This window comes from Pelecanus crispus, chromosome 19 (assembly GCF_030463565.1).
Source record: "Pelecanus crispus isolate bPelCri1 chromosome 19, bPelCri1.pri, whole genome shotgun sequence".
Classification (NCBI taxonomy): Eukaryota; Metazoa; Chordata; class Aves; order Pelecaniformes; family Pelecanidae; genus Pelecanus; species Pelecanus crispus.
This window is the reverse complement of record NC_134661.1, coordinates 3,595,449-3,735,073: the sequence shown is the minus strand read 5'-3', so window position 1 is coordinate 3,735,073 and position 139,625 is coordinate 3,595,449. Positions and strand designations below refer to the sequence as shown.

The 139,625-nt window shown below is 46.5% G+C and overlaps 7 protein-coding genes across 11 annotated transcripts; 3 read left to right on the top strand and 4 right to left on the bottom strand.

Moving 5' to 3' along the window:
- Nucleotides 1-18,111: 18,111 nt before the first annotated feature.
- B3GAT1 (beta-1,3-glucuronyltransferase 1) lies at nt 18,112-31,610 on the top strand. 5 transcript variants are annotated; one of them, XM_075723255.1, is made up of 5 exons: nt 18,187-18,298; nt 20,884-20,949; nt 21,185-21,693; nt 24,331-24,627; nt 31,524-31,610. In XM_075723255.1, the coding sequence occupies exons 1-5, from the start codon at nt 18,187-18,189 to the stop codon at nt 31,608-31,610; spliced, it is 1,071 nt and encodes a 356-aa protein (XP_075579370.1). The 5 variants fall into 5 exon arrangements, with proteins under 5 accessions (XP_009488418.2, XP_075579370.1, XP_075579371.1 ...); XM_075723256.1 differs by lacking the exon at nt 20,884-20,949 and adding an exon at nt 19,319-19,324; XM_009490143.2 differs by lacking the exon at nt 20,884-20,949 and having other exon boundaries at nt 18,112-18,298.
- Nucleotides 31,611-36,465: 4,855 nt separating this feature from the next.
- Nucleotides 36,466-62,148, bottom strand: LOC104036505 (beta-galactosidase-1-like protein 2). Its single transcript, XM_075723301.1, has 19 exons — nt 62,066-62,148; nt 57,413-57,610; nt 56,740-56,808; nt 56,329-56,424; nt 54,652-54,760; nt 54,246-54,338; nt 51,270-51,351; nt 48,052-48,116; nt 45,682-45,766; nt 44,508-44,645; nt 43,753-43,833; nt 43,414-43,520; nt 42,859-43,005; nt 42,374-42,445; nt 41,336-41,414; nt 40,021-40,108; nt 38,076-38,190; nt 37,030-37,146; nt 36,466-36,552 (listed from the first exon to the last, which is right to left on the bottom strand). The coding sequence occupies exons 1-19, from the start codon at nt 62,146-62,148 to the stop codon at nt 36,466-36,468; spliced, it is 1,911 nt and encodes a 636-aa protein (XP_075579416.1).
- Nucleotides 62,149-63,713: 1,565 nt separating this feature from the next.
- On the bottom strand, nt 63,714-70,162 carry ACAD8 (acyl-CoA dehydrogenase family member 8). The gene is made up of 11 exons (XM_075723398.1): nt 70,087-70,162; nt 69,032-69,132; nt 68,454-68,623; nt 67,586-67,695; nt 67,248-67,324; nt 66,833-66,970; nt 66,330-66,465; nt 66,130-66,227; nt 65,733-65,885; nt 64,673-64,775; nt 63,714-63,855 (listed from the first exon to the last, which is right to left on the bottom strand). The coding sequence occupies exons 1-11, from the start codon at nt 70,160-70,162 to the stop codon at nt 63,803-63,805; spliced, it is 1,215 nt and encodes a 404-aa protein (XP_075579513.1). The 3' UTR covers nt 63,714-63,802.
- An 827-nt stretch (nt 70,163-70,989) lies between these two features.
- Nucleotides 70,990-75,691, top strand: THYN1 (thymocyte nuclear protein 1). Its single transcript, XM_009481255.2, has 7 exons — nt 70,990-71,055; nt 72,258-72,487; nt 72,977-73,045; nt 73,712-73,804; nt 74,492-74,587; nt 75,206-75,356; nt 75,470-75,691. Exons 1-7 carry the CDS (start codon nt 71,013-71,015, stop codon nt 75,514-75,516), a joined length of 729 nt encoding a protein of 242 aa, XP_009479530.1. The 5' UTR covers nt 70,990-71,012; the 3' UTR covers nt 75,517-75,691.
- A 3,500-nt stretch (nt 75,692-79,191) lies between these two features.
- Nucleotides 79,192-86,644, bottom strand: VPS26B (VPS26 retromer complex component B). The gene is made up of 6 exons (XM_075723178.1): nt 86,422-86,644; nt 82,763-82,919; nt 81,748-81,912; nt 80,785-80,960; nt 79,961-80,103; nt 79,192-79,413 (listed from the first exon to the last, which is right to left on the bottom strand). The coding sequence occupies exons 1-6, from the start codon at nt 86,642-86,644 to the stop codon at nt 79,267-79,269; spliced, it is 1,011 nt and encodes a 336-aa protein (XP_075579293.1). The 3' UTR covers nt 79,192-79,266.
- Nucleotides 86,645-87,590: 946 nt separating this feature from the next.
- NCAPD3 (non-SMC condensin II complex subunit D3) lies at nt 87,591-117,326 on the top strand. Its single transcript, XM_075723177.1, has 35 exons — nt 87,591-87,671; nt 88,316-88,478; nt 89,295-89,473; nt 90,839-90,844; nt 91,756-91,935; nt 92,368-92,429; nt 92,697-92,784; nt 94,128-94,261; nt 94,985-95,057; nt 95,670-95,795; nt 95,975-96,227; nt 96,747-96,809; nt 96,984-97,067; nt 99,831-99,904; nt 100,838-100,972; nt 101,749-101,969; nt 103,449-103,640; nt 103,972-104,069; nt 104,200-104,315; nt 105,729-105,836; nt 106,367-106,478; nt 106,574-106,681; nt 107,707-107,945; nt 108,702-108,781; nt 110,091-110,228; nt 110,578-110,711; nt 110,862-111,061; nt 111,648-111,758; nt 112,178-112,333; nt 113,122-113,291; nt 113,530-113,669; nt 113,796-113,873; nt 116,808-116,882; nt 116,983-117,043; nt 117,136-117,326. Exons 3-35 carry the CDS (start codon nt 89,327-89,329, stop codon nt 117,242-117,244), a joined length of 4,071 nt encoding a protein of 1,356 aa, XP_075579292.1. The 5' UTR covers nt 87,591-87,671; nt 88,316-88,478; nt 89,295-89,326; the 3' UTR covers nt 117,245-117,326.
- Nucleotides 117,327-121,456: 4,130 nt separating this feature from the next.
- JAM3 (junctional adhesion molecule 3) lies at nt 121,457-126,920 on the bottom strand. Its single transcript, XM_009479082.2, has 8 exons — nt 126,812-126,920; nt 125,805-125,918; nt 124,779-124,931; nt 124,340-124,542; nt 123,885-123,984; nt 123,418-123,547; nt 122,141-122,195; nt 121,457-121,492 (listed from the first exon to the last, which is right to left on the bottom strand). The coding sequence occupies exons 1-8, from the start codon at nt 126,918-126,920 to the stop codon at nt 121,457-121,459; spliced, it is 900 nt and encodes a 299-aa protein (XP_009477357.1).
- Nucleotides 126,921-139,625: the final 12,705 nt, after the last annotated feature.

The following is a 139,625-nucleotide window of genomic DNA, read 5'->3' as shown; positions in this document are numbered from 1 at the left end:
GGAGACTGGTTATCCTCTCTGAAATAACAACAGCTGCTGCCCTGCTAATGCAACATGGAAAGTAGAGTTCAGACTCTCTCCTTCCATTCCTGCCTTGTGCGCTCTAGACCGGTGGGCTGGGTTGTCAGAAAAATTTGCTCTTCTGCACTGTCTGCCATCTGGGAACCCTGTCAAAGCCCAGTGGGTAGGGAATTGAAAGCTGTAGCTCAGAGAACGAAGTCTGCTTCCCCAGAAAGGTGGGAAAGCCTTTCCTTAAGTGTACTGAAGATGCGGATGTTAGCTTGTGTAGGTTCAGCTGTATAGTGAAGAGAAATGGGCATTTCCAGGGTGCAGCTCATCTCATCTGAAGGCATTCATCTAAAATAGGCCAAATGAATTCTCCCCATTGATTGCGAAAAGAATCTAGACAGCGAGCTCTGCTGTGGGGTTCTACAGCTATGGCACTGCAGGAGGCAGGGGTGGGTGTCTCCCACCCTACACCCCTGCAGATGGGTACTGCAAGGCCAGCACAGCTCTCATCTGACCTTCTGTGAGTGGGAATTCATCTGGAGACAGATGTCCACAACTGCAGCTGCGGCACAAAGATCTCCTCCCAACCGGCTGCAAGGTCTCACTCCTCTGGCCTCACGAACACCGTGCATTATGTTGTGTGGGTGGCAGAGCCCCAGTTTCTCCAGTGCCGCAGCTCACTGTGGTTATGGGGGCCAGAGCTCACAGAGAATGAGACACGCTTCGTTTTCTGACAGGAGATTTGTCTCAGCTGCCTTGCTGGATGTCATTCTTAAATGCCGTAGCACAGTTTCTTCCTCAGATTTGGCACCTGAAAGACAAAAGAAGGCTAATCCAGAAATACCTTGACTCTGCCTCACCTTCCATTCAGCTGGAAAGAGACCAGGAGCAAAAGGATAGATGCTGAGGCTGTGGTCTGGATTTCATGAATGGATGAATGTAGAGACGCAAGCAGGGATTTTGAGGGGATTTGGAAGCCTGCTCCAGGATTTGTCTGGCACGCAAAGCATTTATAATACTTCCAGTGTTATCATAACATAATGCCAGCATGATTCGGGCCCACTCCAGCTCTCAGTGAATAAAAAGCATAACTCCTATCACCATCAGCAGGAGAGGGATCCCACTTTTGATAAGTTGTAGGTTTGCATAGCCCATATTCTTCTCTTGTCCTGGTGGCACAAAGCAAGGGCTAAGATGCTTTTGTGTGCTGCTGTGAGTGAGTGGATCTGGTTGCATATGTGTGTGGGTGCTGAGCAAGCTGCACGAGTAACACTGCCTCGGAGCAGTGCACCGTGGCCTCTTGCAGAGAAACGCGGTGTGACAGTGGAGTGGGTGCCTGGGTTACCTCCCCCTGGGCTTGTCTATAAATACCACCTTGGTGCTGAAGCGTTCTGGCTAAACTCCTTAGATTTCGTCCTTTGTTTTTCCATCTGTTTAGCAGCTTCTAAAGCTAAAGAAGAAATGTGTACCAACACATTTTTCTTAACACAGCTGGCCCGGTGAGGGCCAGGACTATACTTACTGGAGGCTGCATGGGAAAGTCCTTGGGGGAGTCCAGCTTCTCAGGGAATGAGCAAAAGCCAGCAAGTGCTGGGGAGTGACATTGCTCTGGCCACATGGGACCAGACTAGATGATCTTCTATGATTATTCCATCTGGATCCCATAGACTGTGACACGGAGAGTAAACCTGGAGCTGTGCTGAGACACTGATGGCCCTGCAGTGCTTCTGGCTAGTGCATCCAAGTGAGCTTTTTTCCAGCTCAGCTCATGTCTTCCCCATCTAACCACAAAAACGTAATGCCACTCTTGTACTGATGCAACAGTCCTATGCTAGGAATTAGTACTGTGGGAACCACTGTCCCAAGGCCCATCCCTGCACAAGGGAAGCACATCAGAGTGCTGTACCATTTTGGGGCACTCCAGTGCAGGATTTTGGGCCTTTTTTGCGGTCTGCGCTGATGCGCTCTGCTCTTTTTTAGAACGGCTGCGGATGCTCGCGGTGCAACAGGAGATGCACTGAGCTTGCATGTTTCCTCCTGCATCCTTCTCTCTGTGCCTGCCCAGCCAGCCAGCCTTGCCTGTCATCAGCAGAGGAGCAGCATTTCCAGAAGGCTTTTCTGTATGTGTAGATCAGGGGTGATGCTGAAAGAAATTCATACTCTTTCATTGGGCGTAGGAGCCATTGTCCAACCCAGGGCAGCTATTACACTGTCCGGAGCAGTCCAGCACTGCCACGTTCAGATTCAGACTTGTTGGAAGGGAGGTGTAACTTTGCTATTTTGTGTGAGCCCCCGCGTGGCTGCTGTAGCTAGATGCCTCCCTGGTATGTGAATAACTCTGCAGGGGCCTGTGACAACGTGCTAGATAAGTCACTGTCCTCCTGTGGGCACCACGTCACTTCTCATGCCCTCCTTGCCCTGCCATCCCTCCATCCCTGTGGGGAACTGCAAGCCCAAGGGAAAGGTTGGAGTTTGTGGAGTGTACAGGAGGTGAGCGATATTGTACCGTAGCCATTAACGAGGTACATTAACCAGATGATGAGGGAGCGGCCTGACAGGGTTGTTAACTCCTGTCCCTCACTGTAACAAAGCTGTAAAACCCTCCAGAGGGATCAGAGCGAGAGCAGCACTGCACTCTTCTCGGTTGAGTCCACGCTGAGAAAAGAGCAGCTTTGCAGGAGGAATTTTGTTAGAGACTGGGTGCGGTACCTGGAACCTATTTTGGCTCATGAATAAGTTGATATTTCTTCTGAATAATAGATGCACATGATGGTTGCTGAGAGGCAGATCTGTGAGTGGGCTGGGTCTGAAGGAGGGAGTGAGACATACGGAGTAAGCTGCAGTCCTGTTCTGGACTGGGAGCTTGCTGGATGCTGGAAGCCTGGCAGGACTGTGCAGGGATGATGCCTGGATGGTAAACCTGCATGACTGAGGCAGAGAGGGTGCCTGTTTGGTCTTTTCGTGTCTCCTACGGCCAGTATATACCACTGCCCAGCTCAGGCTCCGGGGCTGAGGAAGGTAAATATTTGTAATGATACCATTCACCTGCCTCCATGAGGGGCTTGGTGTGAATGTGTGAATGGGAGGAAAATGGCGCTGCGACTAAATCCTAGCACAGTTTATGGTGGGGGTCAGCGACCCGTGATGTGTGTCTGCCAGGGCAAGAAGGCAGGTTTGGGGCAGAACAAAGCAAGGCTGGACCCTGAGAGCTGTGGCTTTTTTGGGGAGGCAACGGCTGTGCTCAGATTAGCAGGATGCTTTAAGATGCTGCCTCACGCAGTGGTACTAAGAGGCAGCGTCTTGCTTCCTTGAGAGACAGCTTTCACCTGACTTTCTAGTGGCACGTTTTGCTTCTAATTTGGGAGAGAGAAGTATAATCTGGCACAAGCCTGCCACCCTTGAAAGGCTGCCAGCCAGTTCATGGCACTCTCTGTCTGCCTGCTCCCTACAGCCTTGGTGAGATACGGGAATATTCTATCCTTCCCATCCTCAGCTCTTGCGGTAGCTGCAGGAATGCAATGCCCCAGGAGAGGCTGACTTTGGCTGTGTGATGTGGGGTTGTACGGACTTTCAAAGGTTTATTCAGATGGGCTGTGATCCACTTGGATGAATGGCAGCTGGTTATGGAGATTAGACTACGGAAGTCACTACTAATCAATAATTCTTCCAGTGTCTTTCTTATAATAGTGGCACATCCACAAGGCGTGACTCTAACATATTCATTTTCAGAGTGTGCTGCTCCTGGAATGACCTTCTGCGAGGGTTTGGGAGTATTTGTTTCTGTTTGTCAGTTAGATGAGCATCATTTCTGGCATGATTTTTACCAGCAAAAAATTGCAAGTGCTAAAATTGGGAGCATTGAAAAGATTGGGTGGAATCTGAGTGGTAAGGGTGGGGGCCAGGACAACTCTACCAGCGTGGGAAGCCATTGGCGTGCACGTGAGGTGTCTGTACAGCGGTGGGCAATTTGGGCAGCGTGAAGGATGCTGGTAGATTTGTATGCGTGGTGGGTTACCCTGACTGACTGGTGCCCACCAAAGCTGCTCTGTCGCTCCCTTCCTCATCTGGACAGGGGAGAGACATGGGTCGAGACAAGGACAGGGAGATCATTCACCAATTACCGTCACGGTCCAAACAGACTTGACTTGGGGAAATTAGCTTAATTTATTACCAATCAAATCAGAGTAGGGTAATGAGAAATAAAACTAAACCTTAGAACACCTTCCCCCCACCCCTCCTTTCTTCACGGGCTTAACTTCACTCCCGATTTCTCTCCCTCCTCCCCCCGAGCAGCGCAGGGGGACAGGGAATGGGGGTTGTGGTCAGTTCATCACACGTTGTCTCTGCTGCTCCTTCCTCCTCACGCTCTTCCCGTGCTCCAGTGTGGGGTCCCTCCCACGGGAGACAGCTCTCCCTGAACTTCTCCAACGTGGGTCCTTCCCACGGGCTGCAGTTCTTCACGAACTGCTCCAGTGTGGGTCCCTTCCATGGGGTGCAGTCCTTCAGGAGCAGCCTGCTCCAGCATGGGTCCCCCATGGGGTCACAAGCCCTGCCAGCAAACCTGCTCCAGCACGGGCTTCTCTCTCCATCGGTCCCACCAGCAAACCTGCTCCAGCACGGGCTTCCCCCAGGGTCCCAGCCTCCTTCGGGCACATCCCCCCGCTGCGGCGTGGGCTCCTCCCCGGGTGCAGGGGGATCTCTGCTCCCCCGCGGTCCTCCATGGGTGCAGGGGCACAGCTGCCTCGCCATGGTCTTCACCACAGGCTGCAGGGAAGTCTCTGCTCCAGCACCAGGAGCACCTCCTCCCCTCCTTCTGCACTGACCTTGGGGGCTGCAGGGCTGTTCCTCTCACATATTCTCACTCCTCTCTCCAGCTGCAGTTGCACAGGGTTTTTTTCCGTTCTTAAATACGTTATCCCAGAGGCACTGCCAACCATCGCTGATGGGCTGGGTCTTAGCCAGCAGTGGGTCCATCTTGGAGCCGGCTGGCATTGGCTCTGTCGGACATAGGGGAAGCTTCCAGCAACTTCTCACAGAGGCCACCCCTGTAGCCCCCCCGCTACCAAAACTTTGCCATGCAAAGCTTGGCCTGAGCAGTGCGATTCAGGTGTGGCAGGAGGTTGTTAAAAGGGACTGTGAAACAATGTGATGGGAGTTAAACTCATTCTTGGGTGGCTCAGTTTGAAGTCGCTACCTTGGACAGAGTTAGTTACTCTAAGTTATTAGTTACTTTAGCTCTGAAATTCTCCAAGTGCAAGCAGCCAGTGTTCAGCCAAGAGTATTGAGAAGGGGGCCTGGCAGGCATAACTGTGAATAAAATTACTCTAAGACGAATCCCTTGGCAGCAAGGTGGAGCTGTCTGGATCCTGGAGGTGTAGATACTATCTCTGCCTCAAGCCTGGCAGACTAGCCTCAGGAAGAAGCAAAAATGGCAATAAAAGGTGCCTTTCTGTAAATAAAGCCCAAGGGACGGTAGGAGGGGGAGCTGCCAATTTCTGCCCTTTGTGGAGGAGTAACTGTCCATGGTATTGTGAGGATACTGGGATTATTGTCACTGTAATCATGTGAAGAGGTGCTGGGGTCAGGAGAACATTGCACGCTGTAAACCTGTTGCTGCTGAATACTTTTGGGGTTTTGCACTAGCAGGACACGTGTGTGGAAGGGGTGCTTTGACCTGTGGAGCAGGGGGACCTAAGCTGCCTCCCTGCCACTGCCCTGTCCCCTGGCTTTGGGAAATTTGACAGCTGTGAAGCCCCTGGTGGCAAAGGATTTGTTACAATCCTCTGAAGCTGTCACCCCACACATACACCTCCTTTCTTCCTCCAATTTATCTTTTAATAATGCTGCCAACATTATTTCTCATCGCTGTATCGTGTGCTCTGTGCTCTGCCTGGCAGTCCTTTTTGCCTCACCCAGGCATCTTGGTACCATAATGCTCTAATGGGAAGAGACTCTGGCTGCTGAAGTTAATAACTTATCCGACAGCCTGAGTCATTCTTGTTACAGAGAAAATGGTGAACTATGCAGCAATGCAGGGCTGAGACCCCGGTCTGTGGAGGGAGAGGGGTTGTGGAGTAGGCGAGTGTTCACATTTGGGTTGGGATCAGCACACGCACTCCCCTGCTGCTAACACTGTGGTGCACTTTCAGCTTGTAAATCTTAGGATGCTTCCCAAGCAGTGTTCCATTGGGTGGATGTGGGAATATGGAGGATCAGGGAGTCCAGGGAAACCTGTTCAAAAGGGAGCTTGCGGAGGAGGCAGGATGAAACGAGGTCTTCGCTCCACACTGAGAAAACCAACACATTCAGAGTGACTGAAGGCGGAAGTTCTTCTCTTTTTTGTCAACATGACAGCAGCTCAGAGGAGCAAGTGTGCCGAGATGTCCTCACCGACGTGCCGCAGCCCCCATTTTCATAGCCTGCATTCTGCATTTGTCAGCTGCAAAAAGCTGCAGCTCAAACTGCAAAAAGGCTTTAGGGCCACGTGCAGCACTGAGCCCTTCTGAGTCCAGGCAGCACTGATTTCTCCCTCTCAACCATCGTTACTGCTCTGGCTCATTACCAACTGAGTCAAAGAGTTCAGTAACTCTTGTTTTTAAAGATTAGTCATGTGTAGGAATGACATTTGAAAGACTGACAGTTCCAATCAAATGACAAGGGCTGCTCTTATGCTTGAATATTTGTTTAATTAAAAAAAGGTAAAATCAACCTGACTAATGAAGTGTTGTACCTTGAGATGCAGCCTAGGAAAGAACAGACGTGGTCCTTGTCACTTAAGGAAGCTACCAGGCTGCCATCGCATGGGTTGGACAGGCCTGAAGGGAGTGTGATGGGTCTGTGCTGTAGCTCTGTTGATACTCTCCTAACCCTGTTCCCTCCTTGGGCAAGGGATGGCCTGCCTCTCTGTCCCTGCCACGCAAGGTTGGTGACAGTCGTAATAATAACGCTGTAATTTGCCTGGTTGATTTGAGATGCACCATAATTACTGCATGATTACAATATTCTTAGAGCAGCCATTACAAAACCCTCCAGTTTCTCAGAGCTCCCCAAGGGCTTGTCTCGCTCCTCACCTTGCAAGTAAAACCCTGCAAGGGAGTCTGTCTGTCCATCAGCCGTGTCTGCATCTCTCTTTGTGTTAGATTACATGTGCATGCTTTCAGCCACTTGTGGATTTGAGTTCCCTGGTGCCGAGGCACTCTGCGGACCACAGGGATTATTTCCCTATGTCCCAACTAGTTTGGTGGCAGGATGGTGCGTGGCCGAGCAGGTCGAGCTTTTGCAAGTGATGAAGATGCTCTTGGAAATGGCAGGGGCTGCTGAGCGGTGCTGGGGAGCTGGGCAGCAGGGAGAGGCACTTGTAGGTGCCTGTCTTCCTGTGAGGGCTGCCTGGTCACTGCTTTTTTGAGTTGGGCTGTGAAACTGTTGGCTTAATTCTGTCTCCAGCTTTTGTTTGGCTTCTCCATTTCTCATTCATATGGAGAAGATCTGAGCTGGGTTTGGCCCTTGGGTGATTCTAAAATTAGGAGAAATGACCTTCCCCAGGCATGCGCACCAGGCCGTCAGATTGGTGTGAGTTGCGCTTTGCCAGCACCTCAGGCATCAGTGCTTGTGCCATTTCTGTATTTAGACTGTGAGCTACTTGAACCTTGTGATTTCCTGTCCAAAAGTAGGCAGCTATTTTCATCTCACCTCTAGAGCAAGCTGAGGTGCAGGTGAGCCAAAATAAGTAAGCCACAGGGGAAGCCAGAGTCAGAACCAGGCTTAGATTGGAAGCTGGACAAACTGGTAGATTTAGCCCATGCCTTTCCCACTAAGACACAAACTAAGAGCCAAATCCCACCTCCCTGGGCAATGCTGGAATAGCTCTGGGTTTATTGGATTGGCATATGGGGGTTTTATGCTAGTAGAAGAAAAGAAATCGTTTCCTTCCAAATGCCTCTCAAATGGATGATGGGCCATGTCGTTCTGACACGTCAAAGGTTCCCAGGCAGGCAAAAGCCTCCGTGTTCACTGTGGAGAAAGGAGGTGAGGGAAGGACGAGTGCATCACGGGAAGCCCTGTGCGCTTCCTTTCAGCAGGCACAGTAGGGTTAGGAGGTCTTGCTGAATTTCGGCAGGGACCAGAAATCAAAGGGAGGTAATTTTAAAATGACCTTCGTGTTTCCAATGAGAAGGTTGTGTAGGTTTGTGGCTGTACTAATGGACTGCAGAACTGCAAGCGGGGATTGATTGTGTTGCAGACTGCTGAATTAAATTTGGCGTTTGCTTTATCATCCCAGATCCCCCCCTTCCCTTTCCATGCTGTAGCATGGAAGAATCGATGTTAATCCCTCAGTCCCATTACTGACTTTTGCAGAGGTCACACGCTGTCAGATTCTCTGTGCCCTGTTTGACCACCCAGCACTGAGCAGGGCTTAAGATTTGAGCCTCATCTCTTTAAAGAAGCTGTCTTAACGGGGATGGGAGCCAGGGGTTTTCTCTGTAGGTTGGTGTAATGGTTTTGGCTATGATTTTTTGACCGACTGCTAACCAGGGTTAGTGGTTAGCATGAGTGCCATGCTGTATCTTTGCTAGATCTGTCCTGCAAGGCCATAGGAGAGAAAACCTGCAAGAAATACTTCTGTGACTCAGTGAACGGCCTTGTCCCTCCAAGCACTGCTGCTGCAACATAAATATATTTCTGCAGCACTGGGGTATGCTATGATGCTCGAGGGTTTGTTGCTCGGCTGGCAGTTAACAAGGACTCTTGAACGGGTTGCTTCAGCAGCTAACCTGGGAACCCTGGCCCTGTTGCAGGCTTTCCTGCAGTGAAAAGGTAGTTTGCGATAAGGCAGAAATTTCTATGTGAATTTATAGCCCAGAAGCTCTTCAGCTCGAATTACCTGCATGGCTGCTCTTAGTGCCTCTGAAATACAAAGCAACTAATTCCAGGCTTCCGCAGCTGCCTCGTGAGCAGCACGTGTTGGAAGTGGCGTTGTGGGAATGACTGCAGAGGAGACGCCACGTGTGAATTTACAGCGTGCTAGGAGCACTCTGCCTCCCCTAGGCAGGAACAGCACCGTTGTGCTCCCATGGCAATGGACACTCTGCGCTGCCTGTCCGGAGCACCTCTCAGCCTGGACATGTGCACACTACCAAGCAACTCTGACAACAGCTCCTGCAAAGCAGATTTTACTTCAGTGGTGTCTTCATGGACTTGTGCTTACAACAGCTGGTGTTTTCAAAAATAATGGAGAATTTGGATGCCTGCGTATTTTTTTCCCCAGCCTTCAAAAAAAAACACCTTTAAGATACTTGGTGTTTGGTATTGAAAAAAAGAAAAATTAAGCTTTTGAAAACTAAATCCCTTTTTAAGGTGTTTAGGGTGCACAGTGGTGGCTTGCTGCAGTGGGCGGGGGCTAGCTTGCTCACTAGCTCTGCAAGGCTTCTTTTTTTCCCCTTTTTTATGCATTAGAATCAGGTTGTTAATAACTCATTTTAAATAGAGCAGGATTTTTTTTTTTCAGGGGTGAAAAAGGGAAGAGCTCAGTGATTAAAAGTAAGTGCTGATGGCTGTGAAGCCAGGTCTCAGGTACAGAGCTGGTGACCTGCCTTCCAGCTGATGCTGAAAGGTGTGTGCCACGTGCTGCGGGCCCTGACCCGCAGCTGAGCGGGGCGGTGGGCTCTGCTGCGCTCCCCCGGCCTCACCTCCCCGGCGAGTCAAGAGGCAACAGTGTGTGGGAGGTGAGCAGTCTCATCTCCAGGTCTGGAATTTGGAACATATTGCAGAGCCAGCTGGGAGATAAAATTAGGGCTTGTGGCTCACTGGGCTCAGCTCTTCATCTTTGATGGTCATATTTGTGAACTTTCCCAGGTGCCAGTGTGATGGGAGGCAGCCCCCAGCATATCCCACAAGCCCGGTGTTCTCAGATGCACCCACGGAATCCCACGCCCTGAATTTATATAAAAGCTTGGGACTTCTCTCAGCCACTAACAACAAAAACTGTGAACTGCGTGGTAGTGAGGTAATCCTACTACAGCATTAGCAAGCATTGCAGTCTGTCTTCTGACAGCCACGTCCGCTTTTTCATCACCCAGCTATGTTACGCGTGTTTAACTTGTTAGACTTCCTTGGGTAGAGGGAGAAAGGCAAGTCCACAGGGAGCCTGGTGCTAGCTTGACATGTTTGGCTCAATAATTCAGTCTGGCAGATCCTGAAACAATGGCCTTTGCTGGCCTGCTGGTTGGAAAAGTGAGGCTTGGTCATTATGGCCTGCCGCCTCTCTTACGTGAGGAATCACGCAGAAGCATGTGCCTTCAAACCCTTTGGACAAAGCATATGCAAAGCCTATTACGGAGCTGTGGAATTTAGTCCAATCGTGTTGAAAATGGGTCATCCTTTGTTAGTGTCACTTTTTAAAATCTGTGGAAGTCAGCGGTGCACAAAATATTCAGTGCAATGCAGACCACAGAGGAAACAGAGAGTCTGGAAATATGTCTGTCTCTGACAATGTTGACGTCATCTTAGATGAGCAAAGGGGATAACTCACTAATAACACAAACTAAGTTTGAGAAGACTTGAGAAGCCCTTAAATGAGCTAATTGTTGGAGCACTCTTTTCCCAGCACTCATTCAGCGTTCACCCACAAGCAACCTTAAAGAAAGTCAAACAACTTTTCATGGGTGTCATCAGCATTTTCCCTAAGAAAACAACTCCCAGTTGTCTTTCTATTTTGGAAGTGGGCTGTAAGTCAAACAGCTTTTCATCTTGATGGAGATGCTTTTTAAAAACCATGTGTGAAGTGCAGCCGTTTATCAAGAAGTACTGGGTGCTGTGAATGCTTTCTCATCCAAGACCTGAGTCAACCCACAGCTTTTCTGGCTTGAGCGAGAGTTTGGACCAAGCATTGCCAATCCTGACTGATAGACCAGTGCATCCTCTGGAAGCAGCAAGGGCAGCGGTGCCTCTGCAACAGACAGGATTTCCTCTGTGGCCAGGCCAAGACTGGTGAGACTCTCCCAAGCACCAAGGATCCACATCAGCCTTGCCACTTTTTGTTGCCAAGCGCATGATGCATTTTTTGCTTCTGCCTTGCTTATCACAAGAAGATTGCAAGGCCCAGGTTCAAGCCTCTTCAAAAGCACTGTAATAAAAGGATACCTGCCCCTTCCAAGGCTTTCCCCTGTGTGTCTTTGGAGCAACAAGGAAAGCAAGTGCAGTGACTGTAGCTAAGGATCTTCAAGAAATCCTGGACAGCACTTGGGCACTGTGGTGATGATTGCAGTATAAGAGCCTGTACAGGAAAGCAGGCACATTTAGGACAATGCATTAAATCTTTTAAAGTTTTAACAGAAGGTCTGCCTTGCTGTTGGAAGCAGTGAAATCTTGGGACTCGGCAGTGTAGTCAGCATAAGAGCAGTGCCATCACATCTCCTGTCCTGTTTCTAGCTCTGGCCACCTCTACCGGCATCTGCAGAAGTGGAGCAGCATGGGGGGAAGATTATTCTGGAGAAGAGAAAGTTTCTGATGCTTGTTAAAATTTGGCTGAAGCTCTGAAACTCAAGGTTTATATGTTTTCCAAACTGGTGGGTGGTTCATTCTAATTCTGGATATGCAGTTTATTCACATACACAACTAATCCTTTTTCGAATCCTGTTAAGTTCTTGTTCTTCTTAGTATCCTGTGGCAATAAGTTACAGAAGCTAATTGTGCTTGTGTTGAGCTCCCTTGATCCACTTTGCTCATGCTTACTTAAAATTTTAAGTGTTGTTCTGAGAAGCTTGGTTAATATTATTTTTTTCTGTGAGATAATCTGTGTTCGTGATCCCATTTGTTGCAACAGGGCTCAAGGGCTCAGGACTGGAAGGGCAGAGCAGGTCAGGTTTTGCTTCAACCGTTGCAAGGTTGGGGAAATTCTGCAATCTCTGTGCCTCAGTTTCTCTAACAGCTTGGAAAGCACAAGGAGTGGCCCCGTGTATGTAGCCAAGGCAAGTGTAGTGATAGAACTAGTGTTTGCAGGTGAAGCTGGACAAAAGTATTGAGTGGGAAAACAGCCTCCTAAAACCAGGCTTCCTTTCCAGGCTTTTCCAGTATTTCTGAATTTTCTATTTTTTGTGTTTAAAAAAGAAAGAAAGAAAAAAGAAGAACGTATTATTTCTCTATTTTTGGCCACAGGAATTATTTTAGTTTTTTAAAAGAAGGAAGCAAATGCTGGATGAAGAGATGATGCAAACCAGCACCCTCCGTCGCAGGCCCAGTCTGCACTGGCTCAACATTTTTGATTCCCGTGGATGAATCTGGTTCTCCTCTAGCTGGCAGATTGGTAACGGTGGTCTGAAACATTTCTGAATCATTCTCACCCCCTTTCTGGACTTGCAGTTCAGGCTTCGTGTTGCACAACTCAGCTCTAGCTCAGGGATGGTTCATTGCCCACTGCAGCAGCGTGCAGCCTTCCGGGAGGGCTGGGCTGCAAAGCCTCTGTCCTTTCCTCCTGTCAGTCCAGAGAATCTGAGGTTGAAGTTAGCACTCCTGATTAAATCCTCGAAGAATAAGCAATTCTGTGTGCTCATTACTCAGTTCTGGCTATGTTCTGCTTAATAACTAAACAGTAATTAGCTCCACAGTTTTGCTACTATACTTATAATAGCCCCCATTAAAGTTATGGGGTTTTTAGGCAGTAATGGCTTACAGAGTAATTAACGAGCAAGAGGCTTTTATTGCTACCTTTATTTTTAGCCTGTGCTTTACAAGCCCTTTCTGCCAAATACCAAAATCCTAGGCAGAGGCTTGTCGTGCCCGTCCCCGGCCACGCGGCGTGGAGAGGAGCAGGGCTGCGTACAGAGCACCCAGTGCCAGCCACCGGCGTGCCCGCGCGTGGCCGGGGGGAGCCCAGCGACAGAGCCCTCGTCCCAGCGCCCGCTGTGCCGTGTCATCGCAAAGGAGAGCCGTAATTGCCCTCTGCCTCAGTTTCTTCTGAAAAGCGGCGATGACAGTGCTGTGCTCGCGTGCCCGTAGTCGTTTTCCGTGCAAGGCGACTGGCTCAGGCGTGTGAATGAACTTGGGTGTCAATTCCGAAGGGTTTGCTGGGTTGCAGGGGCTGGGGGCCAGCCGCTCGGTGGATCGTGGTGGGCTGAGCGCAGGGACCAGCGCTGGCTTGTGCTGCTCCTGCACCATTTCTCAGCAGGGATCACAACCAGTTGCTTTTGCAAAGGTGAAAGAAACCCTGTGTTTAGGTTCAGGGGATACTTTGCCCAGGGGGAAAAGCTATTAGTGAGAATATACTTTGTATCCTGAAGTATGAGTGTTTGTTTCCTTTGTAAAGCTTTTGTTGTAGGATTTGGCTGTGTTTGTTTGTTATTTCCTGGCTGTTTTGTAATACAAGTAAGTGTTTGGTATGTTTGTTTGGCTTTTGTGTGTGTGTTTTTCTTAGGTCTAGACAATATTTTTACTCCAGTGACTTATGTATATATACAAATTCAACTCAAGCAATTCTTTAGTTTAACATGTTCTACATCACTTCTGTTCAATGTGGGAAAACCAAGGAGTAATGAGATTGGGGCTGATCAGCCCCAAAGGAAGAAAGAAGGTAAAACTGCCTATAAACTAGATTGCAGATCAAATCAGTGTTTCCTATGGTAAGTGTCAGAGCTGATGGCAATTAACTTGATTTTTAAAAAGAACCTTCAGTGTTTAATAATCAAGCATGTTACTAACCCGTGGCTTCAGGATTTATTAAACCGTTTTTATTAGATGAGTGCCCTTTTAATATTGTCATGCCTTGACACCATTGCCCTCTGCCGGAGGATGTGAAATCTCTTTCACCATGTGGCATAGCCCTTCTGCTTGCAGCGTGCCAAAATATATTTCTGCCAAGGAAAGTCTTTCCAAACTGTGCAAAACACCTTTGTTTTAGAAGTATTTTCACCCCAAAATGGCTTACTTTTGAGCTGGTGATTTGTGTCTTTTGCCTGATTTTTCAAAACTAAAAAAAGAACGTATACTTTCTGTAGTGGAAAACAGAGTTTGATCTTTTTAATTAATTCATGTTTAAATTTGTTCCTCCTCCTTCTTTTCCCTGTGGAGGAGGAGATAGCAGAAGCCTAAAATTGACAATCTGAACAAAGTCAGGTTTTGCTTTGAACGTTTTCAGTGGGAAAAGGAGAGTGGTATTATGATGGGGCAGGGGTAAAGTGAATGCCTTGAAGAGGAGCATAATTTTCCCCAGACTAATTTTTGGCTAGCCTCACTTGTGCTGTAAACAGCAACAAAAAGCATCATTTGGCTTTGGTAACAAGGGACTTTTTGGATGCAGGGCAAGCCCTCTGTGAAGGCTGTGAAGCTGTGACTTCTCTCACCAGCAGTGTAAAATCGCAGGCGACCGTGTATTTCCTAGCTGATGTTGTTCACAGGAGAAAATGGATTTCACCTTTTGCAGCTTTAACATATGACGGTGAGGTGGGAGCGTGACTTTGTTACACTGAGAACTGGCATCACCCTGCACTGGGGCCCTCAATTGCATTAGTGTGTTGGGAGGGAACACGCTTGAAATAATTCGTCTGGATCCAAATTTCATAGTGCTCACAGCAGCCCCAAGGGAATTCTTACAATGTCCTTCAGTCAGGCTTCTCAGGGTCATCAATAAAATCAAATCGCTTCAAGAATTAACAGAGAGCAAATGCCTTTGCTGCAGAGCAGAGTACATGGTGCACTGTGGATGCCGACAGGCAGCTCGGTGTGCAGAAGCGTGGGTCAGCAGCTGGGGGTCAAGGCTGTGGTCTGTGGCTCCACGTTCTCCCCCGGCCGACCATCGCCATCTGCGAGTCGGATGCATACTGGGGTTGTGTCCCTTTGGGCATGTGGAGCGCGCTGTATATAGGGGAGGGAACATTAATTACAGCCGGTGCGCACGGGGTATCTGATTCACGTCTGCAGCCCGCAATTGCCGACGGTGCAAAAGGAGCTCGGCGTTCAGCCGGCCCCAGGAAGACATGGGGAGGGAGCGTTGCCACAACGGAGAGCGCCGTCCCCGGGAGCTCTCAGCTGCCAGCCCAAGCAGAGCTGCAAAGCAAAGCCGACAGCTCTCTGCTGGGGCACGAGTGGGCTGTGTTGGCCCTTGGCAGCTGGAGCACCAAAGTGACAGATGATTGACCAGGGAGCTGCTAAATGCTCTGTAGCAAATTAAAAGGAATCGATCCTGAAGAGGCCAATGCACAAATCGTTGGAGCCTGCTCATTTTCCCCCGTGTTGAGGGGATAGAAATCAGAGCAGCACCCCAGCCCAAAGGTGCCCATTCTCCATCATGGGAAGCCCAGGGTCAGCCTGTCCTGTGGGAGGATGCTGAGTGTGGATTGGCAGGAGGCAAGGAAAAGGCATCTTTAAGGTAAGAGCACTGTATTTGGAGGAAGCTGCCCTTGACAAACAGGGCATTTGATGCATGCCAGCCCACTGTGGCAGCTTGCCAGATGCTGTGAATTGACTCTGAGTGGCTCTTTTAGCATGTCATTTCCTCCCACCCCCTCTCCAGTGGCAGAGTCCTTTCCTTGGTGCATTTGCGGCGAAGGCGCTTTACCAGGCAAGGTGTTCAGTCTTTTCAGAGCTGCCCCTTACAGCTCTGCCCTACAGGGATGCTCAGGGGACATGTTCTTGCTTTAGTCGAGGATGCAAAGGATGCCAGTGCTCAGTGCCCTCTCTTCAGGCACTGACAGCAACTGCAGGGACAGCCAGGATGAGGCCAGATGCTCTTTCCTGAGGGCACTGTGTGCTTTGGCAGTGCTAGGCCAGTGGGATTTCTCTGGCTCTGAGAGCTGGACAGGGATGCAGCAGAAGGCTGATGTTTGCTGGAATAATTTCTCTTCTTCCTCACTGGTTATTTTGTCTGGATGAGGCTGCTTTCTCCAGTTCTGGAAAAAAAACAGGGACAAATCCGCATTGCTGGGAGATGCTTCCTTGGAAGTCTGCAGGGTGTCCAGCTGCACAGGGCATATCCTTGGGGTGTAAAAAGCTTTTTCCTGCTGATTCCCTGTACCTGACTGCAGGAAACCCTACTTTTCATAGAACCAGATGTGTTTGGTGGTTGGTTTAGAGGTTTGTTGTTGTTTCCTCTGGAGACCCTTCCAGCAGACTAGCTCCCTCTTGTCACCCTCACTAGCTGCAGCTTGCCCTGATCCACCACAACCTCCTTCCGTACCGCTGGGTCCTTGCATTTCCTAAATGCAGTTTGCCAGCACATCTGCTGATTGCGTCCTCTGACGAGGGTCTCCTGAGTGAGGCTTTGCCTCTGTGCACGGTGCCGGAGGAGGGTGGGTGCACATGAGGAGGATGGGTCTCCAGCTCTATAGATGCTGGCACCGTCATCTCTGGCACAGGTTTTTGTATGGGAGGTGGCAGGTCTCTCCCTGGTGAGAGACCTCTGGGTGGGGAACTGGCTGTTTGCTAGAGCTGGCTGGAAATTTTTTGATGAGTTGGGTTTTTCTGTGTGGGGGAAAAAAATGGATTTGCTGAAACTTTTGTTGAGGGACATTTACATGTCCCTTTTAAGGAAAAAGGGCAACATGTGTTTTCCCTTCCCCTTGTTTTCCCTGGTAAATTCATGCTTCTGTGATTGAAGTGCTAATTTGGAAGAACCAGGTTCTGTCCAGCAACTTGAATATCGCTTGCTCGCAATTTAAAAGGACAACCTATTGGTTCTCGGAGCCGTTTCACTTCAAGTCTTCCACTGGGCTCAGTGCCGGAGGCTGACTGTACAGCCCAGTGGTCAAGGCATGGCCAAGGGAAATTGAGATCCATCCAAATTGGGCTACTCAGGGATTTGAACCTCTCCATGACTGCGCCATGCAACCAAGAGACAGCAAGCTCCAAGGGTCTCAGGAAACACATTTGCAAAGTAGCGTTGTATCTGCAGCCCATGCTTGAGGAGCTCCCCTCCGATTTAAGGAGGGGATCTGATAGTTTCCAGGGCACCGTAGTGTCAGTGGCTGACCAGCCAGCCAGACGGTGGCTGTGCAGTGGGATACCAGTTTTCTGGGAAAACCCCAAAAGAGACTGCTCCCTGCCTTCCACTGCGGTATTCTCTGGGCTCTCCCTTGTCTGCAAATGCAGCCCTTTTAGCAGCAGGCTAATGCGTTCCCCCACATGGGAACAGTGGTACTAAACTGCTACCCATGTTTGCAAACTGTCCACCATGCGTGTCCCTGCTAAGTGATGTACTTTGCTTGCCAAGATACTTGGATAAAATATAGTCTGCTTAAATCTTGTATGTGCCTGTATTGAATCAAACTAAGCCATTGTGGCAGTTTAATATACTCCAGTCGCAACACCTCCGAGATGGAAGAAATGAACCTGAACAGGCTGTTGGAAGCCTGATTTAAAACTGGCTGCATCAAAGATGCCAGCGGGATGGTCTGAGCTGAGGGGATGACAATGACGGGCAAAACGCAGGGTCACTAGCTTCGCTGGAGCTGTATTGCCAAGAGTGTAGGTGCAGTCACCCTGAGTGCTCTGCCTGGCAGAGGGAGAGGGCCTGCTGGGTCAGGGCACTTGCTGATGTGTCAGGCAAGTAATGTGGTCATGGTCTCCGCTTCCTCCTAGGGGATTGGGCCTAGCACGTGGTGTTGTGAGGCTTGGCTGGCTTGTGGATGAAGGGTCCTTTTCTGCTGGGGAACGGTTCAGACACTGCGGCACAGAGTAACATTTGCTTAGCTGAAGCAAGGGACTTGGCTTGACAAGTGGATGCAAAGGAAAGCAAGGCTCTGGGCACCCAGGAGGGGTGGGACACGTTTCTGTTGCTCACTGCCCCAGCCTGATTTGCTCTTCTTGAGGAGGACTTGTGAACTCTGTGGAACAGCTCCCCAGTTCTTTTCTCTGCCTACTCACCTTTGCTCTGTGTTGCAGGTTTCCTTCCAAATGAGTCCCTGAGGTTCCTGCTGGCTGCTCCAGCAGCATCCTGTAGAGGTGCCCTCCTGCTCCTGGTCTCAGCAGCCGAGGCCCCTCCAAACCTGCTTCTGCAATGGGTGGGTTGTAAGCACTGGTAAGACCTATGAGTCGTGTCGCCTTCGCTGCTCGCTCCCTCTCTCGCGTTCTCTCTCTCTGTCCTTGTTCCTTCTTGCCCATTTATTTCTGTTCTCCATGTGCTCTGCTGTTCTGTCTCTGGGGTTTTCACTGTCAGGTAATGAGGAGCTGTGGGTCCAGTCAGTCTTGGAGATGCCGAAGAGACGAGACATCCTGGCTATCGTGCTGATAGTTCTGCCCTGGACACTGCTAATCACCGTCTGGCACCAGAGCACCATTGCTCCACTGCTTGCAGTGCACAAGGGTGAGAGAAATCAAACCAGCCCATGCCAAGTCTGTGCATCCCTCCCTCGTCCTCATCTCCTCTCTCATTTCATTTCTCCATGGCAGCCATGCTCATCTCAGCTCCCAGTCCATGCTCATGCAGAAGCCTCCCCACTTCTGCTGTAGGAACAGCCCAGTGCTCATAGGGGTTCTTCAGAGACATCAAATTCCAAGCCATGGGGTATGCTTACTGCACTTGGAGACCTCTTTATGGCCTAAACCCAGGGTACTGACGGAAGATGCTTTGCTTTGTTCCCTGATGATCCATAAGAGAGGATTCCCTTCCTGCTGGCCTTTGCAGCATTCTGCACACAAGTTAGTCCAGCAGGAAAGCTGCAAAAAAAGAGAGCAGAGGAAACAAAGCTGCCACTTGAGACAGCTGCTCTGGGAGACATGAGGCAAAGAGCATTTTTTAAGTGTCCTCAGGAAAGCAGCAAACTGGTGCTCTTGCACTTGAAGGAGAAAGCAAGAGCCAGCATCTCACCTGATTGACTAGTGGAGTTAGAATGCTATGAGAGAGTCAGCTTCCACACTGCCTGTCACACAAAGCGTTAAGCAGAGCCCAGGTCAGATGAATGCAGGAAGTTCTGAGGGATCCTCTCTGGCCAGAAGGGTCCTAGTTTTTATCCTGTTCCTGGCATAGCAGCAATACCTCAGGGCTGTGAGAGCTCTTGGGGGCTGGAAGAAGCCACGTTGCCTGCTGCCGTCTTCATTCTTGGTTCTGCCCTTCTGATGAGCGCCAGGGCAGGCGGGTCAGCTTGGGGAGGCTTGTCTGTGGGGAAGAAGGCCACCTCATTTTCCCTCTCTGGTCCCTTTCTCTGGGAGATTGTCTCCCCTTTTCATTTTAATGTTTGCACCCATCCTCCACAGTTGCTTATCCTTTTGTTGAACAGTCTGATGTGGAGTTTGAATTGTCAGAAGTTCAGGGTCTGTCCCGAGCAGCTTTACCTTTCCCCCAGAGGGCTGACAGCCACCCATGAGGCTTTGGGCAGTTCTTAAGGGAAAAGTGACTGTGATCCCCTCTGGAAGGTGGACAGTGTTTCAGAGGTTGAGGGATCTACTGGGCTCTCAAACAGGACTTGAAAGACTACTTAGAATATGCTGTCTGTATACCAGTTTGATTCAATGCCCTGAAACCTAGGAGCTGTTTTTTGTGAATGGCCACGGACACTGAAGTTACAGCACAGAGATGCTCTGCTCTGACTCAGTCCTGAACTTACTGAAGACCTTGGTAAGACACTTCCTCTGCCTCTTGCTTCTCTGAGCCCCCAGTAGAAAATGAGTGGTGACAGAGACCAACCTGAAAGCTCTTGGGAGAAATCGTTTTGTTCTTGTAATGCATTTCTGAGATCCTTTGGTAGCAGGTGCTGAAAAAGAGATGTGCATCTATATGCTAGCGAGCACAGAATGACAGTGCTTACACATGCCAGGATTTACAGCTGAGGGTTTGACCTGCAGGGGTTTGCAAACTGTCTCAAGCACCGTCCTGGCTAATTACATTTGTGTCCGTGTCCAATGCATTTTGCAGATTTATTTTTGAATTGATTCCAGTGTTCTCTGCTTTCAGAGAGCTCTGCTATGTGATGCTGATGCGCGTTGCCTTATATAGGGCCTGATACCAACATGTGCAGGACACCTTGTCCCTGTGTCGTCCCCCCGCACCAGATATACACCCTCCCTCGGTCAATGCCATGGAGTACGAGGCCTTCGTTCGGTTCAGGGCTGGTATCAAAGTCTGTGCTGCTGGAAGAGTAACATGCTATGAAAAAACCATAGGTAGTACCCTGCTGGGTCAGATCTAATGTCTGTCTGTTCCTGTTCTTTCTCATCTGAAGTTCCTGGTAGTAGCTGGTTTTGCAAAATCTATGGTTCAAAGTATTATGTGCCCATTAGAGAGCAGCTGGCTTATATCCTGAATGGAGGTGCCCCTTCATCTCTGCCAGTTCCTAACTGTAGACCATGGTATTCCTGCTGGTCTACAGTGGTATGGAAGTGTGAAATTTGCACCCTGGAAAAGTGACAGGTGCATGAATGCTTTTTTTCCCTTGAGCTGATTGTGAACAAGTCTGTCTTTGCAAGGATTTTATATGTTTGGATCAGCGTATCCTATATATATATGCTGTTCATTGTTCACCTCCGCACTACTGAATGGGCTGTTACATTCAGAGACTGGTCGGGTCTTTTTGAGGAGAGCTTAGTCAGAGGCAGGTGAAAGTCTCTGCAGGAAAAAGCCTACAATTACAGGCTTTAATTTCTACTCTCCATTTCTGGATTTGAAGTGTGTCTTTCCCTGCTTCTCTGTGTCCCATCCCAGGCCTGTCAGGAGAGCAGTGGGGTACTGCAGTATCCTGGCCAGACAATGCTGCTGGGGGATCTTCGCTGAGTCGGTATTTTCCACCAGTTAGTTCTCTGCCTCTCAATCAGGTGCCCCAGCACCTGAGTGAGCACAGAGCCATGAGTCCCGTCCCACTAAGCATGGTGCCCAGAGCACTGGAGCTCTTCAGAAATGACAGCTCGTCAATCCATGTTGCTATTTTCTTTATCTAGATCTAATTGCTGTACAAGCCTGTGGGTGCTTTATAAAGTTGTTTATTCTGAGCACTCAGCTGCAGCATTATCCTGGGCTTTCAGGCCTTGTTTGGTGCTGGTTTTCTAACAGCAGGAACTTCTTTTCTCATGTGTGTTTGTCCCTGATTCCTTTATTTATTTGTGTACTTATTTATTAAAGCCTCCATCCAAGCTTATTTCCTTTCCTCTGAAACCGTGAGGGTGACCTGCTATTAGCAAGCAGCCTGCTGGCTCAGTCGGGGGGTGTTAGAGGACTGAGTCCATGCGGCTTTTTCTTCTCTCTCGTACCCTTGCTCAGATGATGGTGGTGACTCCCGGCGTGATCTCGCTGCAGGCTTGGACTCCAAGGAATACTGCTTGTCGGACCGGGACATTGTGGAGGTGGTGAGGACAGAATATGTTTATACCCGCCCACCCCCATGGTCAGACACCCTTCCCACCATCCACGTCATTACACCCACCTACAGCCGGCCCGTACAGAAGGCAGAGCTGACGCGCCTGGCCAACACCCTCCTGCACGTGCCAAACCTGCACTGGATCCTGGTGGAGGACTCACAGCGGCGCACGCCTCTCATCACCCGGCTGCTGCGGGACACGGGGCTTAACTACACCCACCTCAACGTAGAGACACCCCGCAACTACAAGCTGCGGGGAGACATGAGGGATCCCCGCATTCCCCGGGGAACCATGCAGAGGAACCTTGCCCTGAGATGGCTGAGAGAGACCTTTAACAAAAATAACAGCCAGCCTGGGATTGTTTACTTTGCCGATGACGATAACACCTACAGCCTGGAGCTCTTTGAGGAGGTAAGACCCTGCTGGGGGGCTCCCAACTGGCTGAACACAGAAGATTAGCACGTGGGGTGTAAAAGATGCTGTGTACTGAGCTGAGGAGGTGCTGTGTACATCCTCTTCTGAACTCTGGATCAATCTTGTCTGTATAGTGGTCCCACTGCAGCTGTCCTGAAGTTTTCTCTGGGGTTTGGTTACTGCGCTGCAAAGTGTGTGTTTCCCAGTGTTGAAGGCATTCTGTGCGAAGTAACGGGATCCCCAGTTTATCCTGTGGCATGTGAATAGGAGGTAGATAGTTTTTACCGTAAAGGAAGCTAATGAGGAGCTGCCTTCCTCTGTGGGGAGCCTTGTTAGGGTTGGAACATCGCCTGCTGTCAGACATGCCTGTGCAGAAGCACGTGCCTAGCAAAAGAAAACTCAGCCATCCTCCTTCCATGCCCCACCCTGGAGGAGATTTCCAGCTGGTTCCTGATCTGATGTTATCCACCTTTCTTCTCCACTACCCCTATGTATTGCACTTGGCTGTCTCTTAATTCATGTTTGTTCTTGTTTGAGGAGTCCCTGGGGTTTCTCTTCCTTGCTTGCTGTTTGCATTTGTTTGCTTTCATCCCAGAGTGTCCACTGGTTAAATTCTGCTGTAGCTGTCAAGAGCCTGGTGCCTGCTCTGCCCAGATCCCCAGCTGAGGTAGCAGTGCCCTTTTAGAGTTACATCTGAACGGTGTCAGCACAGTCATAGGCTTGCAGGACATCTTGTTCAGAGATGCTCTGTGTGGTTGTCTCTGGGTTGCCGCACACGTGAGGAGCGTGCGTTTGTCAGTGCTTGCTTCTCCTCCCAGAAAAGCGGAGCCCTTCACGCACTGCCTCGGAGAGGGCTGTCTCTCTGCTGGGAGATGTGTGCAGTGCTCCCCTCCAGAGCTCTTCCTCTTGCAGCACCAGGGAACGGATGGTCTCTCAGGCTGTTGTAAGTAGGTGATGGGGCTGAGATCTCAGCCTGGAAGTTTGCAGCTCCAGGAGCTGTGATGGCAGGCTGAATTTCAGCATGTCCTGACAATCTTGTCAGGCTTGAGCAGGGGAAGGTTCCCACGTGCTTTCTCACCTTTGCTGTTTGTTCCACTCCTAGTGGGACTCTAAATGAACTGCTGTGCCTTTCCCTGTCTGCAGGTATGCAGTGGGCTTACAGTGCCAGGTACACTGTACCTCACCTGGCTTCCAGCTCAGAAACGACTTGTTCCCTTGCTCTCCTGAGGCTGAGCTCTTGCAGCAAGGGAGGACTGCCTCCTTCCCCACCAGTTGCCAGTTTTCATACCAGGGATCTCCTATTTATTCACTCCATACATGCCCCCTTTCCCTTCCCTGATGGCTTTCCCTTTAGCTTGGATAGCCACAGGAATAGGCACGCTTTTAAAGCTGAAAGCAAATTCAGACTGAGTATCTTTCTTCCACAGTCCCCTCTGAGGCTGGCTCTGGCAGCATCCTGAGACAGACACCGCACATTAATAAAGTAGAAAGGGTTCCTTCGTTCACCTGTGTGCTTTGCTCATAGAGGCTTCTCCTCTCTGATCTGTAGCTGCAGTTAAGGTCACATGGAGCCAATGAAATGTGCTGTGAAATGCAGAAGACACGCACTATTGTTCCCTGTGGACAGGGGCTGCCGTTAGCATGTGTATAATGCAGAAGGGCAAGTGCCAGAGCTCTTCTGGTCTCGTTTGCAGTAATTAGCAGTGATGAGATTAGCTCTGGGAGATCCCTGATCTAAGAGACTGGGCTGAGAGCAGAATGTGAGGCTGAGCCTGCCAGCAGAGCAGGACGGGGCACCGGGGGTTGAGCGGGCAGACTGGCATTCAAATCATCTGCGTTGGCAAGTGCAGGCATCTGAAGTGTCCCCTGATGGCTCCTATCTATTTCTGTTGACTCTACAGGGAGTAGAGGCATCCAGTTGTTCCGCTGGGTAGCAGGAGCAGCTACAAAGCACCATCCTGCATGCTGCGAGTTTCTGGAGGGGCTGCGCTTCTCAGCTGTCCTTGAGGTTGTGGGCTACAGCTGCAGGGCCTCACTCTAAAGATGCTTCTAGCCTTACTGTGGCTCACAGGCTGAGATTGCAGCTCAGACTCCTTAGCTTTCAGAGAAAGCACCTTTCTTCCTAGATATGCCATTCCTGCATTTCCAGGTGGCCTTGGACAAGGCGCTTCCCTCCTCTGTGTCCTGGTTTCCCCAGCTGTCCGTGTGGAGGGCTGACGTCCCACAGCTCTAAAGACCTTTGGGCAAAAAACCACTCTTAAATCTCAGTTACGTTTATTATTGGCAGCTTTGTTTTCAGTGCTGAACTCCCGCTTGGTTCCGTGGCTATCCATTACTATTGCTATTGTTAGTCGCCACTTTCCAAAGCACTTTGCTTCTCCAGCTCCAGGATGTGCATCCTTGTACAGGTGAGTAATGAGCTCTGTGGCTTTGTCCAAGCTGCAGAAGGTGTCTGGGAACGTAACCCAGGCTCTTAGCTCTAGGGTTTGTGCTGAAGCTCAGGGACATTTGTCTCCTGCAGGACGGTGAGCAAGGTGAAGTCGTTCTGCTGGGGTGCTGGTTTGTGTATTGGAAGTCGCATGCAGCCGATCCTTCTGTGTGCACCCACCGTACCCTCTCTTTCCTTGCCTCCAGATGCGCAGCACCAGAAAGGTGTCAGTGTGGCCAGTAGCCTTCGTCGGTGGCTTGCGCTACGAGTCACCCAAAGTGAACGCTGCAGGGAAGGTCTATGGCTGGAAAACTGTGTTCGACCCCCATCGCCCCTTTGCTATAGACATGGCGGGGTTTGCTGTGAACCTCAGACTGATCCTCCAGCGATCTCAGGCTTACTTCAAACTGCGAGGAGTGAAGGGAGGCTACCAAGAGAGCAGCCTGCTCCGGGAACTAGTGACCCTGAGTGACCTTGAGCCGAAAGCTGCCAATTGCACTAAGGTATGGTCTCTTCCTCATACATGGGTTGTAAGGTTCCAGAGGTAGGAGGAAGCCCGTTCAGCCCCATCATTCAGTCACTTGTCCTCTGTGTCTGAAAACAGCACAGCCCCATTGCAAGGGAGCTGGGAAGGGGCAATTATGTATTGAAATGTGTGGAAGGCAGTTATCTTTTTTGGTTGCAGGCTGCTAGTGGTTGCCATAGGCCTTGAAATACGGAGTCTTCTCTCCCCTATAACTGTTCCTCTTTCTTATATTACCTCCAGAAAATATCCGTATTATTTTCAAGATGGGCTTACCTGTGGCCTTGCTAATCCCCTGGGGCCCGGAACTCCGTAGGTGAAATGTATGTCGGTTGCTTTACGTGAATTCCTGAGGGGAGCTTTTGAGTTCTGGTACTCCTGTGATAAGCCAGCATCATATGAGATCTGGCCCTCTGGAACCCATCTGAACTGTAACCCAGCAGTACCAGCCGTGGTGTTTCCTGGCTGCAGGGAAAGACTGTTCACACAATCACTGCCTTATTGCGAAGTTGCCTTCTCCCTCTTGACATCTATGCAGTATCGCTGTAGTTGTCCACAATAACCTGGATCTTTCTGTGTCAGAGATAATGTAGAAATGTTCTAATGCCTGGGATATTGTTCTCAGCTCTAGGAGGCTTCCAGGAAGCTTCATTTTGGGGGGATTTGACTGCTGTCAAATGGCTGCTAATTATTTGACTGTACACATTGCCCAGGAGCCACCAGGTCATGGAGCAGGACCCCTATGTGCTAAATAACATAGAAACTCGGAACACAATGATGGTTCTTGCCCTAAGGACTTCGCAGTCTGAGAGACAACAGATGGATGTCTATCTGAAATGACAGGGGAGTGTGCGAGATACAATGAGACAATGCTGGCTAGTGTGACAGGCATCAATCATAGCACATCAGCAATGGAGGTGCTGTCAAGTGCTTCCGAAAGCTTTGTGAGTGGGTCCACTGAGCACTGCAGGTGTGAAGGGGGGTCCCTCTGAGATCACAGACCCCTGTGTAGCACTCTCATGCCTTTGTCTGTAATAGGCACCAGCCAGTCTGATCTAGGGAGTCTTTATTGTTTAACTATCCCAGGAGAATTGTTCTCTTATTGCAAATAAGCTGTTACTGCCAACAGACCCAGTGCTGGGCCCAGGTCTCCATCCCTTTTTGGGACAGGAAAAAATTTTGAATAATACCCTTTGTCTCTGCTTTCCATCTCCACTGCTCCACAGCCCCCAGCCGTGGAAAAACCAAGGATCTCAATGTTCAGCAGTGCTCCAGCGAGGAGTCCAGGAATGAGGAAGAGGAGCTGAGGGGGAGAAGCAACTTTATTTGCTGATTATTATCTGATACCTGCTGTGCCTCATTGTTTAAATCTGTTATCTCTGTCGTTATGACTGTCCAGCACTGGGATAAATAACACAGACGGTCTCCCAAGGGTGGGAAGAGAGATTGGATTAAAATTAGATCCCTGTTCTTGGGCACTGTGTGGCCTACTAGCTAACAAGAAAGCACTGGCTGGAAATTAGCGTGTTTGCAGCAGGACAAGGGAGATGCACAGGTTGCTCTTAGGCTGGTGCACAGAAGATTAGGGGAGTTTACTCCATGGCCAGTTATGCAATCTTTGGTATATTGTCCCTGCTGTAAATCACTGTTGGAAAGAAGCTATGTTAAAAGGCTGGGGATAGGAAATGACGGTTGTGGAGGAACACATGGAGGAAGGAGAGAAGGAAAAGGTTTTTTCCAGGCAGGAGGAAAAAACTGATGCGGTCAGACAGGCTGCCGTGTCAGTGCTGTCACGCAAGAGCTGCAGGTCAGAGGTGGAGACGAAGCAGGAATTGCTGGCCAGGATTTGAAGCAGACTGCAGTTCTTTTCTTGGCTAGGCTGTGGGGATCTTACAAGGGTCCTTGTTGTGAACTGAATGCTGTCTGCTCCTGGCAAACTCTGAGTGCAGCTTTGCAGGTTGAGCGTTGCCTTTCTGCTTTTAGCTGATGCCAGCAGCCTCCATTTCCCAGTTGCTGTTTTGCTCACCCATTTGATGAGGAGGAGAGTCCAGACAAGCAGCAGAGAAGGACAAAAATAGGCTATGGTCTGGGGTCCTCTTGGCCCGAGATCAAAGCACAGACTTCTCTCTCATTGTGCTAGTGAGCTCCCAGCAGTCGTCATGGTTTGCTTCTGTTAAGCATAACCATACTCCCGCTTTGCAGTGAGATTTACATTAAAAATTATGATGTGCGCAGATACAGTCGTTAAGGAGGGATCAGAGAAGTATGTAAGATAAGCGTAGACATCTGTTCTCCAAAAACGCTGCCTTCCCTGTGTGCAGTGCTGGTATTTGTAGTATTTACCAGAATTCAGCCCACAAATGCACACTCCTGCAAAAAGCTTAAGCTTTGGCCAAAGACACATATCCTGCTTATTTGATTTGGGAACTGCCCAAAATGAAGGAGAAAACTAAGGAAGTCATTATTAATGGCTGAGGAGAAAGGAGAGAGTTATCCCTCCTGGTTTGGTTTATACTGGAGTTGTAAGGAAACAAGGCTTTGCAAGCATGCTGCGTATTTCTGTGTTCTGTTGCTTCTGCATTTCCCCCCACACCCCCCCAAAGCAAACCATAATCTCTTCAATCCATTGACACAGGAGAGAGGTCTGAGATTCTGTATTCCTGTAAGGTTGATGTAACAGGGACATTTTCTGCTCCCCATTTTCTATTAACACCTGAGGAAGCAAGCTGCAGCATGCTCAACCTGGGAGCCCTTAAAGGAGAGAGATGTTGAGTGGCTCCAGCTGTTGAAAAAGCCTGGGTGTGGGCTGGCAGGAGAGGACAGGCCGCAAAATACAAGGTCGCTGGAAATAAGGTTGCTCCTGGAGCCATGTGTTTCTCCAGGGAGATAGGCATAGTTTTGGGTGAGACAGGCTTTTCTGCACTCAGGTGGTCTGGGTAGCAATTCACTGGGATTGGAGTGGTAGCTAAAAGTAGTCATTCCTCCTCTCTCCTTATCTCTTGGCTGAGTCAGATCTGAGATTAAATCTGTGATGGTTGTTTTGAAAGGGAATCGGCTGGCAGCTTTGCACCGGACCGGGAACGGCTGTCTCTGAGCCTTGGGAGGCAGGGTGCGTGTGGGCACTGGTAAATGCCACAGTCTGTGGAACTGGTTGCTATCAGACACAGGCTAGAGAACGGGGAGCACAGAGAGCTCTCCCAGCAGTACCTCAACCACACACCAACACTGTGGCTGCTGCGGTTCTTGGAACCGGCTCTGGGAGGGGAATAAATCTTTGTGCGTATGGAGGAGACCAAGCCTTTGGGCCCAGCAGCAGCCAGGAAACTGCACAGCAAAAGGAGACCAGAACTGGCTGCTTCGTGATGTCAAGGATCTAAACCAGCTAAAACTGGCTCAGAACGGGCAGGAGGGAGGGTAAACGTCAGCCTAAGGCAAGAAGGCTTGAAAAGGAGTACTTCGCTTCCTCCTGGTTTTATCCTGTGGTGCTACATACAGCAAGGCAGGGGAATCAGCTTCACAAGCTCTTTGTTTTCTTTGCCTTTCAGGGGCTGAGCAGCAGGGTATGGATGGAGCAGATCTGTCTTCTTTTGGGTTAGATTGTTCCTGAGACTGGGCTCCTGTTTTCGGGGGGGTTTTGACCAGTGGTTTGTGGTGAGCGTTCAGTATCCTGGCTGCTATGTGACAGCACTTTGTTGGTTAAGCTTCACACGCACTCCAGTGAAGACACCAGTGCTCGAGCTGTTGATTTTTACAACAGACATGCAGAACTTAGAGGGTTCTTTTGGCCTTCTCTTGTCCTGATTAGTCACCAGACCTGCTGTGCCAATGCCATCCCCTGTACCACAGCTGAAAGCTGTAATTTACAGCAGAGTAGTTTGGGTTTTGCAGCACTGTCTGCCTGCACTGCTCAAGGTGGACCTTCAGATCCATGCTGCAGCTGCAAAGGCTCAAATTAGACCGCTGTAACCCTTTCTTCTCTGGTGGTCTTGTATGTTTTGCCTATAATACCCATCACAAAGCACAAATCTTCAAGTTGGTGTAATTGCCCAGTTGAAGATTACTGTTTTGAGCTCTGGTTCGTTTAATAGCAGTGGCCACGATTCTCTTGACATATAAGAAAAGCAAGAGTTATAAGGAGGAGCAATCTTTATTTTTTATATCAATGGATGTGCTTTTGGGAGAAGAGGGCCTCCACGATGCCCTCTTAAAAGCCTGCAGAAATTTGGTTTAGCACAAACTGAGAGGAAGCAAGTCTGTCATTTCAGCTTGGGGTCTCTTTTTCTTCATGTTGTGTGGTCTCCATTTCAAATAACTATTGAAACCCTTCACAGAGGGTCTGTGTGCTTGAAATCCTGTGACCCCTTCTAACTGTAGCTCGACTTGCCTGTTTGCTTTTTAATTTCCTGTTAGAAGACAATGAAGAAGTCTGCTATGGAGATGAATCTTTGTAATCTCTTAGATGGGTTTTTTTGAGTCCTCTGATTCTGAATGGCAAGGCTGTAAATGATTGGAAGTGTTTCGCAGTAGTAGAGATTTTAAAGGGGACTCCCTCATGAAACCACTGCTCAGTGAAAGTCAGATACTTGGTCCCCCTTGCTGTTTACTCCCTTGCAAGATGTACTTTTTGCACAAGCCAGAGCTTCCCTGAGGCATAAAACAAACACACCGCTTGTGGAAAAAAATCAAGCAATTGGCTGAGAGGAAGAGCAGGTGTTTCTGTACTAAATGGCGATCTCCCTCCCACATCAAAGAACACAGCATGAAAAATGGTAGAAGCTGCTGTATCAAGCTGCAAACTCTGAAAATTGGTCCTTTTTAGTTAATTTAAGTGTCTTTTTTGGCACTTGGCTTTAATAATGCAAAAGTGGGATCCAGTTTAAAGAAAGCTAATAATGTATAGTTGTGGTCTTCTGTTTACAGAGTATGTGGTTAGAGTTGTTTAAGCGTGAGTCCCGTTCCTGGCAGAGTGCAGCCCTTGGCCATTAGCAGGGTTGAGTGTTTATGTGTCAGAAGTGGAAAGAGCTCTTGCCTGCTCCCACTGGAACAGAGGATTGGCTACAAGATTTTTTTTCTAGCACCTGGACTGCATTAAGGTTTATACATTCTGTTTGTTGGATGAGGAGCCCGTATCTGATGCTTGCATAGCACTGAGAGCCACTTGGACAGACCTGTTTGGTTTTGCCTTTTCATAGGAAAGTAATGCAGTAATTGCAGCAGCGTTGCTGCAGTGGGTGAACAGGACTGTAATAAAGGCTAACTTTGATGAGAGGGCTCTGAAGTGGTTGCAGGGGAGCGATGAAATGGTTTTTTGGACCCACTCCAGACAGCAGTTGGTCTCTACTGCCTTAGTATTAGCAGGTGAGATTTAAGCCCCGCACAGGAGGTGACTGCTCACATCAGAGACAAATTTGGTCAAACAGCTTCTTGGGAAGGTGGGGGTGCTTCTGTTTAACCAGAAGGGTTTGAAAAGTGCTTTGTTCATCCTTCAGAAACAGAACGTACCCTCACTTTTCAGAGAAGCAGGGACTGGGTATGAAATGGTTTGCAGATACTTGGATTAAATGTGCAGAGTATTGTCATAGCAACAAGAGGGAAACCCCCGCAAGGTAGGAAATATCAGTGCGAACAGGTGAAGTGAAGCAGGAAACTGTAGCTCTGAAGGGATAAAGCTGCTCCCAGCAATCCAGGTTCTAGGAGCAAAGCAATAAGTGTAATTGAGTCTAGTGAGGGGAGAGTATTTTAAACAGCTTCCAGAACTGTCGGTGGCAGCAGTATGGCACAGCTAGTAGAAACTATTTACCTATAATGCTCCCCCCCCACCTCCAAAAATGTTAGACCACCTTTTCAATTTATATTTTTTCCAGTAGTCGTCCACAGATGTTGATCTATATTAAACTTTGCAGCTAAGACTGAGGCAAGCTTTTAGTAGAAGCTTCAGTTCCATTTTAAGCAAGTTGGAGAGGGGCTTTAAAGTGATGCAATGTATTGTACCTGGTACAGAGTAGTGGATGGCAGCGTGGGGCCGGCTTTTCAAAGAAAATGCATATGGAGCATTTAAGGTGATATGGTAGACTAATGCTTGCTGGGTTATGAAAGGGCTGTGTACAGCCCACAGCATGTGGGAGGAAGGGAGTGTTCTGTAACTAGCTCCTGCATCTTGCAGCGCTGCAAGAGAGAGCCGGAGCAGCCGTAAGTACTTCTCAGATAATGTCACTCTCACATCTTCTTAGGGTCTTAAAAGAATTTAAAAGTCAAACAGAAGTGATAGTGAGGTTAGAGAGCAGACTTCCCTCTAATAACAGATTTTCAGAGACGCGCTGAAAAATCCATTTTAGTATTTCACACAACCAAAGGCAGTGGTGACGATTGGAGCAGCTGGTGGTACTCAGTATAACTGCCTCTTCCCTCTAATGCACGAGTCACAATGCGACCTGAAGTGGCAAGAATTTGCATTTCCACTCTGAGCCTAGCAAATAACTCTACACTGGCCAAGGATGTAGTAACATGATAACCGAGAACCAGAGTAAGGAACTTGGTCTATGGGGAAACATGCACGTGATTCTCCGGTTATGAAGGAACTGCCTTACATCATTGAAAAGGTTGATGAGCCTTTTGAGGAAGATGGTTGGTAACTACATGGAAGGAGCAGGTTAATGTCCCAGACAGTACACTATAAAACGGGTAATTTCTGTGCACTGTGCATTTTGGAGAGCAGTAGGCCTGCCTAAATGAAGTTTTATGCAAACCTCCTTTCAGCTGTGAATGCGCCATTAGGCTCCAGGGTAGATGGTTAAATTGCACTATTGATTTAATGTGCAAGAATATTTGTTAGTGCAGTGAAGAGATGCAGCTAATGACTTCTGTTGGCTTCTTCAGATTTTAGTCTGGCATACGAGGACAGAAAAGCCTGTGCTGGTGAATGAGGGGAAGAAAGGATTCACAGATCCCAACGTGGAAATCTGACTGTGCATGGCTGAGCGGAGACCAACACCTGGTAAGAGCTCACATTTTCGAACAGTAATGAGAAGCAACAGTAAAAGAGGAAAATAGTAGACAATGACAGGAAACAGATAAGAGCTCTTTTAAATCTGCTTTTTAATTTCCATTTTTCACATCTCTGTCTTGCCTTTACTGCAAAACTTCTTGAGACCATTAGTTAATCTCTCTTTTTTATCTTTAAGAGAAGCTGCTAAAGGGGAAATAGCTGGTGAGAGGTTGGGGGGAAGAAGAGAAATCCAGGGAGTGAGAGTTTAGGCAGAAGTTACATTGTTAAAAAACCAAACCCTTGTCTAAACAAGAAGGTTGCCTTATTAACTGTACTAATGTAGCTAAAGCACAAGGGTGAAGGATGTGGATTCATCCACCTGCAAACACCTGAGGAAAGCTAAGGCAGTATCAGTGAAAGCATTTTTAAATCAGGCAGAAGCTTTCACTGTGGGAAGAGTTTAATTTATATCCACATCAAAGCCACACAAAGTCAGTGACAAGGGAGGGCGTGGATTAAACTCCACATGAGGTATTTGTTTACCTAAGGCGAGCACGTAGCCTCTTCTTCCGTGGAAAGGAGGAAAAGAACATGCACGTTGATGGCTGACTGCCTGCTCATTTGTTCGTGCCCTGGCTTCTGACCTTTAATTACCCGAGCATCCTGGTGCGTTTAGTCTTCTGTATTTCCAGTGTGCACTCTGCACTTGGTTTGCTGGAGTGGAGGATGGGCTATTCGTTTCTATCGGCATCCAGACTATGTTGCCGCTCTTTGTCATTATGGGGAAAAAAATAAATGCACAACTCCCTTCAACTGGAGTGTAGAACCAGGCCTGGAGGGGAGAGAAGGTTGCTGCTTGTTCTCTTTTCCTCTCAAATAGAGAGAAGAAAGAGCAGCAAAGGAAGGGGGTAGATTGCTCAGCAGCAGTATATTTTTAACAGTAATGAGCTCTCTTATAGCACATTCCCTCGGGCTAACTGGATGGAGCCCTGCCTGCTGCAGCGGCCTGCCTTTGCAGCCCATTGGCAGGACAGCAGAGGAAAGCCTGCACTGCATATTATCTGCGCTATATATAGCGGCTTTGCAGAGAGGCCGTAGCTCTTCAGCGCTGTCACAACTGCTTTTCACCAACACCCAGTTGCCTAGCAGCAGTACTCACAGATCTGCAATCTGAGATGGGTTTTGGGATAGTTCCAAGGGGTGGCAGCTAACTGCAGCGAGGCAAAAGGGTAATAATATACATGCTGGTTGTGTCTCTGTTGCAGAAGATTTCTTCATGCACAGCCTGCAAGGTTCCTCTCCACAGCATACAACCAGCCAGACATGCAGTAGCCAGGACCTCTGCTGACTTCCAAGAGTTTTAGTGTACTGAAAACAAGCAACACTGCATACATAAACTACCCGGATTCCCCTGCCCTTCCTCCTGGACTCTGAGCAGAACCAGACGCTCTGGGGGTGGAGAAAAAGCACAGAAAATACAGGACTGACATCAGCTTCACTACAAGACCAGCTGCCTCGGGAGATGCTCAGTTTGGGAGAAGTGCATGCAGGGCGCGATGCACTGAAGACACGGCCCAGCTGGAATGGTAGTCTAGACTGAGGGGGCTGTTTTACAGGACACGAAAGCGAGAGCGAGAATGCCCACAGGAGCGTGTTGGCCCCTGATGACTTGTTTTTCCTGAGACACACGTACCTTGTGGCTATGTGTGCAACAGCCTAAGCAGCTCTCTGTTCATGGAGGGGACAGCTGCCTTCTGAGATGGCACCTTAGCCCTTAATTTTAAACCTACTTTAACCAGTGTTTATTACGCTGCACAAGATGGGAAGGTTTTGGGGGAGGGTGAAAAGCAAGGCAGGTTAGAACAAACCCATTAAGTATCTCTGTTCTCTTTGTATTGCCTCTCCTTTCCCTTCATTGGTTTCATGGTTTGGAGGGCACTCTGACATACCTCTGTGTTCCTGGATGGAGTTATGTTTACAGCATGTGGTTCTCTGTTCATCCATGCTAAAATAATTGGAAGTGGGTTTTAATGAGATTGTTGTGGCCATACACCATAATACTTCATCCAGGCTCAGATCTTGGTTCTGCTTAGCTCTAATTTGATTCACATGAGCACTAGGTGTGGGATTCTCTGAAGGATGCTCCTACATAAAGCCAAATTTCCACTCTTAAAAAATAAAGTTAACTGCTTCAAACTAGGGATTGAATGATAAAAGCTGATTTTAGTGCATTTACCATTCTACTGGAATGTATCCTTTTCAGCCCCCTTTTCAGGGCCATGCCATGCTGCTGCAGAGCTACTGGCATGAAAAGCTGCGCTGGAGCAGTTCGAGGGTTAACTTCTGATGGATAGAGCAGCACCCTTGTAAAGGGGATCCTGTGCTTAGTGCTCTGTTTCTTCAGCACCTAGCTTGAGATAGGCTGAAAAACTCTATGTAGAACATTAGTCGCCTCTTCCCTGTTCTGTAACATCAAAGGACCTGAGATAGCACTGATGAAAGGGTTTTCTCTGACGAAACTGTGTTTTGCTTCTCAGTGAGAGACACGGGACTGAGCAATGCAGAAGAGGAACCTGGGTGCTACTACCTTGGTTGACTCTGTATTTGAGATTGACACACTTGCTGAGGAAGAAGTTCAGGTGCAACATACCCCTTCTCCCCACCTCCAGCCCCTTTAAAAAAACCAAAACTTACCTCCCCCTTCATAGTTGTTGTCAAACCTTTGATCAACCCCCACTGTCCCAATTCTTTCAAAAAGGTCTGAAGCACAATTTTACCTTTGAATTGAGGGAAAATGTAATCCTGGAAATAGACTTGGTTATTTTTAGCCCTAACACATAGAACTGTTAAAATGCTATAGATTTGATTGTTAGCTTCACAGTGCAGAAGTCTCCCCTTGGACTAATGACATTGTGTATTTCCTAATATTTAAAAAAAAAAAAATTTTTTTTTTGTAAGTTATTTTCTCCCATTGTATATCAAAACCATTGGGGAAAAGTTGCATTCTTTAGTTCCCAGTCACAGAAACCTTGCTATGTAGCCTTTACAAAAGTGTTCCTTTAGATGCAACGGCTGAAGCGCTACTTGGATAGAAAGCATTTGATGCTACTGGCTGCTTTACGGGAACGGGGATTGTTATCTTGTATTAAAACAGTGGCTCTCTGCACTCCAGCAGATTTATTCTGTTATTGTACGAGCCTTCCAAGTTCACTTCAGTCTGCAAACCCTAGAGTGGAAAGAGACATTTTTAAAGGACTACAAAGTTTTCATACCATCTAAATAGTTTCCAACTGATGTCCTCTCCTAGCTGCATGTTTTGTTTCACTAATCCTAACTCCAGTCCCTGCTGGGTTGCAGCCTTCCCTCCTTGGAAGGAAATAACTTTCAGAAAAATGCAAAGGATCGAGTTCTGAACACAACCCTGCATATACGCTCCACTCTCCTCAAAGTTGGTCACAACAAGCCTGGGCCCTTCCAACTTGCACAGAGGCTACACCGTGGTCCTTGGGAGCAGAGATACGTATGTTCAGTAAGACCAGCTCTGGCCAGGATGGAGTGTATTAGAGCTGCACTGTCTGTTCTCTGTTTTAAACAAACTGTATTTAAATTTGTTAAATAAAATTATGGTTTCTAAGAGCCAGAATACCCCGCAACTCCATTATCAGAGACAGTGCATGTGTTTGGTATTTCTCTCATAGCCTGAATCCTCTGGTTACTGGAACAGAAAGCAGGGGCTGAGTGACTTCTCAGAGATTCTGAACAGATTTGCAGCTTGAATTTGATCTCTTCTTCTCCCTAAAGAGATGGGAGGTCCTCAGTGACTGCGGAGCTGGTGAGTTAAAAAAAACATGTCATGTTTTCCTAAATCCTGCGTTTCTGTTTTGAGGGACAAAAAGAAAAAAGAAAACAGGACCCAAGATTTCACAGCAGGTTTAACTAGAAAGTATGGATCTGCTTTCCCATTTGCAACTATGTGTGCAACCCCTTTACTTCCATACCAACAAAAATCTGATCCCTGCTCATTTTAGAAGGGGGAATTTCATCTTTAGGTGCTTCACAGTGAGAGCAGGGGCGGAGGGATGACTGGAAAGCTAACTTGTCCTTTTTCTCCTCCTGCACCTCCTCCTTGGAAGTTCTCATTCCTGCCTGGCCTGAAACATGATGATATATTTGATAGAGGACAAAACACATCTCACTTTTTAAAACTTTTTTTTTTCCTTTTTGAGAGAGAGACAACCTCCATAGTAAAACTTAGTGGGGGAAAAAGCTCGAATTAAAGTAATTTGACAACCAACTTGGTTTCCAACAAGTGAACAAGTAACAGCCTCTTTGCAGAGCGAGTTGCTAAATTCTGCCTGGAAGCACAACAAAATGGTTTTCCGTACCTGGTTACTCACATGTTCACCAACTATTTTCTCCCTATGTAATCATAAAAACAAGGAGGCCAGCAATAACACGTTTTTAAAGTCACTAGAGAGCTGAGCTCAGCTTTCAGTTCAGATGGCTTCCGTTCTTGCTCTCTCTCTGTCTCTCTCTCCTGCCTCCAGTACCTTTTTACTCCCCCACATTCACCAGACGGTCCATAACATCATGCGCAGCCATCCAAGTTGTGGGTCCTCAGTAGTGCAGGGAGATGAGCTTCTGCATCCATCTATGAAACAATGGACTCTGGCTCCTTCGGGGCCCATTCTCTCTTCTGACCTTACCGCCAAAGAGCAAATCCTTTACCTGGGTCTAGTGGAAATTAACATGCCCAAGTGCCTGGGCCATCATGTCCCCAGACATGCAACCAGGAATATTCAAGATGAACCGAACGTGGGAAAGAAACTCTCATCAGTCCACATACTGGGTCCTTCCTAAATAAGGTATGTCGACAGATTGTATTATCCGTCCTGCAGTGCGTTCTTCAAAAATGACAATCTGCAGAAGAGAGGGATATATAAAGTTCCTTCATACAAAGGCTGAGTTACTTTAAATATTTTTAGGAGGAAAAGGCATACGATCACAGCAGGGGAAGGAAGCATCATTTAAAGAGCTCAGTCAATATGAGTCTGAACAGTAACTGTGATTCTTCTTCAGCACCACATGATGCAGAAAATGAACCAGCATCAAATCAGGTTTGTCTTGATTTTTAACTTGACGCAGTGCTTTGAAGTTTAGCTGCCATCCTCATCGTGTCTTAATGGTTGTCAGAGCCATAGTCAGCTTTAGAACAGCACCTTCCCTCATTTTCACAGATCTTAGGAGGTAACAGTCTCCTTCCTCTCTATTGCACTGGTTTTCAGCTAGAGATAGGTAATTAATGTACTGTACATGTCTAGCTCTTTGGGACATGACTCAGAGCAGGATCTTTAATAATACAGACCAGCAAAGAGAAATGCCACCAAGGCCTCTCACCTCATTGCTCCCTTTCCATAACCAGGGGCCAGGAAGGTAGAGTGTTTCCTGAGGTCCAATTTTCCAGTAGCGGCCCAGGTTCTGACCATTGACAAATACAACTCCTTTTTCCCAGCCCTAGGATCAAGACAGTACACAGAATTACTGATGCAGCTGTATTGCCTAGTCAGCATCCCCACAGGAAACTAAGCCTGCGTTCACACTTGCATTCTTTCAGGCCACTTTCTGCAGGTTTTCTGCTTGCAACTCCCTGAAGCCATGAACATTTAAGTAAGCCCTGTTGACAGGAGTTATCCTTCATGTACTAATTAAAAGGATAAAGCTTTAAAAAATGTGTAATTCACGATTCAGGCTTGTATAGGAAACGTCATCCTTTTGAACAGACATATCTTTATTTCTTCCCAAGCATAGAATATCTCCCCTCACCTACTTCCCAGGTGACAGAAATACTGCATTGCTACTGACTAGCATAATTTACAAAAAAGCATAAATGGAAAAGTAACAGTGCAATAATGATTGGCATGAACCTTGGCTCTAAGGGAGTGAAATCAGAGGGGGAAGTTTAATAATACTTAATATCTCATTTTAAGTTCTGTGCAAGAGCAGCAGTCTTCCACAGAAGGAAGATGTGAACGCTAACTCTCACACCATGTCTACAAAGAAGTGACTCTTTCCATATCACGTTGAGGAGGTAGTGATAACACTAGTGCCTCCTTTATTTCTTGTGCCCATTACTCCTCTGCAACTAGAAAAGAAATAGCATTTGTATATCAATAAAATGACTAAGTGTTCATTAGCAGCTCTGCAGGGTCTGTATTGCACGTTTTCTCATCAGGATCACTACAGACTGAAGATATTTACCTGCCAGCTTGAGAAGACTTCTACACCCTCAAAATAATTCTCTTTCTCCAAGATCAGAGGAAGACTACAAAACTACAGACTACAAGACAGAGCTCAGTCAGAGCTATTACACAAGTGTCTCTCTAACCAGCTTTTTAAAAATCTTGATCAAGAAAAAATAGGGGGAAAAGAAAAACAGGACTTGCCTGTAGCTTCAAGAAAGTGTCCTGTGGCTGATGCTCTATCCACAGCCTTCCACGAAAAAAACCCGGACCGACAAAGTAATCTGGGACTGCACTCCATCCAGCGGTATGTCGCAAGCTGTAAGAGAATGACCAAACACAGCAGGGAAGCACCACGCAGCACTGAAAGCCACAACACTGGTCTCAAGATCATTGCAAACTGCTGCTTACAATGGCGGATGGCTGTTGTTACAACAAGGTTGCTATTTCCTTGCGTGCCTGAAATGTCAAGCAGTTGCTTTCTAGTGGTAGGACCTAAAGGTAATACTCTTCATGCTGCAAAGGGATGGAGTGTTTATCTCCTGTAAACATTCAAGGCAAGCGCCTAGCTGATCTCTCCCCTCCACTTAAGATAAGTGTACTGGTGATACATGTCTCAGTCTTCATTATCCTATGCTTGCCACGTCACTGATAGGCCAATTTCTGGTACGAGAAAAGGATATATGGGGCTATCACCATCTCTAATACTTTACAGCAACGTAAAAATCTCTGCATCATGTTGGCTGCTGAAGCGCCCACCCTCCTTCAGATGTAACAGTGCCATGGTGCAAGCTTTAAATGCATCTGGCTTGCACAGGCTAAAGGAAAACCTGCAGAATTGGTAGGATTCAAAACAGACATTCCTGCCCATGTTCCTATCGAGGAATGTGAACACATCCTTGCAAGTTTGCAGTAATTAGGGGCAATCTGACATTATTTCTTACCTGTGGCAACAATTTGGGAGCAGGGGACAAACAGAAGAGAAAATAAGGAGTGTAGAAGCCCCACAGAAGCCTTGAGCTTCTGTCAGAACATGTTCCTTACGAACTGCATCTCTTGGATTCAGGGAAGTTATTGATCCAGTGCAGCTTGGCTGCTACTGAATTATTCAACTAAAAGCCTACGACAATTCCTTTCACAATACCATGCGCTCCATCCTCCTACGCAGTGACTGTAAGCTGATTGTGTTTCATTGCTACTGGTCAATTGCCAGTAACTGACGGCAGTGTTGACTAATCTTGCTTTTGTTCGGGCATGGCAGTTCGCTTGCTTTAATGTTCCTCACTGGAAATATTCTTCTAAAATCCTGCAGTCAAAGGTTATGCAAGTTACCCCATCAATAAGAACCCTTCAGGTAGCCCCCCCCGGCACCTGTTAAGATTGTCCTTAGAAATTTCAAAATGTAGATGTTTTTTCTTTTAAAAGCCATTTCAGTTTAACATGGCTTCTCTCTCCTTCCTACACAAAATGCAGGAGCTGTGATATCTTGGGGGATGCACATGTGTTACTTTCTGGTATTAACAACATAACTGAAAACAGTCTCTCTGGATCGTGGCCAGAGTCCATAGGGCATCTGTTGCCTTAAACGTTTGCTAAGGTTTTCTTTATCTACTAACAGAGGCTCCTTGACTTACCCCTGCCAGATTTCTTTTGCAGTCTTTCTTGAATTAAAGCAAAATAACTTAAAAAGAGAGGAAGCCATCTGGGCTTGTTAATGTACTATTAGTAGCTTCCTAGAATTAATCCGTCCCTTGCGAGTTTGAATTACTAAATATATCAGCCATATTGCTAATTTCAAGAAAGACACAAACTTCTCCAACATGTGGGTATGTTGGGACCCACCCCTTTGGGTAAGCCATGCTTTCACCTACCAGATCTAACCCTGCTGTACAGGCTGTAAGGAAGTCTTTAAATCCTCCACACTGGGAATACATTTTGCCCCTAAATAATGGTATGGATAAAGTGGCACAATTTCCTGCACTATTTTGGGCAAAGGTATCAGCAAGGAACTTAGCACTGCAAAAACTTACCTACCTACTTCTGCCTTGTGTTGCCCTTCTGATACATTTAACTGCTACCTGTTAGATTTTGTACTGCTGGTAAACAGTCGGTTTCAAATGAGGAAGAAAAAATTTTAAATCCCACAAACCTTTTCATGAAGCCAGGTTTCATCTCCAAACTGTAAATCTTGAAGTTCCTCAAAGGGGTTTTATTCAAGAAGACATCACCAATTAAGCCTGCAAGAGCAATGGGGGTAATGAAGAGTTGAAAAACAGCTAAAGCGGATAGATTTTCCTATTTGAATGCAAGGAACAGCAGGAGATGGAAAGCAGCCACATTCTGCAATGGAATTAGAGTCCATATGGTCCCATTGCTCATCCAGATTGAGTGGGGAACATCACTATACTCTGGCCTCTCCACTCGCTCTTCAGCTTCAACTCACCAAGCCGTTAAACACCCTCCAAGCAGAAAACATCGTTGGCACACGCAGCAGATGGGGTTTTGTTGTTATTGTTGGTTTTTAGTTAGCTGTCCATGTATAGACTTTTTTAAAGCAGTAGATCAGTTACTTCTCTAATAGACACAGCAAAATATAACATGGGCAAGCACTAATGCCCAGTGCTGATCCAGCACTTTTCATCCAAGGATCTTAAGATACCTTAATAAGTAATTTACTTTTAGCACTCTCTTGTTAGATAAAGTTATTCTCCATGTAGCGGGCAAAGCCTGAGTCCTGATCCAGCCTCCTAATTACAGGACTGCAGCTGAGACTGCCTAAGCAGCACAGAGGCTTTATACACCTCTTCTGCAATAAAATAAAATTGGTACAATCACATGCCTAACTCCATTAGTCTATTTTGTGTAGTTTTTGCATACAGCTCCCCACTAAAATAGAATCCTGGGGTTTTGACCTCTTCCAGCTCCACAATTGTGTGTGATAGACTTGAACATTTTAGTAAATTCCGCTCAACAAGATGCAATTCATTTCTCCTGATATTGTGTGAGTTTTTAAATGTTGTGATCCTCCAATATCAAACCCCCAGGGGAAAACACGGATTAAAAAAGGTATTTTCCTTCTCTCCCTGTGAAGTAACATGCTCACAGAGCAAGAGAAAGGGTACCCTAACATCACCTAGCAAGTCTAGAGGAGAATAAGATTCATTGATGGCCTTGGGTTTAGTTGTACCCCTATAAAATAAGAAGCCTTAATGCAAGCCATCACGCAGCCACTACTTTTCATCGATGATCACTCCAGACAGGGGGTGATGAACTGTTTTTTTTAACAAGTTCCCTCTGTCATACTGTTTCCCACCGACTCCCAGATGGTAGTCTTGGCTAGCACTACGATAGCTGTATTGGGTCTTCAGTTTGGTTATGTGTAAAGCACACAAGAAAGACAGTTCTACAGTGTTTAAACTCAGAGAACGATCTAGGATAGTTTGAGAACAAAGAATTTAACTTACCTTTCCTCTGGTCATTCAGTGCCAGGCCATAATTGACGCGACCGCGGTTCTCTACCAAGAGTCTTAGCTGCCTGAATCCCTGTGAAATAAAAACAAAAGGAAGAGCATCGGCTGGACCAGTGCACAGCATGTGCTGTATCAGCCGTAATGCTTGGTTAACAGAGGTCAGTAGAGGTGTTCAAGAGGGGAGGTCACACCTATACCTTTGGCAGTTGCAATTTATCTGTTTACTTTAAAGTTCTGGATTATGTGACAGAACAGTGTCCCCATATCTTTCAACTACTGCAAATAGTTATGCCACTGAGGAACTCAGCCTTTTCATAAAAGTTTCCTTTTTTTTCCTGTTGAATTTTTAAGTACCATTTTGATATCGCCCACAGAGCCAGAAATGGAATTTGACATAGTATAGGCTTATGTCATATAGCTCTCCCACAAGTCATAAGAACAACTGGTATATACACCCACTCACCTACTCCTAGGAGTCATGCTCAGCTCTGTTGACATGCGTTCAGTCAATATACTAGTCTTACTGCCAACTTCTGCCAGGGTAAGACTACTCTCAGAGCTAAAGAGAGGCATTCCCCCTCATTTCATTTGAGACCCAAAAGGTGCAAAAGCCCCCAAACCCCCTTAAAACCTGCTTTGTGCTAAGGAAGATGAAGCCTACATGGACTTAATCATGGACTTAAAAACCGGTACTCAATGTCTACAGTTACTCAATGTCTACAGTTGTGGGTGTGGCAGGAAGGCTGGCAAATTTTGTGCAGCAAGGACTACAATGACTTGAATTTTCTCCATGGAAAAGTATTAAAAAATCACTTCTCAATCACAAATAGTAACCTGGCAGTGAAATCACACTGTATTTCACTAGTGAAATAGTGTCTAATTAGGGTACGACAACTGCTCCCTGTGTCAGGCTACTGTACCAGCTAGTTAAATGGATTAGGTGGGAGATGCCTTCTTGAGAGCTATGCCTCTTTAGTGGTCTTGCTTCTGTTATCCACATACTATTGCTGTGAGCAATCTCCAATTAGTTACCTGTCCTTCAGGAAGGGAGAGCTCCACTGTGTTGTAGTCCAGCTCACCAACATACATGGTATTAACAAACACCTGCAGAACAGAGCACGAGAGAGGAGAGCAACTTCTCATAATTACACTATAATCATGTGTTGCAAAGGTTACTACTTGAAGGTGTATTTGGGGAGGAAATTGTCTCTACTTGAAACTAGAACTCAGCATCCGTAACTGTGTCACTGATTCAGTCGGGGGGGGAATCACAGCATTTCTCAGAACATTCAATATTCTGACGTTTAAAGATATTATAAGTTTTAGTAGACTGGAACCTCAAGCTGATTCACAAATGATAAGGGTTGGGGCTTAGCTGAGAACTGAAAAGAGCGAATCACACTTCTAATCTAAAACTTCACATTTTCCTTCATGGGTGACCCATTTCCTGCCTAGCTGCCAAGACCAATGCATTTACATCTGACTGAAGTTAGTCACAGTTGCCCTCTGCTCCTTACCTGTGCTCGGTCGCGGACATGGTCCCTTGAATGCAGATGTCCACCACCAAATATGACAGTCTCATAGAGCACGTATCCATACGACTGCCCACTGCTATCATTTAGATGCAGATTCTCCATGTTAATAGGAAACTCTGACTTAATGGGCTGCAAATGAGAAACAAATTTAACGGCAGAAGTGGCCTCTCAGCATTGACAGGCCACATAGAGGCAATTCATTTAAGACGGGTGTTCCACTCTGCCACAGGTTACATTTACCCTGTAAGCCTCCAGAGGTCTGTTCCAACCTGAATTACCTTATGACTCTATGAAAGCTACAGCAATGAACATAAGGTACCAGAAAACGGAGCCAAGGACTTGCAAAACTGGAATTGCAAGAGAACAGAAGTAGCAGTAAAAAAAGGTGAGATAAAAGATTTGCCTCCTTTGCATACCCTTGACAAAACATACCCCAACCTTATCCTCATGGAATAACAAGCCAATGCACTAATTGCCTTTTCCACCTAAGAGGTGATGCCTTTTAGTACTGAGATGCATTAAAATTGGTAGTACTACCTGTAAAAGAGATGGCAACACATCCCAGAGAGAGATACATTGATGCAACAGGATTGCACCATATGATGCCTTGCTTTCAATCATGGGAGGGAGAGGAAGAGGCTGGCCTGTGATGCAAAAAGAAAGAGAAAGATGGAACGACGATTTCAGATGCAAAAAGCCAACACAGATTTAAGGCCCCTCCAGATCTCCTTTGGTCCTCCTTCCCATCTTTTAGAAAAAGTACCCAGCCAGTCAACCAACCAGAGTCACCGGGCTCCAGCAGAAGGGCCAGTTTAAACAAGTCTCTGATTTAATACAGTAGGTAGAACAGTATTTGGTTTTTGGATTTATAATTACCAATGATCATGCTGAAGAGTTGTCGGAGCTTGAAAAATTTGGATGTATAGTCTCCAGCCTCTGTCAGCACAGCGTCATAATCTGAAAAAGAAGCACATATGTTTTAAAAAACATACAGCAGCTCTGGGACAGCCTTCATGTACACTGTCATCAAAGAAGTAAAAGCCCAAGGCACAATTCTCTTGGCACTCGCTATATTATGGAAACCTGTACACTTTTATCTGTGTGAATGTAGCTAGACAAGCATTGAGTTGCTTAATTTGGAGAGGAGCCACTCACTGAGGAGCAACATACTTCTAGAGATCTAATTTGCATATATCCAGAATTTCACACAGAATAAAGTCAACAATTAACAATTTTAACAAAGGGCTGTCGGGATGAAAAGAGCTTTACGGTACAGTTTGACTTGATAAAATTAAAAACCAGAACGGTATCTTGGATCACCATCTTTCCCTAGAAAGAAGAGCCAGCATGGAGATAACATGAAGCAAAGTCATCATCTGCAACTTCTATTCCCAGTTCAGAATGAGGGGATCCTCCACATCCTGGAGTGGGTCTGAAATAGGAAACACTAACGTAAGCCCCCCTTTTGGACAGGCATTTGCTTCTGAGCTATGTTCCAACTCATCTCTCCAAGACAAAGTGGTTGTACTGATCATTACTCGATGCTTCTGTCAACTGTAACTAGCCCAAAGGGTAGTCTGAGCTGCACTCTCACAATAGGTGCATGGGCAAGGCAATGAAAGAAAACTCACCGTAACTGGTGACATCTGACTTGTATTCATCAGCCTCCAAAGCACCATTCATGAAGCCGAAGTTGGTGCCTCCGTGAAACATGTAGAGATTGATGGATGCTCCTAATTTGAGGATGCTCGCTACAGTATTCACCATTTCTGTAAAGGAAGGGCAGTGCCAGGAAGGCCACAGACCAAGAAGCTAGGCTAACACTCTTCCAGTAATTCAAAGTAGACACAAACATTCTGGTCCTTGTCAGTCAGTCACGCCTGTGTAATTACAGTGATTTGTATTGTGATTTGTATTTTGCCCTCAGTAAGGGCAGCACGTCTATTGACATATTGGGAGATACTCATACATTCAAATATACCTCTTCTATAGGTGAAAAAGGGTAAAGCTCCTCTACTTGAGCAGGAATTTTGCTTTTGAGCAGAAGAGTTGTAAGGACTACTCCATCAGACTCCTAAACTCAACACATCAATGACCCGATTACAAAGACAATTGCAGGAGGATGAAAGAGTCATTAAAATAGTCTAATATAGCTCTGTTTTCACTGCACTTTAGATGTCCTGGAGGTTCTGGGGTTGTTGATTTTTTTTTTTTTTTAGTATTTGTCTTCCTTCCTAATGAGCTTTTAATCTGGGAAAAAAAACCTGATACTTTTCAAAAGGTGCTATACTTGCAAAAGGCTTAAGCTCCCCATATTCCCACAAAAGGTAAAACAATCCTCTCTCAATGAGGAGTGTTTATTCACTAGACAAGTAACGTTGTTATAATGGAGGTTTCATAAAACTTGTGATGTTTTTACAAAATGCAAATAAAGTCTTCACAGGATTTAGATTAGCTCAGCAGGTGAAAGAGATGATTTAAATCACTGAGCTGCATTTTTAAAATCAACACAGAGTAGCACGAGGCCTTAGGACACACTGACATTAATATCTTAAGACATTTGGCTCTCTGCACACCCCTTAGAGTCTTCGAGGAATAAAGAGCTGCTGTTTACTAACACTACTAAAGAAGATCCAAGGCACAGCAATGAGACCCACTCACTGAGAGATTATTCATTTACAAAGACTCACAGAAAGCAAAGGTTACAGCAAGAGAGAAAATTTGAAGAAGTTGTATGTCATTTTCCTGTGACTCTCTGCCGAGCAGTAAACTCCCCTATCTAGAAGAACAGTATATGGTGCTCACCGTCTGCATCAAAGACGTAGTGAGGGCCTCCCCAGTTATCAAACCATCCGGTCCAATACTCCATGACCATCTTTGGCTGATCTCTCTGTATCAGAACAAAAACCAAGAGTTAAAATGGAGACAGGGCAGTCTTGCACTCATGCCTATTTTCCAGAGAAGCACTGTTCAAACACAGTTTGGCAACATGGTTTACAGAGGGTTTTCTTCTCAAGTTGACATAAAAAAAAAAGCAGCTAAGGAGCTCTGAACAAGTGAGGAACAAGATGCTGTGGGGCAGCCATGCCCAGAACAGGCAGGCAAAGGAGGGAAGTACTCTGCTAGGCACAAAGCAAAAACCACGGCACACAATCAGGTGATACCAAACATTGCTGGATATTGTTGTTTGGTAGAGCTGTAGCAAAAAGACAAACCAACTGTCACTGTTTAGCTTCTGCTAGAAATACACATTTATAAATGCCTGCTTATCAGCTACGCCACTGCCAGCTGAGAGTTTGCAGGTGCACTGCAGCCAATGCTTGCCAAGGTAGGAACAGTAGACCTTAGCGCCTTAATGCCTTTTTAATGCCGCATATGGTGTTGGCAGGAAAGAATTAGCCTTTGCAGGAATTAGGTCTTCATTAAAAAGGCTCTGCACACAGAGCAATTGCTTCCCACTTGTCACCGCTTGCCAGTTCCCTTAGCTCCTGTGGAATTCCACCCGGCCCCATCACACTGGACAGGACAACATGTGCTCAGCCTGGCTGGCACTCCTTGCTCATTGTATTTATTTCTAGTCAAGGCAATTTTGCCCTTTATTTGATAGGGGCTTTATCTGATGCCACATGAAATGGCCAAGGTAAGCGGCATTAAAGAAACTCATGTTTCATTAGGAGAAAACAACCGCATGTGCCTGTAATAATCGAATTGTTCCAGGTTCATTCCAGCTCTTGGAAATATGTTTAATCAATCTGTCCCCAGTAAACTAGTCAAAGGAGTTTTATCACCCTCTGGAATAAGAGACCATAACAACTAAAAGATAACATAGCTTCATAATCCTTATAAACATGAATGACAGACTTCCCATCTTGTAATTAGTAAGTGTGGCAAAGGAGGAGCTGCTTTTATCGGGCCATGTTGCATTTGTGTATTCAGTTGGTGGGGAAGGTGCTGCCTTCTGTTCATTTGCAGGGTTTGGGGAATTTTATAAGACCTAAAGAAGGTGAAAGCACATGCAGCAGAGCCTCTTTTGCCTGTACAGCAAAAGAAAACAAATTAAAGTGGTAGGATTCAACGTTCAGCATGCCAGCAGCAAGGTTTCCTTTCACAGTCCAGGCAAAAGCCAAGGGAAGAGATCAGAAGAGAATCGATCACAGCCACGGGCAGATGTCAGTTGTTCACATCTTTCCAGGCTGACATTTGGAGCAAGCAGAGCAAGAGGGAAAGAAGAGGACGGAGGATGCAAAGAGAGAGAGAACCTGTCACTAAAAAGCAAACTTGTTATTCCCTCACTATTCCCTCATCACACAATCAAGATACTTTTTGCATCAGGTGTTCATTACGCAATTCCCTATCCCTGATTCACATCTCCGACAGCATAGGGGGGTTAAAGACGCTGAAGCAGCACAGTAAATGTAAATGCTTTTCTGCAGCGAGCACTGTTAAATGCCAGGTAGGCTGGGCTGCTGAGAAGGCAGGAAGAGCCTGGGACTGCGCTGTGTGGAAGATGTTTTGTGAAATTACTGTGGAAGCATATCTGAAATCAAGGTGTTCCTCTGATCGGTTCTGCTGCAGGTCCTAGCAAAAATAGGACCAAATACCTAGTGGAGCCAATACTTTGTTCTGCACAGCATGCCATTAATACAACTTTACATATCTACACTGAATATGAGATATTGGAGACGACTGAAGCACCCATCACAGTGTACCCTGAAAGAACTGCAGTAGATCAGCACCCAGCATTTGAAGACTACAGTTTTCAAACGTGCTCCTGATGGCACCCACAGCATCAGGGTAAAAGAGGTTGGGGAAGGAGACGATTGAACTTCATGGGAGAGGTCTGACAATTGCAAAGTAGGATGCTGCCAGGTATCAACGCTTGAAAGTGTGAAGAAATCTAACCCTTAACAGCTGAACGCAGGCCACAGGGCACAGCTGAATGGAAAGCCTTTAAGAAGGTGCTGGATAACAGCATACTTAAAACCTTCACTTTCCAGAGAAATCATCATAAGTATTTTCACTGATTCCACAATGATTTGGCCTAATGAGAGGGAAGCCCAAACATTTGGTCAAGAAAACCCCAAACCAACACACAAAACCAAAACAGGCTACCAGTGCTTCATTTCTAAGGCTGTCCTGGAAAATCTAGGTGAACAAAGTTTTTCTGCATCTTACCTGTACTGTGTCCAGATATTTCAGTAGCCCAGGTTCCAATTTCTGAAAGTTAACAGTGGCCAGTGCTATTCGGAAAAGAAAAAGGTTTTATTAATTTAGACACATACAAAATGCCTAGGGGGCCATCTCCTTAGGCATCAGCCCAGCACAAGCTCAAGGGGAACTGGAACATCTTCTGAACCACCAACAGAACCTCCTCGGAAATTTCCCATTGAAGTCTTCACTTAGTACGCAGAATCTAACTGGACCGCAGCACACAGTGGAATACTTGCAGGCCATCTTTTTAGCTGTGATGTTCAGAGATACTAGAAAGAGAGAGCATCAGAGCAGCTCATGGGGTGTCACAAGCTTTAATTAGAGGCTGTAAAGCACTTGGAGATCTTCAGATAAAAGGCACCACGTAAAGGCAAGCTTATTATTAGAAAGTCATATCTGGATGCCACACTGATCTCGCAGGCTTTAGCTGCAGGAATCGCTACCCAGGCAATATCTTACAGCTTGTCATGTCTGTGGGGGTAGGCGAGAGAAAGCACAGTACAAGTGAACCAGATAGAAATTGTAATTGGAAGATTTATCTGTGCTTCTGCCCTGTGCAGCATGGGGGAACTGGCAAGTAGTTTGTGTGCGCTGCATGTACAGCGAAAGTCGCTGCATGATCTTCAAGCACTGGAGTGGGAAGACCTGCCTGCAGGAGATGATGCATTAGAGGACACTAATCGGGTATCACTGTCCCAGCCCCTGCTACACGTTTGAACCATTTTCATACTTTTCCAGCCCTCGGTCACACTGATGATATTTCTCCCAAGAAATTTTGAAAACACAGGAGCAATGATATGATTCTGTATGAAAAATTGACTTCTTACAAGAGAGCTGGTATCAAATCCAGCCCCAGTTGTGTCAGACAGAGCACTTCAAACAGAATACTTACAGAAGCAAAAGCTCACTTCTCACTATTTATACCTTGATTTTAATAGGCTGACCCGTGTAGCGTGCTGAGCTGAAGAATTTGGCACAGGCAAACGTGGTGGAAGAACAAATTCAAACATGGATTTAGCATTGACGTAACACGTTAGTTATCAGTCCTGAAGGCGAACGTGCCCAGTTCTGCTCTTCATGCACACCACTGAAAATGGTGTAAAGGTGCGGAGAACCAGTCCCCAAAGCCTTACTCATCCCTTCCACAGTAGGTACTTTTCACATACACACAGCTTTCCACCATGGTGCTTTAGCCATGGCCTGGAAGTGAGCCAGAGGTTTTATTTTGTCACCCATCAGCTCCCAGCTGTACCAGGTCAGATTAGAGCTGCCTGGTTTGGGATTCTTGCCACTGACTGTGCCCGTGAAGGCAGGCGGATTGCAGGAGCCACACAGGTACTCTGAGACCGACCGAGGTTTTTTCCCTACAGCATGGGACATGCCGCTATACCTATGAGCACAAAGGGGACCCGCGACAACAAAAGCTTTCCTCCTCATCCCCTGAACAGTGGCCACTGAACAAGGGCTACAATGCTGTAGTCTCGGGTCCTTCTACAACAGACAGTTTTCTCTGCGGAGCACCAGACTGACTACTCCTGGCATTAACAGGAACCTACAAATGCTTCTTGGAAAGAAATTGGTACACCACTGATGAACAGCACAAACAAGATGACAGAATCACTGCATTAGTTTTCGACTCCAGTATGGAGCCTTCTATTTTCTTAACACATTTCTACAGTGGATTTTGTTCTCTCTCCTTTAGTGCTTTCATAACCACCTTGCTGCTATACCGCTTTGAGCCCTAGTTATTCCACACATCTGATTACTTGACATGTTGACTCTAATGAGCAGATTGTTGTGACATCTAAGAGGCAAATTGGTATCAAAGAGCTCTCAGCATGCAACACGCTGGAAAAGACAACTCCAAACAAGAACGAGCTCTGAGGCAGTAAACATTCCCACAGAAGATGGTGAGGGCTAGGCAGGGATTTCCACACCAGCCCTGCCGCCTGTCAGCTTGCTGGCAGGAAGAGAGTGACTCTATGTGGTCAAGGCTGGAAACTGCTGCGCTCCAAAAAAATACAATTGAGAAGACCACCGTGCTGGTGAAGCCCCACGGACTTCAGAGTTAATGAATCTGTCCCTCTCATACTTTCAAATAAAAATAAGAGGAGGAAAAAAAGGAGGGAGAAGCCTTGTCTTTTAATCATCTTCATGCCTGAGATTAGAAAATTAGCGGTATTTACAACTGAGTGATGACAGGAGCACTCAAAGACTGCACCCTGCAAACACTTCATTCAGGGAATCAATTACTACTCAGACAGGCAACTGGCAGAAACAGAGGAGAGACTGCAGGCCGATCTGAACTGGATCTGGAAATCTGAAAATCAGTATTGCGCTATGCCCCAGTCAGATTTAGGGCACAATGAAACTCAAAACAGCTGTACCTCCATTTCTTCACAGTGAAAAGCAGGAGGGGTGCTAAGCAGCATTTTTAAACACTTAATAGAATTACACTTTTTAAAAGGGAAAGGGAAAATGGACATCCTTTTGCATTATACACATCTGATAGCCTCCTTTACCTACCTACCAAAGGCTGCACATCCCAGAGCAAGCTCGCTGAGAAGACAGGGCTGCCCCGCAAACTACTGCTAAACCTACAGAATGTTAGATTTCAGAATCTAGGACTTGATGGACTTTTTTCTTCTCTTTTTAATTGCAAAGCAGGTATCTTAAGAATAAGTTATTATTAGTAGTAATTGCTGAGGTACTTGTTTAAGATATATTCAAATGAAGCAATAAGTAGTATTTTCAACCTTGTAATCTGGTGGAAACAACATCGAGAAATGCTAGGTGCTGCCATCTCTTGACTAACCTCATTGGGAAGTGCAGATGCCCAGCCCCAGACAGAAGGCAGCAAGGTATTTAGTCTGCACACGCTTCATGTCCTTGAAAGCAGAGAGGCTGCCTCCGCACGGAGCAATCCTGTTGTCACTGCGTTACACCTTATGTTGAACAAAACCACTCTAAACCTTTCTGGGAAGGGACTGGGTTTGTTCTATGTGTATGCCATCCAGCTAAGGGGGTCCCTCCTCTGTGGCTGAAGCTCCTACCACAAACAGGACACAGTTAATGGGTGCAGCTCAGCGGACGAAGCCTGCTGCTCTCATTCAAAGGCTACGTTTCATCAGCTGCCCCAGACAAAGAACACGGTCTTACCTTGCTCTCCTACAAGCACTCACCTCCTTCCACTAAGCCAAATGACAGCCCATTCTTGTTGTCTGAGGTCATTAATAGTTCCACAATCCCTCTGTTTAACAGGGCCTAAATTAAAAAGAGGAAAAGCCGTTGTGTTAACAGCCTGAGTTTAGTATTTGTCAGGATATTACAGCATTAAAGTACATTATCACTTTCTCTAGGGATAGCTTGAAACTGGTAGTGGCTTGGTAAGAAATATGATTCCTGTGACATCTCCCATTCCTCCTGAAGCTTCCCTGCCTACTTTTTCCAGCTTAAAGACAACTGAAAAAATCTTATTTTGTTTTAGAAAGCTGGATCGGTTTCTCACTGATGCATCAAACTTCAGGATTTTATCTTCTGAGATCAGTTTAATAAAAAGCTTCACTGCTTTCCATCAAAAGAGGGCTTCAGGTGGAAGAAGAAAAAGAAAAGCAGCTCACCCTTTCTGACTAAGAATGGAAGCTGGAAGGACAAAACAGCTGGTTTGCCAGTGAACGCCATCACAGGACAGCTCAGGTACCTATGTTCTTGAATAGTCAAGTCTGGATGAATTTACTGGTTCTTAAATATCCCAGCACCGTATGAAATAGCACTCTAAGGTTTTTGAAATGCATATGCACACACAAGGTTGTTCCCATTAGGATTTTTCTCTTACAGATGTTTTTTTACAGAACAGTGGCTGATGTTTGAAGGAGAGGTTCCTAGTTGCAAATTAACCCCTCTTTTCACTGTACTGGCATTGGAAGTCACTCCTTCAGCTTCAAGGAGGTTTGAAAACAAGCCTTCAGTCTCCTAATTCTAAATTACTAATTGTAAAATGGTGATAAAGACACATTGGCTCACACAGGAGTTACCCATGTCATGTGCACCGACGAGTTAATGTCTGCTGCGTGTTTAAAGAAACCTTTGCCTATTGCACATGGCTACATACCCTGTGCACCCAGGGCAGACTTGAGCATCACACACAGTCTACATTAGAGAAGCATTACAACACAGAGTTTAAAGACAAACCTAGTTCAGAGTTAAGGCAACCTGGTTGGTTTATCAACCTGTCATCACTAAATTGATACCTGAATAGATGCTGGTATCTGACAAAATTCAGCTACTCAGGGAACTGGAATTTATAACAAATTTTATTAAGATAATTCTTTGAGCACTGCACTAAGACTACGTTTCTTCCCCTCCTTTTGAATATAAGCACAAAATGGAGAAACGGCAGAGAGCTGCCACACATTGAAATGCACTACAGGATTTCAGGGTGCAGCAGAGAAACCAGGAATAGAAACAGTGTCTGAGGCAGACACAGGTGTGTGCTCAGCTAATCCCAGCTCACGGACTGTCTGGGGAGGGAGGTGTCAACACACCCTTTCATGGCCTAGATGTTTTGGAGGGCAAAGGCACTGCACCCAAAAGAGTGAGATAAGGACAGGGACTTCAGGTTTTGTGTGAGTTGTGAGGATTTTTTAATGGGTATATTAATTCCAGGAAGATCGCAATATTGTCATATATGCTAGATGCAGATGTGAATTAATCGACTTGCCACATTCAAAGCTCGAGGCCCAACCAGAACGAAGACCAGGAGCTCAACCTCATGTTAGCTCCCACTCCAAAAAGGAAGCCCTGCAAATCCTGATTTCCCACATTTTTGTCTTTAACCACTATAATATACTTCCTCAGATGTAAGTTGCACACAATACCAGAATATGATGAAACAGCACTGCAAAAATACACCCACAGGCCTGGCAAGGAGACATTATCTGTTCTGACAAGTCTGTGAAACATCACGAGCTCTTTCATCACTGCGATACGGAAAAGCAAGCAGCGAGTCTACATGCTGTTCAGACACAACAGACTCTATGCCCCATTCGCTTAGGGCTCTGAAAGCCATTTGTTTATATGCTTTCCATTGGTGGGACATAGGGAGGGAAACTGCATAGATATAACAGACAATTTTGACATTATCAGTTCAGACTGTCGATTAACTCTTTAACTTGTTCGTATGTACACTTCATATTTAACCTTCTAAGCAATGTTCAGTCGTGCCACGAGATGGAGTTAGTGCAGGAGCAGGCACCACTCTAAGCAGATTAGGACTCCTGCCACGCAATTTATTTGGTTGAAGAGCCTCCGTATACCTTGAGCAATAGGACAACCTGAGCCAGAGCTAACCTCAGGGTGCTCAGGGTGAAACTGGGGTACCCAAAGGGTTCCAGAAGGATCTGATAATGCTGTAGCCAAAGAGCAGGGAACATACAATTTATAGCATGTACACACCACAGGATGGGTAACCTCTCTCATGTGCAGCAACACTTTTAAGCATTCAGTGAGCAGAAATTAAACAACAAACCTTGTAAGACATACTGCAGATCTTGTTAACTGTCTGCCTTGCAGTTGTACTGGGGGCAAACGAATGGGTCAGACTCATGTTAGATCCACCAGGATAACCTGGCCTTCTTGTGCACCGGCCAACTCTTTATCGTTCAGTTCAGAGGCCAGGGCACAGCCTAGTCTCTGTTTGACAAGGGTAAGGAAGGCATTAGGCAAATTAACCTGCCTGATGCTGAGCTCCGGATTACGCAAGTTTAGCAGTGTGCTGGTGGCTTGTTCACATAAACCTGCCTCCCAAGAAAGTCAACAAAGAGAAACCTTTCTTAATGTCGTCTAAGAAAAGCAAAACAGGACGAGCAAGAAACAGCTTCTTCAAGGCCAGCGATGTATTACAGATCCTCCCCCATCTCCCTATCACCCTCTTCTCTGGAAGACACAAGAACACAGGCTTATCACTATTGAGAGGGTCATATGCCATCTCTTCTACTCCAGGAAGAAACATCACGGGAAATACAGCTGGACTATGCACTGATGCTTTCAAGGGTTTCTGAAGCCATGCTCAAAAGTTATTCAGAAGAAAGAGAATACTCTAAGGAAGGTGGCTTAGGAGAGATACTCAGCACAGAAACAAGCAAATGTGTCAACATTACCTTTTTAACATAGATCATGTAGTTTGGGTCTTTGGCATAGGAACCATATTCATTCTCCACTTGCACTGCAATGATGGGGCCTCCTTTCTTGTACTGTGGGGAACAAAAGAGAGAAGTTGTTCACCATGCTTTCTAATCAGAGGGACCGAAATCACAGTGGCACCAGCTTGCAGAAAAGACGCATGAGTCTCAGGCAGACTCAGCTCCACCCTCTCATCCTCCCAAAGTCTATGCATAACCGAACGGCTAGATCTGGAGAGCGGACACAGACAACTACAGTCCAGGTTCCGAAAGCGGAGCTGGTAGATTTGTTATTGCTTCAGCCTGCTGCCATCACACACAGCTCACATTCAGCTGTGCAGACAGTCCCCACTTGTGGACAGAGAGGGTAATGGATTGTACTTGCCTGAAGAGGGACTACAATAGGCATTAGATGATCAAAATAGGCATCCACAGCTTCTGTGAAGCCCTTGTATGTTGTCCTCAGTTGCATCTCTGGGTCTTGCAGCAGCCAACTATGAGAAAAGCAGCAAAGAGAATCTCTTAGAGTCTCCTGTCCAGTCAGGGTTCCAGAGGTAACACCACCCACCGACATAAAGGCACATTTGGGCAGGAATCATTGATCTTTCTGTGTCACTTGGCTAAGCCCACAGTGTAGGTATGGACAACATCGTGAGTCAGTGAATGACACCATGTGAGACTATCTGTCACTCACACTTTTAAATGAATCCAGACCGTAATTGCCAAGCTGTTCCCCTTCTTTTTGTTCTCTCTTTTGGGCCTAAACTCACTTCATTAACTTTCCCAATAAGATTTCAAGGGCTCAACTTACCACTCTAAAGTTACTCTGGAATTCCCTGCATCCCCAAGGGCACTCTACAACCAAGTGCTCCCTCATAAAACCCCAATCATCACTCAAAACAAAACTTCCAGTAATTGTTCTCATGGTTTCTACTGCTGATTTACAAGACTTAGTTTGTTGGTATGGAGTTAACACAGAAAAGGGCAATTTGTTTAAGAGCAGAACAATGCAGTGCTACAACAATTTAAGCAGAGTGAGCTTGTACCTTCCTTGTCTCTGCAAAAGGAGGCATTAACTAATAGTGCTTCCAGAGGTCTGAAAGACTCAACTCCTGTATGCTATATGCAGCTCGGTGGGCTTACAAAATCATCGCCTCTTTATCTGTAAAATGAGAATAGTACTGTTGCTCTTTATCTCTCTGATAAAATCTTTTATCTGTCTGATAAAAAAATACACAGGTCATGTGGCAACAACTTGACAATATATGCACTTCTCATAACCTAATGTAGAGCTAGCTACTGCCTCTGCTCACTGACACAGTCCCTGACGCACCTTCGCGGTTCTGCACCTGAACTCTCCGATGCCAAAGGCAGGGCATTCTGAAAAATTAAAATATTAAAAGCAATAGTCCCCGAATTTTGTCAAGTGTCTCCACTGACATTTACGCTCCGTGAAGGTAAGAAAAACAAGTGGTATGTAACCTGGCACTGGTTCCACTGGGATCTAGTAACCAGGCAAGTCTCAATACTGACGTATTCAACTTGCCTCTCAAACCCTCTTACCAACAAGCTGTGTGCTTTAGGAGAAAATGCAGTAGGAGGTTGGAAAAGCTATGGGTCTTTATTACTGCCAGCCATATAGTACGTATGTTCCAGTGGGACTTTTAAAATGGACCCGAGATGAAGCAAATCCTTACATCAAGCTGCAAAGACTACTATTCATATTATACAGACAGCCAAGTTGCAACAGCAATAGAAGATGTGTTTCCCCAATTGTTTTCTTGCTGTAACCATTATGCCATAACACATTATTATTTTAAAGAATAACTGCTCAAAAAAGATTCTGGTTCCAGGCTTACTATCTGTACTGCTTAGGAGAGCTCAATAACATAATGAGTCTTCACCTGCTTTGGGGACACAGGAAATAAATACTCCCATCTAACAGCCAGCCATTCTAAATCTTTGAAAGAGGCTCAACTGTATGACCAGGGGTTTTGTTTGGGTTTTTTTTTTTTTCCACAGTCCCAAACACTTGCTTCAACTGAACTATTTACACACTTACCTGGGCAGACCACCAAGGTCCCATTCAGAGCAGATGTAAGGTCCAGGACGCAGAATCACCCACAGTCCATTTTTAGCTGCCAGTGCAATGAAGGCCCTAGAGATCCAGACAGCATAATTATCGTCTGACTGCAGAATCCCTACTCCATGCACTCCTAATACACCAATCACCATGAAATTTAGGTACCAGAACCAGAAGAGAATCACTTGATGAAGCAACTATACTGGACTGGTACTAAACCTGTAAGTTCCCAGGACTCCAGAAAGCAGGGGAAGGAATGAGTCTCCGTTGCCTGATCAAAGTATGGGCCTTGCTTCAGAAGTTGGAAATGACATCTTCATCCAGAACCGACACGCACACCCTCCCCTCAAACCAGGAGTATTTAACAGTAGAGTTGTCTGTACCACATACTCTAGATCCAGATTTCGACTGAAGTCAAACTTCCCTCTTTCTTGTTCGTGAAGGTTCCACGGCACGTACCTGAAATGCAGTTAGGGCAGTGGAGGTGAAGGGCTGAAAACTGCATTTGTGAAGCACAGAAAAAACCCCTATGCACTCCCTTTGTTAGTCAGTAACAGATCCAGAGATTACTGCATGTACACATTGCAAGTGTCTATTTACACATTATTTTTGTGCCTTTCTTTCATTTGTCTGACAAGTCCTTACTTTGTTGCGCTCTTTTCCTGTACTCTGCAATATCTGAGTTTCTCAAGACCATCACATGAGGTCTCTCTCTAGATACATCTTTCATTCTCCGAACCAGAGCAACTTCTAAATCACAGCCGTGCTGAATGGCCATTTCAGGGCCTGACCCTTCCTCATCGGGTCAGCGTTAAGAAGGCACTTTCCCAGTACGTCTGATAGACATCGGTGCCAGTCGGCAGCTGAGGATACTGAAGTGTGTGATGGCTAAAGGAATCCTGAGTCCTCGCTACTCTTTTCTGTGCCTTTTCTTGTAATAACAAGTACAGAAAGACATTGTTATGGCCCACTGGAATTAATTACAAAGTCCCACCAACTACTGTGGAAGAGGGGAGGGGCTGCAAGGTACACGTGACAGAGCCTAGGGAGCGAGGACACTTACGTCGTGAGGGTGTTTAAGCCGCATGCTTTCATCTTAAGCATGCGGTCTTCCCAGTATTCCCTGGGGACTCGGAAATAGTGCATTGAACCTCCAAATATGCGGAAAGGCATGCCTTCCAGGAGGAACTGTGAGTTTTCTGTCTGCAAGCCTAGGGTCCTCCCCCATAACCGCAGAGGGATCAGCTCGCTCCAGTTAAACCTAGAAGAGAAAGAGAGACATGAGCACCCAGTGTCTAGTAATGAAATCTGGGCTTATTGTAAAGAAATCTGTCCCCCTAAGAGAGGCTGCTCATTGCACCCTACCTGGCAGGATCGGTTCTGACCTTCCTCCTTCTTAAATAAACCATGCCCTTTGTCTTACAGAGCACATAGATTTTTCAGAAGTCTATAAAACAGATGGAAGATCTGCCCAAGAGGTGTATTTAATATTCATTTCACTAGCAGCTTCCATCCTGAATGCCCCAAGCCATTCTGGCATACAGCTCTACAACTGAAATGTAGCACTGCTCAGGCAGAGATCATGAAACTCACTTGCTGAAAATAGAAGATGGGCAAGTTTTCACTCAATACTAGCAAGTGCTTTCATAACTTATGAAATGTAAGGTCTCCCTGTTTTGCAGTAGGATGACATACGCTGGCTGATTTCCAGATCCTCACTCCAGAAGCTGCTGCATTTCAGTACAGCTACCCTGAATGTCTTGTGGTCTCTGATACCTTCCAACTCAACGCACGGAAAAAATAAAGAACCCTCACCTGTTCACTGTGAACAGAGAACCTTTTCCTTAATTTAAAGAAAACTCCTGGACTACATTCATCACTCAGGAAAGATGAGGTCTGCTGCCTCTGCCTGCGTTACTGCTTAGATTAATTCCTTCATATGTTATTTGTCAAAAGAACTGGAGCAAAGGAGATACCAGGTTCCAAAGCACTTAAAAGTTCCAATACTCATGCCATCACAGCTCCATTCAGGTCAGTTCCTGCCCACAAGAAACTACTTCCTATTGCCTTGCATGGCTCCCCAGATCATTTTGGCTGAACCAAGAAAACATTTTAAATATCAACTAGTCCAGATCCAAAGCAGTTACACTGCCTCCATCAGACCATCCCAGCTCCACAACTCTGAATACACAAAAGAGTTAGACAACAGCAGCTTGTCCCTCTGAGACGTTATCACAGCCAGATGCGAGGGATGAATTCCCGTCTCAAGAAAGCAAGAGTGACCCACACATTTGAGAGAAATGTCACATTCGGAGAAGAGGGAAATAGCTAAGCCTCTGGGTGTTCTCTAGACTATGTGTAGAGCGGGTATTAGCAGAAGGTGAAGACTTCTCAGAACTTGCGGCTTACAGGGATTGCTAACCAGGAGCCTGCAGCGATTACCTGTCCTCTGACACAAGGCAAGGACACTACAAGGGAACTAAATCTAAGACTTCCAGGATACTGCAGGGGCTGGCTGACAAGCGCAGAGGGTACCTGTGTAGCACAGCATTCTCACAGGGCTCTGAAACAACCGGCAGCAGGCATGGGTAATACCTGGAAAAGGAAGTCTAGATTAGATACTCGCTGCCTTCACTCAATGAGCGCTCGCATGCATTTACTGTCAAACCATTTACAAAAAGTAGTGCTGAGCAAGGAGATCGTAACGTACATCCCATTCAGAAGGTGGTGCAGTAATAACAGAGCTTTTAAGAACATAGCGCAGCTCAAAGTAGGAGAAATAAGCACAAAATACCTAACTGCCATATTTAATGGGTGACTGCCTGAATAGGACCAGGATCAAAAATGCTTATCTACACGAGAAACTAGGTACAGCCAGAGAATGATGACGTGAGGCTAGGAAACGGTGGCATTGCTCCCAAGGAATTACTATGAATTTTATCAGCAGGGGAGGTGGTTCTCAATCCACACACAGGATATCTATAGCTACCTGCCCCTCTATTCTGCTAGAACTACATCTCACACAGATTGCAACTTTTGCAAATCGGGTCCTGACACTGCAGCTATATCTCCTTCTGTTGCTTGGTGGTGGCAAGCCTGAGGTGGAAAGCTCAAAGGGGTCTGGAGATGCCAAACTCCAATTTTTAAAGATTAGGTCAGAAAAATCCCTAAGTTCCCAGTTTGTTCCTGAGCTAGGTAAAGCCCTAAATTACCCCTGCACACAACAGTACTGCTAACTGCCACTGGTGCCAGAATGAAGGCTGCACTCAGGAAGCACACATAGCCAGATAAAAACAAGCAAATCACTTAAGCTCATCTTCTTAATCCTGGGCATAACTTAGTTGGCAAGTTTCCATCAAGTGTCCTACCTTAAAACTCCCCAGCTCCAGTGTTTTTTCTCACCAAGAAGGACTGGTAGAAAGCTCCCAGGCTCCCAATGTTTTCAACATATTATCCTGGATATCCTGAAGCCCACATCTCTCACTAGGATCTGTCTGAGTGACTTCTGAAAAACACTTCTGTGACTCAGCAGAGCTTCATCCTGTTACCCTGAGCTGGATTTCCACAGCTCAAAGCCCACCTGGGCTCTGTGCTTCCTCTTGAGAGCAATGTGTAGCTCCCAGTAGATTTTTTCTCCTCACTTCTGTAATGACAGCACAGGTTCCAAAGAATCTTTTTTTGTCTTTGCTAAAGGCTTCTGACCTTTGTCCCTCAGTAGCCATTTCCTCCCTGCTTCAGGAGAAGTCTCTTTTTTTGCAAAGAAATAGCATTGGATTACCAAGTTCCCCCAGAACAGAAGCTTCAAAATTAGGTTGGACAAGTTAGTCCTTAATGAAACGATCCGTCTTTATAGGACGTAAGTTGAAGTGCAGAACGCTCCAAGCAGAACAGGGAAGTTGCAGTTAACTGCTAAACCAGACTGCTATGCTAAGGCATTCATGCCAGTAAAACAAAAACCCAGCTGAAGTCCTCTATGCATGAGATACGAGATTTAGCTTTGGTATTGGTCTACCCCATACCCAGAACAGTTGGGAGAAAAAGTTGTCAGAAAAGAAAAAGAAAGTCAAAACAGGGGAAAAAGCATGGAGACCGTTAGCTTGCCTTGCCAATACTAAAGGACGCGCTTCAGAGGACAAGGGACTTTACAGTTAATCCCCAAGCTCTACTTAGACCTGCCTCCGAGGGCTTTGCTGTTTATTCCGGGCTTCCTCTGGCCGGAGAAAAGTGAAAGCTTTGAGCTGCCTTCACTCACGACTCGCTGTCTTGCAGCAACCGAGGTCCTGTGCTGGTCAGACAAGCCCCCAGCGCACGTCCAGCGTGGCTGGGATAACGATCGCTGCATTTTGTAGCAGAGTTTATTCTCAGGTGGCCTGGGCCACGGAGAAGAACGCCGGCTACCAATGGATACGGTGTTTTACAGATACACTCTTACAGGAGACAGACTTCTGTGCTTTTATCAGGTATCAGTTTGCAATAATCCTCTGCTAAGAACATATGTGGCACAAGCCCAAGACCAGCTAGAAAAGAATTTTGCTTCTAATTAAGCAAAGCTCTACTGAGGCTCTTCTATAGCATTGAGGATCAAGTAACTTCCTACTGTGAATTTAAGAAGCCGTTATAAAATATACAAGTTATAAAAAGGATCTGAGTGGTAATAAGTAACTACACCTTCCCTCGCCTGAGTGCTACGTCCAGTTCTTGGCTGTCAGGGACTGACGAGCTTCTGCCGCTTGGCGCGGAGAAGCTCCTGTGCAGACACACACCTCTGGCTATAGCACGGGGCACGCTCGTCCAGGGAGGAGCATCGCCCCCAAAACGCGATCTGAACCACGCGGGATTTAAGCCAGAACCTTGAGTAAGTTCTTGTTACTACAGGTGGGCTGTAGAGGAACGGATATTGGCCTGGGGCATGCAAACGGGACCCCGACAGCGCAGGGACGCAGAGCAGAACCAGACACAGAACAGGCTGCAGCGAGAGAGGGAAACAGATCTGGTGCGAGCGCATCGGAGGCTTCAGAGACGGGCTGGATCCGACAGAGCGATTGATTTGCAAACGTGCGTCGTCCATCAGCCGCGATGATGTAAAGCCTTACGAGAGCCAAGGCCGGCTGCGACAGCGTTAGCCTAACGTAGAATCTGATTTACAGCGCTGGCAATTGGTCTTCCCTTGTCCATTACTTTTTATGATAGACAAGAAGTTGCGTCTATTACGGGTGACATTTATTTAAAGCTTTTAAATCATTTCTGCATGGAGGTAGCGTTACTCTCCCCAGTGCTTCCCACGCTCCGGTCCTGGAGGAACGCTCTCCGTGACTGGTGGGGAGCGGCGCGCTCGCCTTCCGTACGCGTCCTGAGAGGGGAGGATGTCTGGATGAGAGGGGAGGATGTCTGGATGAGAGGGGAGGATGTCTGGATGAGAGGGGAGGATGTCTGGATTGTACCGGGCCGGGGACGCCACGCGTTCACGTGCCAGGCAGCGGGAAGGAAGTGCGAAGTTAATTACGGGGGTCCCCGCCGGAGGAGCCCCTGCCTTCCATTCCAGCGCGGTCGCCCTCGCAGCAAACACGAGTCGCGGCGGCAGGCCTGCGCTCAGGAGCGCGGCGGGCGCGGAAGCCCACCGACCGCCCTGCCCCCGCCCCCGCCCCGCCGCCCCCCCCGCCAGCGGGCCGCGACCCCCGCCACCCCCGCGGCGCGGCGGGGGCGTGCCGGCTCTCACCTGCGCAGCAGCAGCCACAGCACGACGACGAGGAGCGCGGCGCCCCCGAGCCGGCGCTGCCGCCGCCCGCCGCACGGCCACATGGCGCCCGCCGCCGCCCCTGCCCCGGCCCCGGCCCCGGCCCGCCGGCACCGCCGCGCCCCCCCCCCCCCCCCCCCGCCCCGGCCGCCGCCTTGGGCCGCTCCGCCCGCCGCTCGCCCGCCATTGGCCGCCCGCCGCCGCTGCTCCGCCCTCTCCCCCCCGCCGGCGCCTCCCATTGGCCGCCGCCCGCCCGCCCGCAGGGTGGGGCGAGGGCGGGCGGCGCTGCGACTGGCGGCGCGCCTGCCAGTCACCGGGCGGCGGGGCGGGGCCGGCCCGCCCGCCAGCAGGTGCGGGGCGCTGCGGGCGTCGCGGCGCTGAGGGGACGGCCCGGCCCCGCAGGCCGCACCCCGGCCGCACGCCGCGGCGGCGGCAGGCAGCTCCGGGCCCGCCAGCGGGGCGCCTCCCCTGCTCGGGGACAGCGTCTGGCCGGCCCCGCCGCCGAGCGGCGGCTGTTTCTGCCCGAGGCGTGAGCGCTCGGGCCTTACCGTGCCCCCGCCGCCCTGAGAGAGACGTGCCCTTTGCAGAGCGCGCGGGAAACCGCGGGAGGAGGCCTAAGGAGGAGCCTCCCGCCGCGGAGCAAAGTCCGAGGTGGAAAACCAGCCGTGCCCGCCGCCAGTGCGCTCCCGTCTCCCTTCCCTGGCACGCACTCGCCTGTGCGGAGAGAGGAGCCGGCTCGTCTGAAGAGGTTAACGCACGCTAACTGAAAAAACCCTCAGAAACTGAACATTTTGTGACCCCCTCCTTCAAAAAGTTCCTGCTACCTCTGGTTAAATATGGAGAAATACCACAGAAGAAAATTACCACAACCTCTGACTCTCTCAGTAAAGTTAACATCATTGCTTTATTGATTCCAAATCTAAGAGGAAAAAATAATTTACCAATGTTTTCACTCCCCCTACTTTGTATGCAGCAGGGAGTACTGATTTGAGGCAACAGAGTTCTGTGCAGGACCTTAGATCTTGATTTGTGCCTCTACTGCAAAGGCTTCTTTGAGATTAAGCACCAGTACGTGGTGGGAACAGGGAGAACAAGCACTTAGTACCTCAGAAAAGGGGTGCTGGGAAAAGGCGGGAGCGCTTCTAGAGAAAGCAGAGGCATCCTGCTCCTCAGTTAAAAAGCCATTGCATTCTGCAAGTGGTTAGAGCTGCAGTACTTGAGGCTAACTTGTTCCCAGTGGTGCAGTCGGCACCCAGGACAGGCTTTTGAGCAGAGCAACAAGTTTCCTCAAACCAAAGATTTCACTGATGGAGGAGGAGTCCCATGGGAACAGGCTGCACCTCTGCCTGAAGTTCGCCTTTCAGTCGTGAGTCAGCAGAGATGACCAACAGGTTTAGTGTTTCTCTTTCCGAGAAGGATGGGTGCCAAGCAGCCCGCGAGCAAGATTTGGAGACAGAGGCTCGTATTCACAACCGTGATTTCTATCTTCAGGCTGCACAATACTAGCCTAGTAACAGCAGCTCTACCAGGCACAGAGCGCAGCTGTGGCAGCATGGGGGTGCCATCCAGCTGTGCTCCCAGTCAATATAAGGCAGAAAGGCTGTTTCCACTGGGGTATTTCCCCCTCCACTGCTGGGGAGAGAGTTGATCAACAGGAGAAGGGAACAGACCAAGTTGTAACAGATTAAGTAATTTAAGGCTGAAGCTTAGCTCCTGTTTTCAGCCCTGTAGCAGATTCCTGGCCACAATCATCCGCATCACTTCATTGGTACCTGCAGCAGGATGAGGGTGCAAAAGAAAGAGAGCTAGGAGATGGTCCAATTCTGCCCCCAGTGAAGAGAATTCCTCCCCAAGCTGCATCTTAAAGCACAGAAAAGCTCCTCCCCCCAAATGAGGAGGCACTTAGGAGGTGCTGGGCCAAAGTACAACTGCCAGGTGCCAGCATGTTGCTCGGGAAAGGTATCAGAATGGTAGATGCTGGTGCTTCTTTTTATTTGGGCATTGAGAGGATGCAGGCATCAAGCAGAACTGGATATATATCAACACCCGACTTCTCCGCTTTGCTATTTAACACATATACAGCACACAGAAAGAAAGACTGGAGACCCACTTGGTATCGGAAAGAGTACGTCCCTTACCAGGTACCCTGGTTGTAGGTGAAGGGATTTCAAAGGAGGGAAAACAAGATGGTTAGGAGGCTGAACTGAGATTAGAAAAGACCAGACACTGTTAGAGACACAGTGTCAAAGAGTGAAGATAGACTGGAATAACAGGGAAGGAATTGGAGAGCATCAGCACGTGTCTGTAGGAGTAATGGGATGAAACTGGACAAAGGCACCGCTAACATGACAACTAGATATCCCCCCCCTGCTGTAAGACTCTTAAAATACACAGTAACTGCTCCAGTACACCAAGAGCTCTTGGCCAGGGGATTCATACACATGACGGCCAGGGACACCTCATGCTCAGCGCAAAATGGGATCCTGAAACCCAAGAGTCAGGGAGTCATGTGGGAAGGCAGAGGCCTCCCGAGGGTCTGTTCTCTCCTGGCTTCCCTGCCCAGTCACTGGTACTAAGAGTGTCTTTTACCTTCCAGGATCTGGTGGACTCTGATGTCTCGCACAAACTGCTGCACAGCATAATCCTTCAGGTAGCCGTAGCCCCCGTGCATCTGTAGAGCCTGGTTACAGATCTAAGAAGATAACATCGCTGGTGAAGTGACTTGCGTGGTGTCGAGGACAAGCGACAGAAACTCGGTAAGAACCCAGGAACCTGGGCTCTTTTTTTTTTTTTTTTTCTCTGGTCACCTAATCTCATCTCTTAACAAAGTGTGGTGTGACGGCAAGGCACTCCCAGTCCCCATCAGTGCTGCTCTCGGTGCTATCATGTTACCTAAGTGCTGTTTCACCTTAATGGTGCATTTATGTGAACATGATAGCATAGAAATACCCGGGAAACACTTTACTTAACTAAGGCAATTTTTGCTGCATTTCTACGGTGCTACTGTTGCAAAAAGCAAAACGCCAGATCACCATCTAGCGGTCAGTCAGGCGAGGAATCTGCTCAGGGCTCTGGTTTCTACTGAAACGTGACTCCATGCGTCATTACCTGTCAACCTGGGGCATAAAACATAATAAATAGCGAAAATGCAGAGCGCTGAGAAAATACAGTAGCTTCTAAATGCCACTGATCTGGCAACTGTCAAGGTGCAGATTTCCTTTTCCTTTCTTTTTCTCCCTTCTTGCTTTCTCTTTTCAGAGACATTTTGTGATAACGTATTTTTCAGTGGTCTAGGAAAGACCACTTGCTACCTAGGAATGATCAGCCCGCAAAGTGCATATTATCCTTTGAAAATAAAGACGCTCTACTCCCTGTCCTGTCTCCCTGCTTGGTCCCCTAGAAAGTAGCGTAGAAAGCACTAGAGGCCAGGAGGGCTGAACTGTGGAGAGGCTAATACTCCTAATGCAGCCTCCACAGGGTGCAGAATTCTGTCTCGTAAAACATCCTGGTCCTGAAATGAGGCTTCTGTCTCAATGAACACGCTTGGGTCTGGGTCCCTACAGTGTGAAACTTCTTTCTCACATCCTGGGCACCAAGAGGGGTCTCCAGGCTTGCAGTTACGACACCAACTGAGCTTTGAGCGACCTACCGCAAAGCATTCATCAGTAGCGAAGAGCTTGGCCATGGAGCACAGCACAGCCGCGTCCTCCCGTCCCTCCTGCAGTGCCCGCGCTGCATTGCGAACCATGAGCCGTGCTGCCACCAGCCGCGTCGCCATCTCCGCCAGCCTGAACTGCAGGTACTGCCAGCAGGCAGCACAAGAGGAAAAATTAGGCCAGCATCTTTGGAGGGGCCTGGGTCCTGCACCACATCCCACTACCTTCAGGCAGGTCTCAGGCCTGACAGGCTTTCTTACTCAGGAAAAGCACGTTCCTGACTTCTCCAGGGAAAACCCTGTGAAGCGAGTGATGTGACTTCTGGCTGCTTGTTCAGCCAAGATCAGAAAGAGCACAGCTCTGGGAGTGCAGGTCTGGTGGAGAGGTTACCTGATTGTTTGCTAGGGGTTCTCCAAACTGTTTGCGGACAGTGAGATGTTCCTGAGCCAGAAGAACAGAGGCATGAGCAGCTCCTAACGAACAAGAAGCTGGTGGGAGAAGCCAAGGAGACAGCATGAATATGAAGCTAACGCAGACAGGCAACAAGATGGTCCTGCCCTGCTCCCTCAGCTCTCAGCTGTCTGTCTTACCAATATTTATCCTGCCTCCATTCAGTCCCTTCATGGCAATGCTGAAGCCCTGCCCTTCAGCTCCCAGCCGGCTGCCAACAGGAACAACGCAGTCCTCGAAGATCACAGCCCGAGTTGGCTGGGAGTTCCAGCCCACCTGGGAAAAACCAGAGCACCTTCCAGACTGCCTGAGGAGCAGCACGCCTCCAGCTCCCAGCAGAGAACTGCCCAGCCTGCTCTCAACCCCTCGGTCTCCTTGCCAAGCTGCCGCAGAGTGCCTGTGGTCTATGTGGTTTGGCCTCAGTGTGCCAAGTTGGCAACTGGAATGCATGTACTTGAGAAGAGGCACAGGTCCAACAAACCTTGATGTTCCTGAGATATAAATCCTTCTCTTACCAAAGGGACAGGTATTGGGCAAACTTCACCAAAGCTGGACTTGGCTTGGAAAAACCACGCCAGGCTGGGACTCATCTCTGCCCTGTACTTCCCTCAAGCACACAGGAAGGAAAAACCAAGCCTCTTACCTTCTTCTCTTTCTTGCCAAAGCTGAGCCCGGGTGTCCCCTTCTCCAGCACCAGGCAGGAGATGCCCTTGGGGCCCGGGCCTCCTGTGCGACACATGACCACGTACACATCGGTGTCGCCTCCCCCGCTGATGAAGGCCTGCAGAAGGACAAGAAGAAAGGGGTGACTTTCATATGCTAACCCTGAGCCTGCAGCAGCAGCCAGGGTATGAAAATGGACGGGCAAAGACCCCACGGCCAGGAGGTATTTAGGGACCCAACTGCACTAAGCTCTGGTGAATGCTCTGCAGAGCATGTCCTGCCTTGGGAGAATAGAGAGAGATGAGGAGACAGTAGGAAATGGGAAGGATGGTGAGACCCAGGGCCCCTCGTGCATGCAGTGCCATCCAGCAGCTTTAGGAGGAGCAAAGAGGTACCTTGGAGCCATTCAGGACGTAGGTGTCCCCTTTCCGCTGAGCTGAAGTCAGCAGGGAAGCTGCATCACTTCCACTTCCTGTTGGAGAGGTAAGGAAACAGCCAGTGAAGCAGCAGGTCCAGAGCCAGCAAACTCTCCCGGGGACCACACCCAACGACACCTGGGTTTGTACCACGAGCATCTGAGAGATCATCATCTGCCCCTTCCCAACTTCCCGGTGATTGCCCAAATGAACACGAAAAGAAACTTTTCGCCTCCGGCTCCGTGCAACGTTCACATCCAGTTAAACCATGTTAGGAGTGAGGGAAGGGAGAAGATTTCTTGGTTGAGGATGCTCACCTGGCTCAGTCAGGCAGTAAGAAGCAAATTTTTCCATGCTACAGAGCGATGGGCAGAACCTGTGCCTCTGTTCCTCATTGCCAAAGGTGTCGATCATCCAAACACACATGCTGGAGCAGGAGAGAAGGAGCAGCATTACAGTACGTGAACACAGACCTGGGAGGAAGGTGGGTCATATAAGAACATCCCCGGCTGAACAGAAGAACAAAGCTCCGTGGAGTTCAGTCAAAAGCACCGAGGCTTGAAAGCGTATTGCTCCACCTCTGCTGCAGGTGATCTGCAAAATTACGTGCCACAGAGGTCAGGAGGAAGGAGATCACCTTCCATTCACCACAGACTCGCTGCCTTGTGGAACAGCAGGTTCCTATTTAAATAGCTTCGGCGTTCCCCTCAGCACTAAGCCCTACTGTCTCTGGAAAACTGCACCTGGAAGGAGGAGGCATCATCACTCCATCCTTCCATGCAAAGTGAGCCCGTGACTGAACATGTCTGTACAGGCAGGATAGGGCCCTGGTATCAGCTGGTGCCTCTGGGCTGTGTCACAGTACAACCAAAGCACAAAAGCTTTTTCCAGGCAGGTTACTATCTATAGACGGCTTAAGTGGAAAAGCAGGGAACAAAATCCAGAACTTAATCCTGTCTTGCATGCCACAAAGCTAAAATTACTTCTTGGTGGCATCTCAATTTTTGTAGCCTATTTGTTTACTGCTGTCAAGAGATCCTCACAGGGAGGTGTCTACTTGGGGTCCCGGCTTTAAGTAATGAGCAGCATCAAGAGAGCTGTCTCCAGCTGGACTTAGAGCCCAGAGAAAAAAAATGTGGTTTTCAGTCAGGCTGACACCACCCACCACACCACAGACACACTCACTTGTGGATGCTCATATAAGCAGTGGTGCTGGTACACCCCGTTGATAAAGCTTCAAAGATTATGGAGGTATCAAGTCGCGACAATCCAGAGCCACCGACATCTGGTTTCACGTAGATCCCACCGAATCCTAGCTGGGCTGCCTTCCGCATTGTTTCCACGGGGAATATTTCCTATTGGGAGAGGCAGAGACATCGCAAGTGAATATTCACGATCAATTCAATCTCCATATTGAGTCTCTTCTTTCTGGTACACCTGGGCTACCAAAGTCCAGTCCCAAACTCCTGCAGAGTTTAAGTTAGTTGGGTGGGTTAAAGAAGAGGCAGCTATCTAGACAGATACATACCATCTTCAGGAGTCAATTCAGGTTTTCACACGATTGAATAGCTTGGCTAGGAAAGCTTCAAGGAATTGCTGATGGCTTCCCACCCCAGCTACAGCAGCAGCTTCAAAGAAAATCTCTACAGATGGCATTACAGCTCCGAGGAGCTATTGCAGGAACCCCTCTGATGAGTCCCAAGGATAACAACATCCTAAGGGAGGAAAAAGCAAGCAGCACAAGCCTTCTGAGGCCGTCATACCTTTTCATCCCACTCAGCCATGTGAGGAGCCATCTCCTTGGTAGCAAAATCAAAGGCAACTTTTTGGAATTCCTTCTGCTCCTCAGTCAGGCCGGCGGATGCTAGAAAAGCAGGAAGAGATCAGAGTACGTGTCTGTTGCGGGAAAGCAAGCACCACCACCTCTTCTATACCCCAAACAATTTCAAAGCATCCCTTAACTCACACGAACCGTTCAGGGTCTCTGCTGCAGAGACCATTGCTCTGCTCCTCAGGGCCATCGTGAACTGTGCTGATAGAGGGCAGGGGGCTTTTGGGAGGGGGCTTTCTTAGGACAAAACAAACCCGAGGCCCCAGCTCTCTCCTCAATGCTAACTACATTGTAAGACCAGGGCAGGGGCAGCACAGTCCACGGCAGCCGCCACTCCAACTCGCTAGCTCTGTGCTGCAGAAATACAAGGACACAGTCCCGGGGCTTCAAAGAAGTGACGCTAGGAAGGAAGCAATGAATAAAGCAGCCCTTGGGAAAGGGCATCAAAAGTTTTAGTGACACCCTGCATTGGAAAACTCTGGCTTCATTTGGACATAGATCCAACACTGTTTCGTTAGCTCCTCTCCTAAGCTTCATAGGGATGCTGCTGTTTCGATCCTAAACATTTAAACATCGAAGCAATTCGTCTGGGAAGTGTTTGGGAATCCTGTAGGAGGGGTCCGGCTCAGCCACAGCTGTTATCCCGGTAACCAGAGACCGTGCTCGGCGACCAGAAGATGCCTTCCACGGCGGGGTAGCCCAGCCTTACGAACGGGCCCGGGCAGCCCCGCCTGCCTCCCCAGGGAAGCTTTCGCAGCCTCCCGCCGAGTCTCGGCAAGCACTCCATTTTGAGAAACGCCGAAGATCTGGCAAAGGCAGAGGGCAGGGGACGGAGCTTCTCCTCGCAGGTGGGCGCCGTCCGAGGACGGGGTCACCTCGCCGCCGCGGGGCCAGCAGGCCCGGCTCCCCGACCCGCACCCGGGGCCGCCTCCCTCCTTCCCCCCCGCCTGCGGCAGCCGTGGCGGGGGCCCCGCCGCCGAGCCTTACGGTCGATGCAGGAGGCGATCGCCCGCCGCGGCGGCAGCAGGCGGGCCGCGGCGCGCAGCACGGCCGGCCGAGCCATGGCGGCTCCGCGGGCGGCGGGGCGGGCTGGGAGCTGTGGTCCTGCCCCCGGCGCGGTGGCTGCGGGGAAGGAGGCGAGCCGGCAGGCCGAGCCGTGGGCTTTTGCATAACGGGCAGCACTTCCGACCGCAGTCGGGCGTGGGGCGGCGTTTCCTCCTCCTGCGCCCAGGCGAGAGCATCCTTCTCCCCGCGCCGAGGCGAGGGGGCTGCTGCGGCCGGAGCCGGTGAGGGGGAGCTCGGGGGCAGGGGCGGGAGGGGAGCAGCTTGGCATGGGAAGCGGAAAAGTTGATGCGACCCGCTCAGGCCAGCTCGGAGCCGAGGAACTTGTAACGGGCCGCTGGCAGGAGGGGGCAGGGGTTGAGCCGGCCAGCTCGCCTCCCCCCCCCGAAGGAACTCTGCACGCACAATCTCTGCGAGCGGCAAGCGGAGCCGGCCCCCCTTGGGGCGAGGCCGGCCCGAGCTGCGGAGGAAAGGCTGCTCTCCCGTTTCCAAAAGCACAGCTCCTCTTGAGAGGGGCCAGCCGTAGGCCAAGCGCCTTCGGGGCTTCTCTCCAGCAGCTGCGCCACTGTGGGGAAAAGCAGCCCTCCTGCTGATGTCCATCAGAGCAGAGCCTGCCTCCAGCCTGCCAGGGGTGTGGTCCTCAACCAGTGCCAGCATTTGCGCCGATAGAGGAAACGGCTGAGCTCGGGAAGGAAAGTTATTTACTCTCCACTTACTGTACAGCTTTGACAGTTCTCTGTCTCAGATAGCGCTACTTTTTTCAGCTTGCCTCAATAAGCAGTAACTCTTCCTCCTTCTCTCCTTCAGCAGGTGCTTCGCAGTGAGGAGAGGCTAACCCAAAGAGAGCAGAGATGCCTTGGCCGAGCAGGAAGAGAGACAAAGGAGCAGTAGCAGGTCTGTGCTGCCATCCTAACTAATTTACCATCTCTCCAAGCTATAGTGAAACTCCAGACAGTCATCTTAACTGTCTTTCAAAGCCACATGTCTTACAGACAGCACTTCCTCTGTAAAAATGGGCTGAGCATCCATGTGTGACTGAAAAAAGTCTGCTAGATACACGATAGGGACAATTCTCAGCACAAGGTGATTAAGAAATGTAACTCATGCCCATTTATGAAGAACTTTCAGGTCCTACGCATTAGAGATGGTCAGTCAAAGTATACCCAGTATAGTGGCAAGAAGCTGATGTGGTACCATCTGAAAAAAAAAACCAATAAGCGAAAACCATGCACTTGAGGCAACATTATGTGGTGTTTTAGGTGCAAGATGAAAAAATTACGCAGTTGGCTCATCTGTGCCACTCATCTGCTTAATCGGCTCCAGCAAATAACCACCTTTAATCACTTCTTACTGTTTTTTGCTGTCTGGGTCCTGGACAAACAAGGATATAGACCCCCTCTGACCAAGTAGCACAGTGGAGGCTTAATCTAAGGTTTCCAGCTACTGCAGTAATTGAAATAGCTTACTTTGCTGCTGAATTTTCCTGTTATTCACCAGACTCACCTAAATCAACTTTGTTGCCTGCAGTTGATTTCTCAGTGATTAATTAAAAAAAAATTACTACACTTCATGTGAGCAACATGGTCTATCCTCAGTTTTTTTTATGGTTAACTATGACTATTAAACTATGTTTGTGCACACCACACCAAAACCAAAAAAAAACCCTTATTTCAGATGCAAACTAGAAATACTCAGAAACACTGGTGCGTAATGCTGCCATGGGTTGACAGTTAGACTGATGACCTTAGAGATCCTTTCCAACCTTGATGATTCCTAGTTTTTACTTTCATTAAAAATAATCCAGCCACCAAGCCAGGAAACATGAAATTATTACTCTACCCTTAATTGGTTCAGTGGCGGACTTGGTAGTGTTAGGTTAGTGGTTGGACTAGATGGTCTTCGAGGTCTTTTCCAACCTAAATGATTCTATGATTCTGTACCTTACACATAGCATCTGGGGTGCGCCAAACTTCTGCTGCGGTCAAATATCAGTATGTGAAACTAGTTTGGATGACCAAAAAATGTTTCAGCACCAGTCCTTATCAGAAACAAAATGTGTTTTATCTGAATGGTCTTTTTTTGTTGTTTCTTTTAAGATAAAAAGGAGCCTGATGCTAAAATTGCCAAAACGGAGGAGGAGACTCCGGACAAGGAGGAAGAGGAGAAGTCCACAAAACCTCCAGCTGGGAGTTCCAAGTCAGGATGGAAGAACTGGAAGAAGACAAAAGAATCCGACTCCGGTGGGGAGGAAAGCAAGATAACGTATTGTCACTGGCTTCTGAAATCAGAACCAGAGAGCAGGCTCGAGAAAGGAGTGGATGTGAAAGTAAGCACCGACACCCATTCTTACTCAGCAAAGTATAGAAGCAGTTTCACTACTATCCAGAGCACTAGTGCCTGAATGCTGAGTTACAGGCTCAGACAATTCAAATTGTTTGCAGTATTAACACTATTGCGTCTTTACGTCTTTACCCATTTGTCTTCCTGGAAGTGGAAGGACATAATCTTGTTCTCTTCCACGGTGACAACCTTGGGGTTTGATACTTGTAATAAAAGAGGAAATCAGGTCCTCAGGGTGCTGAGCTGTTGATAGCAGGGGCAGCATCTATTTCAGACTCTGCCTTCACACTGCTGCAGTGTTCCTCCTTTGTGAAGGCTTTTCTTTAGCCCTGTGGGAACCAAAAAAACTGCGTCACGTTTGTACTGTAATTGAAGGAGCTACTAGGAACAAATGTTTAGGCACAATGTAGGCAATGACACAACAAAGATCAGACTACCTCCTGAACTTAACCTGTATTTTCATTCCATTTGGCAGTTCAGCATTGATGACTTGAAAGCTCAGCCCAATCAGACAACCTTTTGGGATGGAGTAAGAAACTACCAGGTAAGGAGCACATTTCAAAGACAGAGTCACAGACAGACTCTTCCCACAGATAACTTGCTCCCTTTGCCTGAAGGATTTCTTTTTGTGGTGCTCTGCCTGTTTTTACAGTTGCATTTTGTCAGGAGTCAAAACTCCTGCTTAATTGCCTCTAGGTCAAAGGTAGATTCAGGCTGCGTAATACTCTGTCAAATCGTCCAGTTTTTCTTTAGCTTGGTCTTTAGCTTAGACCAGCCTTTAGTTCCCTTTGACGCCTTTTAGCAAGTCTCTACTTACCCAAATACTGTGCCTTGTCAGTGTACAGCTTGTTGTTCCAGGCCTCTCTGCAAAGGAAATTCACGTGTGCTTCCCCTACTATATATGATCCCCCTACTATATATGCTTCCCCCTATACATGATCTGCTCTGCTGCTTGTTTGCTGGCAGCTAACTTAAGTCTTCTGCTCTCTCTGAACGAGGGTGGCTGAGCTGTTGAATTCCCACATACTTTCTAACCAACAGGATCTTGCTCTTTAGCCTTGTTGTTACTTCATTTCATTGCAGCACAAAACATCTGTACAACTGTAGGAAACCTTGTCTGAGTAGCTCTAGTTCTTGGTCCTAGCTGCTTATAATGAAACCCTGAGGGCTTGATACAAGGAGCTCAAAGTCTCTCATTTGTACCTGACAGGCAAGGAATTTCCTGAGAGCCATGAAACTTGGGCAACAGGCCTTCTTCTACCACAGTAACTGTAAAGAGCCTGGCATTGTTGCCATTGTTAAGGTGAGTGCCTCTTTCTGGTTCTGTGTTTCAGGGTGGGGGGAAGAGTAATAATTGGTGGGTTATCAAACAGTTCATTAGCCCTACTTCTATCTCAGCACCAAAGGAGTGCAAAAGTTGTCCGATCAGAGCAGCGAATGAGCCTAGGGCATCTAGGCTCAACGGTACCTATCACAGAAGGGCTGATTCTGGGCATCTTGCCCCAGAAAAATGGAACCACACTGCTGTTATCCTGCTGACATTTCAGAGTGCTTCCAGCCAAGTCAAGTATTGCTCCACACTGATTAAAATCCGATTCACTAAATTCTAGTCAGCTGAGCCTGCAAGGCAGTAGTGTAAAACCTAGGGCACAGAAAAGCTTTTTCTTTAAGAGGAGAACTCATCACAAAGACTATCATCATCTACCCAGTTTTCCTCTGTTGAGTGTGCTCCTTCCACGTTGCTCTCCAAAGAGGCGATGATGCTTCATTGACAGCTGTACTGTTCTGCAGTGCTTCGACCCAAGAAATGTAAAGGAAGGAAATATATCACACTGTTAGAATGGAGTTCAGGGAAAGCAAGGCTGATTTTTGCACCAGGATTATTCCTTATGTCTAGTCAGAGCTTTCTCAAGGCATTTCATACCCTTTGCTGACAATAGTTTTTAACTGATGGGAACTTGTCTCACATTCTTCTCCCCTTCTGCTTCAGATCGTAAAGGAGGCATACCCTGATCACACACAGTTTGATCAGAAGGATCCTCATTATGATTCCTCCAGCAGAAAAGAGAACCCCAAATGGTCCATGGTAATGTGGGAAACTAAATACAGCTGTTTGAAGCCCTGTGTGCAAGCTGAGTGAAGTTGGAAGCCTCTTATCATCATATTGCATATCTGCTTAAGCTTCTGTCCTGGCCTAGCTACCTTTTTCTCTCTCAATAGAAAACCCAGTCCTGATTGTTTTCTCTACATTTTCCCCTATCTCTTCCAGAAGGCTGCCAAAATGTATCATCCCTAAATTTTCAAGTCTTGCTTGGATGCAGAGCTGACCTCCATGCGTGGCAGAATTCTGGGTTAGGAAAGAGAAGGAACATCTTTAAGTACCGCTCTCAGTCTACAGCAAACAAAGCTGTAGTTCTGAGGCACGCTAAATTATAGGGAAGTGACTGTTCACAGGCTGGCTACATCCCGCATCTTAATTGCCTGTGACAGCATGTTGCTAGTGCACAGTGCTAAGATTCATGTAAAGAGATTGCCTGCCAGAAGTATCTGAAAGTTATTTTAGCCTTGAGCAAGGAAAAGCTTCCATACCATTTTAAGTCATTTGCTTCAGTTTAAAATCTTCATCCCCCCCAAAGATCTTATGTGACATCTGGAGGCTATATCTTTCTCCAACCATGCTCCTTTGCTGCCCATCGCTTCCCAGGTGGATGTCCAGTTTGTGCGGATGACAAAACGTTTCATCCCCCTTTCTGAAATCAAGGCTCACCACCTGGCACATAAAGCAGATGGAGGCCCCCTGAAGAACATGATGCTCTTCACAAGACAACGTCTTTCCATCCAGCCACTGACACAAGGTAAGAACCTTCTTCTCTGGACTCCTGGTGCCATTCCCTCTGAGAGGCAGCCCTCAGTCAGAGAACCTGGAAGTTCCACTGACAGCTTTTTCTTCCTTACCTTTTCAACGCAGAGGAATTTGATTTTGTCTTGAGCCTGGAAGAGGAAAAGCCACATTAAGAAACTGACAGCAGCACAGCTTCTACCCAGCCCGCTGATGCCACCTCCTAAACCAGCATAATTCTCAAGTTTACTTGCTCAATCGCAGCAACAAGAATGTGCCCGCACATGATTCGCAGCTACACGTCCCGTGTTCTGACACAGTTATTTTTGCTTATTTTTAAATAAAGCCTTTTAGAATCAATTGCAGCTACTCAATTTTTAATAGTGGAAAAACCTGCAATTTATCTCCTGAAGGATGAAACAGGCACATCGTCCTTGATGTTTACTACAGGGTCCAGTGCAGTTCCACGTACTGCAGCTGAACATTTTTCTGCAGAAAGGTATCGCTAAGCTTCTGTCTAGAACAAGAAAACTTAGATGTATAAACTCATCCAGCCCGACTGCTGCAAAGCAGATCACAGTCAACTTCCCACAGGTACAAAACTTCCTGTGTTATTTTAGTACTGATATCAGAGAAATAGAAGAAAATAAAGCTATCTTGCTAATTTTTAAGCTACGTGGGTCCTCCACCAGCACAGCTTCTAAGCAGTGACATAGCTTAAGGAAAGGCCGAGAATTTATAAAGATAACAAAGCACAAACTCCTCGAGCATGTTTGGAGGGCTGCACAGTATAGCACTAAAGAAAAATGTCTTAATACCATAAAAAAACCCAAACAAAACCAGACCAGGGCCAGGCAATATAAACCATATCAGACAAACTCGTGCACAGCATTTGACAGCCAGGGTTGGCTTTTTTTAATTGGAGAGACAAAAAACCCAAGTTTTAAAATACAGCCATTGAAAAGACGACGAATTAAGAAACATGTAAACACAGCAGAGGCTTAATTACAGGTTGCACTGCTTGGTTTAGTATTTGCACACTCCCCCCTGCCTGACTCTGCCTGGGAGAGAGGGAGTGACCCAGGTACTGAACAGAACCACCCAGCTCAGGGGGACACGACGGCTGGAGTAGTGTCTGCCCCGTACCGTGCTAATGAAATGCTTTTCTCGAGTACCTTGTCTTGGAGTGACCTTATGCTTCAACTTCTCTGTAAAGATGCTCAGCACATCTGCTCCACCCCAGACAAACAGAGCGCCTAGTGGGTAACAGGTTGAATGGTCCATTTAGATTAAGTAAAAATGGGGATCGTCTCTAAATTCTGGTTCCACAAGTAGGGACACATGGGAGAGGGGCACAAAGTAGGAAAAAAAAACCCCAAACCAACCCAATGTATAGGCTCATGCACCTTTTCCAAGTAATCCCCCCAGAAGCGATGAACAGATGTTTAATAGAAGTCTCCTTACAGTGCATTGTCTTGTCAGACCATTATCTTACATCCAGTACTGATGCTGTTCGGCCAGTAAACAAAACACTCCTGGAATGCAGAGACATCATCCATGGGGTTTCTTTAATGCCACATGGCCTACAATCAAGAGGAATAGGCAAGGAAAAAAAAAATCGTAGGCGGGATGGGAGTTGAGGGAAAGCTAGAGGGCGGTTAGGGTGCTGCTGTGCTCAGCTTAGCCATGGAAAGATAAGTCTGCTATCCCCAGAGGCTCCCAACGGGAGCTTCACTTGTCTCTAAAAGATTGTGTATTGCCACAGCACAGGTGGTTCCCCCTACACAGAGCGGGGAGTAGAGTGAGCCTCAAAAGTAACATCCAGATTCCCTTGCCACGAGAGACCTGCAGCAGGTTATCGCCCCTTGCCCTGGCATAGCAAGGTAGTTGTCTAAAGTAAGCTTTTGCTTCAGTCTTAGGAAGACACGGCTCCAGCCCATGGCACAGACTTCTCATGTAAAGAAAAGCAAGCCACGTCTTCACTATTACAGAGCAGAAATATGGTGTGACACGAGCATTCAGCAGAGATGAGATCATTAGTGTCCTCTACAACAGAGCGAGACTGTCCAGCTCTACTAAAAACCACAACCTTACACGTGGTGAGTAAAAGATAACTTACTTTGGCAAGCAGAAACACACATTTATCACTGAAATACAGTAGCTGTCTTAGTACATAAAAAGCTCCCCTTCCCACCCAGGCCCCATTCCCTCCACCAGCACTGTTTCACTAAACAAAGCAGAAGATACTTTCATTTCCCAGCTGCAAGACAACTGTTCTACATTCAGCTGTAGGACAGAGGCAGAGGAGATTCATTCCAGAGTCAAAAGGAAGCTGGACAAAACCCTAGCGAGCCACAAACTCACAGGGAAATCCAGACAAATCCCACTTGCTAGAGCTCATATCCCAGCATTTAGCGCAGGCTTGTCTCTCCATCTGGTAGGAGGTCTGACCACCTGCTTTCTTGAGGGGCATCTAAACAGGATGGATATTCTCCAGACTCAGTCAATCACGTCTACAAAGCCACATCTAATTTTTAATGGAGGACTGATTCCCTTCTGGGGAACAGTTCTCATGATTCTACTTAGCTGGAGACTAAAAGAAGCTTATTTTAGAAAAGAAAAAAACCCACATTCAGGTTTGCAGTTCATGGCATACCCTCAGACCTCACTGGTGATTTCAGCTCAGGCCTCAAGAATGTGTCTCTGGAATCAGAGAGCTTTGCCATCCTTCCAGCTGCTGCTTGGCTTCATCTGGCAGCACACACAGGCCGTGAGCTTCTTAAAACGATTGCATCTGCTTTCTGTCTTTATGATCCTCATCCTGCAGGCGCGAGGGAGCAAACAAAACAATACACACGTGTTTCTATACTGCCGTCTGTCCCTACTACAAAGCCTGCTCTGTCACAAGGACACAGACATGAGCAGGGCACTGTGTACAGCGTAAGCCCGCTCCCAAGAGAGCCCCCGTTTATTTCTCACATTCCAAAACTGTTCCGTAGACCTCTCAAGGCTGGTCTGCCCCTGCTCTACAGCAGCAACTGGGACCTGTATGAGTGCAGCAACCAGAGAGACTGAATCTCAGGGGCGCTCGGGCAGCTGCTAGGACAAGACTAGGAAGGCACTGCTCTTGGCCAGGAGCCTTCCTGCCCACCCAGCAGCACTCAGACCTTCACTGCTCTGCCCAACCTGTGCCACCTCCTACTGCATTCGCATGCCTCGCTCCCTCCTACCAGCCACGGCTCCCCCTCGACGCGACACGGCAGTCAGGAGCTCCACAGCAAGGACACAAGAGCACGCCTGCTGCCCCTGCTCCGCGCGGCTGCGCGGCAGTCCCAGGGCTGACTCCACTACACTATCTAACTGTTTGTGACAAGGAGTCCAACGCCAGCATGAAGAGGAAGGGGAGGCAGCAAGGGGATAACGCTAAGCAATTTCAAGTAGGCTGCACCCCAGTCTCTGACTCCCTCCTCTACCTTCCAGCTAGTCACCGTGTCATTTTCCCTCGTGAAGATTTCAGAAAGGCAAGAAAAATATCCATCCTACACAGCCCCAAAGCAACCTCCACACTGCTGGGAAGAAGCAGCAGATTTGGCCTTTGCTTGCTCTCCCACTCCCCGCTGCCACACTGAAAGGGTCCCGGGGCAAAGAGGAGATCGGGCAGCTCCGCAGCCTCCAGACACATGCCTCAAAGCAGCCGACCCCAGAGGAATGTAGTTGATCGGGAAGCACTGAGGTACCTTCAACTCCGCACCGCCAGTGCTCCAGCTTGCCTTGCCCTCCCATCCCCTTCCCACCCTACGAGTCCTTTGAAGAAAGGAATTAAGTCAAAAATGGATATTTATTTTCATGAAGTCTCTGAAGTGTTTTTTCTTCCTCCTTGCTGCTGTCCCCACTGGCTCCACAGCAGCCTTCCTCTGCGTGGCCTCTCACTGCCGGCAGTTGTTGTCTGCAGGCTGGCTGGGGGTCTTGGCCTCGGTGTGTGAGGATGTCCCCTCAAACCGCTGCGAGGCGATGGCTGCTTGGTGGGACATGCTCTTCCTCACTATGTCTCCTTTCCGCCAAAGCACCACCTCCTGTAGTAACACAGCCAGCACGGCTTGTCAGGGCTTGTGAGACCTTCTCCTGGCCCCACCCAGACCCGAAGGCTGAACCAAGCTGCCAGGCGAGCAGCTTGCACCCAGTGAGAACTCGGCCCATGCTGGCATGTTCCACCCACAGCCATGCACATGAGGCCACTTGCAGTGGCAAGCAGAGGCCTCGCAATGTAGCCTTCCTGAAAATTTGGGTAGAGCGCTCCTCCCCAGGATCTGAGCAGGCAGAGGCAACCTGCTGGATGTCTAGGGCAGCTCTGTCCTATTGCCGTTGGCTACCACATTGGAATTGGCAAGGTGAAGCACAGAAGCTCCACCACAGGGCAACAGAGAGGAAAATAAGTCCCAGGTGGGCACCTTTCTACATGCATCCCTACCACCGTACACATCTGGCCTGCGTGGACCATTCCTTTTAGGCCCCCTTTGCACACTCTAATTTGTCTAGTCCTTACAGATATTCAGTCAAGAACATCGTATCCCAAGCGACAGTCTACAGGTCCAAGAAGAACTTAACAGCTCTGGTTCTCACCTGTTGTTTAAAGTAGCGTCTCTCTTCCTCATCGATCAGCACCAGATTGAGGTAATAACGTACCGAGAACTTCTTATTGATGTCCCTCATCGTTGGAGTCAGCTCGTAGCCAGCCAGAAAGAGTCTGATGGGAATGGACTCCCCTACAAAGTGCACAGAACCGTCAGCACAGACAGAATGCACAGATACAAACTAGGAGAGCACCAGCAAAACAAAATCTCACTAGGCCACAAACTTTGTGACCATTTCCACAAGTGGAGTAAGACGAGCTAAAAGACATCGACTCCCTTCAAAAATCAGCATTCATGGTCCATAGCCAGATCCTGCCCTTGCCGACAGCTATTCCATCTCTGCTTTAACAGCATAGGACTCATTTGTGACCTGTATCAAGACAGCACCACAGGAAAAAATGAGTAAGGTGACACTTTTCTCTGGCAGGTGACTCTGCTGGGCAATGGAACTGGAAAACAAGTGGCACAGGAGATTGGCACAGAGCTAGAACACCGTCTTTCTGCTCCAAGTTGCAGCAATGCCAGCTGGTGGCCCATGCCAACGGCGAATTTACGTCTATTCCTGGTCCTGCCACTGCTTCAACAAAAGAATTAAGTCTTTGGAACTCATTATGCCTCAATTCTTCCTCATCATACCAGAGAAGGAAGGGGATCGTATTTTATCACCTACGTAAACTGCTGTGAGTGCACCAGTGAAATAGGATGCATACTACTACTTAGCACACAGATGCAGCCGAAGATACGGCAGGGCTCTTATTCCCACCCCAAAAGACTTCAGAAGAGGCATTTTGAAGTGTTCGTCTGCCTTCTCACCTCTCACAGGTGCCCCATCCATGATCTCATATTTAGCTATTGTGTCATTCTCATGATATACATTGGGTCCGGTCCCTGTTGTTTCTCTCTTGATGATATCTATCTCCATGTGTTTGATCTTGATTCGCACCAGCAGGAAGTAGATCTTTCCGACAATCACATCTTTTAAATGATACCTAGCACATGAAGGAAGAAAGCACCACAATCAGACACTGCGCAGCAGACCAGGACTCAGACTTGAATAGCGGGAACTTGCTTGTCAGGCACTTTGCTCTTATCCGTGGCCCCAGCTGTAAGTTTCAGATAGTGTATCAACCATCTCCACTAGGCTGCTGTAAACAGCACTTCATCTTTCATCCTCCGGTCTTTTGGAAATCGAAAAGAACATTTAGCATGATCAGATAAATTAAAACCAGAATTTCAGGCTGAATATCTGCAAGAAACCCCTGCAACAGCAAAGCCTCCAAAACCAATTCTTTTAGGTCAATTAAAACTAACCCAAATGTTACACTGCAGGGAGATTTGCTAGCATCAGCTGGGAAAGATGATTAAAAGTAGTTTAAACAAGTTGTTTCCAACTTCTGTGCCTGAATTAAGGTCCCACTTCAGCCATATTGTCTGGTAAAGAGCAGATGTTGTACTTTGAAGACACTTGGAAACACCGATCTTGCCGAGGATACAGGGAGCGCAAAATTACTGCAACAGCCTCGCGCTATGCTCCAAGCTCAGTAAGCCACAGCCATTGCTTCCCACTCCTTGGTCCAGAGAACCCATCTGTGGGCAAGGAGAGGAACCCAAAGATCCTCAACCAGGATCTGAACCGTCTGCCGGCCTCGCTGGAGCACGTGAACAAAGAATCCTGTTGAGGATCACATGCAAGACACATGCCTCGGGCTCCCAAACCAAGCTGTCTCTTGTGGCAGACAGTTCCCTGCAGCCACTGGCTGCTTTTGAGACACTTACTTGGACTTGTTATACTCGAACTCAATGTGCAGGCAATCCTCGATCCCCACCTCCATCTTAATAGAGGAGTTGAGCTCTGGGTAGGTGCTCAGAGTGTGCACAACTATGTCCATCTCCTTCACCACATCGTTCAGTCTGCGGCTGACAGTCGCTCGGAGGAAATACCTGCAAGGAGAGTCCCCCTCCTATTAGGGTTGTACAGGTAGCAACAGAGACGAAGCAGGGAGGGACATGGGGCTGAATGGATTGCACTGGGCTATCCAAGCAGTCTTACTGGTACCCTGGCTTCTGAAGCAGCCAATACCCCATGCTGGAAAAGACGGAAGGGAATTTTCCAATGGAACAGCAGACTCTTCTAAGGCTTCTCTAAGCTTTCATGCATTTGTGAGCCTGAGTTACTTAAGCACCATTTTGGGAATCTGAGTAACAGCTTGCACATGTTAAAACCACTGCCCTTTTGCAAGAGATGAGATCACACTGGTCTCCACAGACACACCTATTTCTGCAGACCTCAGAATTCTCCAACCTCCCCCCTCTGAAGCCAGTGACTGAGTTTCAAGTCAACTGGAGTGCCTAGATATGAAATACAGTTTGCAACACGTGAACAAGATACAAGCTAGGCATCTGTTTGCATATAGAGCACAATTAAAGTCGACAAGACTGATTACAAGACAGCGAAAATGGCCCCATTGGAGACTAAAACAAACAATTTCATTTGGTTTTTGAATTACCAAATAAATTAGAAAGTATTTGGTTGATTCAGAAGGGGCTGGTTTCTCCTGTCATTTAAATGGTGCAAAACAAGTTCCATAAAGCCTGGTGCATGCTTATAAAAGTAGAGCCCTCAAAGGCAGCCTTTTACAACTCGGCCCACCAAAATTCATTTTGAGTTACATTATAAGCTTGCAAGGATGTCTGGGAAGGGATGCTGCACTCCAGTATCATCACAGTAAATATCAGGACTTGCACGCTGCACAGAACCAAGAACTGGGGTCAGCAAGGGGAAGAGACTCACCGTAACTTCACATTCTGCCCCGTGTAGGACTCGTAAGGTTTTTCCACATGTGTGAATTCAAAGTCAAATGTCTGCGACTGAGTGAATTCACCAGGACGGGCCAGGTCTTTCACCAGAGACACGAACTCATGGTGGTTTCCTCGGTCATAGTAGAGTTCTAGGAAGACATAAGTCCAGGTTAAGCAGTGATGCTTAATCCCACATGATGCAGTGAGGAAAGGCAGGAGATTTTACAGCTACAACCAACTCTCTTGTCCAGACCGCTACTTCCTTCACCACTATTCAGAGAACCTACCAGGGGAGCCTGTGGCTGCAACACACTGCACTCCTTCACTGCTCTCCATCAGAGCCAGATGCAGGCCAGAACTTTCCTCCCTGAAACAGGATGGAAGAGGTCCGGACAGCCTCACCTACTGCAACGGATCAGGAACTCGGCTTGCCTTAGAGTGACATGGCTCACTTATTATCAATATTAACTAGTTCAGACCGTTTGAGAAGAGGAGCCAGCAGCTCACACGATCCCTTCCAATAATTTTCTACACAATATTCCAGGCCAAAGGCATTGCCGTTGTAAAGAGAGGAAAAAACATCACTGCTTCTCTGGAACAGCAAACCACGGCAGAGCCAGAATGAAGGGCTAGGAGGCTTCCAACTGTTCCTGCTTATCCTTTGACAACAAAGAGTTTGAGTGGTCTTGATTCGCACTGAGGAAGAAGTAACAGTGCAGATCCTCACCGATTCTGCAGAAAGCCAGCGTTCAGTGCATGACTACCAAGTGTGCGGGGAGGCAGAGTCAGCTGTTCCACCAGCCCCTGGATAACACATTAATGGCCACGTGAACACCGATGAGGGAAGAGCATTCACCTTTGGAAGCGCTGTTCAAACCAGGTCAGGTAACCAACATGGTCACATTGCTTCAGTGGCCCCCACAACCTTCTTGCGTCAGCAGGAAATGAGTACAGGTTTCCTCACTTAATGAAAGCGATCCTCTCTACGCTTCCACAAAGTTTTCTCCCTTAGGTCAAAGCAACAGAAACTCAAACTCTGCAAATTGCATTAATAGCTCTGTATTACGCATAACCATCAATGAAATCTGCCCTGCCCAACCCTGCGTGTGAGCTGTGTGACTACAGGGCATCCACACAGTCCTTCTAAAAGGCAAAGCCTTAGCCAATCTGATACGTTTAGATGAAGAAACAAAAACCTAAGTCATCAGACAACCATATACACACAAGTTCACTGTCAGCACTAAACTGTGCAGAGGAGGCTTCTGAGAGGTATCAGCTGAGTTCAGGAACTGCAGCGAGACTCAGTTCTCTGCTCCTTGAGATGCACAGTGAGATTTCAGCCTTTAAGTAATGCCTGTTTCTTACACCCCTTTGCTCACCTTATCTCTATAATGGAAATATTGGCACTAGAACACCCCTCACTTACGCAGAACAGCGAGTGCCATCAAGCCCGTTAGGCTGGGCAGGCAGGTGACATAAATAAACCAACTCTCTCTGCACTGAATACATGTCCGTGGAGAGGAAAGTGCTTGTCGATGTGACAGGGAGAAGCCACGTGCCACGTAAAGAGAGGAATGTATCATCTTCCCACACGATGCAGAAGGCAACGATCGAATTTAAAGCAAGGGGAGGCAAATGTCAGTGTACTAAGTTCTCTGCTACCTCAGAAGGGCACAGATTGGCACTTGGCAGCCTTAGCAAGAGGAGGGATTGATGTTTCCCACACTGTAGAAGACATTAGCATGTCAAACGGGTATAAGCTGTAATTTCAGGTTTTCAGAACTACAAGGTTTCCAGATTAAAAAAAAAACAAAAAACCAAAACCAAAACCTGCCAACGTTTTGGCGACATGCTCAGGACACAGTAACTGCAGGCGAAACATCTTAAATGGGTTCTGTGCTCACCGGAGACCACGCAGGACACGGTGTTCACAGTCTGGACTCTGGTACCGGGTCTGGAACAGCCATCTTCCCGGTGACACATCACTCCTTTACGTCTCAGTCTCCCTACTTGTTAAATTGTCTCATATAGCTACTGGCCTCATGGCAGTGGGAAGTCAGAATATAAGGCAAGCTGTTTTGAGATGGAAAGCGTTAAGTGCCATCAGCAATGCAAACTTCAGCGCTTTATTAAAGTGGCGTGATGGGCAAAGAGAAAAGACTGACATGCAGCCGCAGCAGCTCCTAACACACCCTGCTTGGGCAATAACGTGAATTCAGAGCGGTTATTCTAAATACGTATGGCTCAAAAGTCTTTCAAAATGGGGAATCAGAAGCAGGCAAGGCAGCAGAGAGGAGACAGAGTGGAGCAGGAAGCGAAGTTCATGCTTAATTTCCATTGACGATCATAATCAAATAGCAGGAGGTCATAAGCTAGCTCCTGATGAATGGGCTCACTTACACTCCACCATTTACAAGCTCTCTCTGCTTGTCCTCCCCTTTCTTTCCAAAGGCAGCGTTATGCGCAAGCGAGACCAGCAAAAATATTAAACAGCAGTATCGGGGTTGGGTGGGAAAACCTCTAGTTCGCTTTCCTACACCGCATGATTTGCAATGCAAAGGTTGCAGGCCCACAGCTCGTGCGGTGATTTTGAGGGTTAAACCCAAGTACAGAGAGCCACGGACGTGAGGCATCGCACATGCCGAGCACAGTCGCATCACTGGTCTTGAACTTATTTTGGCTTGTGGGTCTCAGGCCCGTCCGTGAAACACGGACATCTCCGCTCCGATCGAAGAGTGGGCGTGGCAGTTACCTTTCCTCTAAGAAAGCAGGAAATATTAAATCTAAATTGGTTACACGCACAGATAACCACGAGTTTTGAGCAACTTGAAGTCACCCAACTAATCGTGCAGGGATGCGCGGTCACCCACTCAAAGGATAAGAGAGTAAAGGGTGGAATTGGCCGAGCTGAGCCCGCAGGCCTCAAGAAAGCCGATCTACCCGGGCAAAACGCGTCGCAGGGCAGGGACTGGGGAGGTGCCGGTGGTGATTTGAGACGTACGGGCAAAACCCACCCGATTCACCGTCCTCGGCAGAGCTGTTGCTTCCCTAACTGAATCAATAGGCACACGAGAAATGCAAACAGACGGCTCGTAGAGCTGCGAATAAAGACAGCCTGGAGAATACCGCCCGACAGCTGGCGTTGCTAGGATGTCCAGGCTCAGACCTGCATCTGCAGGATGGAAACCGAATTTTACCCTGCCTCCGAGGGTGTGCGTTTCGGAGATCGGTAACTGAGCAGGAGCGAGAAAACAGGACGGGGAACAATGACCTGGAAAAGGACGGGAGTTCCCTCCCTGCTGCCGGGGCTGGAGCCCAGAGAACCGACCGGGCTGCCCAGCTCGAACGGAGGGCGGAATGATTTCAGGCGGCCGTGGGAATTCTCCGCGCGGCAAGGCGCTGCTGGGGAGCGAGCGTAACCTACTTCGCGCCAGCGAGGATTCCCGTACCGTGGGGCGCAGCCGCGCTCCCAGGGCTCACGCTCAGAGCCCGCGTGCCAACCGGCAAGCGCTGCGAAGGCGACAGGAGCGTGCCGGCCTCCGCGCAACGCGACCGAGACGGGAGGCAGCCAGGCGGGGATGGCGGGGCCCGGCCGGCCGCCCCCGGGGAGCAGCCGCCCCGCAGCAGGCCTGCGCCCCGCGCCCCTCTCACCGATCTGCCCGATGAACTCCACTTTGATGCCCTGGTGCTCCAGCCGCTTGTTGGGGTGCTTGAGCGTGAGGACCACCCGCCCGGAGACGGTCTCCCCGTCGTAGAAGAGGAAGTATTTCTCCTTCTTGCCTTCCTCCGTCTTGTGCTCCACCCGCCGCCGGCTCTCGGCGTCGCTCAGCACCAGCTCCAGCTCCGCGCTCTGCCCGAACCCGAAGAAGCTCATGGCACCGGCAGCGGGGCGCGGCCCCCGCGGCCCCGCCGGGAGAGCTCGGCCGGCGGCTGCCGCCCTGCCCGCAAGCACCACGGACAGAGCTCGGCGGGGACGGGCAGCGCCGCCGGATCGCCGCCGAACGAGCGGGGAGCGGCGCGGCGGGGACGGCGGCCCGGGGCGGGGGCCGGGCCCGGGGCGGGGGCCCGCAATGCGGCAGGGGATGCCGGCCGGCGGGGGGTGGGGGGGGACGGGACACACGGGGACCCGGCGCCTCCCCGGCTGCCGCGGCAAGGGAGACCGGGGCGGGCGGGCGCGCGCGGCCCCGCTGCCCCCCCCGCGCGCGCGATGCCCCCGCCTCGCCGCCCGAGCGCCGCGCGCCGTCCCGGGCCGGGGCCGCGGCACCGCGCATGCGCCGCCGGGGGAGAGGGGGGGCCGGGGCGGTGTCGCAGCTCCCCCGCCCGCCCCCTCCCATTGGGCGCCGCCGCGCAGGCGCGTTGGGAGCGGCGGCCCCGCCGCTTCCGGGAGGCCGGCGGGCGGGGATTGGCGGCGGCGGCGGCGGCAGCGCGCGATTGGCGGGTTCGAAGGGCTCGCTGGCGGCATGGCGGCGGCGGGGCAGCTGCCGCGCGCCCTGGAGGGCTGGCGGCTGCGCGACCTCGGCGGAGGTGCGGGGCGGCGGGCGCTGAGGGCGGCGGCGGGCGGCGGGGCGGGCAGCCGGGGCTGAAGCTGCCGGGGCTGAAGCTGCCGGCCGTCGTCCCTCGGGCCCGGCGTTTCTGCCGTCATGGCTCCGCTCCTTGAGCGCCAGGCGTTGTTCGGAGCGCCCGCCTGGAGGAGCAGCGGCGGCCCGTGCCTGTCAACCCCGTTGTTTGGCTTTTCCCCCCTCGCAGCCTGGGCGAACGCCGTCTGGGATCTGGACTTCACGGAGGCGGAGCCGCTGGATCCCGGGATAGCAGAGGAGATCGCGGGAGACGGGCTGGATGCTTTCACCTGGCTCTACCGGTGCCTGTCGCCGTTTGCCGGGGAGGACCGGGAGAGCGGAGAGGTGGGGCCGCTTGCACCGGGCCCTGCCGCTGGGCAAGGACGCGGGCCCGGTGCTGGGGGGCTCCGCAGGGCTGCCCTGCCTCGGCGGTCACAGGATGGGCCGAGAGCGCACCAGAGAGCTCCTGTGTGCTGGCCTGCTTCGGGCGGAGCTGTTCCCAAGTTTTGGAAAAAATCTTTTAATTTAATATAGCATAATAATAATGTAGTGTAATAATAATATAATGCAATCATAACAATACAATGCAATATTAACATAATATAATGCAATCATAATATAACAACGTAATGCAATATTAACGTAATACAATCATAATATAACAACATAATGCAATATTAACGTAATACAATCATAATATAACAACATAATGCATTAATATAATACAATCAAAATATAATATAACAACATAATGCATTAATATAATACAATCAAAATATATGATACAATAATATAATAATACAATACAACATAAAATAGATACAGCATTATATATTATAACATTACTATTAAAACATATTTTAAAAAAAAATATCATATACAGAGGGGGTTGGTTGCAGTGACAACTGTTGAAGTGTGAATCGTAGCTGCTGGTGGACAGCTAAGTTGTTACGGGATTTCTCACAATTACTCGCCTGTTTTTGCCTCAGAATATCTGGACCTTGTTTGCTGAAAACAACTTCTCTCCTAATGCTCTCGTGGCTGTGTTGCATCACTTTGTCCAAGCGGGCCAGCACAAAAGAGCGAATGCACAGCAGAGGGTTTACGCTCTTCACGCGGCCGGCTTGTACTTCTTACTGCTGGAAATCCCAGGTGAGCGAAGGGCTGTGCCTCTTTGTTGTTGGATAAAACACTGCTCAGGCAAAATCAGCTTTTTCTCGTTTATAAGAATTCCAGGTGGAACAAGTGATGGCTTTTCAACTGTTCGCTTGATCTCCCTGAAATCCTTGGGGATCAAACTGAGCCACGCTGTGGAACGCTGCAGAGCTGTTGTGGTCTGATAGCTGCTTGGTCTCCTGTCGTAAAGCGGCTTGATGGTCTCGGCCCGGGTCTGCGTTGCCGTGCATCTTCTTACTAGACCCATGAGAAGGTCGACAGAGGAGTCTGCGCGGCACACAGAGCTGGAACTACACGCATCCCTCTGGTTTGACGATAATACGCAGTGAAGGCAGAAGCTTATTCCTCTTCCTGCTCTGTACCTAGAGAGCATTTCACTGTGCGGTGCTTTTGGACAGGTTCATTTGTGAAAACAAAAGTATTCATTTAAAATAACCAGCAGCTGGAGTTTTCTAGGTTGATTCACAGCAGTATCTTTTGGTATCCAAGGTTAACTTGTACTCTACTTAAATTTTGCTATCTTTGTTGTGCAGCACGTTACCAGCTGGAAGGGTTCAATCAGCTGGTGATCCTACCGGAGAATGTCATCACTGATGACATGTCATCCTGATGCAGTTTGGCTTTGTTCAAACAATTCTTTCTTCTTCTCCTGAACTTTCTTAGGCTCCCAGGACAATGCCTTTGTTTTGGCCGTCTATTTGGCTGCCAAAGCAAATGGAGAGATGGCCAGGTGATTTGATGCTCTCTCTGTATTTTGTCTGGAAGATGGCTGATGTTGTCTTTTCTGTGCAGGCAGCGTGGCTAACCAGCTGTTCCATCAAGTGATGTTTGATAAATGTCTTCACACCCTGACAAAAAGTTGGCCTCAGGAACTGGATCTGATGAGGAAAAGAAAGAAGATACACGCTCAAAGCTCTCAGACTAATGCAAGAAGAAATAGAAAGAAAGGAAAACCGTGCAGGAATGGCAATGTAAGATGTTTGTTTTATCTTCAGATATAAATCTCTATTAATAAGCAAATTGTTAGCAAGCTATTTTACTTCTAGGTCAGTGTCATATTCTTCCTCTTTTTCACCCCTTTTTTAATTCTTAACCTTTTATTCAGCAGTTCAGTTCTGCTCTTGATCCTCTACCTATTATTAGGAATTTCAGCGGTCTGATGATTCAACATTAGCTGCAATTTCCTGGCCGCTGACTAATAGAAAAAATATAGCTTATTTCTCTGTGGCATATTGTTAGAAAGCTCAGTCGCAGAGGGAGAAACTAATTTATATCAGCTTCTTCAGGAGACCTTCAAGTTAGTATGTGACCAGCTTGCGGATGACATTTGAGTTTCCTTACCAACTTACTGATGGGAAGTTAAGGACTAAATCATAGAATCATAGACTGGTTTGAGTTGGAAGGGACCTTTAAAGGTCAGCTAGTCCAACCCCCCTGCAGTGAGCAGGGACACCTTCTGCTAGATCAGGTCACTTAGAGCCCCATCCAACCTGGCCTTGAATGTTTCCAGGGATGGGGCATCTACCACCTCTCTGGGAAACCTGTGCCAGTGTTTCACCACCATCATCTTAAATTTCTTCTTTATATCCAGTCTAAATCTATCCTCTTTCAGTTTAAAACCATTACTCCTTGCCCTGTCGCATCAGGCCCTGCTAAAACGTTTATCCCCATCTTTCGTATAAGCCCCCTTTAAGTACTGAAAGGCCACAATAAGGAGCCTTCTCTTCTCCAGGCCGAACAACCCCAGCTCCCTCAGTCTTTCCTCACAGGAGAGATGCTCCAGCCCGCCAATTGTTTTTGTGTCCCTTCCCTGGACCTGCTCCAGCAGGTCCATGTCTTTCCTGTGCTGAGGGCCCAGAGCTGGACTCCAGGTGAGGTCTCACCAGAGCAGAGTAGAGGGGCAGAATCACCTCCCTTGACCTGCTGGCCACACTTCTTTTGATGCAGCCCAGGATGGAGTTGGCTTTCTGGGCTGCAAGCGCACATTGCCGGCTCATGTCCAGCTTTTCATCCGCCAGTACCCCCAAGTCCTCGGCAGGGCTGCTCTCAATCCCTTCATCCCCCAGCCAGTATTGATACCGGAGGTTGTCCCGACCCACGTGCAGGACCTTGCACTTGGCCTTGTTGAACCTCATAAGGTTTGCACGGGCCCACTTCTCGAGCTTGTCCAGGTCCCTTTGGATGCCATCCCATCCCTCAGGCATGTCAAACACACCACTCAGCTCGGTGTTGTCTGCGAACTTGCTGAGGGTGCACTCGATGCCACTGTCTGTCATTGATGAAGATATTAAACAGCACTGGTCCCAGGGGCTCCTATTGACTGACTCCTTGAACAGCTGGAAGTTTGCTTTCCTAAAAGTCAGGCTCCTGACTTTACTCTTCACCTGACCCATATCCCTCAGGACTGCGAACCACACCAGTGCACGATCACTGTGGCCCAGGCTGCCTCCAGTTTTGATGTCACCGATTAGCTTACTTGCATTGGTGACCATCAGGTCCAGTGTCGCATCCCCTCTGGTAGGGCTGTCTATTACCTGGCTTAAGAAGTTATCCTCCGTGCGCTCCAGGAGTCTCCTGGATTGCCTACAGCTTGCTGTGCTACTTTTCCAGCAGATATTGGGATGATTGAAGTTCCCCGGCAGGAACTGCTCGTGGCTGTTCTTCAGAGACAGCTCTTCACACTCTATACATTTCTTTATGTAGAGGGCAATGCCTCCACCCCTCCTTCCTCACCTGTCCCTTCTGAACAGCCTGTAGCCATCGATAGCTGCACTCCAAATGCTTTGGTTAGCTGTACTCAGCTGCTCGTTCTAACATTTATATGTTTTGGGTTTTTTTAATGGAACTGAGGATTACGCATCAGCAATCCTGAGAGCACATCGGTGTCGTAGGGTCATGACAAGCAAGGGAAGAAGGGCATAGGCACAACGGGAATTACTTGAGATGAATCTCCAAGTGTCAGATCAGAATTCAGATAATTGTCTTCAGTTCTGATGGACTTTCTCCTTTAAAACAAGAATAGACTGTGTTGGAGCTTTCTTTTTTTTGTACCAAACTTTCCCCTTTCTGTCTGTTGTTTGGTATTTTTGCCGCTGCTAAGTGTGTTAATTAATCTGGAAGAAAAGTTTAGAAGTGTGGATGTGAAATCAGGTAGGACCTAGCCTGAGAACTCTATGAAGCACCGAAATGTGCAAAAGAGATCAGCCAGTGCTGTGGGACAGGATGGTGCTCTTTCTCTTTTCTACCGATATAGATGGAAGAAATACTGGAAGAGGAGGAGGAGGAGGAAGAGGATTGTGAAAATGTTTACTTTTCAACGGACGATCTTCTTCAAGTTCGCAACTCAATCTTCCTTCTTTTGAAAAACTTCTTAAGACTTCTACCTAAGTTCTCCCTAAAAGAAAAACCTCAGTGTGTGCAGAACTGCCTGCAGGTAATAAGATTCAACTCAAGGAACCTTACGTCCCCTAACTCAAACTTTTGGTGGATGCAGAGCACTCCGTAGCTGTGGGAGTGATGGCAGCCCTGCCTTTCATAAACTGGTCCCCTGATTAGACTGTCCTCAGTGTAAATCTTGGAGCGGGGTGCCAGCTCCATGTTACAGAGCTTCCTTATCCTTAGCGCTTGCTGGCTAGTGCCAGCCAGGCAGTTCGTGTTTTGTTCTGAGGTGCTTACCCCTCGCCGTACCCGTGGGGAAGTCGCGTGGTATTGAGCCTTGGGACTTTGGGGTCTGCGTATGCTCTGTTTCAAGGGAGGTACTGTGGTTCGAAAGTTAGACTCAAGTTCTCTGTGGTCTGACATCCAAGCAAACCTGCACGTCTTCCCTTCGTCTGAATTAGCTAAGCTTGTCTATGTTTCTTTGCAGATCTTCGTTGAAATGACAAACTTTGAGCCAGCGGTACACGAGTTCGAGTTTTCAGCAGCAATGTGAGCAAATAATTCTTAATGTTTATACGACGCTTTGAACAAGTAAAGCGCTCAATGCTTGTGATGCTATTATCATGTTTATACGAAAATGAAAGCAGCGATTTCTTTCGCTGAAGATAATTAGAACATGTTCCACCTAGCTAACAGTAAACAACATCTAGTGAATATTGAATGTTTTCCAGTCAATGAGCATGTTTAGTTGTAATAGTTGTGGTAAATGTTTCTCTGATGAGAGATGAAGACACCTCTTTGCCTTCTTTTGCTTAGGAATGTTAACGAAGCCAAGTACATTCCTGAGCTGGCCTATCATGGCCTGCGATTACTGTGTTCCCCGCTACATGGGACAGAAGAAAAGGTAAAAATTGGACAAAATCTTTAAAATTCCCACTGCTGTATTGAAAAAGAGTAGTTTCTTTCCTTCTCAGCATGTCATTTTTGCTTGCATGTTTTTTACTTATTACATCAGGGGTTTTTTTGTGTGTGTGCATGCCTTTGCTGGCTCAGAGGCAAGATGCTTTCTTCCACCCCAGTCCTTATTTACTTTGACTTGTATGATGATGCATTTCGTGATCGTTGAATTCTGTGCTCTAGTGATTCTTGTGGCAAGTGAATTGAAAAAAAGAGGATAGCTACAGTGGCATTAGATCTCTGCATCTTAAAAGAGAATTCCAGGTTACTGCCTTTGCCTGGAATTTTCTTGCTTCCTGCTAGGTGGAGCTCCAGCACTGCTTGGCAGCATGCTGTGGCATTGGGTTGTGCAGCAGTGAAGCATGATGGGGAAGCGTTACGCGCAGATGATGATAAGCAGGGCTGATTCTCATTCAGAGAATATTCTGTCATCATGGAACATCCAGTTCTACCAGAAATGTGTCTGCAGCTTTACATTTTTATTTTGTTAAATTATCAAGCACACTGTGTCATCTCCCACTTATCTGTGTGCTGCTCCTGTGCATGGGGCTTTTGAACTTTGGGTGTGCCTGCGCTGCTGTGTCTGCGAGTCTCTGTAAGCCCATCTGAACTAGTTCTGAGCTTGCACACCAGGGCATTAGCGGCTGTCTAGTCAGGAAAGCCTGGAGCTTAGTACACGCTAACCTGACATCTACCTGAGTGTCTGCCCAGCTTTGGCAGCCTTAGACCTGTGTGTTTCATCCTTCTTTGTTTCTCAGTGCAGCACAGGCTTTTCAGAATTGTTGACATTTGTGGTATCAAGAAGATGTAGTAGCTCCCCTTCTTAGACCCGCCTTTTTCCCTGCCTCTCCTGTTTGACTGCTCAGTGAATGTCAGGGTAGCGAGGCATGCCGTGGTCCCAAAAGTGTGGCGAGGAGGAAGCTCCAAAAGTTGAGGTGCACAAGGCAATAGAAATGTGCGTTTAGTTTAAGATGTCTTCTGTGCAAAAACCAATTAATTTCCTCATATTCCAAATGTCTGGTGAATTGAAGTCCGCTGCTTTGGAGGGGATCTGTTGATGTTGTCAGGAAGCCCTTAGGCCTTACTGGACTTGTATGAGAACACGACAGCTAGGAAGGATGTTGTGTGTATTAATGGGTTGTCTGTGAATTATTCTGCTAGGAGTCATATTTTGACAGGTGCTAGTATTTGGATCTAAGTTTATTTGGTTCAGAATTGTTTCATAAACCTGGTCAGAATGCTTGTCAGCCGCTACTGAAATGAACCTGAAAACTAACCTTCTCTTTCCAGATTCTTCGTTGTGTCTTCCAGCGAATCCTCAATGTCATTCTTATGCTGGAAAGTGGTGCGGGTTCCAGATGCCCAGTCCTTGCAATCACATCAGCTGTGATCAGTGCCAGGAATCAGGCTATAAAATTCATCAGGTGAAGTACAGAGCTCTGGCACTACCCTTCCTGGGTATGTCTGCTCTTTCTTCTGGCATGCCTTCGCTTTACTCTTTAGTTGATAAAGGGATGAGACAAACTGGCACTGACTTTGAAGTCATTTGTGCAAATGAAGTTTAATTAAAATGTCTGTAATGGGAATTTACTGAACTTGCTGGTGGAGGGGAAAGAAGGCTGTTTGACAGAAAAGCAGCAGCCAGTGGAAGGGACCTACCTTCTCTATTTTGCTTTGTGTCAGTTTCTCAGGTTTTGTAGTTTGCTACAAAATATTGTGAAGAAGATAAAAGATTAATATGGAGCTCACTTCTCTTTGGTTCTTTGCTTTCTCCTGCTTAAAGATACATTTTGCCTATGTTTATTATTCCCTGGGTCTGGGGATCCATGTTGTTGGAAAGTGTGGTTTGTGCAGAGATCCCCAGACAACATATACTAAGTAGACTGAGGATGAAGAAGCTTTTCATATTGTCCTTCTACTTGTAGAAAGGTATTGGAAGAAACGTTTTCTGCCTGCAAAGCCAGGTTAATGTAGAAAGCAAGTAGGTCTGCTCCCTGACCATATCCTGTTGCGCTAGTGCTCGTGATTCCAGAACACGCGCTTTTCTTGACTTTTGAAATGCATTCCAAAAGGAATGTCCTTGACTTGATTTTTGCTCTCTTATAAAACCAGCTTTATTAAAATTTGCTTCTTTTTCTTCTGTGCAGTTCTGTAGTAGATGAGCTGAAAGAAGTTGTTTTTCCTGTTCTTCGAATATTACTGCAACATATCTGTACCAAGGTATGCTAAGCTTTGTCGCATCTTAAGCTGAAGAACTCAAGTGTGGATACATTGCAGTATCTGTAATAGTTAGGAAATCTATTTTCACAGTGTTTTGTAAGGCATGAAAAGATTTTAATCATTTGCAAATTTCTCGACAGCCTGATTGCATTTTGTGTTGATCTTTATTGGAGTTTTCAGACATCTTAAAAATAGTATCGTGCTCTAGGAGAATACTGCGGGTGAACACTTCCCCCTTCATTCACAATTGATTCTACCCTACTGTTGACTTTTCCAAAATTTGCAGTTGCTTTTACCACAGTTTTGGTAGATAGAGGAAAATGAGGATTATGACAGCTCTTTGCCTAGCTAACTGTCTGAAGACTGCCATATAGAAATACTGCCTCTGGATTTAATCTAAGCTCGCCTTTGCCTAGGGGAATTTGCTGTGTGACTGCGGGTGAGTGCTGAAGGAGTGACCAAGGAAGCTGTGATTGTTCTCCCAGTCGTTGCTGAATGTGGCCGTATCACCTCGTTAAATAAAAAATATTTATCTTAAGCCCTAAAATGCCATTCTGGCTTGTAGAGCGGAGCATTGAAATATCATGCCATGTGATTGCCCTTGTTTTTCAGGTCCCAGATAAGGCTGATTATCGCACATATGCTGCAGAAGCCTTGGTGAATTTGCTGAATAAACTCCCTTGTATAGAGTTTGCCGACTTCATCGCTTGGCTTTATAAATACTCACACCACGCTAAAGTAAGTACATCTCCTTGATGTTCAGATACAGCAGTATTTTGAAGAATGAAGGGTCCAGTATCGGTACTGAATAGCGCTGTTGTTATTGCTGGTACCTAAAAGCGAGTAAACGGAGTAGGCAATGCTTGTGTCTTTGCTTATGTTAACAGAGCGCCTTGTGTGCTTTTTCTCCCGAACAGGTTGCTTACAGAGTGTTTGCTCTTGATGTAGCATTAGCTTTGTTGGATGTGCCGGAGAGGAACTTGGACAGCTCCTTGTCCCTGGATCATCAGAAGTTTCTAAAGCATAAGTTTTTAGTACAGGACATGGTGTTTGGCCGGTGTTCGGACAAAGCACCTGTGGTCCGTAGCAAAGCTTTAAGCAGCTTTGCGCACTGTCTCGAAATGAAAGCTGCTGCTACCTTGGAGAGTATACAGGACTTATTACAAAGCTGTAAGTATTATAGATAAATTAGTGAAAATATTTCTTGAACGTTCTGGGGAATAATTACTGGGAGATAAGAGAACTAGTTGTCAGGAACTGAAAAATCTGTACATAGCGTCCTTGTGTATTGTGTCATAACGAGAAGTAATAGATGAGTCTTGTTACTCATGAAGCCTTATATTTGGAAGGGATTTATTCTCGTATATTGGTCCTAAATAGATTCCTCCATGAGATACCTTTGAAGGATATTTACAGATGACTGAAATTGCTCATTGGGGGGAAAAAAAGAAATTGATTCCTGCCTGACAGCTGATTAAGTCTTGAGTTGCCTTTTGCTTCTGCTGAGTTGTTTTGTTCGTCATTGGCATTCTGAACTCCCTCAGGTGTGGTAAAGGCCAGATGGCACAAGTCAGAAGTATGCACATAGCATCCTACAGTTAGATTACTTGCCTGAAAAAATTTGGAATGACAGAATATCCAGAATTAGAATACTTCATTTCATTTCCTTTTTTTATTTCTTTTTGGCAGCCTCTGACCATACAGTTTTGGAAGCAAACACAAACTCTGCGAGTCTGATAGTCAGTGCAGAAGGTATAGAGTCATTCTCTTATAGTAAGTCTCAGGCTTTTCTTGGCATGCCATTTTCTAAAAATATGTGTATCTGTAAAACCTAGGGCATGCATGAGGCTTTCTGTTTAACAGTGAACCATCTTGCTGCGTGAACATATGCCTTTTTTGTTCTTAAACTTTTAACTTTTCTTTCAGCTGTGTCCAACCACCCACTGAAGACCTTACCGACTTTCAAAACTATTGAGTTGACGGACAGCAGCGATACTGCTGTGCTTGATGGTACGTCAAAATTATACTAGCCTTTTCAGATAACTTTTCAAAACCTTAATTGAAATTAGACTTTCTGAAGTGTATTCGTTGTCCATTTTTCAAGGAAGCAGAGAGAGCTTTCCGTGCAACCATTAAAAAACACTTATGGGTGATGAAAAGGGTGGAAGTGCCAGCCATGAAGGAATACTACTTCCACTCAAGTCTGAAAAATACATTTAATCTTGAAATACTGATGTTCGTTTGTACTAATGTGGTGGCAACACTTGTTGAAAAGCAGGTGATTTATTCTTTCCAAAAAGGATGGTAATCGATGTGGGATATAATACTTGTAACTCCATAAATTTAAGGGTAATTAAATCCCTTGCTCCAGTGCACAAAGAACTAATATATTTTTCCTACATAAAATGCAGCACCTTTGACTAGCACTGTTACGTAGGGAAGAATTCACTTCTCTGCAGCATCAAGTATTGGCTGGAGTTGAAAGCAAAGTGTGAGGTTAAATGGACTGATGCAGAATGGCAAGCAGCTAGTTCTAATTTGTTGATAGCATGAAATCAGCATGTAAGTTGGCTTTTGTGGCCACGATGTTCCTTCTTTGAATCTCGTCCTTTCTTTTCCTCTTCCTTCTAAAAGCTTTTCTTCCTAACCTTTAGGCCTCTGCCAGTATCTTTGCTCTCAGTTCTTGCTGTTCACCTCTCTTGAACTGCTGACAATTCAATTCGCCGCTTAGTTCACATCCTGCGTTTGTGTCTTTGTTACATGTCTCATGCTGCTCTTCATGTGGGATCTCTCTCCCTATCTCCATGAGCCAGGCTCCAATCTTCTCCATTGAAAGCTTTCTTTTAAAACATTTCGCTGATAAATGTCATTAATCTGCTCTCTCAGATAGAAATGTCCTCCAGGCCACTTAAGGTATTGTGTATTCCCTGTTTAGTTGCAGACTCCTTGTGGCAGAGGATGCCCGGTTTTGTATCTGATACCCAGCTGAGCGTACACTTGGCAAAACAAATTAAGAAAAGGGCTGGATAAAAAAGGACTGTCTGGAGCTCAAGAGGATAGCTGAAATACAGGGCTCTCCAAGTCAGTCAAGGTGCATTAGTAGAGCTGTCTGGCACGCACTTGTGTTTGGCTTACGCCTGTGCTAATTTTGCACTTCTGTGAAGACCAAACAGCTCATATTTTAGAAGCGAAATAAATCTTAGCTGAGGATGGTCAGAGCATGCTAAATGCACAAGGACAAAGATAAGAAGGGTAGGGATAATCTGTACGGTGAAGTATGCACTGCAGAATTACCACTGCCCAACGGTATACAGACAATATGTTCCCTTGATATTTCTCAGCCTTTTAGAACTCGGGTTTTTTGTTTGGTTGGTCGTTTGTTTTGGGGTTTTTTTGGTCTCTTTTCTGTGTCACTGTGAGTAAAATCAATGTCAGCTGGCAAAGTGTGCTTATTTTAGCAGATTTGGTCACCTTCACAAGAGCTGGACTATTTTAATGGCAAAATCTTGCAATAAAATGGTTCTGTGCTTTTTCTGTCAAGCTGTTCTCAGGAGGAAGATGCAATTGAAGTTAGCTGCCCATTAAGAAAGCACAGATCAAAGTCCCTTTGCTTCCTTTGGTAAAAATTTGTTTTCAAACTGCTTTTGATTAGTTCCCTGTGACTAATCCTATTTCTTAATGGCAACAGAGTGGATCTCCACATGAATCTCTCTAAGTAGCAGGTCTTCGAATTTGGCATATATTTGGGAAATCTTACTTAATGCTGTAAGAAATCTAACAAACAGCACTAAATAGAAACCTTAAAAGCAATGGTAAAATGCTTGAAATCAGCATTGCCAGCTTGTCAATAGCCCCTTTGAATGATTCAAAAGGTGAGAAATTATTGATTGTGGCTCTGTGTATTCAGTTGTGTGTCATTTAGTAAACTATCATCTCAGTTATGTGTTTTTCCTGAGAACGTGCGGAAGTGAGTATGAATATGGCTAGGAAAAAGAAAATTTGAGGCCTGACGTGACATTGAGGGAGGGGAGATGTGTTCTGGTTTCCTTGTAGGCTCTTGGGTTCATCTTTGTAGCTGCCATTCTGCAGCCTCCAGGAATTCAGTCAGTTCATATGTGGAGTAATTTCTCCTCTGTAAAACGCAGCAGTTCGTATATTAATACTTTGTGCTGTGTGGAGCTCTGAGGCATAACTCACAAAAGGTTGTAGGCATTTTAAGCTCTCAGCATTCAAGTCTGGTAACCTGTCTTGGGTCTGCGTTGGATTCGTTTGTCTGTGCTCTGCCCTCAACATGCTTTTTCCCACAGATGGCAGGGTTACCTGTGCTACAGGCTTTTGTTAGAACTGTGCATGATTCATCGGATGAACTTTCAAACTGTGAAGTTAGCCTAACATCTTTTATGTAGAAAAATAAATAGGTTGGAAATTACAGATTTTTTTTTTTTCTTTTGCTGCATGTATCATATGATTTGGTATATCATTTTCTTTTGTGGTATGTCCTAAGATGTATTTTCAAATGAAAGAACTTGGGAAAAATGGTTGGTTTGGGGTTCTTTTCCCCTCTGGCTTATACCTCATTCAGAATTATTTTGAGTGGCTTTTTTGTTATGCTTTGTTCAGTCCTCCTCTCTTGCCCTCTGAAGGTCTCGGGCAACAAATTGTTGCTTGGTTGAGTTCAGAGCTGTATTCCACCTTGCTGCTGCACAGTGTTCAATGTGTTAGTGCTGCTCAGTGGTGCTGTGGGTAATTTCTTTTTATCACGGTTTTGAATAGGAAAAGAGGTCATGGCCATGCTGAGACTGAGAGCTGGCGATGAGAAAACCAATGTGAGGAAATCTGCTCTCCAGGTACGGTGTTTTTCGCATGCTTCCCGGTTCTCGGTGATTACCCAGAATGCCGTTAAAATAAATAATTAGGCCATAGTACTGTAGCAAACTATATAACTTTGCCCACCTGTAGCTTCTTGCTATTCCTGCAGGGTGCCTACAGGCCTTAAAAAGGTCTTGTTTACTAGTTCCTGATAAGTAAATAATGCAAGCATGATGATGGAAAATTTTTCTAGTACTCTTGCTGGCATTCTCTTATTCCATCATTTAGAAAGAGAGGCTCTTTTCAAATGTCAATAGGCATTTCAATTAAGCAACTTCCGTATAAACTGAAGCATGTTAGCTGCTTAGTTTGTTTTGACCTTGTTAACAAAGAGATTAGGTTATATCCAGCCTCTTTTTGAGGTATGCATTGCTTTGCTTCTTGCTCACTTTTTTTAATGAAGTCATTAGCTTTTAAAGAGATATGCTTCAATGAAAATTTCATCATTTTAAAAAATACGCTTCTGCTGTTGACTGCCTTCCGCTGTTAGTCCTCTTCACCCCAACTCTTCCCCCTCAGTTCACACACTGATTTGAGCTTCTCAAGTTAAGGCTTTACAATTGTTTTGATGCTTTTTGGTTTTTTTTTTTTAAAAAAAAAATCCCCTCTTCCTTATTACCAGGTAAAAAACTTGGTTCATACAAGAAACACGTTATTTTCAGGGGGAAATTGTGACATTGACTCTATTCCAATGCTGTTATAGAATTGGAATGACTGAAAAGATGCTTTCTGTTTCATTCTACATCTCTGTTTGTGCCCAGTACTCATAAATTGTTAATGTGATATTTCACTCTCGGTGAGATAAATTAATCTCTAGTTAAAGTTGGTAGGGGGTAGATTGATTTTTGATTTGCTACCCAATGCGCGTGGCCTGTATTCCCAACAAAGTAATGCTGGTATTTGGCTTCTAGGTTTTTGTGAACATCCTGAAGCACAAAGTAGTCCCTTGTACTGAAGAAGATCTGTCCGCTCTTCAAGATCGTTGCCGGGACCCCGCTGTTTCTGTGCGGAAGCAGGCCTTGCAGTCTATAACAGAGCTCCTTGTGGTGAGAAAAAAATATCGTGAATTCTTATGCAGACCTTAGATGAGTGAACTGTGGGTTAAAAGGAGGAGGAAACAGACAAATCTGGTACATGTCAATTGTTCATTCAGTGAATTTCATTTCAAGACTGTGTTTTAATTTTTTTTATTACCTTTTGACTTGGAAGTCATGACTCATTCTTATACATACTTGTGATTTATGTAGGATGCTTCCAACTGTTGGAAACATTTATTTTCCTGGCTGTTGATTTATGTGTCATGGAGAAAATGTTTATGTTGCTGGCCTTCTCAAGTTAAAAAAAAATCTGATTCACTTTACTAAGATGTAATGTGTAGATGATAGCACTGCAATATTTTCCTTTCTTTTCTATTTATTCACAAAGGGTTAGTAACTTAGGCTTGGGGCATAGGGTTTATATTAAGCAAAGCTTTTTCTTTTTTTTTTTAGTGTTAAATCATCTGCTGTACAGCTTTATTGTGATACTGTTATAATTATTTATAGGGTTTCAAAACAAACTATTGCAGTACTTTAGCAGAGCACCAGGTTGCTTGATCATAGATATGATCAAATACCTTGTGGTGTCAAGGAGATACAAGTTCCCTTGTCCCATATGCTGCCACACTGCAGTGCTAGTTGAGCAGTATGCTGGGGTTTATTAAAACTTATTTTCAAAGTTAGTAGCTGAATCTGGAGGTTACTAGGCCTTTGCTGATCTTACCCATGCGTATAGGATCCTATAATGATTTTAAAATGTTTCTAATACAACGTGTCTTTCTCAGTCTCAGCACAATAATGTTCTAGTGCAGAAGGCCTGGTTAAACGGAGTGGTGCCTGTTGTGATGGACACTGAAAGTTCTGTCCAAGAAAAGGCCTTGGATTGCCTTGATCAGCTCTTGTTGCAACATATAAAATATTATAATAAATTCAGGAGTGAAGATGGAAAGCAGGCTCTAGCGTGGGATCTCCTTACGCTCTTGACTTCAGAAAGCCAGGAGCTGAAGTAAGTGCATTTTTCCCTTGATTGTGGGCTCTGATGGCTTTTCCGTAACATCCCTTTGTCCGATGCGTTGAATGTTTTTATTGCCTTTACTATGTTAGCATTCATGGACAAAACCCAGAATTTTTTTTACTTTTAATCCTGTTAGAATATGCGACTTTTCCTTTACAGAAGGAAATTGCATTTTGACTGAAGGACTAAGATAAGAGTATGAGTTTATACTCTCAGTGCTCTCACTCACTGTGTGGCCACAGACCATTAGGTATCATCGTTTACATATTGTTTAAGTGCATGTGCCATCTTATTGTGCAAGGACAAGAAATTAAATTTATTGGGGTGGTTTTTTTTTTTTAAAGCTATTTGAATTCCTTGCTTGAAACAGTAGTATAAGTGCATAGTACTGCTAGAGATGGAAACTATCATGTTGCAAGGTGTTTGTGTTGCTCTGCCAGTTCCTGGGACAGAGGAGCTGTCGAGCGTGGACAAGCTGGCAGTTGGCAAGAAGAGTGCAGTTTTCCTTTGTGTCAAGTATTTTCACTTGCTGCTCTTGTTACCTGTGCTCTCTCCCTGAGCTCAAGTGTTCATATACAGGAGTGTTGCATGCTGTTCTTGATGTGTTGATAGCAGCATGAATATTTAAGTCAAATGGAGGTGTTCTGATGACAGAAGTAAGAAAGGATATATAAAGAAAGGAGAACATCGTCTTTTATTAATTCTGATGTACAATATGTTACTTGTCTTATGACAAACAGAATTATTCTGCAAAAGGCAGAATGCTGTGGGAAGAAGCAGAAGAAATGGGATGACACACAGTATGACAAGGACACAACATTGATTAAAGACAGCTGTATGTTTATTAGTCAACAGGGCATAATAGCTCAGAATTAGAAAATGAGATACTGGTTGTGCTGCCTTGCCAATCTGTGAAAGTGTCAATGTTCCAATTTGGGCTGTTTTATAACATAGTTTGCAGATTCATGGTGCCGCCTTCTTCATGACCTTAGAGTACCTTGCAGCTTGGTAAATCTCAGAACTCTTTCAACGTGACGTAGGTAACTAGGGTTAAATAGAAAAATGAGCAGGTTATGGTGCCTTAACATCAGTGTATCCTGTCCCATTATGGGTATTAAATAACAACTGCTAGAAAGTCTTTGTTACAGATTGCTGAAATTACATTTTCCTGATGTGTCATGGTATCAGTTGGACCTTCTGTCTTACTGACACAGAGCGCTACATCTATGCTTGTATGCCAGGTCCGTAGTGCGTCAGGATTATGAACTGAAAGACTGAAAATATTGCTGGTAAAAGATGTAGTAGAAATCCCTACGTATTCTGAGTAGTGGGAATGCCAAGCGATAGCAGCTTTGTTGCGTTGCCCAGCGTATCCTGGACAGGGATGCTGGATTTTACTGCCAGTGTCTAAGACCAAGTGTTTTGTTTACTCCCCCTTTAACTTAGTTTTCTTTTCTTTCTTCCTTGTAGCCGTTACTTGAACAAAGCTTTTCATATGTGGTCCAGACAGAAGAAGTTCACCTCCACTTTCATTAATAATGTCATGTCTCACGTGGAAACGGAGCACGCTGTACCGGCTTGGATGTTGCTCGCTAAGGTGGCAGGATCTTCACCCAAGCTGGATTATTCCAAGATCATTGAATCCTGGGACAATGTCAGCAGGTATATGTGTGCTTTGAACTCCGTCCTCTGTTCTGCAGGAAAGAGATGGGGTTGAAGAGGAGGAACAAAGCAAATGAGCACTTTCTGTCCTTCCAGAGGCAGATTGCTGTTTAGCTGCTTAGATCACAGTTCTTTATTCAGGCAGTTGGTTCTGCAGCTAGGAGGCAAGCAACAGCCTGCAGATTTGTGCAGTAACCAGCTCTTACCTTAAGCTTTTTGAGTTTTCATTTGCTTTGACAGGTCTGCCTTAATAATGCATATCCCAGATGAAAGGATTTTTCAGCTGTGATTTGTTGTTGGTCCTTAGTGTGTCTGCTCTACTGTTTTTCAGGCAGCAGAACACGAGCGCTGGTACTACAGGACATATACTGTGTGTCATCGGTCATGTTGCAAAGCACCTCCCTAAAAGCACCTGCGAGAGGCTGATTGGTGAGTGGCTCTGAGAAACTGCAGAGGGGAAGGCAGTGTTCATACCTCCCGTCTTAACAGTTATTTCTTCTCCATAAGCAGTTGATAAGCTTAGAAAATGCTTATTTTATGTGTGTGATCTCATTTTCAGATAATATCAAGTGCTGGCTGAGGGAGTCTCAGTGCCCCTTGGAGGTGATTAGCCCAGCTGTAGAAACTCTGCAGAAGCTCTGCCATGCATATGCAGATGTGCTGGAGGAGGCACAGGTGTGACTTAAAATGTGTCTTTTAAAATAGCTTGTTTCACACTTAGGAGGGCTGCCTCTTGAAGGCAGCTTCTGTCTCCAGCCTGTTGGTTGATTAGCTCTCTAAACAAAGAGGATCTGACTCCAGCAACTTGAGTCTGTTCTGCTCAGCTCTCTTAATTGCTTTACTGCAGTTGCGCCGGACAGCATCCTGTAGCTAAGGATGGACTTGTAAGAAATCTTCTTTCTTCAGGAAGATTTTCCCCCACCCCAACCTGAAATACCTTGCATTTGCCTTCTGTCAAAGCTTACAGAATTGCTAAAGGAGACCTATTGCTGTGCCTTTATGATATCAGCGATTTCTCAGGCTTGGTCTAGTTTGAAGCTATAAGCTTACAGAATAATCAGAGCTTATAGTATATCAGAGGTGCTGTAGATACACATATTTTCAGACCTCTTTCATGGGAGCAAACAGGGAGTGAATAACACATCATTTGCACATTTCTCTTTTCTGTCCCCATTTGTTTTATGCCATAGCTTTGTTCCGCTCCTGTAGTGAGAAGGTAGGCTATCTTTTGCTGGTAAAATACAGATCTCAGCCTGAGCACAGTCACAAAGAAGCTGAAACTGATGCAGGTCTCTCCTGCTAATGATTTCTCTTTGTGTATGTGTTATATCTCTCTTTGAATATTGATGACAGCTGTTTTATAATAGGCATCCCAATAAAGTTTAGTAAATAGTGTGCAAAACTGCACACTCTGTGCTTCAGAAGCCAGGGTGGATCAACGGTTTCTGGCTTTTTAAATTGACAGTCAGAAAATCCTCCCTTGTAGGTATAGTCATCACAGTATGTTGGCTTACAACCAAATGCAGATGTTCTTGTACATTGGTCACTTCAGCAGTTCTAACAGCTTAGCTGCCATACATATATGTATTTGGTTTCTTGTGTTACCAGTTTTAGATGGTAGAAAAAGAGAAATGATGCTTTATTTTCATCACAATCTGGTAGATGATTAGCTTTTTCTGTTTCCCCTCCACTCCTTGGAATTCACATCGTGTTTTCATTTGAATGGAACTGCATTTTCCAAACAACGTTTAAAAATTCACGCAGACAACCTCAAATGTGTTGGATATGCATGAAACGGTCGCCTAAATCCTTTTTGTTTAAATCTGTGATTTCTATAATGAAGTAAACTTAGGCCTGTGGATCATTAAAAGCCAGATTCTCCAAGGGCTTTTGACACTTGCATACATCCTTTGATGTGCAGGAGAATTTTAAAGCTCTAATGCACTGTCTGATTGATTTCAATAGGACGTAGATTATTAAAAGCATATAAGGACTTTCAGATTAGGGATTCATGTGTGGACAGATATAACAGCTACGTTTTGTTTAATTAATAAAGTGCTGAATTAATTTTGTTTAATTATGGAACAGGAGCTGCTCAACCAGGTGTGTGGAGATTTAGTATCCACCTGTGAAAGCTATATTTCGAATATAGTCCTTAAAGAGGATGGAGCAGAGCAGCTGCAAGAAGATCTCTTGGTAAGTTTGGTTCCCCTTCAGAGACTGGTCAAAGGATGTAGGTGAACTTGAAATTGGTGCTCCTGAAAGTTCATGCCAATAACTCTGTTACGTAGAAAAATACTGATGTGCATGCCTTGTGTGTAAGCTTGTAATGAAATGTGGTATTTATGGGCCTGGGAGCACCCAATAGTTTTATGCATCAGCAGTTTCTTTAAGGATACGATACCCCATGTATTTTTAATAAAATTACATGTTTTTTCTTTGCTTTTCCACTCATACCTCTTAGATGAGCTGTTTGGGAAATAAGTCTGTAAAACTCATAGAATGCTTTCAGGAGTACTTCAATATTACTAGTAGATGCATGGGAGTTGTAGCGTATTAAATACACACACACACCATTTCTGTTTCAAAGCTTCACCTTCTGTGTCTTCTTGAAAGCACGGAGGGAATGTTAAGTTGGTTTTGGAGAAGTACCATACCGACTCCTGCTGACTTAATTTGCGGCTCAGCCATTGCCTTTTGACTGCAGTGTTGCTTTATCTCTGTAGGTGAGGCACCTCTTCATCTTGGGTGAGGCTGCGCAGCTGTGTCCAGCCAAAGTGGAGAAACGCATCTTTCTTTTGATTCAGTCCATTCTGGCTTCTGTCAACGAGGACCAATGTGAGGCGCTCTCCTTTCTGCCTTTAGTTTTGCATTTACAGACACCACTGTTTACCAGAAAAGCATGTTTTCATTCCTGACCTGTTCTTTCCTAGTGTCTAGTTCTCGAGACAGTGAGGAAATTCCAGCCTCTCAGCCGCTGTCCCAATTCAGAGGATCATTCATGTCTCCAGTGGTCAGAGCTCATGCATTCATTACTCTAGGTAAGTGCCATCCCGCAGTAAAAGCGTGCCCTCGTGTATCCAATTCTCAGCCTTTCTGGATAAAGTTCTGCTCAAAAGCTGTGTCAGTTGTAACTGATAGCCACAGTACTCAATGTTTGCATTGCCTCAGCTCATAGCTTTTAGCAATGCAAAGATCCATGGTAACAAGTTGCACAAACCATAAAGATACTGCCAGCTATGTGACTGCTTCTCAAGGCGGTTAATGCATTAATAGTGATTAATAATTAGCAACGTCCTTCAGAATTGTACTGTCCTTGTACTTGAAGTTGATTGCTGTCTGGCTGAAGGATCATCTTACATGTAGTAAGGTGCTCAACAGAGGATGAAGAAAACTTGGTGCTTCTGGTGCAGTTTAGAGCAGAATGACTGCGTAGAGTTACTTGTTCTCCTCAGCATGAACAAAGAGCTGCTTTGTGATAGAAGCCTGGTCAAATCTACATCTCCAGTATTATGGAGAGTACTGAGTGAAAGTTGTGGTTTTGTAGTACCTCTGTGGTTAGGAACAAGTCTCTTCTCTTGCAGAGAGGTAGTATTATTCGTTCCTTAACTGCTTTGCGAAGCTTAGTACTTCTGTACAGAGCTTAGAAACAGTTAGGGAGAAATAATGTTAGAATGCAGGCTATTTTATATTAAGTTGGTTTAGTGATGCTCTTAGAGGTGGGTGTCTCCCTGCTATGCCTATGACAGCTGGGGCTGTTCGTTTTAGCTGCTTTGAATAATACCCTGTACACATAAATAGTTCTCTGTGAAGGAGGGAGTTTGGCATAGAGACCCACACTATAGGTCTAAGAGGAGTTTGGAAGAACTCCTTGAAGTATCATTTCTTTGAGAGATCGTGCAGATTGCTCATTAAGTTTCAGCATGTGTTTCTTGTTTGTTCCCCTGTTTACTTCCAGATTCCTTTCTTGGCTCATACTGGACTCAAAGGAGGCAGTAAGCTGGGCTGTGGTGGTTAGGAAGAAGAATATATTCACAGCACTGACAGTCTCATCTCTGTTTCACAGGTAAATTGTGTTTACAGCATGAGGATCTGGCAAAGAAATGCATTGCAGCTCTAGCTCGAGAACTGGAGGTGTCGCATGATGTGGCTGTTCGCAATAACGTTGTCATCGTTATGTGTGATCTATGTATCCGCTACACATCCATGGTGGACAGATACATTCCCAACATTTCGTTGTGTCTGAAGGACCCAAATCCCTTCATCCGTAAGCAGACGCTGATTCTGCTTACCAACCTTCTGCAGGTAAATAGAGGTCCTAAGCATGTATCTGACAGCCTGCTTCAAGTCCCTTTGTTGTGCTGAATACTGGCAAGCTGACCGGTGGGTGTATTGCTTGTACCTTGATTAATCTACACTTAATCAAGAAGACTTTAAACTGTGTATTTTGTTACTGCTTTTTTTTTGCTAGCTAGGCAGAAATCATATCAAGGACACTTAACGCAGTTGGATAATGAGATTATTTTTAGTCAATGGTTGTCTCTTTTCTTGTCTTCTCTTTTGTTTCTTTGAATGCCCTTCAATTTCACTTTTATATGAATGAATATAACAAGCATCACAGCACCTTTTTCTCCTACTGTCTCTGCTTATTGTTCTGAAGGTGTAAATGTTGAGAGGCTCAAGATGTTTACCCTCCCAATGTTCATATGAAGCCAGCCAAGGCTGATTTGGAGTGCATTTGGCTCTAAGAACAGTGTTGAAGAGCATGTGTGCCTTGGGATGGGAGAACAGATTTTTCATGTTTCTACTTTTTTATTGATAGCTGTGGTAAACCTAGAGGCTTGCCGCTGTGGCATTTATGCTGTTTAAAGCATACTCCAAAACATTGTTGACTTGGGGTTTATTTTGTGTGCCTCCAGCTGAAGCTGTAGAGCTTGTTCATTTGCCTGATGTACATTCTGCTAGCCTCCATCAGATATTGTCCTGACTACAGTCTGAAGGTTCACACTAGGATTTTTCCTGATTCAGGTTGATAATTTATTGTCCGCCGTTTTCTTACAGGAGGAGTTTGTGAAATGGAAAGACTGTCTCTTCTTCCGTTTTGTCAGTGTCTTGGTGGATCCAAATCCAGATATTGCCAGGTAAAATACTCACCTGTAAAATAATGAGAGAGTTGAAGATCAGAGAGGTACTCAAAATCAGTCTCAGTCTCGCACCTTCAGCATGCAAAGAAAAATTTCAGTGACAGAGCAGATGATTTATCCCGTTAACCTTTTTCACTTCTACAGTTGTTCATGCTTTAGGGTCTGCAATGGTAGCAAAGGAGTAGTGAACCTCTTTCCAAGTCATTTGAAGTCCCAAAGTAGCAAGCTGTGTGTTCTTGGCTGTCTTCAAAACATGCATCTCTGCTCTGTTTTTGACTCGCAGTTACCCAGAAAAAAAGGATTTTTTGAAACAAGCCTTTATGAAATCTTCCTCGTGGTTTTCTAATAGGCTCTGTCTTGAGTGCTAGTTTTGTTTTAGGAATAGGGTTAAATACTCTCTTTTTTCCTATATGCATGCCTTGTCTTTTTGAGCCTTCTACCACATGTTGTAATACTTTGACATGTAAGAGGATTTATGCACACTGGTTTTACATGCATGTTTATGAAGTTTTTGTAGGCTTCAAAGTCTCAAGCTGCTCTGTTACATGAGAAGCGAGAGCGTGGCAGATTTTTCTAAGGATGGTAGATCATGCAGGGATGCTGGATGCAGAGGAGGGTTGGACACCTTGCTACTTGTTTCTACCTGGAACAATCAATCTAAAGATTGGTGTTTCCAGGGCCATCAGCCTATCATTGCTTACTAGTGCATATTCACACTTTCTTTTCTCCTCAGTGAGTTTTTAGTATGTAAAAATGTCTTTCCAGTAGATGGTGACATTGCAACATCATGTTCCTAGAGCTTTAGCTGAGGAACACGGTGCTATTTCTTTGGGAACCTTTTTCTTTGCATCTGCATTCAGTGACTGCATCCAGACAAAAACATGTTCTTCAAGTCTGGGATTGACTTGCACCTTTTGCAGGACTTTTGGTGATTAACTTTTTGCAAAGTACTGTAAGTGTCTCAGGCACAATGGAACTTAAGTTATTTAAATAATGGAAGTGTTGTGCCTGGATTCAAGTTCAAATTTATTTCTGTCTCTCTTTACTTTAATGGCAAAAAAAATGAAGTAGTACTGTGGATGCTGAAAATGTCTGTCTCTCTGGATGGAAAAAGGCTTGATGTGAACGAGCTGATACCCTTGTCCAAGCCCAGATGGAGCTGGGCAAGAATTAAATGTGGTATTGAGGGAGACTTGGCAGAGGAAAACCATCTCCCTGCTTTATGGCTTGTGAACCCTGCACTGTGTTTCAGGGGTGGCTTTTAGAAGCTACCTGATGGTAAGTTCGTTCTTTTCCTCCTTTCCAGGTTTGGAGAGTTCTGCCTGGTGCATCTCTTACTGAAGAGGAATCCAGTAATGTTCTCCCAACACTTCATTGAGTGCATCTTCCATTTCAATAGCTATGAGAAACATGAGAAGTACAACAGGTTCCCCCAGAGCGTGCGGTCAGTTGAGCACATTTGTATCTCCTTTTTGCTAAATGATTTTTGCTAAATGATGGGCTGTCTGGCTACACAGCTTTTGGTCATGGCAAAGCACTCATGACTCTTTATAATTACGTATGCAGCAGGGTGAAAAGAGCTAGGGGAAACAGTGTTAAATTAAGAGTGTCCTGCCTTCCCCGTGACACTTCTGAAAGGACTTCTGCATGTAATTTGTGGGAGACTCTGGTATCCTAACAGGTTTATGGGTCTTGAAAGTGACATTCAAATATTCCTTGCTGATTTAAAGTCTTATTTCTGTGAGTTCGCATAATGTGACTTGGCCCTTGTAAAATGTCTTGCTCTACCGCAGGGCGAAGAATCTCTTTTCTCTGAAGGGAAAAGATAACAAAGAAAAAAGGATGCGTATCTACAGGTTCCTGCTAGACCACTTTACAGATGAGCAGAGGTTCAGCATTACGACAAAGATCAGCCACAGCATTCTAGGTAGGGGTCTGTCTTTAAAAACCTGACAAATAAAGAACTGATGTCTATATAAAACCATTAGGCACTCAGTCCAGCTGTGTTATCTTCCTGTCTTTACTGGCACTGCTGTTTCCAGTAAAATAGTTCTTACTTCTTCCCTGTGTGTTCCAGCATGCTTTGTGGATAAGGTCCTTCCATTGGACCTGGAAGCCAGTGAGCTGCTCTCGGATACATTTGCAGTCCTTAGCTGCAAAGAAATCAAGCTATCAACTATGAGATCAAAATCTGATGAAGACATTCAGCCTGATGAAGATGAAATGGCAATGGCCAATGCTGTCATGCAGGCGGCACAAAAAAAGCTCATCTCGCAGGTGAGTGGCACTTGATCTGGTGTGGGAAGAGGGGGAATTTTACCTTTCTGCAACAGAAACTTGCCAAAAATTATCCAAGTAACATAGCGATGCCAATGCCATGCTGTGCCTGTAGGCTGTTACTCAGGCTCTGTCTGTAGGTCCACTCTGATCTGAGGGCACCTGTGGAAGCACTGTGTGTTGTAAAAACAAAGCATTAAGGCTAAATTTGTGAAGAATTCTTGTACTTGAGGCGTCAGTTGGAGTGATCAGAAACGCATTTCCTCTGAAGTCAGCGAAGCTATGCTAGGCTCCATTTGTTCCACAGATCTCTTGCTGTTAAAACATTTGAGCGTAACAATGTTTTTTGGTGCACCTTTTGGCAGTTTGCCATCAGTGTGAGAACTGACTGAATTGGTGATGTATCTTAAAAGTCTCCATTTAGGTTAAAAGCCTGTGTACGTACGTGCGGCATAAGAGCAGGCTTAATTGCCGTAATTCCCTTGCTGTGGAGCGATAACTCTTCTCACCTAGGCTATTCATCTAACCACAGAGTGGCTTCTCCTTTATTGCATCATGTAACTGTTCATGCCTTGTTCAAACAAAGGTTCAAAAGAAGAACTTCATAGAAAATATCATCCCAATAATCACATCACTCAAGTCTTTGATGGAGCAGAAGAGGATCCCAGCTCTTAGGGACCTTATGAACTACCTACGGGTAAGGGGAAGTGTTTTCTTGTTGGTTTTTTTTTTTTTGCCTCTTGAGTTAATGTGTTAGATGTGCAACCAGTAATGGAACGAACAGCCTTCTTAGAAGGAAATTTAGAACGCATATGATGTTGTGACACTGCCACTGTGTTAAATAATGTGGGAGGTGGAGGGGGTTTAGATAAGGATCTCACAGTGTGTTACGTGTGAGCCTCCTCAGTGGAACGTGGGCAGAAAGCTTGAACGCTGGAAAGCTTTTTCATGTTCTGAAGTACAAATTGGAATTGAAACTCTTAGTCTGTTAAAAACACCTCTGCTCTACCAACTGGTATTTCCTTTTGCACTTAAGCAGCTGTGATCTGAATGGAGACATGAATCAGTAGTCAAGAGAGATTTCTGAAAGAGTTTAAACATTCCTTATTGCTCCAGGAAATGATGCAAGATTACCGAAATGAAATCAAAGATTTCTTTGCTGTGGACAAGCAGCTGGCAGCCGAGCTGGAGTACGATATGAAGAAATATGAAGAGCAGCTGGCCAGGGAGAAGGAGTCAGACCAAGAGCAGGTCTCAGCAGCGCAGGCAGAGGTGGTTGGTGCCATTAACTCTGTACATGTGCTCTCTCCTCTGCTAAAGTTTGTGTACACATAAGACCCGGACTCTGTATGTCTGTGCACCTTGTTACAGCACTTTTAACAGAATGGTTATGGTTCTCATACTTCTTCACATTTGCTGACAGAAGCTTTGGTTTCAGAGTCGTTTGATACCCTTAGAACCACAACAAACACCACACATTAGGCAAAGAGGAGCAGCAAACAATTAATGTAAAAAGAATTAAATTTAAACAGAAAACCAAGTCTGATTTGCCACTGGCTGTGTTTACATGTTGTATTGCTCTCTGTTCCCAGAGTGCTGAAGATGATAAACAGGCCAAAAAGAAAAGGGTTCATTTTGTCTGACTTTAGGTGTATACAGAGTGGAAACTTACATCCGTCCTAGTCATGCAGATCATCTTTTAAAGTCAATGTAAAGAAATAAGTATGTCCTTGGGTCAATTGTCCTGAACTATTTTAGATACCTACCTTAACATGAGATGACTTCTACCCTGGAAGTACCTTTCTCTCTCTGCTGACTTTAAAAGAGCACCTATATATAGACCTCTAAACTAGGACATATGTATCCCATGAAAACTTCCTATTCGCTTCTTGTTAAAATCTTGGCCAATAAGTTCTTTCTCCCTAGCACCCCTTTACGTCCATCACACAAAGGGCATTTCTTAACCATAGGTTAACCTAGCACGTAGGTCTAAGTGTCTTGTGTCTAGGGTTTTCTACACTTGTATCTGTTAGACATATGATCTTTTCTGTTTTCTGTAGCAACCTCCATCTCTGGAGACAGCTGTACCTTCTGGTGGCTGGAATAATAATGCTCAGTCTCCTGTAAGTGGGAGACAGTCCTTGCCACCTGGATCAAGTCCTTCCTCTGTGCCTTCTGAGTTTACTACACCTAGTGCTGATGTTCTGAAACAGCCGTTACTCAGTCGCAGGTATGGGTTTCTGTTTACATTACTGGTTGTCATACTCTGCAGGGCTATTGCTTTGCTTATCCACTCCTTATTTAGTGGTATGAAAGCCACCAGTGTTGCAGAATAATGTTCCCCATTACATTTGGTGTTTAAGATCATAAGGGATTGGGAGGGGACAGGTCTCCTCATTACACATATCTCATCCGTGCTTGCAGACGGAAATCACTTCACTGTTTCTGTCATGTTTTTTGCCCTGTAGGCCAGTGTCCTTGAGCACATTTGCCATCCTGAACTCTGCCAGGAAAGCAATGGAAGCCAGAAGCAAGCAACGCAGCAAGAGTGTTGGAGGAAGTTTAGCAGCCGTGTTGCTTCCATCAAGCGCAGCTAGCAGCAAGCAAGGTAGGAAGCTGGCTTCAAACTGATCTGGCATTGGACTAGATCTGGTTGACACAGCCTGATTGTTAGACCCTTGAGGTCTCTGAGTGAATACATTTCTATTCTTAATTATTTCCTTGTTATTTCTAGTATCCTTTCAAAGCCTGAATCAACAGTCTTCTGGAGAAAATGTTTCTGTGGGGGGCCGTGCAATCAGCACACCAGAACGTAAGTATAACCCAAAGAAGCCTTTTCCAAATTGGACTGAGCACTCATTCTCTGAGAGAGGTAGCAATGCATGGCTCCCCTAAAGAGCAGAGAAAATTAGTTGTTGATGGCTATAGATTATTTATCTAAATCGTTGTAGTAAATAAGAACCGTTCTGAAATTGAAGGTCTCATGATGTACAAGGGAAAGGACAGTCCAATACAGTCTCCATTTACATTTCACAGGGTATTACAGTATTGAGTTAGTGCAGGAGAGCTTTTATTTTGGGCTGCTGAAGGAACAGAGCTACTGCCCCTTCTTCCTTCATCAGCTCTGGGGTGCCAAGGAGGCATGTTGCCGTGGTTCCTTAATAGCATGCATTGCCCAAAGTGTGCAGGATTCTGTTGCATTGAGACATTTGCTCTCCTTAACTCTGGAAGCATAGCTTAGCATTTTTAGACTGAATTACAGAGCCCTACTGGGGAGGAGAATACTCAAGGTCTGGTCCTTTTCAGCTCTAAGATAGAGGCTTCCTGTTGTCCAAAGAAAGGATCTCAGGTGAGCTACGACCTGCTTCTAGAGCAGGCAGTGACCTGTGACAATTGCAAGAGAACACAGAGATCTGCTCAAGTGGGATTAATAACCTGCACAGTCATTTCTGAGTGTGTGTGTTTTCTACCCTAAGAATTGAACTGAGCACTGGAGAAGGAATCATTTGGTTTTGGTTTTTTTTTTTTTTACTCTGCTGTGGAAGTTAAAGTAAAAATAGACAGAGAGGAATCTCTAATCCACAAACTGTGAAAGTCTGCTGTGCTTATGTCCACTGCAGCTGATTTGCCATCTCGCAAAACCAAACCTTCAAAAGTTAGGTTTTATTGGAATGCTTTCTGACAGCCCCACAGCATTCTGCAGTGTCACTTTCTGCAAGCACAAGAGGCAGTTACAGTAAAACATAAATGGAGCTGTGAGTTCCAGCAGTAGATTCCCTTCCTTTATGTCAATATGCTGCTGAACTCCTTTAGGGCATCTCTGTTGTAGTGTGAATTGTGAGTGTGATGAACGCCCTTGTGCACTCTGGAGAGGGCTGCGGTTAAGCTGGGAGTATAGGTGAGTGTCTGACAGGTCGTCTCTCATTAGGCAGTTGTGAATTGTTGCAGGGAGGGGTCGATGTTCCAGAAGCACAGGTATCTGACTGCATTCTTTGCCTGTCTGTATCTGTGCAAACACCTGACCTGCACGCACGCAGGAGAGCAAACGACGTGTAGCCAATAAAGCAGTCAGCTGTGCGGCAGTCTGCAAATACCTGACATCCGCGAGCAGGCAGGAGCAAACCAGCAGCAGTGATGTGCATCCACTGGAAAATCTGACCCTTCTCTTCCCTGTATTCTCCACTGTTTGGCTAGATTTGTCTGCCTCAATGTTTCTCTTTGCTGCCTGAGCAACAAGCAATGATCTTTGTGCAAAAAAAATTGGGGGCATGTTTTTAGAGAGCAGAAATTTTTAAGCACCATATCTCTGTCTGGAAGCTTGCACGGCTGTTTCTCTTAAGCACCATATGGTGAAAAAGGAGGAAGAATGTTGATCTGCAGTGGTACTAGGGCTGAATTCCTACTTTGCTTCGAGGCAGCATGTGTCCTTCAGCAGGGAGACAAACTGTACAGAGCAGTATCATCACTTCAGTTAGCGTGTGTTGAGCCATCTGCATGGTGGCGCTGGGTCTTGCAGGCTGATAGGCAGTCAAAATAAAACATTTTTATTTCTCTGGTGTATCATTCTAAACTATTGAGATGCAGTTCTTTGTAAACCATTTTGTACTTGAGAAGTTAAGAACAGCTGTCTCTTCTCTTTACCTTATTCGACTGTTCTGGCTGTCACGCTCTCTCCCCTGCTGTCTTTGGGTCTCCTCAACTCCTTGTTACTTTGAGAATGGCTAAGGGGGTCTGGGGGGCGCAGATTGCTTCGCTGTGGTACACGAACACGTTGTGAACATACCACCTTTGACTGCATGGGAAGCCCTACTTGGTGACAGTTTTCTACCGTCTCCTTCCTCCCTTCCTTCCCTTCACATAAACTTCTCATTAACCAAGATAACTTGCTAAGGCACACGCTGCACAGAGTCAGCACACTTGCAGGTCAGTCTTGAGAGATGCGGAGGCCAACTAAGGCAGATAGATAGATCAAGGTGGATTTCCACTACAACCTTCGGTGATTCCCTTCCAGGACAGGGAAGTAGTTAAAGAGCAAACCCAGTTAGTCTGTAGAGAGAAGTCCTTTGAGCAGAGTTTCCAACTCCTGCCCTATAAAGCACTGTCTACCTTAATTCCTTGTGAAAGATTCTGGGAAACATGAGCATAAAACAGAGCGTTGAGTAAAGTAAAATCTGAATATTGTGACATATCTCCTGAGATAAATGACGGGAAAGAGACAGCTGACAACTATGGCCTATTCAGGCAAGGCAAATTCTACCTAGCTTCCTTGTCAAGCGATTCCTCTTTTCTGGCTGCAGGCAGTTCCTTACGGCAGGGCTGTTCAGGTTCTTTATCAATCTTCAGGGGCCCTGTATTCTGCCTTGACTAGGCAAAGCAACTGGTCTGAATCTAACATGCTGTTGGGAAAGATGGCAAAGTTTCAGTGGAGGTGTGGCTCTCCCACCTAGGCAGGACAAGGAGGTGCATGACTGAGGTCCCATATTTAAATTCATTTCCTCCACATAACAAGGAAGGCTGTAAGTCTGGAGCATAAAGCTGATGTGCACAGATGGCCCATCAGACTCAGCACGTAGTTTTGAAGCTGGATGGGAGACACTGAGATCTGCTAGGCTGGAAAAGAGAGATATGTATGTGCTTGCAATTAACTGGATATACTTACTCTGTGACACTTAAGTGTTCTACTACAGCATGCCTTGCCTTCTGGCTATGTCACAAGCTGACTGCCAATATGTGCTTTTTCTTTCAGAGACCATTAATGACTTGACTTTTGGTGCTGGGGTCAGTTACATCAGCTTGACGCACACACCCGGTTCAGCTCCAGGCAAGTTCTCTTCGTGACTCTAACTTGAGGGGGGGAAAAAACCCAAATGATCAAATCTGTGGCATTTTTTAAAATATGAAAATATATGCATTATTTGCAGAGAAGAAAGAGGCTGAGGATGAGCTGAGAGATATTATCTGTTTGACATCACCAGAGAAACCGTAAGTTCAATGCAGGTCTGAAACAGCAATCACAGTGAGAAAGACTGGTAAATTGCTTTAAAATAAATGGTCATTCTGCTTTCTTCTTTTAGCCCGTCCCTGCCACGGGAGTGGAAAGTAAAATCCCCAGCAAGGAAAAAAAGCAGCCGTGTCCCTCTGAGACGGTCCCAGCGGAGAACTCCACTGAAACCAGACAACTGATCATTACATTGAACTTTTGTACAGAATCATCATGTTGCCTGAAATCTATCCTTTTCCTCTGTAATTATAAATCATTGTGGGCACACGTCCTTCCTTATCTATCCTTATTTGGTTTTTACATGAAACTGTCTAGAATATGGGCGTACAAAGCCCGCATTAATGCGTGTATGTATTATAAGCTGCTGCTGTTGACAGAGCTCACTGGAGTGGTAGAAAGCTGCAGTATAAAGGGAGGCTTGCTCTTCACTCACAGGATGTATAATTTGTCCATTTGGAAAAGTAAGAGCGTAATGTTGCCACAAGCTTAGCAATAACTGCATTTATCAGAGCTTGCAGGGAAGTGAGTGGCTTAGCTTATTCACTCGATCCCTCATTGTCCCTCTTGGTTATATATTAGAGTTGCTTTAATTTGAACAAAGGTAAAACAGCTTGTCACTGCCACACCCCTAAATCTGGTAATTGCACGCTACATCACCTCTTATTTGTTGTGCAAACTCCTGTGTGTATGAACAGCCTGAATGTTCTTTTATATGGAATATTTCCATTCTTGAACTATGTTATTTCCAACTATTAAAATTTTATGAAAATAAATGGTTACAGAATTAATTCCACCCACAGCTTCTCTCCTCTTCTTGATCTGACAGAGAAATTATTTTTTTCTATAGATTTCTACAGCCTCAAAGTCTCTTCTGCTATGTCGCTGGTGTCTTAGGCGCTCAGTTCAATTAATGTTGGACCCAGCAGCTTTTAAATATAGACTCTTATGCGACTGCAAGCAGGATATGAGTAACTCACTAAAATCAAGGTTGGTAAGTCATATGCATAGCTTTGTGCTCTGCGCAGCTAACTTACCATAAATGCACTGTGTAAATGCTGGAATCTGACCATTCCCAAGTCTCTCTGATGCTGTGTTGACCTACCTGAAGTTTTTCTGCTGTTAACTTCTATTACAGACCTCTTCCCCTAGATTTCATTGAAACTTGAAAATGGAATCTATTGTATTCATGCTGGTTTGTCTTATTCAGGCATGAACAACAGAAATGGAGTATGCTTTTCTGTACAAGTGGAAACAAAGAGGCTGAGCGTGCTTTTGCCACAGCCCTTCCAGAAGCACTTACCTCCTACACTGGAATCCTGTATTTTGCCCTCACTTTCCCTGTTCTGTTTTGAAGATCAGAGAAACCCTGAAGTGAGGTTAAACTTTATTTTCAAAATCAAAGTCAAAACCTGGGAACAGGGGACGTATGGAATGGCTTTGGCTTAAGCGATTGTCAGTTATGGCCACATCCATGCACCTACTCTCCTACCTTAAAATATTATTTAGCCACTTTGAATGGCATGTTGGAATAGTTTATTTCCTAGTTTGTGCTTTTCTGGTTTTTGTTCTGTCCTCGAGCAGCATTGAGATGAGCCCTGTGAACATTAATCTGCCTTCTCTAGAGAAGAACCTGGGATAGACAAATGTCCAAGAATAAACTGATAAACAGCAACATACCTTGGACTTTCTGTAACCTTCAGCTGTAATAGAAGTAAATGAATGCTCTGACAGAAGAGACTTTCCCTTATCCCACTGAATTGAACACAGAAGCTTCCAATAACATGGCTGTTTAAAACCAAAACCAAACAAAAAACCCTACAAGAACGCTTTATAGCTTGGTATTTATGTAAAACATTCTTGGCAAAGTTAAACGTAATACATTAGTACAAACCTGAATATTATTCACAATGATACAATGAATTCAATCAGTCAGATCTCATGAGCTGTATCAGGGGGATCATCTCCCCTTCTCTCGTTAGAGATGCCACTGTCACATTTCAGAACTGAAAAATAAGTCTTGCTTCTTAGCTTGCTCGCTTTTCACATGAAGGCTGCCTTTGGCTCATGGTGAGACTGTAGATTGTGCTCCCATAGTGCCCAGAGCTACCCTGATTCAAACCTTTTCTTTCTCTCCCTTACTACAGGTATCCTAAAAGCAGCATAGAAAAGGAGTAGTGGATATACAGAAGGTGCAAAGGAATGTTACGCTCGCTACTGTCATAATGATTAGAGGCAGCGTGCAGCCAGCGAACGGTACCGTGTGGCTTGGTTGAAAAGCATGTCTTGAGAAGGTAACCACAATGTAGTTGCAAGATAGCAGTGGTAATGTCCAAGTTACACAGAGAACATATGGCTATTGCTGCCCCATCCTTATTTTTACTTTCATTAGCAAAAGGAGAAGTGACAACACTTTGTTTAGGCAAAACAAATGCAGCAATGTTGTTTAGGCAAAACAAATGCAGCAATGGCATGTCCAGCGAGGCCCCTAGGAAACAAAGCAGATTAATGCAGAGCACTAAAAAAATAACACTGACAGTCCAAATCGTCAAGTATCCAAAATACTGTATACAGGAAAAGTTAAGACAACTCAATTCATATTGGAAACACAAGAACACTAAATTATGCTACATTAAAAAAAAATTCTTAAACCACAGCACAGTTCTAGTGTTGCATCCACATCTTGCAGTCTTATAGTACCCAATGCTGTTCAACACTGCCAACATATATGTTTCTGGGAAACATGTGTTTCCAATTATTCTCTCTAAAGGCAAGAGAACTAGATTTCTTTTCTTTTTTTTTTTTTTTTTCTTTTACCATCTAGAGAAAAGTTGCAACTGACACTACAAAAGTGCTTTTGTATTGAGCTTTTGCTTTCCCAACTCCAGAAACAGTCGCCTTGGCTATGCAGTTTAAACCTGTAAAGTTGCCATAGCTGTCACGCTGTGTTAGTGCTTTAGGGAACTTGCAGAGGGGTAGCAGACATTGAAGTCACTCTGTCACCTTGTTGGAACTGAATCCAAAAGCCATCCCTGGATATTTCTTGCAACAAGAAAAACAAAGTGTTGGTCACTGGCAAGAAAAGTAAGTTTTATATATAAAAAAGTTGATAGCTCCTGCCATAAATTTACAAAAACTATCCCTGAGTGACTCTGTTCTGTGTCTGGTAAGACCTCTTGTGACAAGGAAATTGCTGAAGCTAGATTCAGAGGAGAGAGATGCTGTTCTACCTGCAGTTTTTTATTACGCTTTGCAACAATACTGATCTGCTCTGACAGTGCCATACTATAGCGACATTTGAGCTCCTCTCTGTAGCTTAAAAAGTAAAAAAATAGCTACGTTACTTAAACACTGCTGGCATCATGTATTTACACTTTAAATAGAAATGTTACCTTTTCTGAAGTAATCAAAATATATCTTTGCAAAAAATTTAGAATGTGGGATTTTACAAAATAAATGGAGAAGGTAAAAAAGCTTGAAGACATCTCAGTACCTTTTATGGGAATCTTAGCCCCTGAAAGTATTTGGCTTTAATTTTCCTGAAAGGGATGTCTTAGCACTAGGTTCTCTGCCTCCACTATAAGCCTCTTTAAAACACCAAAAGACGCAAGAGGCAAGCCTGCTTGGTGCAGATTAGAATGAGGGGTTACCTGCGTGCAACGGGTTTTCTATAAAGCAGTGAACAGAAGCAATCCTCCTGGCCTGATGCTGCCCATGTTTCATGTTAAATGGAGTAAAGAGAATTCAGTAAGTTTACGAAAGGGCTGAGAACGTTAGTTGCATTTACTGTATTGGGATCTGTCACTGTAGCCTATTCAGATACCCCGCTCTGCACCTGAGCAGTGAGAGTCAAAAGCGCAAGACAATCACAAATGTGTAAAAAGTCACCGGCCAGGCCTGGGCAACAAGCTGCTGAGAGGAAGACTCCCCCTTGCACGGATAAATCTTATTCTTTGAAGTCCATCTATTGCCATATCAGCACCTTTTTTGTCTACTAGTAATTTGTACTAGTAATGTCTACTACACGTTTACCTAACGCTGTTCCCCTGGTTGGTTTGCACGTTGTGGCTGTGTCCCTGCAGCACAAATAGAAGGCAATGCCACAAACTTCCACAGCCCAGTCTCTTGGGAAGTATTAAAACGCTTCCTTCGTCCAAGGACAGGTTTAGGTGATCCTGTTGGTATCTCCGGAGGCAGGGGAGACGCAAGTTGGGCAGTGAGGAGTTACTTTAAACTTTGGCAAAGAAAAAAAAGATATACAGATAGCTAGCTATCAAGTCCTTGTGTGTTCCAAACTCTTCCAAGCGCACTTAATTCATCTTTTGCTCTTGCTTTGAGTTCCTGGAGGAGGTATTTTCACACTTGCTTTTGCTGGTTTGCAATATTCGTTTGGTGTCTTATATGACAAATGAAGACTTGTGTCTGAAGTCACCCTGCAACAAAACAGTTCTGGAGGTAGGAAGGGTCTAGTGGCTTTTCCGCGCACCTCTTTGTTCCTGCTGCCCCCAACTGCAACATGCCCGTGAAAGGTAGATCCAATCTGTCTAACTTCGAGCATTCGGTCTAGGTAGCACCCCCTTCCAGCTGGTAAGGGGAGGGAGACACTAGGCATACTGGCCAGGTGCTCCTTCTCCTCCTGTCCTCCTCACATACCACGGCATGGTGGGGGACCTTCTCATTCCCTCTTCAGTATCTCTGCTAATAGAGAGAGGCTTTTTCTGATCTTAAGCTTAGTGATCTACTCAAATCCCAAAATGTAAATTCTCTTGTAAAAGCATCATGGCCTGCCCACTTAATCCAATGAAACTCATCCTAAGGGGGTCAAGCCAGAAGATAACTGAGACAGAGCAGAGCTGCATTTGATAGCTCTTGGCATCAGTCACTTAAGGCAACTTAAACTGTTCATCGTTTCTAAGGAAATGACTCAGCCTTCACCCTTCTGTTTTCTCTCTGTTCTACAGGCTTGCTTCTGAGTGGTGCCCACTCTGAGAACGCCTGTAGGCCCTAAAAAAGCTAGTAGTCCTCTGCCCACCCTCTTCCTCTCCTAAACAGAGAGATGTTAAATGCAAATAATTTGTTACCTCATCATCTGTCCGGATATAGTTAACACCATCAGGTTTTGCTGGAGTCTTGTAGCTGAAATAAAGGAAAAGATCTCATTTCTGGGACAAGGAGACTGCAGGATTTTGGAGGGGAGGTGCTGAGAAAGATGAAAATGAGGAAGAGCAGCCGAATGAAAAGCAAGCAGAGATAAACCCAGCTCATTGCTCAAATGATAGATCTGTGCTTATTTCGTCATTCGTCATGACTGGGATTTTTTCTAAATTCCCCTTCAGCACAGGGTAAAAAGATTGCTGTGCGCTTCCACAAGACTAACTGCAAAGAGATTAACTGATTCTTTCCTGGGCTCTCCTGCTCTGGTCCCCATGCGCTACCTTTCTGTGTGCCTCCTGCATTGTTTCCTGTGGCAACTATAAAGTTCATTTTAAACCTTTGCTGCCAGATGCCTTCAGCGTTTTCCTTAGTTATAAGGAAGCGCCACTTGTTTGCAATCCCATAAGAATTCAGAATTTATATACGACTGTCAAGTCCGGTGTATGCCAGCCCTCAGCTGCATTTAAATAGGATATTTGGAGCTGCTTCTGAAAAACAAACCAAACCAAACAAAAAAACCCCAGGACTTGTGTTGAAAAGCAACATCTAACATGGAACAAAGCTATCCGGTGAGAATCTTAGTTTTACATACATTATCTCTTCTACAGATTCTGTAAGGATATCAAGGCTTGTTTCTGATGTTAATGCTGTTGGTTTTAACATTTTAACGTGCATTCTAAAATGGTTGGTTTTAATCCCAAATTTAGGTTCTCACAACTAGTGAGATTTCCTGCAGAGAGCCTACTCTTATGCATATATTTTCTGTGCATGTCCTGATGCTTTAAACTAATTGTGCAGTGAGCTCTGCTCATTAAATTGTAGACCTCATCTTGCCAACAGCACATAACCTATTGGACAAACACCTGTAGGCACTTAATTGTGCTGGTCTCCCCTTCCTGTGCAAAGTATGAGGATATTAGAGCACAGCTTTCACTCTTCTCTCTGGTCTTGGTAGCAAGCACAAGAGGAGCCATACCAAAATTCTCCCTTAGGCAAATAAACCTTTGGCATGGTGCAGGGTTTGCAGTGGGGAATCGGATACTTCAAGAACTGGGCTGGCCTGTAGTTTTTGGTAGGGAACTAGAAGAAATGTGTCCAAGTCAGGCACTGAAATACACTTCAGTGTATTCTGGCACCCTTCAGACTACTTCAGCTAGCTGTGGGCACAAGGACTTGTGTAAGAACACTTTGAATCCCAGCTTACCTTTCCCCACTCTCTTTGCTATTTGCAAAGTAACCCCTTCTGTAGGCGCAGCAGATACCAAGAGTGATGAGGACCAAAACTGCTAGGACCACCAGGACTCCACCAATTATCCCACCAATATTGAGGTCATCTGGCAAAGAGAGAAGCCATCATCCAGTATTTCTTCAAGGTAGTAGCAATATTCTAGCTTTACATACACTAAAATGACATCTCTTGAATATTTTAAGCAAACCCCAATAATTCAGAGGGAACTAGTGAGTCCCTGATTCCAAGACTAAAACTGTTCATGAATGCTTCCCTGAATTTTTACTTTTTTTTTTTTTTTTTTTCTTCCTGTGTCTGGGGCTATGAGAAAGCAGGAAAGACTTAATGCTCTAGGATGTCCCCCTTCTTTCCCTATGGTGATGACAATTTATTTATGGTGATATAGGAATCAGCATTGATGACAAGTACGTAGAGCCACTCACAGACTTCCATCTCCTGCTCCTCACACTTGGCAAAGCCAGCATCGTTTGTTGCTATGCACGAGTAACGGCCTGTGTCTCCTTTGTGCACGGCATGGAAAACCTGGTGAGGAGAAAAGGCAGGGAGCAGGATGTGAGAGACAGAAGACACTGTGATGGTATAAACATGTATAAGCAACTCTCCCTTGCCCAGGCTTCACAGCGGGCTGTGAGACATCTTCCTTCTCTCTTTCTGAAAAGGCAAGTGGTACTGGCAGCGATCAAAACCGAACAGTTAGGGTAATATCTTCTTTCATCATTAATCTTCCCTTTCCCAAGTCATCCAGCTCCTAGAACACCTAACCTTCTTCAAATCATACCTTCCTTGAAAGCCATGCAATGACTTTTTTCTTTTACAAGTGACCTTAAAAATAACCTGTCCAGCAAAACAAGTCTTGATTATGTTGTAGGGGCATTACCAGAGTGCCTGTGGTGGGATTCAAGGTGTAGGAGGAATTCTGAAATTTGGAATTTGATTTCGTGTCTGGTGATAAAGGTTCACTGTTGCGGTACCAGCTGTAAGTGGACTTTGGGTAACCTTCATTCTCGTGGCAGTGAAGAGAGGCTGTCTTGCCAACAGGTACAGCTTTAGGCACAGTGCATCTAGGAGTCATAGGTTTCACTGCGGGAAAGACACAAACCATGTGAATGGCACTGCTGAGTTGAACTAAATCATTTCTGACATACTTCCTAAGATGGCTGTGCTACAAAGGCATCAAAACTTTCCACTATTTCCACCTGGTTTTAAATGACAAATTCCAGAGCCTGCTGAGTGCCACTGTTTCAACTCTGGAAAGCCTCACAGCCTCTTCTGTTAGCTAGCAGCACTTGCAGAGGTATCTGGGTTTAAAGTAATACCTTGGACTGTAAGCTGGATATTAATCTCATCTATGGTTTTAGTATCAGAAGGTGCTGCCACTTCGCAGCGGTATGTGGCAGTGTCCATCCGGGTGGTGTTTTTAATCATCAGCGATGTCCGGCTCAGAATTTCTGCACGAGTTGCAAAGTCTCCTGATACAGAGGAAAAAGAGAGAAAAATTTCAGGGTAGTCACGCAGACTAACTTTAGGCATCTGCATTAAGTGGTTGATCTTGGACTCTATCTGGAGTCAAGAGAACCACCTGAAAGGAACTCGATGCTCTAAAATTAAGAGCCTTTCTCTCACCAGCGACCACAAAGGAAACCAACGCTGCTAACCATATGAGAGGATAAACTGGAAAGCACCACCCCAAATTTCAAAAATTGTGGCAAAATTGGACTTCCGAGACACCCTCAGGTCTTGTCTCCTTTGGAAGATTCATTTGATTGTGGGTGTTGGTCCCATCTAAAGCGCTGGAGTCATTCCAGACGGAGTCAAGCCCTACTGGCAGTCCTGTGTTTGAGTTTCACCATCAAGCCAAAGAGTCTGCTTCTAATCATGTGCTCCCAGGATGCTGCAAAGCACTGTGCTACCTTGGTGGTAAGCACTGACAGCTCAAGACAGAGATCCCTTCTGAAGTGCAGGTGGAGCCCTCAGATTTCATATGGAAAGACAGGAGGGGTCAGTGCCTGGTCCTGAGAGCTCAGACACCCAGTGACCTCCAGCAAGGACCAACAGGTGCTGGAGAAGGCAAGCTGCAGCATTTGCTTTCTTACCCAAGAAGTACCTCCTACACAGGATCTCAGTGCAGCTCTTTGTGGTTCCCTACTGTGAACTGTCAATAATGGGGGCAGAGAGCAAAGAACATCCTGCTCTCTCTCCATCTTGCACTTCGACTGCTGAACTCTAGTTCCAGAAGAAAGCAGCAAGACAGCCAGAGGTCCTGCCTTTTACGGACTTGTTTGTTCTCGATTGTATTGTTTCTGAGGCTGGTTTGGAAGTCTAAGAACAATGAATCTTCATACCCTGCATTTTATTGTCAAAAAATACATAAGAGGTTTCGCCATCTCGGATTTTCTTCCACTCGATTCTGGGATCTGGTGTTACAGTGGATTTAATGATGCAGGACAGCTCAACACCTAGCAGGAGAAATAAAGGAAATACAGATTAATAGGAAGCAGCTGTATTTTTGCTCTGCTTTAAGCAGTCTTGCGCAGTGTTTTATTAGGAGATGCTGCCCACAAAGCAAAGCCTTCTCTTTCATCTGCGTCACAAACAGAAACACTGCTGGGTTCCAGGAGCTATTGGGGAAGACGGACTTTGGCCAGCAAAAATAATAGCCGAACAGATATCAACTACGGAGAGAAATGAACACACTGTTCTCTACAGGCTCTAACTTACGGCAAACAAGACCTTATGACAGGGTGAGTCCACAGCACTGTCTTGCTGCTAATCAGAGCCTACAACGTGAGTCAGGGATGCAGAATCTCCCTGAAAATCTCCCAAGAAAAAAAATGTACTGAGGACCATGGTGCCTGGGGATAAATTCAGCAAACCCACTCCCCTTTGAAGTAGGCACTGTCATCTCCGTCTCCTCTGCAGAAGAAGGCATCGCAGCAGGGCTGAGAGGTGCCTTACCCAATATCGCATTGCACGTCTGCAGTAGGGCCAAGATAAAATATAAATTTCCCGACCCGCTTTTCAGTATATTAATTGCAAGGCAACCGCCTTTCCTCCTTTTGGGATCCACTTCAAAAAAGCACTTAGGCAGATACTTTGCAGTGCCAATGGCTTGCAGGGAACTTCAAAAAACCGTTTCAATCAAGTGCTTTGCTAAGCAGGGGGAGATACAGGCATATTCTTAAGCGCTTTTCTGAATCTCAGGCTCTTGGTTGTCCTGCCTCCCCCAAGAAACCAGATACCATGAGCAATAAGCAAAATTTTTCTCAATTGTTTGGACCGATGCAAATCCCCAGGCAGAGGGCAGTGCAGCCATCGCGTCAGGCAGCCAGCAGGCCCCCGCAGCACTCACTCTGGAATTCCTGCACCACAGGCTTGGTGTTGCTGGATGTCAGTTCCACAGCCAAGAGTCTGCAGCCTGGAAAAACAAACAGAAGGTAATAAGAAATAGCACAGCTCATAAGTCACCCAGCTAGAAACACACTGCCTGCTGAGAAATCTTCTCAGCCAGCTACAAGGACTAACTTCCCCAGATAAAACCTATTCCTGGCTACTAATGCCGGTCCAGCAGGCCTAAGTTTATTTAGGAGTTGTGGTGTAAATACAGGAAAATATACTTGTTAGAAGTAGCAATTAAAGAGGAGGATTAACATAATGCACAAAACCAATGCCAGCACAAGCCATTTCCTTGTGCCTTATGCTTATTTAGTTGGTAAAGGAACTCTTAACTCTGACAATGCAAGAGTGAATGTATTATTTTGCAAATTAATTTGATAATCGGGAAAAGACAGGAAGCAGACCAACCTCAAGAGTTCCGGTCAGTTCCTAGAAGATTAAATGTGCCAGGCCTCTAATGTACACTGATTACATCTTCAAGTATTTTAAGACTCAGCGTGGTAGTGTAAAATGCAAGCTAGTAAATCATGAAAGGACTGCGATTCAGGAGAAAACAGAGGAGTTCAGCTCTTTGGGTAGAGTCCCAGCCAGGCTGACACTGGGACAAAAGCTCAATCATGCAATGCTGCAAGGCATCCTTATACCACAAGCTATTTCCCTTTACTGTACTTCTTGCTCTGAGCACCAAAATGTTTCCAATTAATACGGTAATTTTCCATCTATTATTTTCTTTTGAAAAATCTGTCTTCCATGTCTTTTCTGCTGTGCACTTCACTGGAGCAGGTACAACAACATTCACGCACTACTGGACAGCCACACTCACAAAGAGCTCTCCCAAGGGAGAAGGAACCAAGCAGGCAGTTTCCAGCACGGCGCAGTAGGAAGAAAGCAAATCAGACAGCAGAGGCAAGCCGTGCCTTCATCATAGAGGATATTTTGGAGCCGTGTGTTCTGGCTGTTGCAAAGCCCATCACCTCTCAGTCAGACTATAGTATTCTGCAAAACACAGGCTGCTCCAAAGCCCTGTCTTACAGGAGGAGGTTACGTACTATAATTGTTGCCAGATAATCAGCTACAGGGGGATGCCATGGCCCCATATGCAACTTTGCTGTTACAAATCCAGTCACAAGTTTGTTGAAATCTAGGGGAGGATGCCGACTGACTCCACTGGGCATTCGATCAAACAGCAAGTTGAAGATGATGGAAACCAGTGCCTCAGTGACATCAGAAGAGATGTATCTAAAGGTTAAGACTGTTTTACTCTGAGTAAAAAAGTCATAACAAACCTGAATAGAGAGCAGAAAAGGCAGCTGAAGGGAGATGTGGAGAAAGAAAGGATCTGCAGCATCATGACAGACAGTTGGAAATTCCTGTGTGCTGGCCTTCAGAGTGGAAAGCTTTTGGACAGAGAGAATCTGACAATGCAGGGGCAAAATTCCTCTGGTGGAGTGGATCAGAGAGCGTAACAGAGCAAGGCAGCAGTCTGAGAAATGCCCAAGAGCTGCGAAGGCCCTCCCACTGAAAGCTGAAGGTACTTGAACACCTAAAATCCTTCCAGCATTTTTGAAATGTTCCCTGCCAATTCTTATCCCTCATTGTTCATTAAATGCTGATGCCTTCCTCGGTGCCTTGGCTCTCGGTGCTCATACCCCAAAGGCCACTGGGGAGAGCTGGAGTTTGGCAAAGTTTGGAAGCTGCCTTTGTCTACAACATAATTGTTACTTACATAAAAGCCACTGGCTGATGCAAACTAATAGCTGGCCCAGCCAAAACTGCTCTTAGCAGAACCTTTCCACCCTTCCCCCTTCTGCACTTGAGACATTCATGCAGCATTTGGGAGAAATCCAATATTGAACTAAGATGACAGTGCTCTGGACTATAATGTAGCTATTCGGGAAAAGTCTCATGTATCAGAGCTGCAGTGAGTAACAGGGCAGCGTGGTGAGCACTTTGCTTTCAGTCTGCTTATGCTTTACTTCGGAGAGCCAGGAGAATGCCATTTGCAGAGCTGGTTCTCAGCAGGTCGAAGGAAGTCTTGCGTTGTTTCAGTCAGGAGGTGGTCTAAGCAACCACAAGTAACTTGTTCAAGTCTGCTACGAAGCAGAGTCCATTTCATCAGGACTGGTGCTTCCAGACCTACCCCTTGAAAAAAAGTAATTACACCCCCAGATGCTGGCACCTTCCTTTCCCTCTGTTCGTCCTTCGATCCTGTCAGGTGTTCTGTCTGGGGTTGTGATCCTTGCTTTGCTCCCTCATGAGCATAAACAGATTCCACTGATCCCAGAGCGTTAGAAGTAGCTAGACACCAGAAGACAAGGAACAATCTTGGGAAAATCCTTTTGAAATCTTCAGACGCATTTTCAACAGTACTGTAGGGCACTTCATACAAACAAGGCATTTGATTGCTTCTGCTGTGAGATTCCTGCTGCTGGAACCAAGAGAGCTCTTCTGGAGGGCCCAGGCCTGAGCACTCAGATTAACTGTGGAGATCCTGGTTGGCTTCCTGCTTGGGACAGGTGGCTCTGATAATGCGTTTGGCTCAGTTTTCAAAAGGGGAGAAGTTGTAGGTTCTGCCTTCTTCAGAGACAGCACCCTCCTTCACTGGGGAACTGTATTACAAAGATGCTTTCTTCTGAGACCTGAAGTAGCAGATGACTACAGAGAGTTGCACTGCACCTGAAGAGCTGAAGAAGTCAGCTTCCACAGCGTCTATCTGGTCTGTGCTATCCTATAAATCTTCCTTTTGGAAATGTTAGAGAAAGATGGGGGGGAAAGGCACATGGCAAAGGTTCCCTGTTCCTTAAAGGAAACTTGATGTACTAGTTTGTTTTTTTGTTATATATTCCTGTTTACACAAGGGGGGTTTTTTTCAGAAAAATTGTGTCTCATCAAGTAGATAGCATGGTAACAGTCCTACTGAAGTGTATCTACTGTAGCTACCATACGAGTTCAGTTGAAGGCGGAGATAGTAATACCATAATATTGTGTTACTCTGAAGGAGTTATGACTCTAGAAGTATTCACTCCAAGACAGTGGGACTCCATCAAACTCCAGCCTCATCTCATTTCTGGGAAATTGTTCACAGCAGGCTTCTTCCCACCCACTAAACACAAGAGATTTAGGTCTATCCCTCAGGCACAAAGCAGGATGACAACGAATTTTAGACAGAAGCTGAGTCCTTGGAGACTGTGTGAGAGGTTCTGACATTATTACGTGTATTGACTGGGCAGAGATCAATCTGGCTGCTTAAATCACCGCTAAGACAGATTTATTCCGTGTGTGGCAGAAGAATACTGCAAGTAGCATGTTCTAAATAACAAGAAGGCTACAGCTATGCAGGGAGCAAAACAAAAACCCCAGGAGACCATGCAGATTGCAAAGCCAGAGCAGAGCACTGTTACCAGCTCTTCTTAGCATTACTTTGGGGTATCCCTTGTTCACCGGTCTCCGTGGGGCTGGAGGAATCTGCACCAAGCCAGTGCTTCCCAGCTGTTAGCACTCTCCTGTAGAAGGAGCCTGGGCATCCGTGCTATGTCACATCTCCTTGCTCTTGGCAAGTGTTGTCTCTCTGGCGACCGCACTTAATGGGTTGCTTTGTTTTGCGTGTTAAATCATCATTAGTGGTGACTGTCACCTTTTAAAAAGAGCATTCCAAGGATGTTCCTTTAAGACCTCTTTCAGCCTAGTGCAAATAAGCAGCAAAGGTTTTGTGTTACGTAAATCTCCTCCAAAGGCCTCAGCACCCAGGATGTGGAGAACAGCCGGGCATCGACATGCATTCCTTTCCAGAGCAGCATGCATGCCACAACAGACGCACCTACCAGATCTGTATGTGCTACATCTCCGAATACCTACCAGATCTGTATGTGCTACAGACTCAGCCAGACATATGGTTGAATCCCAAATGCCATCAGTTCTCCAAAATAGAATCCAGGACAAGGCAGTGAAGTCCTTAGCATATTCTTATGGCACTTCTTTCAGCTAAGAGATCCAGCCCATGCTTGTCACTGTGACTCATGTTATCTGAATCATTTTAAAATGCTACACCGAAACTATAGTTTCAGGAAAAAAAACCTAGCAGCTTTAGACACAACTAGTTAAATTTCCCCTCTCTCTACTGGGTTTAAGGTAAAGCCTGACCTTCCATCTCCTTCCATCCCAACCTCTTCTCTGTTTAAAAACTCTAGGCAGAAATTTGAAAAGGAGGTGCAGTATTCCTAAAGTGTTATAGGCAAGGTAAAAAGGATGACCAGGGATCAAATAAGTTGCCGCCAACAGTCTGTGCTTCAGTATCGTTCAATGCTTCTTTGCTGATATTGAGGTTATCTGATATGGTAATTTTAGTTAATGCACTGTCAGGCACAAGCAGTACAAAAACATGCAGCTGTATTTAAACACCTGCCCACTAAAGCAACAAAAATATGCCTTGCTTGAGGTGTCCGTCATCACTAAGCCGTTGCTTGATTTGCAATTCAAAATACATCTAAGCCATGTGGGAACGCTGCTATAAACCACATGCCTTGTTAAGCATCTTCACTTTCTGGATGGTTACTCTGTGTAGCAGGAGTGCTACTGAGTGAGAGTGAGTGATATATTGTTAGGTGTTAGAAATATGTTAGCCGAACCATCTGCATGTCAGCACATTTGTGACTGCCAGTTTGGAGATGCCCCCTAGAGCAGCCACCCTCAATGCTGTGAGCTGCAGTGAAAGAAACGGTGACGAGGACGACAGAGCAGAGATGATCAGAGCAGCAGGCAGGAGCAAACGTTGTTGAGGGCAGCCCAGCTGACCCCAGGACTGTCCCTGCCTTAGAAGTGTTGTGTGCATGCGGTAGGGAGGAAGCTAACTGTTAAATGTGTGAGAAACCTCCAGAGGAAGAGCAGAGGAAGCCACACAGTGCTGGACTGGATAAGACAAGGAAGAGGGAGGCCAGGTTTCTGCCCTCAACTTATTCTGAGGATATCACCGTAAGCTCTAACTTTCAGAAACATCCGACCATCTGCACCTTGAAATATCCATCCCTTTGTCTCTCAGCACTTCAGGCTCATCGTCTTTCCTCCTCTCTATCCCCAGTGCATCTCGCTGCGACTCCACAATGCAACTTGTGCCAGTGTAGACTAGGTGGTGTAGCATAGGCAACCCAGCATGGTGTAGGAATGAGATACCAAAAAATGCCTAACCCACTCTGGCAAGTTTTCAGGGTTTTTTGTCCAACTGTCCCTTGGCTGGGGTTTTGGGAATAGCTTAAGGGACTTAAATGCGTTTGTGATATATAAAGCCTGGATTTATAAAGGGTGCATAAATGTGTGGGCAGGGAATGAATGGCATACCTCATTCTTATTGCATTTCAGTGGGAATCAGGCATCCTATTGATCCTCATTTACGTTTTTAGGTGTCTCGCTACCTTTCTAAGTGACAGTTCATATTGGTCCGTTTGAAAAACCCAGCCTATGCCCTTAGATGCAGTCAGGAGGATTTTGTGTTGGAGTACTCAGTCTTAACTTTCAACCCTTGCCTCCAGTCCAAGGAGCTGGCTGTATGTTTGCTCTGGCATCCAAGTTGCAGGTTAAAAGCCCCTTCAAGCTGATACGAGGGAGCAGGCAGGTGGAACATGCTGGTCAAGTGACCAGACATTGCTGCGTGCCTTTCTTTTATTCCAGTTTTCCATGGTGCCTCCCTGAGATCCGCAAGCCAAGCCTGGCTCATGGGTGGGCTGCCCTGCTCGAGAACAATGGGGACGTGCAGCGAGAGATTAGCGAACAAAAGCTTAGGAGTGTCTCCGTTCAAATTAAGTAACAGATGGACCTGGTCTGTGTGGGAGCTGATAACAGTTATAAAAAGGCCATCACCAGACTGTGGCCAGCCCACCCTGGAAAAAACCCACTCAGTCGTAAATCCTCTGTGCTGTTATAGCTGCTTGTGCTAGTAAGGCTTTATTTTTACCAGCTATCATAAAACAGCATGACTTATTTTAGATGCATGGCTTGTACCGCTCACTTAAAAGGGTGCCAACTCTCCGATAGACACCTACAAACAGAGGAGATGTGCCCGCCTGGGCAGGGAACATGAAGCATAATTAACCTAGAGAAGGCAAATGCAATGTTACAGAGCAGTGTTTGCCACTCCACATGGTTCTGGCTTTTGCTTTTCTCCTCTTTTAGGTACCTAGCTGATAGCAGTCATTTCTTCTGAAATGCTGATGATAACGGAGTCTCCAGTGGTCTCAGCAGGACCAGGACCCCACAGGACAAAGTTGCGTGCAAGACCATTGAGTATTTGCATTCATCTGAAGATGTGAAGATTCTGGATTTTGCTCTTAATTCACTCTCTTACTGCTCACCACTAGAGAAGGCAAGGAGATGCCTGTCTGCAAACAGAGTACGTACAGTTCTGGAACAAAACCTTAACCTGTTTAAATCTCCCGATTTAAACCAGCACCTTGAAGACCTGACTGCATTTGCTGCAGAGAAGGCCCATTAGCACCCAGGCCACGCACACAATCTTTTTCCCTTCTTTTTTTTTTTCTTTTTTTTTTCTTCCTCTTTTTTTCTTTTCTTTTTTTCCCCTTTTGGACAGGAGGATTTACTGTTCTACCTCCTAATCAGACAGCAAAGCCATTGGTATACACACAGCCTACACACCCACACTCAGTAGTGAAACAGGTTGCTATCAAGGAGATACAGAGCCCTCTTAAGACAAAAACCTCTCTGCAAAGCAGTCTCCTTCCGCAGCAAACATTCCTCCTCTCTCCCATGCAGGGCAGGAAGTGTAGGTGTTGCCTGGTGAAGACTGCACAGTGCTTTCTGATGGCTTCCCAAAGTTTGGTTTTGTCACATGGGGATGCAGCTGCAGAGACACTGCCTCAAATATCCATCTGACAAGGGCTTCTGGAGGTAAGAATTTCACAATCTTTGGTTGCCATTTTGCTCATGGCCTTGCAGTGTGTTTAGAGATGAGATATTAAGGCCCTGCATATCTGCACCTTCACAAAAATGAGACAGCCTATGCTCGAGGTCAGTTTTGCACACCACCCACTTTGCAAATCCTTACGCCTGTGCTAGGAGGAGGCATCACGAGCCATGCTCCAGAGCTGTCTGAACAGGAAGAGTTCAAGCTTACTCACAGTCTTAGCATAAGCCTGAGCTCTTGGCTGGACATGTTGAGCTTGGACCCAGTCCACCAGTAGGTTCTCATGCTCTGCTCTCCCTAAGGGAGCACAGATACTTTAGAGAGCCAGCGCCAAGCCGATGGCTGGCAACCTGAGGAGAAAGGGCCTAGCACACTTAGCCCATTTTATTGAAATAGATTTTCACCCATCAGAACAGAGGTGGCTCGAGAGACCAAGAGCCAGCTCTGCAAAGGTATTTAAATGCTGTTGACATCAAGGGGAAGATGGGCATTTAATACTTTGCAGATGTGGCTGTACGTGCCTTGCCCAACATCTTAATCTGTGCGTGATCTGGTCCTACCTCTCCTGTTTTCCCAAGCTCGTACTCTGGTTTCTGGCTTTTCTCCTGGAAAGGACTGAATGTACGTGCAAGACGGGAAGGAAGCAATACTTGGGTGGATGACTAATACTTAAAAGAGATTAAGATGGAAGCAGCAAGGGCTAGAGAGTTTCCAGCATGTCAGATTGCATCTCCTTCTGTAATACAATTTCGGGCCATCTTCAACTCAAAGATAAGCTGGAAAGAGTTAGAATTTGCCCCTCAAAACCTGGGATGAAGGGTAATGGAAAGGGAACAGAAAGAAAACATGAATAGGAAAGCTGTGCATAGAAGAGGCTGTTACTACCAGCCCTTGTGCTCCTGCATGGCTTCTCCCTTCCCAGGAAAGAAATGTGAGGCTGAACGGAAAGTCTCATTTTCCTTGGGTAAGCAACAGGGAATAGGGTACTTAGCTTCTGTGTTGCATTAGATGCCACTAACCAGGGGATTAAGTCCTTCCCAGATCATTTATTTTGCCTTGCTACTGGCCTCTGAGGTCAAGCCCCTTACACAGATGCTTTGGGCTTGCGATGTTATGCCGACTCTCCAGGAGGAAAAAACGGGGGCAGGTGGCCTTGCTGTGTGGCACTGAGGGAAGGCCATTAGGCAGGAGAGCTTCTAATTATGGCACCAAGTCTTTGGCAAAAGCCAGAAGAGAAATAAGGCAAAAAGAAAACAATTACAGATCACTTGGCTAGGAGCGTATCAAAACAGCCACATTGTACTGAGCGCCGTTCTTGCCATTTTCATTAACAAATGGACAGCATAATTACATCTTCAAACTGGTCTGGCTCACAGCCAGTACGGACCACGGAAATTAGTGCATTCACAGAAAATGGGACATGAGGGGATCTCAGGAGGTCAGCTCATCCCCACCTCTGCTTTAGGGCATGAAAACCCAAGGAATACAACTGTCTGGGCCCCTGGATGCCTGCTGAGGTTCTCGCATGCCGTGTTTCCCCACGATCATTTTCATCTGTTAAAAGTGCTGTACATCTACCAGTTAAGCCTCAGTCCCTTCAAATTCAGTGTCCCCTGCAAGTCAGTAAGGATGTACAGTTCCAGTTCACTGGAGGAAAACACTGAGGAATGGGAAGTCACAGGAGGAGTAAGGAACACGCTATCTCAGCTGGCAGTGGATATACCATTCTGTGATCTGCTCACCAGATGAGAGTGCCTTAAAACAGCAAAAGCAAAGGCCAGGAACAAAAATGGTGAGCACTGAAGACAAGTGGGAATATTTGCACAGGGCAGATTTGAAACCAACCCTTCCTGCCTATTCCCACTTGCCTTCCATTGTTTCCCTAGCCAGCCCCAAGAATTGCCATACAGGCACATCCTACGTTATTTCTCACTTCAGCAAGTCCCTTTCCTCCCAAAAGTGGCAGATGCTGCTACCAAATTAGTGCAAAGTGGGAGGGAACCAGCAGATAACTGTGATAAGAGCCAGGAGCAATGGTCTTCCTCCTGTCCTCTCCCTTCCTCCCAGCAGGGCTCTCGTTGCAGCACACAGATGCTAAGGAAAGTCTCCAGGGCAGAGTCAGGTCAGCAGGACGTGGCAGGGATCTATGGCCAGGATCAGGGAGACAGAATGAACAGTAACGGGAAAGGGGGCAAGTTCCTTTATTTTTGTCTTGTGTGGGAATTTGACTCAAGGATTGCTGAGAATCTCATAAGCCAAAGTGACGTTTTCCAGGCTGAGTGCCAGCCAGCGCACAGACTTGATCTCAGCAGGTATTTTGACTTCGACAGGAGCTCGGATGCTCGGTACCTGCCTGACCCTGGCTTTTGATGAGGACACATATATCAAAAGCTGCCTGAAATGCAAAGACAGGAAATAAGTGGATATGCTATCAGCACCAGGCTTTGCAATACTCTTTAGTGTCTGGCTGTGTCCCAACCATCAATACAGAGACTCACAGGGTTTTAGCCTATAATCCTCTATTCCTCTGTCTGTGACTCTAATCTCTTGATCCTCCGTTCTCCTCCAGCCTACAGCTTGACCAACAAAACACAGATCTGAAGTTCTGCTTATCAGAGACCAACCACGTCATCTTCCTCTGGAAAATGGGAGTTGGGAAGAGAGTAGTAGTCATCAGAGCCAAGAGCTGAGAGTAGGCTAGAGAAGGGAACAGGAGAGGGCGTGAGCAAGCACACAGAGAAATCATTTATGACAAGACTGAAAACAGCTCTCTTTTTAAGAACATTTTTTCCGATTTTACAGCATCATTTTTGTCTTTTGTGTGTGTATAATTCTAGCCTCGGGTATAAAACAGAATTGTCTAGCTAATGCGTTGCACAAAACATGTACAAATGAACGTTGCAAGAGACTGACTGCAGGCACCAAGGGAACATTCACATCTGCCTATGAGCGTGCGACCAAGAGACTGTGAAACTACTGCCGTCATTCCATGCTGGAGAGGTGGGGCCGTCTTCTGTAAGGCAGCTTTGAAGCTTTGCGGTGAATCTGTCAGAACAAAGGATGCAGATCTACAAGGGAGAAAGGCATTCACTAGAAAGCTGCACGAGCCATGTGCAGGCCTGAAGACATGTGAGTTGGGGGAATATTGTCCTAGGGGCAGCCCTGAATCCTGCCAACAGATCTGAAAAGACTTACCTTGTTGACATCAGCCTGAGCATAGGCTGCAAACCTGCAGAGGGAGTTGCGCTGCAGGGTTCAGTAGAGAATTATTTTCTTAGGAAGTACACTGGGAATTAAAGGGAGCCCAAATGAAGGCACAGACAGACAAAGATGAAAATCTTGACATAGAACGCTATTAGGAATATGCTGGCATAAACGAGCAGGGGAAGAGGGAGGAAAGTAATGCCGCGTCAGAGGACGTGTGTGAGGACGAAAGCCATTCTGGCTCATCCCAACCTGGATTCCTGACCAAGGCAAGCTTGTTTAACAGAGCAGGAACAAGCCTTGGCATGGAGGGGTTAAAAGATAACTTGTCCTGGGGGAGTTCAATTAGCCACATATCTGGGAACTAACTTCTCCCAGACTTGTTTTTCTCCTTAAACATCTCCTGCTGCTATTTTTAGCAGAGAATTTTCTCAGCTGAATGCTCCCAGTTGAGTCCTGGTCAGAGGCCCTTTTCCCAGAGAGACACAGGCCCAGCAGCAGGAGGGCTGCTGCTCTGCATGCAAGAGCATTCCTGGCTATGCGCTGGTCCCCAGCTCAGCTTAGCTCTGTTTCATTGTCCTGCCGGCTTTGGGGTTTGCATGTCGTGCTGCCAGGTCTCTCCTCAGGCATGGGGGACAATCCTCCCACCAGTCTGGTGCAGGCATATTAAATGCTCTCACAGACCCTAAAAACCAGGGGAGGCTGCAATCTGGTCTGCAATTTCAGAGGCAGCTAGAGAAGAGGGTGGACTGGACTTGATAACCGCCTGTAGGCTTTTTAGGAGCATGAATGGCAAAAAAGGTGGGCAGGAGATATAAAGAAATGATTAGTCTGACATTAATAAGAGGATCTGCTTCTCAGCACTAAAATCTATTTGGATTCATTCCAGTTCCTCCAAGAGAAACCATGGAAGCCTTTATTGTTCATAAAAGTTGCAGCTAAAATCGGACTGGATAAAGCTTAAGGATATACCTCTCAGAGGACAACCCTGCTTTGGCTGCTGGAAACAAATGAGGTAACTCCCTTCCTCTTCTCCGGTTCTCTTGGGGCCCTTGTTTCCTCCTTAGCCAAGATGCTAACCTGTCCATTAGTCCATCACTCCCTTCCCCTGGCTCCTCGCTGCTCAGCCTCCAGCACACAGTGAGCTATCTGCCTGCTCAGGCTGTCTGCCTGTGTGCAATTAGCAATGTGTCAGCGAAGGTGTGGGGCAGTTCACAGGGAAGCAATGCTTGTGACTTCTTTTATCTACAGCTTGATTTAATACCTGCCTGCCAGAGATGGGCATGTAAATCAAAAGGCCAGATCAGGGCACAGAGATGGACAAATTGAGTAAAACAGGAATGAACCCCTGGCTTGTCTGTGCTAATGCGCAGTTAAAGCTGGGGCACCCGGGAGGATCGAGCGCTCTGGATCCTGCGAATGAAGCATGGGGGAGGCTGCAGTCCAGCGCTGGAGAGCAGCAGCGGTCGGCTGGTTACAGCAGAGCCACAGTCAAGAAGGTCCCTCTAACAATGGCCCCTTCTTGGTCAGTGTATCTGTTGCCTGTGTGTCTTGGAGTCACGTCAGTGAAGCAAACAGATTTGGAACATATTTGTACTCCCCACAGCAGTACAGAAGCCAACCCAGACAGAGGAGAGCAAGCTGGGCTCTTTTCTGCTCCTTGCCTCAGTGCCAAGTTTCCAGCTCTGCTTGAAACCTGTGGCCGAGCCCTGCTTTGGCAGGGGTGAAGGGACAGGACAGGCAGGGTCAGGAAATACTCTGCTTTCAGCTCATGCTTGCAGAAGTTGGCAGCTGGCTACAGGAGAGGGGAGCCAGACTGAGCTCAACTGCGCACCTCTGAAGGTCCCCATGAGAGAGTAAATCTGGCACGGTGTGGCTTTGCCCTTCTCCCCAGCTATGCTTAAACAAATGGGCCCCGAGAACAGCAGTCACCTGGACAGCCCGCAGATGCTGCACAAGGTTTGTCCCAGTGGCAAAAGCTACCTTCAAAAAGCTTCCCCGAGCCCAGCAGGAACCCCAGGAGCTCAGGATTTCTCTCTTGACCTTCATGTACGCATTCCAACACATGGGCACTTAACCTTTGAGGCTCCTTTGAAAATCCCAGCGACGGCGTTTTTACGGATGAGTATGTTTCCCCTAACATCTGCCCCCTGTATCAGATGCTGCCAGAGCCTCTCTCTCCTGGCTCTGCTCCCAGCTGAAGGACAGACAATAGGCATTTGAACGCAGTCTCCACCTCCCCTCCCCAACAGCCTGGGGGAGATGGCACATCAGAGCCAGGACAGCGCTGAGACAGCAGCTTGCCAGCCAGCGACAAGTCTCTAGATCATGGCCTGCCTTTTCTTTCCCTCCCAGCGTAGCTGAACCGCTGGCTACAGTTGTTACGGGGCATGCAGGCCAGCTCTGCTGGGCAAATCCTGGCAGGATCCAGCTAGCCAGACTGAGAAAGTCTTTTCTCAGGATCCTACTGCTGGAGCCAGCCTGATCCCTCTCCGAATGCTGCCGAAACCAACTGACCTCCTGGATTCCCAACCCTGCCGGCCAGAGCACTGGTTAATGGACCTCTCCTGGACCTCTCTGCCATGCCAGCTCACCTGGAAGCACACCGGCCACCTCTCGGACTTCCCCTTGCTCACTCTTAATAGCATCTAGCTGC

Bases quoted from the DNA above. Each gene is read 5' to 3' on its own strand.
- B3GAT1 (XM_009490143.2), top strand. From the start codon at position 18,112: ATGTGCTCTGCTGTTCTGTCTCTGGGGTTTTCACTGTCAGGTAATGAG. The intron at 18,299-21,184 runs GTGAGAGAAATC...ACCCTTGCTCAG, and splicing joins ACTGCTTGCAGTGCACAAGG to ATGATGGTGGTGACTCCCGG. The intron at 24,628-31,523 runs GTATGGTCTCTT...TGGCTTCTTCAG, and splicing joins AAGCTGCCAATTGCACTAAG to ATTTTAGTCTGGCATACGAG.
- LOC104036505 (XM_075723301.1), bottom strand. From the start codon at position 62,148: ATGTGGCCGTGCGGCGGGCGGCGGCAGCGCCGGCTCGGGGGCGCCGCG. The intron at 56,425-56,739 runs GTATGTGGTACA...CTGGATCTCTAG, and splicing joins AGTCGAAATCTGGATCTAGA to GGCCTTCATTGCACTGGCAG. The intron at 45,767-48,051 runs GTAAGATGCAGA...GTTCTGATACAG, and splicing joins AATATCTGGACACAGTACAG to AGAGATCAGCCAAAGATGGT.
- ACAD8 (XM_075723398.1), bottom strand. From the start codon at position 70,162: ATGGCTCGGCCGGCCGTGCTGCGCGCCGCGGCCCGCCTGCTGCCGCCG. The intron at 68,624-69,031 runs GTATGACGGCCT...CTCTCCCAATAG, and splicing joins TGGCTGAGTGGGATGAAAAG to GAAATATTCCCCGTGGAAAC. The intron at 66,466-66,832 runs GTAAGAGGCTTG...GGTTTTTCCCAG, and splicing joins TTGGCAAGAAAGAGAAGAAG to GTGGGCTGGAACTCCCAGCC.
- THYN1 (XM_009481255.2), top strand. From the start codon at position 71,013: ATGCCTTGGCCGAGCAGGAAGAGAGACAAAGGAGCAGTAGCAG. The intron at 73,805-74,491 runs GTGAGTGCCTCT...CTTCTGCTTCAG, and splicing joins GCATTGTTGCCATTGTTAAG to ATCGTAAAGGAGGCATACCC. The intron at 75,357-75,469 runs GTAAGAACCTTC...TTTTCAACGCAG, and splicing joins CATCCAGCCACTGACACAAG to AGGAATTTGATTTTGTCTTG.
- VPS26B (XM_075723178.1), bottom strand. From the start codon at position 86,644: ATGAGCTTCTTCGGGTTCGGGCAGAGCGCGGAGCTGGAGCTGGTGCTG. The intron at 82,920-86,421 runs GTGAGAGGGGCG...ATGTCTTCCTAG, and splicing joins GGAGTTCATCGGGCAGATCG to AACTCTACTATGACCGAGGA. The intron at 80,961-81,747 runs GTAAGTGTCTCA...TTCATGTGCTAG, and splicing joins TTCGAGTATAACAAGTCCAA to GTATCATTTAAAAGATGTGA.
- NCAPD3 (XM_075723177.1), top strand. From the start codon at position 89,327: ATGTTTGATAAATGTCTTCACACCCTGACAAAAAGTTGGCCTCAGGAA. The intron at 91,936-92,367 runs GTAATAAGATTC...GTTTCTTTGCAG, and splicing joins GTGTGCAGAACTGCCTGCAG to ATCTTCGTTGAAATGACAAA. The intron at 110,712-110,861 runs GTAGGGGTCTGT...TGTGTGTTCCAG, and splicing joins GATCAGCCACAGCATTCTAG to CATGCTTTGTGGATAAGGTC.
- JAM3 (XM_009479082.2), bottom strand. From the start codon at position 126,920: ATGAGCTGTGCTATTTCTTATTACCTTCTGTTTGTTTTTCCAGGCTGC. The intron at 124,543-124,778 runs GTATTACTTTAA...TCTTTCCCGCAG, and splicing joins TATCCAGCTTACAGTCCAAG to TGAAACCTATGACTCCTAGA. The intron at 123,548-123,884 runs GTGAGTGGCTCT...TCTCTTTGCCAG, and splicing joins GGAGCAGGAGATGGAAGTCT to ATGACCTCAATATTGGTGGG.